Below are 144,049 nucleotides of genomic sequence, written 5' to 3' on the forward strand. Positions count from 1 at the left end.
GGCTGGTATTCTTTTTCATTTGTTCACTTTCACCCTCTTGGACTCTATTCTGAATGTCTGGCTCTGTATTAGTGGCTGAAGCTACCACAGTGATACTATTGCTTCACATACGGCAGATAATAATGAATGCTGGATGCTCAGTGGCAGTATTCAAAGCAACAACATACACATATAGCCATGGGATGGCATGTGGGAAAGGACTTTTAGCCAAAATGTGTTAATTTCAGATAAAACATCACAGCTAAAATGGTTTATCACAGTGGAGATGGCATTATGGCGCAGTGTGTGTGCGTGTGCGTGTGAGTGTGTGCTCGAGTATCTTCCTGCATGAGTAACAGACGTGTTTGTTTGCTCTGTGCTTGTTTAGATAAGCCTATGCCTGGATGTACTGCTTCCAATGTTTCTGAGTGTGTGTGTCAGCTCAGCAGATGGAGTTTGATTCTCACCACTGGGAAATCTCAATCCCACAATGCACTGGGAGCTGCGCCAAATGAGGATGTGGCAGCAGCAGCAATGGGGAACCAATCACAGCTTGAACACTGAAAAAAAAAAAAACAACAAGTTCCTTCTCTCTTCATCCCGTTGCTGTTCCTCCAGGATTGGCCGTTTGCACTGTTGTGCTATCCATCAACATGAATTGGGTCTATAGTATGAGCTAATTCCTAACTCATGAGCAAAAAACACACACACGTATCACAGACACAGTAAAACTGATTAACACAGATCACAAAGGGAAATGGGGACAGAGTGAAGTGGCGGTTTTTGTTCCTGAACAAACAAATAGAAATGTCGGAAATCCTGGCTTCACAGAATGACAAGAGAACAAAAACCGAATGTCTCATCACTCTCGATTCTATGGGGGGAATTATTCCGAATTTAGGCCTACTTCTACATGGGATCTCTCCCTTTTTTCAGTGTCAGGAACATCTTTTGTCGGATTGCTGAGTGGAGCAGAGGGAGAGGAAAGAGGAGCTGATGTTTTCCCAGCATCTTCATGAGAACAGCAGAAGTTTATCACACACCTACCGGCAGTTAAAAGTGCAGGAGCGCACCAAAAACACAAAGTGCTCCCAGTCAAACGAGAGGGATGGCAAGACGATCTGAGAAATCATTCATGTCTCGTGAATGATCAAAGTTGTGGGTCAGAGCAAACTGATGACATCACATTTTCCCCCTGACAGCAAGACAGATTTGAAAAATCAGATCATTGTTGTGGTTTCTGAACATATGTGTGTGTGTGTGTGTGTGTGTGTGTGTGTGTGTGTGTGTGTGTGTGAGTGTGCTAGGGCTTGACCAACATGTGATTTTGAAGCCAGTATGCTATGCCAAAACTGAGCTTTTCAATGAAAGTATCTCTATGCCAAAAAAGCATTATAATTTGCCTAGATTTGATCTCTGGCGCAGCTTTTAGTTCACTGAGGGACAATGAACTTTTTCACTGAAAGCCAGACTAATGACATTAAGGCAGAGTGAGGCGGGTGTCATCGCAGGTTTCTGAACACGACACTGTAGAATGATTTCTCTGGCCGGACATTTAAGGTTAGCTACCATCAGGGAACAAACGTCATCAAAGTAAGAGATCGTTGACAGTCGATATCTGTTTACAACTCAAGGCCAACGTCAGCAACTTCGCAGCATCTATGACAGCAAAATCATGTATCGATAGGACCCTAGAGTGTGTTTGTTCGTGTGCGTATATGTTAACTTGCTCAGAGTGAAAACAACAAAAAGTCTTCCTTCCCATGTAGCCCTTCTTTGGCAGGTCTGCAAAAAAGGAGGTCTTTACTACCCAAATAACCAATCACAGTCCAGCGGCGGGTTGTGAGATTGTCAACATAAATCGCTACTAACACCTCAAAGTGAGGTATGGACGGAGAACGAATACTGAGAAAAAGGGAGAAGGTGGCTGGCTGGACAGAGTCAAGGGTCTTTATCTGATGTTTTCTTCGAGGTTTAGTCAAGTTAGTCGTCCTTTAGGCCCGCGCTACTGCAGCCCCACAAACTGGAGGCTGGTTTCCCATAGGCTGAGCTGCAGCTGGGGGTCAAAGGTCGGTGGTGTTGTCATCTCCCTGTGCCCATTGGCCCAGTAGCCTCCTCCACTCTCCCCCTCCAGGGCTGGTGATAGAGCAGCGTACAGCACAGTGGCGGCGCCCTCTGCAGGAGCCTGAGGAAAACGCACACGCACATAAAAAAATATATCAAGATACATGTCTAAATAATTAAAAGTCAATGCATAACAAAGGAACATAAACACCAGAAAGATTTGAAGTGACTGCAGGATGACAAGCCCAACAACAAGTTACAACTGCAACAAACAAATAAAGTGTCCGAGTGTGTGTGTGGGGGTGTGTATGCCAGAGGAGGGCTATTGTCATTGTATGTTAGCATCAGCGAATGGAAGACTCGGGGTGTGTGCCTGTGTGTGTGTGTGTTTGTGTGTTAGTGTTGATGCATTTTAACAATGATCTCAGTGTCAGCGGTGAGACCAGGAGCAGCTTTCAGAGCAGAGAGGGGATCACATCCTGGGAGCATCAACAATACACTTGCATACTTTGTGTGTGAGCCAGTGTGTGTGTGTGTGTGTTTGTGCATGCGTTTTAGTACTCTGCAAGATTCCCAAACATGAATTTTAATTGTTCCCCTGAATTAATTATTTTGCTCGCAGGGCTAAATTTTTCAGTGCGAGCAAAGATATGGGCAAAAACAAATTGTACTTGCTGTCTGTAGTTTAATGGTCTTTGTTTGTGCAGAAAAACGCTTCCGAGGACACCTTTGTGAGAGGAAAAAAAAAACTTTTCCAGATCCATCACAACAGGCCGCTCATTTCATTGCTCATTACGGTTCATTGCGTATGACTAAAGTAACTGTCTGACCTTCAGCCTCGTAATTGTCCAGATGGACGTTTTTCTCGATTAAAACCTGTATCGTCACACCAAAAGGGCTATTAATCTTATTTATTTTCTTGATAACCCAGTTTAAGGCTATAGATCTGGTCACTGTGGCGTCCACAATTACTTTCACTGTCATGGGTCTTGCTGTCATTGTGCTCATTGTCATTATTGTGTGTTTTATGTGTTTTGTGTTTCCCCTCCTTGGCCTTCCCCCTTAAGGTCTATTAACCCATATTAACCAAAGGAAAGAATCTAATTAACCAAACAAAAGTCTGCCTTTTAAAATGATACCAAGACATGTAAATAAAGTATCAAATAAAATTAACCAAAATAAATTAATCTCACATTTAAAGTTTAAATTAATCTGAATGAGTTCTAATCACATTATTATTATTATTATTATAGCAAAGATAGGTGGGTGTTTTCTGTCTTCAAGGGGTGAAGTATCTGTACACACAATCCACATTCACACTACTCATCACAATACACGCACATATATTAAACATCTATAAATCAAACAAGTGACACAATTTAAATAAAACAATAACAACTGACAGTTTAAATAACACTAACGCAAAGAAAATAGACATGAATCTATTATGATCTAACAGATCATCATTTAACAACGAATGCCAGCACTCACCAAGTTTCTTTCAGCTCTTCTTTAAAAGCTCATATGTTGTTTTGTTGTTGAACATGATTTGGGAGTGAATTTGATTCTTGCATCGCTCTTTATATTACCGTACTTGTGGAAGTGCACTAAAGGATAGTTTTTCTCTGTTGTTATCATGTTGATAATGACTACAGCAGTCGATGTTTCACCTCAAACCAAGAGAGACGTTTAGGAATTTTAGTAACATTTGTTCTGAAAAGCTACACGTGCTGCTTTAGCCGCTTTAGCAGTGGCAGCATCCCCCATAAATAACAATATGAAGCAGGCAGTTGGGGCTGGTTGGAGCAAAAGAAGCATTGCAGAAAATAGCAAATACATTTCGCTTGGCTCTGTGTAGTATTCCCCTAAATGCAATAGAAATGAGTGACCCCTTAATTCTCCATTAATGTGACATATCTATAATAGTTCTTTCAAGTTTTGGCTTATATTTGCCTTCTTGTCCAATTCTGAAGAACCCACTATTAACAGCTGGAGGGAAACAAAGTTTTAATGTTACCAGCAGAAATATATCACTAAAATATTACTAAATTGCTTTCTGATTACAATATTATTAAATTTAATGAACTGAAAATGTATAATTTAAATGATGCCAATAACTTTACAGGCGATGTAGCATGTTTCTCAGTTTCTCAGAGGACCAGTTTATTCGATGGAGACAGAAAAAAACAAATTGTTTCAAGCCTGCATAAAGATTATTTAGATTTGATATCAATGGATCGGGCAACAGTGGTCTCACAGACACATTGATCGGGTCCTCTCTGAATATCTATACATATATATTGCTGTTTTGTGTTTCCCTTCTTTGCTGTGAAACTGAGATCCTGAATGTATGTTGTACATGCTACCTCATGTACCTTGCCGATGTGTTGGCCGTAGTGTATGAGCCTGCTGATGTTTTGTTCTGACGCACAGGGTGTTACTCTGCACCCTCTGACCTTTTGTGAGGGTGCCAGCCTGGAGGCGCCACAACCCCGTCCCATTTGCAGCAGAACTGTGCTAATGGTGTCTCTACCTTGACACCCCTCACTCCTCTAACCCCCGACTGTGACTGCGTATGGTTCTGTGTATGTCTAAAGTATTATTTTCTATCTTTAATAATAATAAAAAATAGACAGTGTACTCATTTCTACTGAAGCCCTAAGAGGCAAAAATCTGGTTTTCTCCCATCTCTACAACATAGGAACAGATGATATTTTCCGCTTGTATTATGCAACCTTCTTTTTCGCCAGTTTCCACTGACGAAAACACAAAAAATGAGGAACTCAATTTTTTAATTCACTTGTTCTTAAATCATGAACGCAGGAGACAAAACTGTGTCACAATGAATCACCAGATTTTTTTTTCCTCACTTGCCTCTCAGGGCTTCCGTACAGTTCAGCTCACCTGTAGCTCTGTTGGATCTGACTTTACTGCTTTGCTTCCAGAGATGCTGCTTTTTTCACACTACTCACTAATTACAGTCACTACTTCCTCTGAATATTGATTGTGTCACGCTGCTAAAAGGTGATGTTGGTTTCATCGCCTTTTTAACTCTGAGTGCCCTGCATCTACTTCATTATTCATTATTTATAACCATCCGTGTCTGCTCAGATAACAACTGCTACACGTGAACACACCACATTCAGACAAAACGAAAGACACAAAACCTCACATTCGCTCACCTATTATTGTTAAAATTACTAATTTTGATTATCAACATAAATTCCTATTCATATTCATTTAACCTTGAGTTTTTATCCCTTATATTTCTTTTCACTAATCCTTATTTTTTCATGCTAGCCTATCTTAATTGGCCAAATTAAGTGTGTGCGCGCGTGTGTGAAATAACAGTGGTGCCCCACATGCCTCCATAATCAATATTAAAGCCCATATGATGCGTCATAATTAATGTAAGGGTCAAGTCTAACAATATACACAGATAGATAGATAGATAGATAGATAGATAGATAGATAGATAGATAGATAGATAGATAGATAGATAGATAGATACACTGAATAAACCTAATAAAAAAACTTGTCCTGCAGTATTTTACAGATTTGTATACACCATAAATTATATATACACACTGTGTACATTTTATTTTGAGACTGTTTTGTGATTGAGTATTAATGAGGTAGCCTTTTCTTTCTCCTTCTATCTTTGAGCCTTTGGCATTGCATGCACCTAAATGTTATGAGATAAAAAAAGGTGTTAAAACAGGCGAGAATCACAGTGTGTGTGTGTGTGTGTGTGTGTGTGTTAATGATTACATGCATGAGTTTGTATGATTAATGTGTTTGCTTATGTGGGGCAGAACCATCCCAAAGGTTGTGCTTGGAGACAAATGCCTGTGACAATTGCACTTTTGGACTCAAACACGCACACACGTCTCCTTCCATTAAATCCCAGGGACATTAACATCAGCCTGCGGCCGGCGCTTTAAGCTATGAAAGGAAGAAATGCTTTAAAACATAACACACACAGCGAACAGCCTGCCTTGAGTTTTAGTAGCACTTCCATTTTCAATGATGTGGATAGACTGTGTGTGCGCGTGTATAATCCTGAACAATGTCTGCTCTCACGTTTGTTGGTTGAGGTCACTGTGGTACACTGAACAAAATTCAACCGTAAATTCTACGTAAACTGTAAAGTTACTGTTTTTTAATTGTGTAACATTGTAGCTACAATGGTGATGGGATGATGATGATGGGAAAACATGATTATAATCATGTTTATTATGTCAACACGTTGACTGGACACATTTTCTACAAGATTTCAAATTGACATACTGAGGGAGGAAGCACTTTGGTTCAGTTGTAGTTATAAAATGAAGGAGTAAACACCTTCGGCTACAAGCTCTTGATATGTGTTTATTGCTGCAAACGATTTGGAGTGTAGATCTGTTGCAGTATAGACTGCAGTTTAAGGATCAAGGAACAACAACCAAGATTGTTCGAACTAAAGCTTTCTCTAGGAAAATTAATAAAGTGTAGTTCAATATTTATGTCATATCTGCTTTGCTGTCTTGCAAGCTGACATTACTCAAATTTGAACTGTGTGTGAGTGAAGCAGATGACAGTCAAGACTGTGTGTTTTTACCCTGAAAAGCAGGTAAGCAGCTGCGCTCAGTGCCAGGCGGAGAGGCGTCCAGAGGTGGCGATAGAGAGCAGTATCCACCATGCCAGGATCCACAGCACATGAACTCAGTGGGAAACCTCCACACTGCAGCTCCTGGTGAAGGTGGGAACTAAACAGCAGCTGGGCCAGCTTACTGTGACAATAAGCAGCATGGGCGGAATAAGACTGGCTGAAGGGAGAGAGAGCGAGAAACACTGTCAGACCTTTAACAAGAAGTGCTGCTGTTAAAATGTAAGACGGATAACTGGCGGGTAAACCAGCTGTTTCCTTCAGTTCATTCCAGTCGACTGTTGCCAAAATCGGTATTCTATCTACAGAGGAAGAAATCTCCAATTTTGACACCTGCCAGGCAGTGTGTGCCACACTGCAGTTTTTAGTATCTGCTGTTTGTGTGTGTGAGTGCATTTGGATATCATTTATTTCTTCAAGTTTTATAACGTGTTGTGAGAGGCTAAGAACACTGTTATGAGCCACCATGGGCACTGCCAAGGTAAAGCAACAACACAATGGAGATATTCAGGCTGCTAATTCCTCTAGACAGCAGTGCTGCTAGCTGAAATGATGATGAGCCAGTGTGAGCCAACAGTCGCCCACTAATGCCAACAGAAAATGAGACACTAATGTTGGCGGTGCCAGCACAGAAGAAGTGCGGGTCAGTGTGACAAGTTGGGGCTTGAAATGTTCTTACCGCCCCCCGCCCACACCACCACCACCACCACCACGTGTACGTGCAAAAATAAAACAACACTGTTCAGGGATACAGAATTATGGTTTTATTTTGGTACCTTTGCCCATTGCTATTGTTTTAGAGGTCGTCCGATAGTGACTGATATCACAACACTAGTTTGGAGCAGGAAAATGTCGATAGCCGATTAATTGGCTGATATGAGCCAATGACCTTGTTTGAGTGTAAAAGTACAAACCATTGGCTACTATGGAAGCCAAGTTGTGTCAATAACCATCGTTTATAAAACGCCCTGTTGGAACCTATTAATAGACCAAATTGATTAATCAGTCGACCTCTTAGTTAGTTCGTTTTTGATCATCTGACCAATGTCATCGTATTCACAGATCAATTAAACAAAAAGAAGAATCTTTATCATGTATTGATTAAAATTTTAACTCTATTATATCATTTAATATTGCTATATTAGTCTATATTAGTATTATCATATCTGTGTGTGTGTGTGTGTGTGTGTGTGTGTGAACCTACCAGCTATTTAGGTCATTTAGTCTGATCTCGCCAATGCGGTGGGCGGAGGAGGAGACACTGACCACACGTGAGAAGTGACCACATTTCCCAGAATCTTTCAGTGTGTCCAGGAGGAGCCACGTCAACAGGAAATGACCCAGGTAGTTCACGCCAAAGTGCTGCTCGTATCCATCCTCCGTACGGCCCTCAGGAACCAGCATGACACCCGCTTGACACACACAAACACACGTACACATGCAATTAGATATACATTAAGATAAAGATATACATTATTGTGTTTGCAGTTTAAATATGTTCCAAAGTTGGTAATACCTTTAAGAACACTAATATCCTAAATCTTAGGTGATGCATACACACATACTGTAAAATGAAGACATAGGATATGAATTAAAGTTCAACAGCCATGGATTGCTTAATAATATTCCTAATGTCCAGTACCATAAAGGTCTCTAATGTGTCTGCAGCCATGCTGTGCATAAAAATTAGAAATGGGTGACTATAAACTGTTTTTTTTTATTTTTTATTAATTATTCCTGTACAATTCTTTTAAAAGTTGGCTTTAGGACGCGTTTGTCCTTCTAATGTTTTTCTAAGAGCTGTGTTTACTGATGGCATGACTGACAGCAGGAATCCTTTGGTTATCAAACAAACTGGATAAACTGAGTGGTGAGCCTAGGATCTGTCTGTAGTGGCTCTTCAGTGGCTGGCTCATCAGTAAGGGGACAGATCCCACCTGTGGTTGAGATTGAAACTGAGAGCACTTGCAAAAATGCTGAAAAATACTGTATGTAAGACACTTTCCGGGGAGGTGAGTTTAATGCTTTAAACCCCTTTCAATTCAGTGATCTGACAGTATATAATTATGCAGCTGAGAGGAGGATTTCTCCTGTCCTCACTGAAAACTAGATGAACTACTCTACATATACAGGATATAGCCCCCACATGGCAAGAACATGACTTCTCCATCACTCACCATTATTGACCAGAATGTTAAGTGGCAGGTCGCGCTCCTTGAAGCTCTGGACAAATTGACGGACAGATTGCAAAGAAGCTAGGTCCAGTTTTTTGAACTCCACTGGAACGGACACACACAGACACACACAGAGGCACACACATCAGAGCCATTGTAAACGGATTATTTTTTCGAGCCGCTATGGCGGTAAGACATCAAAGAGTGTATTAATCATCTCATACAGCGAGCTCGGTGGATTCTTACACTACAATACTGGCAGCGCTACGCTTCTCTTACTCCAGCACATTGTATCAAACCTAATACTTCTTCCTGAGCAGTATCAAAGCTTAACACACCGTTATATCAGGTCTAATGTATGATAAGACACAGGTAAGGAAGCAGTGCCCAGGAACTGGTATCATCTCAGCGTGAAAGTGACTCTGTGCGCTTAAATTACTTTGGGGGGAGATGAAGTTTCAGCGTACTTAAAAAGCCTGACAGAGACACATTTCTTGTGAAGACATCTACTTAACTTAAGGAAAGTATGAGGAGTGTTAATGTTTGAGCAGCACTATTGTTGTAATACCTGCAGAGGTATACTGTAAGACTAGACTGTATACTGGGAGACTTCTCCCTATCTGAGGCCAGTAAGTAAATGACATGAATGTCCGAACTCAAGAGTGATTTATAAAGAGAACCTCTGAGTGAGTTAGAACAGCTTGATCCCACTGGGCACAGCTGCATTGCGTTCTGGCTGCGATGTGGTGGCCGGGCACTCTAGTTAATGCTTTCAGGAGCATCCCAATAGCAGCTCGCTGCTCTACTACGCTAAAAATATGCACTTAGTCTATTTTTGAAGGAAGCTACTGAACGGCTGCGTCAAGCAGCACAGAGCAGATGAGCCAGTAAGTCAAATACAGACGGCATAGAGAATCCGGTCAATTTTTATGCACATGCACACTCCTGATTGTTTATCCTGTCACTGCATCAATATTATTAAATAACTGGTGGCAGCAGACCAGACATCAGCTGGTTAGTTTTAAATGACATGCACAATGACAGATCCATCATGGGATTGGAAAACACTTTAGCCAACTGTCTGTAGAATACAGCAAAACAAAGCAGGAAGTACCTTCAAGAAAATACAATTACAACAGACAAAATAAGAAACACAGCCTAACGTGGGCAGGCTTGCTTACCCATGTTAGAAGCACAATAATCAAAGGAAAATGACTAAGTCAGCAAAATCTGAGCAAACCACCTAATCAGCCAGGCAAAACGCTCCACTTCTGAGAAGCTCCTGGTGGAGTGTAAAGCCATTTGGATGATAGGAGCAGCAGACCGCAGCCAGAACGCAGCGCAAACTTGCCCAGTGAAATTTCAGCATAAGAAATTATGTTGAATTGACCGTGTTGCTGGGCCTGATGCTCTCTCTTGTGTATTGTTATTGGTCAATCAAGATGGTCATAGCAAGCCTCTTTTATTAATTGAGAATGTACACACAGAATTATACTCCATCATTTTGCACTTTAACATATACCAATGTGTGTAATATTGACAGTGTATTGACAAAATCTTTTTTTATCTTAGAAAACTTTGAAACAAATCATACCCTAATTATGTATGAGTAGTACTCAGAGAACTCTATGTGAACCTTTTTCTTGTTCCTCCTCTTGGCAGTTTGTGGTTCCATCTGTCTTTTTCCCCGAATTAGACACATGATCCCCCTCAACCCTGTTGTGCTCCTTTCATTATACAAGGTCTTGAAAAAACCTGGCTGGTTAGAATATAGCTCACAAATTCTGCAACTGGTGAGGTGTCATATTCAAACTTATTTAAACATTGGTGGGGTGACAACAGAGTTTTTGCGAATTTAATTTTAAAACTTCTGGCCGGTTCTGAAGCTTTGTATTTTTTGTCCTTTCCTGTCTCTTCTTGTCTTCTCTTTCATTTACTGTTTCAATATATAAAAGTAAAAATGTTCATCTCTCTTTTCTCCACTGGTGGAACGACCTTTCCAGTCCACAGGACTGCAGAGTCACTCCTAATCTTAAACAGTAGACTGAAATCTCATCACTTCACAAAATTCTTAAAATTGTACCTCCACCCTAAATTCCCCTCTGCTTGCACATTGCAGACTTTAATAGAGTTTTCTAGCATCTCTCTATGGGAGAATGCAAACAAAAAACACAAATTACAACAATCCTGGAAAACATATTCATTTTATAACATTCTCTTGTACTATATTTCAGATTTGCTTATGTGTGCAATGTTTGCAACAGGAACAGGTTGAGGTGTTTCTCTTTTTTCAGGCTGTCAGGGGAAACCATGGAGTTATAATACACAAAGGTGGCATTGTTTTTCTCTCTAACATTCTCCAGATGTGCAGGTGACAGAGGTAGGTCTCCATCAAAGCATCAGAGAGAGAGAGAGCAGTGAGTCTGGGATCAACAATGAGAGTGTAAACTATGAGAGTGTAAAACTAGGAACCTGAAGACTATCCACATTGACAAGTATGCCTCAAACTGGCTGAAGCCTCAGGATGATTCACTTGGTTGGATCCTACATTTGTCTGTCATATTACATGCCTCAATCAAACACAAATCCTCAAAATGCAAAAAGGAAACTCGAATATATAAATATTCTCAGTTCCTGTTGGGCTGTGAAACATTGTAGTCTTCAACAAATCCTTTTTTGATAAACAGCTTCTGCCAAAGTACTTGAACAAGAGTGGACCGTCCTCATACAGACAGAAGACCACATCTTTCAAACTTCAAGATAATAAACCATTGTTGCCTGTAAAGGGTCAAATATAATGGGCAAAGACGGGGAGAGGACCGAGAGAGGAGCAGGAGGAAGGAGAGTCGATGTAGCTGATAGGGAAAAAGGCCGCCGTGACAGATGAGAGTGCATCCATCCCCGGTGAAGGTCCGATAGCAACCTTATCTCCAAGCCATGCCACTCACCTCCTGCTGATTGTGTGTGTGTGTGTGTATGCGCAAGAGAGACGAAGAAAGGAGAAGAAAAGAAAGACCGGAGCAGAGAAAGCAAGTGTGTGCATTTGGATTGTATAAACCAACAAGTAAATATGTGTGTGTGTGTATGTGCATATGTGCATTAGCCAGGGAGCAGGTAGATCTGGCATGTCTGTGTGTGTGTCTGTGTGTGTATGTGTGTGTGTGTGTGTGTGTGTGTGTGTGTGCGTATGCGTCTCGCCTGTCAGCTCTCCTGTCCTCTTGAATGGGCTCCCTTGGGGCACGGGCTTTTTCAGATAGGCCGGTCATATCTAGAAAGCACACTGGGAGTGAAATGCCATCGATCGGGCATGATCCTGCTGCTGCCAGCCCTCAATTAAGTCCCCAGGATCCTCCATAAAGCTCAGCTTCCTTGACACAAACGCCAAACACACTGTGATTTTGTTACAGAGGAATTATTTGAAAGTGACGACAGGAACTGCCTTTGGAGACACGAGCGCTGTCTAAGACGCACTGGATCCATTCATAGTCTCCATTTACAATTCTTAATCAATTCTGAGTGATGTATTATATTGTAATGTTAATGTAATGTAGCAAAGTGGAGGTTTGTCTTTTCTTAAAAGTGTTTAAAACCAAAGTGGTTTTATAAACAGGGAAAGGTAGATTTTTTAAATGGCGTGCCAGTTAATGATTTTGTTACTTTCAGGTGCTGGAGAATATAACGCCATGCCAACAACCATAAAAATGACCTATTTTATTTTATTATATGGGCATTCAGTGCAAAAAGTCAAATACAATTTTATGCCCATATTTTTGGCAGAGTTTGTCTAACTTCTGTCTGGAATTTGTTTTTTATTATGCATGGCCACATTCCACTACTTAATATTAGCAGCGACCAGCAGCTCTACAGCTCAGTCTGTCAGTCGGTTGTTTGATTGGTCGGTCCACTAGAATTTCCCAACCTTTGGTGGCCACAGTTTTCACCCTAGGAGACTGAGTGGAGGAGGAGGTGTGTGTGTGTGTGTGTGTGTGAGTGCATGCATATGTAAATGATGCACTAGTATACGTGGTTGCAGCTACAGGAGATTTGCGCACGTTACTTTATGTATTATGTATGCACTACCCTGAACAGTAACACAGAGCTCTACAACTCGTCATTTTCCAGTTTCATGGCACGGTTATCTGAGCTGCCAAACAATGTGGAGATGGTCGTGCAGTGAGTGACAGGTTACACGTCTTCAAAATCAAAATACAGAAGTTTTCTTACGTTTTTTATTTTGATTTGATCATTTGATTATGAAAACGTGTAACCTGTCACTCACTGCATGACCATCTCCACATCTCCAAGTTTTATTATTAAGTTGGAATTAGGTGAAATTTGTGGCACATTTATGTTAAAGAAACAAGTGGGGCAGTTGGACAGCACCAGCCTTTTCCTCCTCAACAACTAGTGACAAAATGTCTCAAAGGGTAAAGGTTTGTTAAGGATTCTTTATACTGAATTCACATTTGATGAAAAGAATTAAATCCCACTTCCATTCTTAATTGTTATTGGTTCCACAAGTCAAAATATCTGCAGTGACAAATGACTATTACAGGTGAAAGGTGAAGTTGCCATTTTTACTACTTTATGTGGCCTACAAAACAACAGATTTCTGCCACAGTGTGCTTTTTGGAATTACTTCCAAACAAAGACACTTGAATGCACCATGTCACATGTATGACTTGTGAAATCTTGAAGGGGGCAAAAGTCAAAGGAAGAGTTTCATGGAAGAGTAGCGATTTTGAACTCTGATTCACAGCTTGTGGGACTGTCGCTTTCCTTTTCCCCTTTCCATTTCCTCTGCTACACAAACAGGGCTGTGTTTGCGGCTCGACCAGTTTGCGCCTTGTGGATGGCATGTGTGCTCATGCTACACAATTGCGAACACTAAATGTGATTAGAAGTGGTTCCTGCCACATCAGTGCACAATCAGAGCCACCGTGGTACCACAAGAGGTACTGAAAAAAAAAATAGCTTGTTCCAAATAAACATCCTATAACTGTTTATCCTGGACTTCTAGAGTTTGTCCAAATCCCCCCTCCAACTACAGAAAAGGGAAAGAACAAAACGAAAAAATTATCTAACAAATAATACAAATGCAGCATTCAACAGTAAACGGCCATAAAAATCTCAGTTTTACATATTTGCTGCAGCACTCTGAACACAGGCTGCCTAGAATATCCTAACAAATATGAGCACGGTCTATATCCTGAACAGCAGGTAATTAATATGTAAATTAGATGAGGCCCATGCTGAGATTCTGGCCTTCCTGATCCATTTTGTGTTTCTTTGCAAAACGAATAACTTTAAAAAGCAACGCAATATGAGGGAGGACTGTCTGCTTCTCTTACCATAAATCCCCTCCTTCCACCTGGCTTTAACATGCATCTTGTGTCCTGATTGTGACTATAGTAGATATTACTAAGCTGGATTACACCTAAATCTGATATTAAAATGCATCGCTGGTAAACACATCAAATTTCTCTTCTGCTTGCCAAAAGGCCAGGGATCTTGCATTACGTGCATGCTTGAAAACTGGCAGTAAACACCTTGAGACACAATTAATTTTTGGTAAATGCTTTACTGTCAGAGCTCTCACGACTATTTGGACTGAAAATCCATCCATTCATCATCTATATGCTTATCCTTAAGGGTCGCAGGGGGGCTGAAGCGAATCCCAGCTGACATTGGACAAGAGGTGGAGTACACCCTGGACTGATTTGGACTGGAAACACAAGGTTTTAATGTGACGTGGACAAATGTGACTGACCATCTTCAGATGTGTTTGGGTGATATGTGTAATTGATTAAAACGATGCAGTAAAAGATGACTGTCAAGTCATATATTTCTAACTCTGGCGCCACATTTGCGATTAGCACTTTCCTGCTAGAGTTCAGTTCTTTTATAAACTTTCAACTTAGAGGTGATTAGTTCAATTACTTTACTTAAGAACAAAGGCGACTAAAAATTATGTTAATTGGAGTGAAAGAGCTTAGGCAAAATAACAGCAGTTTTTGTAGGAGGGGAGCAGCTGGGTTACCTAAGCGAGAGAACATTTAATGTGTGTTAACCAGACAAACACACACACACCCACCCACACAGGTTCCCATGCTTCACACTATTAATCTAGGCCCATGGTTTGAGGCACAAAGTGTTACTTTCAAGTGCACCGTGACTAAAGTTAGTGGACAGACACCACTGCCTGTGGCAAAAATACAAAAATACCCTGTATCGCTCTGTGTGTGGTGTGTGTGTGTTTATAATTTAAGGTAAAATGCTTGAAGCCTCATTGACTGAAGCCCACTTGCAGTCTGAAGTCATTAGCATATTTCCACAAGATTGTACTCAAGGTTTTCTAGGGACAGTACCTTTGTTTCACCAATCATTACACCACATCACACCAAATGGGACCATACACATCTTACATCTACACATTTGTATATCAAAATATGCACATAAACACAGTATATCCATACATACGTGCCCAGAGTTGTCCGACAGTAAACAAATACTCAAAACATACTCACATGATAATAAAAATACTGAGATGAAATTTTGTAATTCCCTGACTTTTCCATGACTGCGGGGAACCCTGTCAAAATGTCAAATCATTCCTTTAAAGCAGTGGATCCCAAACTATCATGCACCCCTTTCTACATCCCAACCTGGTTGGCGTACCCCCAATCCACACTTTAGAAGAACACTACCTATTTCTAGTCGCATTAAAGGCTTTAAGTTTATCATACACAAATAAGCAGAATAACAAAATATTCAAGACAAAATTACGCACAAGCCGTCACTTTGAACAGATGCACGTGTGAGAGAGGATGGGGTAAAATGCTGTCATAGCAGAAGAAAAACTATTTTACAAAAGGAAACACTCGTTTATGAATGTTTTATGTTTTTGCGTGCTCTCTGGCCCAGTTAGAGCTTTTCTGCAAGAAAAAAATATTACGTGGACACACTGCATACAGTTTTCCTGCTTTAAAAGCAAAACAGACGTAAACAAACGTACACATCCCCATGCAGTTATCTAGAATAGCTCATTTAGGGGGCTAATTTCAGCATTTATTTTTAAATGTGGAGATTTGGAAAGCTTTAGGGGGCTCATGCTGTTTTGACCCAAGTTTTGCCACAGTTGTGTTTCCCTGTTTGTAGCCAGAAGGGCCCAGTTTGAAAAATCCTTCATTAGTGTTCAAAGTGACTTGAATAAACACTATCCTTTACATTGTATAAAATATATTACGATACTTTCAAGTGAAATTAAATTCTTTGGTGTTGGAGATGCCTTGACACCTTAAGGACCTTTGTAATTGTTCACAGGTCCCCAGTATGAGAACCACCTCTACAGCTCACATGTATATTATGTGCTGTCTCCCATTTCTCATAACAGACAAATGTGCAAACACTAGGAACGATGCCAAAGGGCGTTTGGACAGAGATGTTTAAAGCTCCTGCCTCACATACTAATGAGAATCCATTACCGTCTCATTCAAACACACAAAAACACACATACACACACATAACACATTCTCATTCAGTGCACAAGCATCTGGCTCCACACACCCCCCCTTGTCCCCTATGCCTCAGTGCCTGCCAATTACAAAAGAAGTAATCAATTCCACCACGGCCCCGTCCAGGGAAATCGACTTCAATGACACCGGCTACATGGCCGCTGTCTCTGTACCTGACAGCCACTTACACACAAGCAGGGACCCAGCCAGTCGGCTCTCTGCTGCTCTCCACTGCAAGGCCGAGCAAGACAGACCACAGCTTGTTTCTCAGTAGGCAGCGCCTCATTCAATATCATACAGAACCTGCTGTCAGCTCTACCAGTGAGAGCTTATGATGTACTGACCTCTGCACTATTGTCTGGTGATCAGAGTTTTACTCACTCTAGTTTGACTTCACATTATTGCCATGTTACAATGTCCTTTTAAATGACAAAGTTATGGTGAACTAGCACCAGAAACCCTGTGTTTTTGCACAATATATACACAAGATAACGAGGTTTGCTGTAGTCACCAGGGAGAAAGTCAGATTTCACCTTTTCCCATTCTAATTTAGCAAAGCAAAATTTTAGGGTTTTAAGAATTTGAAGTTAATGAACCGTCCTCCGTCTAGACAACGGACTTATTTTCAATTAACAGCAGGGAAGTGTGTGTTCGGGAGAGGAGAAATAAAATGCACACCCAAACCAAATTATGGCAAAAATAATCAGCTGGTCTTTGTTCATGTAATGCACACAGGATCTTCAAGCTACATGTGGTATATTTGCAGCAAAGTGAAATTAAGTTTAACTTTATTGGGGTCTCATTGAACTCAAAATTCAAGAAACCAATACATATCCTTGGTATTAGTTTTGAACTGTTGTGTGCATTGTAGTGTAGCATTTAGATAAAATTGGCCCCTGTAGTGGTGTATTGGTACAGGCACTGCACAGACTACTGTTCTGATTTGAAGCAGCTAAGGAATATCCATTATCTGTTGCTGTGAGTTTTGACAGTCTGGTCATTGCCTTTGCTAAAATGGACCTGTGAAAGATATCTTAGCTTGCTGCACTGCCTCCTGTCAGGACAAACACAGCACTGAGTGTGCAGCAGCTTGCCAATGGCACACATGAGGTGAGAATAGAATACAAAAAAATTAGGGCTGCTATTTGCAGGCTTCCATACATATAATCTAGCTCTCTCCAGAATGGATTCTACAAAGCATTGATTGTTGTAAAGCTTAAATTGCTAATGCTACTGTAGATGACTATGTGGAATGGACAGGGAAGGAAGAAAAACACATTGTGTCAACATGGGTAATAAGTTGAGAGTGCCTCTTCAAGCTCTCAGGTATCACTCAATCAATGTCGCGCTGCGTTCACACGTACAGATACAAAGCAGCAGGCAGTCTCTTATGAAGCTATAGCTCTGTGTGTGTGTGTGTGTTGCACTGAGTGGGTCATTTACACACACTGCTTTACACACAGTTGTGTTCTGATGTAGCTGCCATACTACACATGAAATTGTTCATTTTTTTGTTGTACACTTTGTTTTCTGACTACAGAACAGCTTTCTTCCAGCCTTTTATTTTACATGCTATTGAAACTGTTTTAGTACAACAATGGAGACCGAGCTGGTAAGACTGATTTGCATTGTGGCCCTGCGTCTGTATGCTGGTAGCGATCCCTTACTCCATTAGTGGAGTGGAGTCCTGTTCACAATGAATTCCAGCTTATCGCTCTCCCAGCTTTTGAGTCCATATATGTGAACAACCCATCACTGGAACAACTGAGGGCTGAGATTCAGACACAGCTTCTACAAATATGTCTCACCACTGTTGTATACAGTTCAATTTTCTTGCATAAAATTTCAGTTTACTTTTTAAATTGTAATCACCAAATCTTAATTTGCCGCCGATTTTCGCATTAGTACAAATCTCTGAACATCTCCTCAGGTAAACACCGACTGCAAGGTGGTGAAGACTCAAAGCTGTTAGGTACAGAAAAAAAAATAACTTATGGGGTGTCTTAGTCTTTAGACTATGGTGGAATTTATGGGGCTGTGAAGGTCAGCTGAATCAATTTCTCAACATGAGAGTTACAGAGAACACTGTAGGCTTTAGTCAACGAAGTAATAAATCTCGACGCTGCTATCATTTGTCTCCTCCCATTTCCATCACCTCCTCTGCACCTCCATTTTCCTTGCACCTCGTCTTTTTTCCCCCTTTTATTTTCCTATATTTGCTCATTTGTCATGCTCTCCTCCACCCCTCTGCCTCCTTCCCCGTCAGTCTCTCCCCCTCCTCTCTCACATTTTGCCTGACTTATCTCCCCTCATCTTCCTCTCATAGCCTTTTCTCTCGCAGCCTCCGTTTTCCTCACAGTGCTTCAACAACATGCCTGACATTGCACAGCCTGCATGGAGGCTCTGTCTGTCTCTGTATGAGTGTATACCTGCAAGTGTGCAAGTATGGGTGTGTGCGCCTGGTGAAGACTGTAAAAACAAGCCTGAGGGGCCCACTGCTGCAGCTCTGCCCTTTATCTTCTAACAGTGGCATACGCAAACAAGTACACACACAAGCATTTGTTCGTGTGTGTGTGTGTGTGTGTGTGTGTGTGTGTGTGTGCTCTCAGACATGTTCGCAGAGTTACCTTTGGCCTCTTTGTACTCCTCACAGATCCTTCTGATGGCTGCCAGACCCTCCTGCTCATCCCTCCCACCTGAAAGAGAAGGAGACATGCTGATTAATGTGATGTCTGACAATCCCTTAGAGGCCTTTAATAAAATAATACTGACTTTACCCCCCCCCCCTCCCCAAGTCCTGTGTTCTTTCATCTTGTAAAAACGTATTTCCAAGGGCTCTTCAAATGAAAAGAGTTCTTGATACAACCATTTAGCCCTTGAGGAAGAGCTTGTTTGCATCCCTGATTTCAAAGACTGTACGCTAAAAAATACAATTATACCATCAAATATGGACCACAGCATTCGTACAATACTCAGTGACATCTCTAAATAGCATGTATTGATAAGAAATAGAAAACAAATACAAATACAAAACAGATACTGCATCAAGTGCACCAATCTTGGTGTACTGGTTGTACAGTATTAATAAAATCCTGACAATACCTATACAATACAAATCAACAGGCATGTTAAACAATGGACTGGTGTTCCAGAAACAACAAAACTGTGTGTAACATTATGAACAGCACACTACACATTAACATTTTTAACACGCAGATGCCCTGTTGAAATATGTCGTCATTGACTCTCGTCGTCTCGTCATTGACTCAGTACAGACTTTATGTTTACTGCGGATGTCTGCATACAAATGAGCCCTGCTTCTACGAAAGAGAGAAGAAAGCATTCGGAGACAGAAGGTGAAACTGTGGGAAAGATGCATGGAGGAGAAACAGAGCTGGTGTCTAGTTTACTGACCATCATTTTAAAAGAAAAAAGTATTCCCAAGAACAGGCAGACACATGCATGCACATGTGAACACTCACACAAACACAGATAAAATGTTACTCTTAATGCCAACAAATTAGTGCTGACAATTAGTCGATTAAGTGATAATTCAATCGACAAAACACTGACTGATGAAACATTATCCAAAAACTAGCCGATTCCTAACTCTCAAATGGATTTTCTGCATACATACATAGATATACACAATGAATGAATACACAAACATGGAGACTCTCCTTTTACCCAAAATCATACACACAAATAGCCTACACACACTAATTTCTCTCTGCACACACACACACAAGCACACACACACAGACACACTAATCTTGGATTATCACATGGGCCTTTTCAAGGGCACAGCATCATTTGCCCTGATGCACTGTGGTTCAGGCTGGGCTGAAGGATGCGCCTCTTCTGGGTGATGTGTCACAAGGGGTCAAGCAAACACATAAACAGGACAGGCACACGGTGATCTCACACAAATACAGATTTTTTTAGACAAATAGTTGCTCTTCAGCAGGCTCCTCTGCTTATGGACCAAACATTCACTGAGAACACTGCACATCACTAAATACACATTTCTGCACAATTGCTTTCGGTCAAAGCGCTCCATTAAAATAGCCTCTGATTAAAAATATGCCCTGAGGTATTAATTTGCCTACTAAATATTTTGAGCTAGGGGTAAAAAAAATGTAACCTAATTAATTCACTTAAATAATCTTGCTGCAGCTGAACAAATGGATAAACTGAGCGTGACACAGAGGAAGAAAGTCTATGCATACACCTCGTAAAAAATTATACTCACACCTGAAATTTCAGGTGGAAGTTCAATATTAATGTAATGTCTGTGTCTTAACTAGAAATACTGAGATGTCATTAAAACTCTTATTCATACAATTAACCTTATTTGGCCAGCAAATGCAGCAATTGGGATTTTACACTGACATGCACATTAAAATATGGAGTCAAAATAGATGCTAATTAGAAATTAAAGCATTTAAATTTTAAGCAGAAACTCTGAAAAACTGATTTATCATTGTCAGATTAGCTTTCTTGGTAAATTGTGATTATATTCATTGTGATTTTTGATGTTAAGCAAAATGAGTAATGGCCTACAATGAAAAATGCAGTGTCTGGGCTGGCGGAGGCTGCCAATCTTTCTTGTGATGGTCTATAATTGAACTATATGCTTTTCATAAGGTATTAATCATAAAAGAGAGCTTATGGTGAAAGCAAATTACTTTGGAGCTGTGGAGTAAGCTGCAGAAATCACAAAAAAGCAATGGATGGAAATCAAAGTTTATGTGTCAAACCTTGGGACACATAAAAAAAACAGCCCGACAACCCGACATGACAATAACTTCGAGGTCCCAGGATCTTGTCTCGTGGCTCTTCAATCGGATCTGGGCGAGAACTGGGTTTTAAAAAAATTTATAATGTATGATCGAGCTGTGCAGACAACCAGCGTGCATCTTCAGGCTGTCAGCTAATCATAATTCAGATTTGGTAGAGCAGCAGACTGATGGCTTTGAATCTAAAATACAGTGTTTTCTAATGATTTTTCAGAGAAAAAACACAAGCAGATGTGTGCGGCAGAGTCATTCTCTAGTGTGCTGTGAAATTTATCTGCGTTATAAAATCATTTTTACAGATTAAATCCATTTTGAAACCTTCAGATGTTAGTGAATGAATCTTTGTCCTTTATACATTTCATGTTCACAGCATCTGGCATGTGTATTCTGACAAAATGGCGAGGATTTCATTTATGTTACCATTACTGAGTATGTGTGGCCTGCTGCACAATCTCGGCGTGGGACAGCGTACACAGGCAGCAGTCTCTCAACACCCCGCTTATTGGTTTAAAGTAAGAGTATGCACATTCCCCATGGTAACTCTGGTAAATTTGTTCACATCTTGGTTAATGGAACTGGGAAACAGCCACCACACCAGTGACTGTTCACTGATAAAGTTCATTAAGTCTCAAAGTATAACAAATGTGTCCTCCATAGACTTTTTCTTCTGCTGTAGCAGAGGACAAAGATGCTTTCCTTTGTGAGCCCAGCTCATCAATCCCATCAATCCCACAATATGTTACGTAGACTGGTAAATGGACTGCACTTGTATAGCACCCATTTAGTCTTTTCAACCACTCAAAGCGCTGTAACACTGCATTCACATCTACACACCACCCGTACACTGATAGGAGGTTGCCGATGCGCCATCAAGAGCAAACTAATCATTCACACATTATCACACACTGAAGCTGTGCTTTAGGAGCCATTCAGGGTTCAGTGTCTTACCCAAGGACACTTCGGCATGCAGATTGGAGGTGCCAGAGATCAAACAGCCGATCTTCTGATTGGTGGATGACTCACTCTACCTCTGAGCCACAACCACCTAATTTAATGGAACTTTTCAGAGTAAAGTAATTAAGTAATGCATTCAGCTATTATTTTGCATATCTGAAAGGCTGAGAAACTGTGTCTGCCATTGGACTCTGCCTTCATTCATGATTTTATGAAAAGTAGGAGGCTGGCGCTGATTAGGAGACAGAAGGAGACAAGAAATATGTAAATACTGATTTCTGATTTGAGGAGTACTCTTTCTTACCATAACAAAGCCGATACCTCATGTTGCCCCATTTCCTTGTTACATCAGTTACTGTATGTCAACAAAGACTGCTGTGTCCGTGTTTGTCAAAAAATAAAGATATTGTATTCAATTACTCAACAAAAAATGTAGTTTTTATTATTATTATTAGTGATGGCAGTAGTAGTAGTAGTAGTAGCAATTTATTATTATTTTTTTTCAATTGTTTTTCATGGTAGGCTCTGCTCATGTTCCTTCACAAGACATGCATACACAGTTTAATTCATACATTTCCACTCATACTAATTGTATTCAACACAAACTCATTTGTCCTACATTTATTTTCTGTCTAAAATTCTATTTTGAAGCTGCAAAAACTAGATTTTCCATCACAAATCAATTTCAGTTTTATCATCTTATCTTAAAAATACTCTGAAAGACATCATTTTGATTCAAAGGCTCTTCAAGCGTTATTGCATGCTGCTTAATATGACAGTGTAGAGGCTCAAACCATAAACTCTCCTCACACAAGCACTATGCTACCACTCCACCTGAAATATGCATCCACTCCATTACCGATGAGAGATCCACTTTACCATAAATATTCTCACTTCATGAATTTGCTCAGGACATGGGGGTATTTGAAATAGAGACGCACTCCTGTGGGATCAGCCTTAAAATACAGATTGGCTTGGACTACAAGAGACACTTAACCAAGTTCTTCACGTACTGTATTTGTGTGTGTTACTGAACGTAGGGCTCGGGTCTCCTTTATGTTCTGCACAAACAGTCTCCAAGGATACTCTGACATTGACTTGTGGTATGCACACAATGGAAAAAGCAGAGTTCTTCAAAGTTTTGAAGCACGTGAACTGAATGTAAATGAAGTCTCATCCTGGAAACCAAGTGCATCAAAGCATGTTGCTGTTCTGTGCACGGCATCTTGGATTTGTTTTGATACTGCAGTAGAGGAGGAAAACAAAAGACATAATTTCACAGTATATGACCAGTTTTGTTTAATGGTTCCCAGTATTCATTGTAGTCAGTGTCATTGTCATCTCAAATGCTTTTTATTTATTGTGGTAAAGGCTGAAATGGAAGGTGTAACACCACATCTCCTCTTCATATTCCTCTCTGTTTGCAGTCTTAACTCAACACAGTCAAGCAGCTGTGATATTAACAGATACAAAGGATTATTAGGAGACGATGTTGATACATATGACTGGATACAACTGGATTTCCTTTTCTGTGCTTTTTACTACCGGGTTATTTTGGATCTTAAAAGCTCCATTCATTATATGAAACAGAACTATGTTATCACAATAATTTGAATGAACAATGATGCAACTACAAGAAATAAACACAACCGATGTGAGGATAACTTATCGATAACAACAATGAAGAGTTAGATAAATAAAACACTGCAATATCCTACTCTGCTCTGGGCTTAGGCCACAACACTTTTCAAACCTGGTCTGGAGCAAACTTTCCATTTCAGACTGAAACAAGAAGCTTTTCATTGGGAAAGATTTAGTGTAGAACTTGGCAGCCAATAGTTCTGACTTTAGAGGCAACAGTACATAACACAACCCTGATTAAAATTGGCAGTGGGCTTGAGGAGGATATTTTAGGGTGGCAATAGGCTATTTTTTATTATCTCTTAATCTGCTGAAAACTCTCTCAATTAATCAATTGATTGCTTAGTCTACAAAATGCCAGAAATTAGTGAAAAAGGCCCTGTGCAGTTTTCTGCGAGGTGATATCACCACACTGCTCAGTATCGCTGATTATTACCATGAAAATTAGAAAAGATAATACCGTAATGATAATATGTAGAATAATAAAATAATAAAATACATTATTGATTTTCTTCTTGAATAAGACCAAGAAAATCAAGAAATTCCCTTTGAGAATCTGGGGTTTTGCTTAAAAATCAACTGATCAATTATTAAAATAGTTGCAGATTGTCTACCAAAGCTCAGAAGCAACTAATGTAGTTCTAATTTGTTTGAGTCTGTAGATTTCAGATTGTTGTAGAGGGATGCTCAAGCTTTTACTACCTACCATGAAATTAGTTTCTTTAAAAGACATGAATAATCTACCATTTCAAACGAGCAATTCCACTGCTGCACCTCTTTGTTGCAGGTGCATTAAGTGGCACTGAAGGGCCTGCATGAATTTTACTTTAGCTTTACAAATATATTCTTCTCCTGTGTGGATAATGTTTGCCTAAAACCACTGCTGTCTTGTCTTTGGGAAAAATGGAGAATAAAATACATGAAAAGCATTGGTAATAGCCATTATTTCATGCAAAAAAAAAGATGGGTGATGGTAAATACGGTGTTTGTTTGACCAATTAGGATTTTAAATCATTGCAAATACAGCTGGGTACCTCAACCTTCAAGCTCAATTAGGTTATTTAGTTTACCGTTTAATTTGCAAGGGGCATGTACAATAAATAAAAAAAAATCAATTTTCAGTACCTGGATATTTGAATATTTGTATTATTCAAGTGGATATTTATACAGAATGTAAAATCTAAAATCCTTGTTTAGCTGATGCAAGTGAATGAGGCTCTTTATGACCACAAATCTTTGACAGGGCTGTGGTTTACTCTGATGATTGACTTAAGTTGAAACCAAACCCAGTAACTGTCGACTCCAAACAGACAATAAAGAATAAATTTGATGCTGTTAGTTTAATGGGAGCAGCAGAAATGACATTAAGCCCCACGGGAGTGTACATTTGAGGAGATGCTAATGGCAGTTAGCTCAGCTGCCAGTTATGGAGGGTTGCTGGGAAAAATATTAGATGAAAAGGAAAATACATTTCCTTAAAACATAAATCCCCCACAAAACCCTCAAGACAGAGGAACAAAGCACAACAATACAATAAATTAAGCAGGATGTCACATTACTACTCCTATTTCTCTTCCATTGTGCAAACTACAGATGTAACCGGTCAGGATATAAACAGCTTCAGATACGGCACATAATGATTCGGCACATAACGATTCGGCCAGTCGCTGGAACAGATCAGTTGAATGGTTGTTGTGTTGTGTTGTGTTGTGCGGTCTGTCATCATCTAAAATGGATAAAATGACAGAATGTTTGCACAGCTTTCACTTTCATTTAGGTTTTCTTAGTCCAAAACAAAAAGACTGCCTGCATGGCTGTAATGTTATTATAACATGATATTTACCCACAGCAATGAACGTTCTGCTCAGTTTGGTAAGTAGTGGCACTGATGTTTCAGTATATTGCTGGTGTTTCCACTGTTAGACTTTATTGCTCAGCCTCCCACTTCAGAGATAACCCTTTCACTTTTCCAGTAGTTGCCAGCAAACACACACAGGAGCTCTACGTTGCTCTTGGGAGGCTACATCCTTTATTCTTGGCAAACTGTACATTTACGGCTAAACTTTTCCACTACTCCACTTGTATTTAATGGCACTTCATCCACTACTCGCTTCTCTCTTCCCCTCTCCACGCACACCTTAACTAGCGTCTGTCATCGGTCTTCATGAAATGAAGCCACGCTTTGTACCATTTCTTTATCTTCATTTCTTTATCTTCACCTTCCCTTGAGAAGCTTGGAGGGATACGATTATGATGAATCAGAAAATTTGGAAAAAATTTGCATGACTGCCCTCTTTATAGGTTGTTTGAAGTCCTAGACAAAGGTCTTCATGTGTTGAGTTTAGCTTCAATGTGAGTCGGCTGTTCATAGTCACCCCAGATGTGTTTTTTCTTTCTTTGTTTTATTACCTCCTTTCTTACTGTCGCTCAGCAGTGGTGGCTTCAGTGATAGGCCATATCCTTTCTACACATCAGTCACTTGATCCATGTAAACTTCATGATGCAGGCTGACCAGGGAGGGGCATGAAAGCCAATGAGATGGAATGTCTGGGGTCTTCACCAAACCAAACAAACAAGAGAAAAATTATGACTTTTATTAGATCTAAGAGATGTGATATAGTGTTCATCCAGGAGGCTCACTCACTGGCCCAGGAATCAAGACAACTTTACTGGGACTGGGTGGGCCATGTCGCCGCCTCAAGTGGGAGAAGCTGGAGCAGGGATCTTAATCAACAAACAGTTGCAGTTTAAGTGCATTAGGGAAAGTGGAAATGAAGCGGGACGGGTCTTAATGCTTCTCTCTGACATTCAGGGTTGACTATATTTTTGTTTTTAGCTCTGCTGTCCTCTCAGAAGCGTCTGACTATCGCTAGTTAGACTGTGATCACTGTGTTTCTCCATATGGTCCCTTTTTTCAAAATCGCCAAGTGTCCCAGGTGGAGGCTCAACTTGAACCTGTTGCTTAATGCAGGAATTAAGGGCTCAGATCAATCTCTAAACTGAAATTAATTTCAGTCAAGAACACTCTTGTCATGGATTTATCATTTATTGCAGCTAACTGCAATTGAAATACAGTTATGTTTGATGTCGACTGCTCCATTCTTAACATGCTCCCCATATTAGCCAAACAGCAAGCCAAAACAGGGGGCATAATGCAGAAAAGCCCCACCTGGGGGTATACTAGAGTGGGCCCAAAGCACGACTGAATACTACTTTACCTTTCACCTTTAAGTCGTGTAAAACTCTGAGGCTGCTTTTAAACACGAAAATGTCTCCCTCAAACTTGACAAACCTGACCAGACTCAAATTTGAACTTAATTCCATTTTGACTCAAAATGCTGAACTCTTCCTGCCTGCTAAGGCAAAAACACTTTGAAGAAGGTGATAAAGCAGGTAGAGCTGGCCAGGTATATTAAACAGAGAGAGGCACTCAACAGTACACCAGCAATTTAGAACACAGTGATGCTCTGCCGTCCGACTCCACTGATATAAATAAGACATTCCGGGGTTTTTATTTAACACTTTATTGAATCGACCAGCTCGAGTTACTCAGCCTGTTGAAAGAAATGGTCTGATCTGGACTGCCCCAATATGGCTACGCCAAAAGACAAGACTCCTGGTCTGGGATTTACAAAAATGTTCAAATCATTGAGCGCTATAAGCTTCTTTCCCAGAGTCTGTATATCCTGGGGGACCCGTCGCTCCTCAAGGACCTCCCATCCCCCGATACGGAATGGCTGCAGACTGCACTGATGCTCGGGCGTAAGCTCGTTATTTCAGAATGTAAAGAGCGCTCTGCTCCCCCAGTAAATCTTTGACATGCAGGACTGGGAGGGGCTCAAGGATTCCTGATACCATTCCAAATATCCTTTTTTTTTACTGTGGCAGAGGATTGGACTCAACATTTGTATCACGGTATTTGACATTTCTGAGTATGGAAGAATGCTCTTTATTTATTTATTGTTTCTTTATTTCGTTTGTCTGCCTGTCCTAAGTAGTCAATTTTTTATATATTTTTTTGTGTGCAAGTGCCAGCATTAATACTGCTAGATTTCCTTTCACCACATATTTGTCACATGGATGCTTGTTTTTTCATTTTGAAATGTCAGTGAAAATTTTAATCATAAAGAATATGAACAGCAATGTAAACACATCTGAACAACCCCAGTGCGTACTTGCAGCTCAGAAAGCATGTTTCAGCCATAAGTAGATGGGAGGTAATGCCTCTGTTTCAGAGAGGAGTTTATTTTCTTCATGTGTAAGACTTCACAACAAATACCCACAGATAACCTGTAAAGCTAAAAAGAGCTTTCCAACTAGCTCTTGTATATAGACACACACCATATCTCTGAATTGAATTACTCAGAGGAAGCTTCCTTGCCTTGGCTCACTGGCAGTAAAATGGCTACATCACACCCAGAATACAAAACTCTCTGACAGTGGGAGGCTCTTCCTGTGACAGTCTAGAAGGTGCAGAGAAAATTACACCAATATGGATTGGTGTTATCAGCAACAATGGCCGGCAAAGATGTGACAACGAATCAGTTCATCTAAGAGAACAACATGTTCTCTGGCCTACTCACAGACTCATCAATGCGCTCAAAACGATTCACTTTAGAGTCAGAGGGCTCAACAAAATGAAGCAGATGAACTGTTAATCACAGATGGCGCCTTGAACTGCATTACATTAAGGAGAAAGACGAGGAAGCGGTGCAGCGCTCAACATATCTATGCAAGCGGCTCTGGGGATGCACGATGAGCGAGGGATCTGTGTACTTCACCTTGGTAAGCAGATACTAGATTGCACTTCAACAATGGAAGAGAGATAGAAAAATATGTAAAAAGACGTATGCATACACACTGTTGTTGGATACTTAATATCTCTCTGTCCCTGTCGGTTTTCCATATCAAACCTTTGATGGTAGCAGCTATAAATTCAGAAGTAGTGATATGATTTGTTATTTTTGCCATTTACGACGATCGTTTGAAAGAATCAGTCATCTTGGTTATTGGTTACCTTCTTCGTCTGAATTCTAAATAAAGGCTCCTGTCTATTGTACAAAACAGTTTCAGCATGTATAAACATTCAAACTTACACTATATATTTATATATGTAGTTATTCTGTATATTTGTCTGTGCACAGTAAAATGATGGAGTTCTATATAGATGCCAGGAGAAGCCATGGTATAAAGCATTCCCATTTCCTTTACAAAACTTTGTTGTATTGTATTTATCTGCCGAATACCATTAAATAATTAATGGAACAATAACAGACCTTGTTTTATGCAAAAAAGCCTCTCATAATCCTAAATTTGCATTTAACACTCAGTTTGATAACAGCCTTTTAATCCCAGCAGGGCTCAGAAAGTCTTTACATCATCTCACAGTGGAGCTTCACACATATTTTCCTGTGATGGAAACAAACTGTTTTGATGTTATTGCAAACCTTAAGACGGATCAGCGAGGTGTCAAGAGGCATTTGACTGCACTGTTGACCGTCTGATACTAAGCAAGGATCTCTGACAGTGACAGGCTTTTAAGTAGGCACACACAGAGGACGCCTTCATTGTGACTGGCACTGCAGAGACGAGGTTTTGTTCACTGCACAATACACATCACTTCACTTTAAGACGATATGTATATATGTACATGTATATGTAGCCAGTACCTCAACCATCATGGATTATGGGCCACACTCAGCTATACTGATATTGTGTTTTCCTACTCAGTCCACGGTGATGTGGAGTATTCAGTGTAATCAAGACCAGTGTTTGGAAGTAATTAATTACCAATTGCTCATTTTAACTCCCCGCTGTATAAATGGCAAAGTAATTCCATTACACACCACCTGTTGTGGGTAACCTATGATTGTCTTGTAATTTTTTCATCAAATTCACTTTTATACACTAGTTTTTTTTTCAGGCTTCATCCATTATTCTTTTGTTAACTTCCCACATTATTTTTGCCTTAGCTTATTGTGTTATGTTTAATTGTAAAGCACTTTGTAACTTTAAAAAGGAGCTACAAATATAAAGTTTATTGTTATAATTATTATTTTTTTCTGTTTGTGGTGGTAAATCCGAGTGGAGACAAAAGCCGACATCTCTGTCTCATTCATATGTGGTAGATCCTGTTAGTGTCAGTGGTGCGGTGCTTGATACTGTACCTATGATAACATGCGCGCCCAGTCTGGCCATGTGGAGGACTACCTCATAGCCGATTCCCCTGCCTCCTCCTGTCACTATGGCAACCTTGCCATCTTGTCTGGGCATCACTGGCAGAGGCAGAAGAGGACACAGATATCAGGGAGAATGTCATTTGATAAGGCAGCTGCTTCAAGACTGGCCACTATTTCAAGATGTGAGAAGTCCTTGTAATTAGAAGTGTGGATGGTCTGTGAAACTCAGATGAACTTTATCTAGGATTTTAAATTCCTGTGGTGCTGTATGAAATTTGCCCTTTGCTTTCTTCAACAATGTTGTATTTCTTACAGTGTCACTGAGTTGCTTGCATCATGTCCCTCAAATGGATTAGAGGAATACGCCTAAAAAAAAGGCATGTATGAACAATACCAGAATACCAGCAATAATTTGGTAATTTCAATAAGGACAATGAAACGTTTCCATGAATGAATAAATAACTTCTATGTAGATTATAAGTGAATCAAAGCAATGGAAGAAAATGTCAGACTACATCTGGTACATCAGCAGTACAGCTTGCTGAAATGCTTTGGACTGATGAACTGCCTGACTGAGAGAGTGACTTACATGAAAAATATCCACATACTTGTTGTTTGTTTACCTGAGCCTGATTCCATTTTTCCCTTTAATAATAATCCATTGTATGCATGGCAATGCTTTGATAGTCTTCACCAGGGAAAGGTAACCCCCCCCCCCCCCCCAAATAGCAATGGAAATCAAGTCTGATCGTTGATCTTCAATTAAAATACAACACAAAATACCTAAATATCCCTTTAAAATTCCTGTATAGACATTCAGTAACTCCTGGAACAGTTATCTACTGAACTAACAAGTAGTGCACAACTGTTGAGTCACTACACTGCACTTTCGTTTTAGCAGTGCAATACATTTTGTGGCATCAGTTATGGGTTACGTTATTCTCTATTGTGAAAAGCCACACCAGCCCAAACTACGTTTTAAAAAGTGTGAATTTAAACCCACGTCGCTTGGCGACAAACGTAGACGCTTTGAAAACACATACTTTCGAGCTGGGACGAGCCGGTAAGTTCTTCCGTTAAATTCGGCATTCGTAATACACAAAACAGGACTTTATTTCATCCAAGTTTCGACTTTTAGACTTCTCTCAGATTAGCACTTAGCTAGCAGCTACATTAGCACTACGTTAAAGCTAGCTAGCCCATCACAGTGACCGCCCACACTGTTCATTGCTTCTTGGGAAATGTCCTAATTAACGGAATAAATGTTCTTCATGTAGATAACTACTAACTATAATACGCCACAGTCCATGACTCACAACATCATTAGGTAACGTTAGCCCGGTTATACGAAGCTGAACCACAAAACTTCTTGGGAGTTGAACCGACCTGGCAACCTGAAAGGTGTGCTGAACAGCTGAACCAGGAGCACCTTCAGCCCCAGCAGGTAAAGTCTGATAATTGGTAGCAGCTGAGCCCGAACAGCAGACAACATCTCCGCCTGAGTCTGTTACACAGTGAGGAGCAGTGCAGAGGAGGCGCAGCTCCGGATAACAAGTGCAGTTCCGTTTACGGGACACGTCCCAACAAGAAGACGTCCGTCCTCACCTCCTCACTTGCCGTAGCCTCCAATTAATACTTGCCGCGGAAAGATAGTGGAGCCCGTTCACTGTGAAGCCTATGTTGAAAAATTGTCTTGTTTCGAGATTGCCTACTTGACTAATTGTTCTGACAGATCACTGACTAGTTGACCTTGAAAAAAAAACAAACTGTTTGCAGTTATCCATCACTTATCTGTAGAGGGAGAATCAGTGTATGATGGAGGGGACTCATCCCTGCTGCTTGGCTGCCTGATGTGCCATGTGACCCTCCTCTGTAGATCCAGCATATTGCTCCTTTCAGCTCACTGACTGTCTTATTAACTCCTGCCAGATAGGTCACACAAGACAGAAGCAACAGAGGAATGACACACTAGTATGATCCACGCTTTCTCAGGGCCAGGATAGGCTTTAAGAGCACATCTGCATCTCTATTGCTACTGCCCTACCGCTGAATGTTAGGTTTTCCTGTCCTTAAGTCCATCACATCTGTCTACCGTTATAAGCAGCTAATCTTACTGCTGTCATTATTAGTCAAAAAGGCCCTCAGCTGCAAAAACCATGTCTTTTTCTACCATCTGAGCGCTGATTCTATAATTTAATATGCTTAAAGTTTAAAGGAATGTGCAGAATAAATGACATCGTATGGGCTTTCCAATAACAGCTACATGCAGCACATGAAGCTATGAAGTTATTTGTTGCAGAAGATTTCATGATTCAAGAGTAATTACATATATTTCCATGTAATTTCCATGTATACATTTTTGGATTTCAACAGTGTTGATTGCAGCTTCGCATGCAGCCACTACTGTGTATAAATGGAAATGTTTTATTACAAAAGCAGCTATATTGAATACAAAGCAACTATATAAAGCCAGATTTTAATTATGAGAGCATCCTTGTAAATGCTCATTGGTTTTTACAAAATTAATGAAATTCATTCACCCACCTGTTTTTGAACAAGGCATGCCATCTTACAAAAGCCCCGGCTGGAAGTGGTTACATGCTGACAGTAGTTACATGAATGCCCCAGTGTGTATAACATGATTGTGACGCTAGAAGGGACTGATTGAAAGAGCAAGTTGTCATTCAGCCTTTTCATATTGTATGAATGTTTATTTCAATCTCTTGGAAATACCATGAAAGGACATCTGCTGCACTGAGTCACCTTCCCGTGGAAAAATGTTAAAATGTTAATGGCCATCACTGAATCAGTTCACACAGTGAGACCTGTGTGAGAATGGTAATTGATTAAAGAAAGCTATTGAATCTATCCGGTTGTAGTACGTACACATAGTTTCAACTGTGCAGTATCAGTACATTTATTTACTTCAGTACTTAAGCCCAATCTTAGGTACTTTATTTGCACATGTGTCCATATTTAGACCACAACATTTAAGAAGTGAATGACACACACCACGGGACTGAATGCTCGACCCAGAAGAGCGACACAAAATCTAATTTTCAGTAAGATATAGGAGCTATGCTCTAGTCTAGACTACACAAATCTGAACAGACAGCCTACTGCTGTGATGGATTGTGTTTGGCTAGCAGGACAGGAGCCAGCTGAATTATCACTGGCGCTCTAAGTAGGCCAACCAAACTCTCCAAGTCCTTCATTTCAACTAAATTACAGTCATTTCTGTTCAAGACAGCTTTGGGGCAGTCACAATCACGTCCTTTTTTTCTCCTGGCAGGAGAATCATTAGTAATAGTTTGTGTCTCGCCCGCTATCCAATAGTTAAGGTCAGGCTAGAACAGCAGCACTGACAAGCAGTTGGCCCCAGTTATTAAAGTCTGCTTGGAAGGCGGTTAAATGAGCAGTAACATAAAGAGACTGTGTCATCAGCACTGCCTGATGGAGGCTGAGCTGCGGAGGCTGTGTGTGTATTTAAATGTGCACGTGTTGCTGTTAATGCAAGCTGAGAGGGTGTGTGCGTTTGTGTGCACATGTGAGTGTTTGTTCTGAGAGGTCAGGGGGTCAGCGCGGCGAGCCGCCCTGCTATTGTTTAAAGGAAATCGCATCTCACGCATGACTATGGGATGATTATTTGGAATGATGGGACATCAGGGAGACAGTCCTTTACACACAACAGCACACACAAATGAAGACGTAGGCGCGCACACACACACACAGACACAAGACACGCTGGGAGCTGAAATGACAGGAGGGTGTGTGATGTAAATAACATGTGAACAGCATCAAAATAACTCCAACCAACAGTCACCTAGTTTTATATGACAACCACTGGCTGGCTGCAAAGCCCAACTTGTCACATTTTGTAAATCCAGGCTGACAACAGCTCTGCGGGATCTGTGTGTGTGCGTGTTAGTTTGTATGTGTGCATGTTGCCAGTTCAAATGCAATCTTTATGTCATGATTCACATAGATTTAATGTATTCCTGATGAGAGGCGGAGGTAGACCATATTGGATATTTTTAGCAGAAAATGCCACTAACAGGTTTCAAATGCTCAATGCTCTTCCTCAACACTTTGCCCCACGTGTGTGTCTGCCACCCAGGTGAGATGGTGAAGTGTCATTTTGAGATGAAAAGGGGTTTTCCAGGTGTGTCATGGGCAATTTGGGCTCCAAAGTGCAACAGCTTGAGTGAAGTGATGTTGTCTTTTTCTCTCAGTTTGAGCTGCCTCCTTCAGAGCGTTTCCTCAGAAGCCTTGTCCGTCTGAGAGGCAGACAATCAAGGATGGTTCAAAGCTCAGTGGTTCAGCCAGAGCTGCAGGCTACACAGTGTCCAGCCCGTAATGAGACAGCACATGTGCGTGTCTACATAGGAACGACAAGCCCGTGGGGGATGCTTGATTTTGCACCCCGAAGCACAAAGGTCTGCGTGCACCTATGTTTGAGTGAAACTGGGTAAATCAGGTGTGTGTAAATAGCAGCAGGTGTGTGTCTATCTATGTGCTGTTAAGTTGAGGAACACGGAAAAATGCTTAAGGAAAGTATTTCATGCAAACCACTACCTGTGTATATCACTGTTGATGTACACCATGTGTGCCATGTGTTATGCTGTTTGAAAAAATGGGAGAGAATATGCAGCACCAATGATTCTGACAAGTATGAGAATAATGATAACAATAATAATAGTACAACAAATAAAACAACGATGCCAGAACAATAAAAGAAAACGGGTATGAACAAGTTCAGCAAAACTCGAAATGTACATAAGGTGCAAATACAAGGGCAATGAGCTGCTGCCTGAAGAATAAAAAAAGGCTTTTTATAAAAAGAAAAAGAGATTTAAAAGTGGTTACTGCGCTAGCTAACTCCGGGGGCTTTGATAGCAAAGGCCCAGTCACCCTTTGTGACCAACCCAGACTAATGTACAACAAGTAGAGCCGTATCAGAGGACCTCAGGTTACAACATGGTACATATGGAGTCAGGGGCTCAGTGAGGTAGCTGGGTGCCAGACCATAAAGAGCTTTAAAAGTCAACAATGACATCTTAAAATCAGCTCCAAGTTTTGACTGGCAGCCAGTGGAGTGCAGCTAAACCGGAGTGATGTGTTCAAATCTCTCTGTGCCGGTAATAAGTTTTACATCAAATGCAAGCGATGTGGTGAGCTTTGGCTGAGACCGGAGTAAAGGGCGTCGCAGTAGTCTAAACGAGAAGTGACGAGGGCATTAACACCGCTATTGAGATCCTGACCAGATAAGAGGGATTTTACTTTAGAGATGTTTCTCAGGTGCAGGAAGCAAGATTGAACAACCCTCTTTACTTGAGCATCAAAACAAAGGTCAGAGTCAAATAAAACACCCAGTTTTTTTTTGCAGTCGGTTTCACATTAGCACACAGATAACCGAGACTATCTCACATATGGGATCTGGAACTGAGGGGGCTGATTTATCTGATTTATCTGTGTGCACTTGATCAAGCACTGAACAAACAGTTTTGTTCATATTTTTTGTGTATGCAGCTTAAACAATGGAGATGCAATAGAGAACAATGGAGATTGTGAGGTGGACATCGTAACATTAATGATGGCTGCATTCCATTTAGGTGAGCCAGTTCTAGGTCTCTGATTCTGTGTGCGCTCATTCTCTGACATGACTTATTGGAACATTTGCAGGAATGGCGGCATGGTTAATGCTATTATTTCCACCTGTGCTTGCCCTGACAAGTTAAAATGTCTGCCGTGAAAATGGCCTATTAGTAACATTTAGAGGTGCTGATTTTTTTGTACAGAGCCAGACTAATTATTTCGCTCCTGCATTCAGCCTTCATGCTAAGCTAAGCTAATCAAATGCTTGCTCCAGCTGAATGTGAATGACGTGAGAATGGTGCATTACATAGACAATGAGCTCTTCACTTCTTGAGTACAACACTTTTTATTTACAGGAGGTGAGGATTATTTGTATAGGCCATAATCACATTCAGCGTCTCAAATTCTTTACTGGATTTCTATCCTAGCTCTCTATGAAGACAGGGGGAAAACTACTCAAAAAGCAAACACTTAGATTGGAAGTAAGAGAAAAACTGAAACCTCAGGAGAGGTAATTCACAGAGAGCCCCCCCCTCTCGTCCACAGAGGACCGGATGTGCACTAGGAGCCGTGGGTGGGAAAAGGCAGTGGACTGTACGTGGGCAGATTTGGTAATTGTTGTGTCGCCTCAGCTGCAGCCGCCACAGGCTTTCCATGGGGAGAGGAGCCAAAGGCCAGTTTGTAAACATGAAAGTGAAACCTGAGTTTTTTTTGCGCATGTTTGCAGTGGGCGAATGCACACTCCATATAACAACATCCTGGATTCACATCCTGTGAAAGTTATCCAGACAGTAACCACGCAAGAGTCACACTTGTACACGTGACTGTGCTCCGACTGCTTGTCATCAGTTAGGAATAGATTTAGATGTGTTAAGCATGTGGTTATTGGCTACAAGGTTTTAATTGGGGTTTCCTTTAGCCATTATAATAACTCACACAAGTCCAGTGAGGGTGTCTTTTACAGCTTTACACAACTCATCTATATTAAATCCCTCCCGTGTGACCGCTTGAACGCACCATTCCTTGAACTGTAATTGGTGTTTCAATTTTTCAGGTAAAAAATCGTGACAGCAGCTGTGGAAATGTCAAAATATCTCCAAAAGCTGAATTACATTTGTGGCCAGGAATAGACCATGCAGGTGCCGGATCGTGCTGCATTTTATATATGTAGCACCTTGTTAATAAAGCAGAACTAAAGCACCGTGTCACAGCGCTAACCGTGGATTGTTCCAGCATCAATCTGATCAGGTTCGACGGATTGTGTGTGAATGCTTTTTAGATAAAGATCTTAAAGAACAATTCGATTTTAGACTGGATTTTGGAGTCTACATTTCTGAAACAATGTGTTTTCTTATGCTTGTAAATATCTTTTTTTTTTTGTCTGCACTTGGCATGGAAGTTGTGTGTGCTATTAATTCATTATGCTGTGGGAGTAAAAATCTGGTTGTGTGTGTGTGTTTGTGTGTTTGTGTGTGTGCTCATGTTCATCAAATACATCCCACCACAGTTTCTCCTCACTGTCTTCAGGGAGTGGATGCCTTTCCATTAGTAGATGTAGAATGAGGAGCAGTGGGAGGGATATTTGCTTGCACCAATTAGGTCTGTCATTAACTATGTGCAACACACTCACAGGCGCACACACACACACACACACACACAGAAACATACACACACAGTATTTAGCACATTTAATTTAACAGTCTGTGAGTCAGAGTGTGTGCTTCTGTTTCTGTCTGCGACCTGTTGTCACTGAGACGGGACTGTGAGGAGACTCTTTCATATCTCGCTCTCTCACTTCCTGCCTCCCTCTGCTTTTCTCTCTTTCTGTCTCTCACTCCAGGGCTGTGTGTGCTCACACAGAGACTTTAAGGGTGGTTTGTGTGTGTGTGTGTGTGGGTTCCTTAGCTTCATCTACCCCTCCGTTTAACCCGACAACGCCGATGCCTCAGCTCAGTCGTGCAGTCACATAGACACACAGGCACATAATGACTCGGGTGTGTGATTGTGTAAAAGAAAATGAAATCAGCTATCACCTGTCTGAATGTGATGCCGCCTCTGATTATTTGCGGTGTGACAGAGAGATCATTACAGAATTCCATACCTGATACCAAAACTGCCCCTAATGTTACCTCCATCCACCTTAAGCCACATTACATGAGGGCTGGAGCAGTGTGAGTTATTGGGTGACAAACAACATTTGACTTAATTTAGATATTTAAATGTGACCATTAAAATTAATGCCTTCCTTAAGTATTTAAAAACGCTGTAGTAAGGACACTAGTGAGGAAAAAGCCTCTATTCAAACAGATTTGCATGAAAGATGATTGAAATGTCTCATTCTTATTAATACAAGTGCAGGTGCAGGTGATAAATACATAATCAAACACCCTGCAACACATCTGTTTTATAAGAAGTGGTTGATACAGCCGGGACCAGATTTGATGTTTAGACACCAGTGAGCTGATGTATCAGTCGAGCTTTAGATTCAAGTCCAGGTTTGCTCATGTGTACCAGTATTGATCGGTCTGTCCACCTGGCCACAGGGATGGAGGGTGTGATTCAGATCTAACATGGTGTTTCCCGTCTGCGCTGAAATGCTAATAATGCATGGTGTTGGGGCTGGAGGGAGTTCATTATGCTGACAGTATCACATCTTTGTCCATCGGGGGACGCGCACCGGGGAATGTGGACTTAGAAGAGGAAAAAGGGAAGGACGAGTGAGAGGAAGAGAGGCTCGCACGCATGGGAAAACTATGTGTGTGTTGTGTGTGTTTGTGTGAATGTGTGCGAGTGTGTATTGGAGCTCGGACACAGCAGACACGTGTCACCTCGGCTCCAGTGCCGTCAAGCTAAACTGACATAAACAGCCCCAGGCGGCCCTATCAGAGATGGACTTTACATAACGGCTGAGTCACTCACAATCTATTTTTATGGCTTTGAGGTGTGTGTGTGAGTGGCCCAGCGCTTCTATCTTTCTGAGAGCCAATTTGAGTTTCAGACCTTCAGAATGAGGACATATTTGTGACTTCAGGTCATCCTGATCAGGCTTCACTTCTTAAAGGTGCTGTTTGAGCGCTCGGTATTGAGGTTAAGGTCAGAATAGGGAGTCAGATAAGGAAAGCTTAGGATATAGTGCTTTTTAAAGCATTTTTAGGGGACCTGTTTGTCCTAAGGAGAGAGTGCTGTATAGAAAGCTGGCAGGGAAGCAAAGTTGAGAAAGAGAGACAAGGGGGATGACGTACAGGAGGACGCTCCAGGCAGGTGTTGCTGACAGCAGTGAATGGGTTAAGCTGTGTAAAGCCAAAAAACGAAACAAGTTTGCATTCCGCAGAGAGAGAGAAAAATGGGTGCTCTAGATCAAAAAATATGAAAGTAGAAAAAAGTAGCACATTATCAAATTAGTTAATGTTCAGGTTATCGATCTGTCCTCTGGCTCTTTGCTTGCTCCTTTTTAGGGTGAGTAAACATTATTAACAAGTAGGACGCAAGGACTTTTGGAGGCGATACCATTATCAGTATTTTAGACAAGTCATCTCTCTGTCAGATGATGACCTGTCTGCCATTTTGATTTTTGAAGCTAATACTTTTGACTGTGATCCCTTAAATTTCGTGTTTAAGGAATTGCGACACTTGTCAGTGCTTGCTTGGGGACAAATTTATCTTCTGGACTCCAGTTAGTGGCGAGCACTGAGGAGTGAATACCTCCTTTAAGGCTGCACTATCCTAATTAGTTATGTTTATCGTCACATATCATCACATAATATATACAGTAACTGCTCTATGTTTTTGTCTGTATGTTATTTCTCTCCTATGTCACTCTTCTGTTTTTGTCACATTACTTCACCGATAAAAAACTAGAAAAATAAAAAATAAATAATGTGTATGTAATGTTATGTTAATTATGGAAAATGTTAGAAAAATTAAGATTTATAAAATGTATATGTTTATTTATATTTGAAATTATAGAAAAATGTCTGCCTCTGGAAATGTATTAGAAAGTGATACAACTGTACACTATGGGGTGCAAGCCCCAGTGCAGTAGTTCATTCGAAAACGGTGTCACAGTAAAATCAAATTCCTGGATTTGGACCTGAATCTGCTCAAAATACGAGTCACTTTTCCCTCGGCTCACTGCATTTCTCCCTGCAATATTTAATTAAACTCAGAGCGTGCTTTTTTAGATGTTCTGCTAACTAACACACACACACACACAACAAACGGGGCCAAAAACACGACCTCAAGGTAGTAATGTTACTCAGCAGAGCTTAAAACTCAGTCATGTAAAGTCAGTTAAGTTCAATGACAACACAGCTATGAGGTTCGGATTAGGGTGTAAAAAATGACTGCAGCCACTGGAGGGTCTTTCAAATAGAGAGACTCGCACAAAAACCGAACTCAAAAATGGCGATATTAATAATGCAACTTCAATTCGGATCCATTCACTGGGGTCCAGTTTAGCGTTTCACAAACCACACCTTCCTTAATGTATTTTCCTACCTCTCTCTGCACAATAATTACTTTTATTCAGAATTCACATCTCAGATTGAATCAAAGCAAAGAGCAGATGTTCAAAAGCAGACGAGCATAATTTTTTCAGCAGTCGCACATATTAGATATACACATGGATGTGTGAACTACGATATAGAAGTGAAACATTTTTAGTCGTTCGCTCATTATCATGATTGTACTGTACCTGTCGAAGATAGGTTATTTGCTATGGTTGTGAAATTCTATGTTATACTTTAGATTGTCCAAATCACACAAAGGAGAAGGTTGTTAAATGTCATCTCGAGCAATCTCAAATAACAGAGTGCATGTGATTTTATGGGTGCTATTGTTTAAAACTGTATAAATAGCATCTTACATCACGATTATTTGGCTTGACAAGCCATGTTCAAGTCCCTGTACCGTGAAGTGCCCACTCCTACTGAAGTGTCCTTGAACAAGACACTGACTCTCCAGCTCTAGTGGGTACAATCTTCTAGTTGACCCTGACACTGACCTCTGACCTCCGAGCAAGAAACAAGCTTACATTTATCCAGAAACTGTTTTGTTAAAGTAGGAAAAATAAAGTTTGATTAGCAGTCGTTCAAAAATGCTGCAACTTTCAGGTTCAAATTACAGATTTTGTAAACAATAACGAGAAATCATTTTCATTAGGTGTCTATATGATATTTAATGAATTTAAAATGAATTTAGTAGCTAGAAGTTGTATAATTGTTATTGTTCCGGACTTGTTACGAACTAATGATGAAGGTCTACAACAGTTGTAGCTAAATTAATTAACAGTATGCTAAATAGTACTTGCAGCTGTTTGCCACTTGAAATACAAATATTGGAAATGGAAATACGCAAAAGTATGAATTATTCACATTGAAAGCCAAACAATGCCGTTATTTCTTTTACCGTCAGTTGTTGATGCAGCTTCTGCTCCGTGACCTTGAACGCCACGTCTCAGCAGCCCAAACAGAAAATCCTGACCTTTACAGTCGAATTTATAGTTCGATGATCGCAAACTCCTGTGATAATCTCTATATTTATGAAGGCAATATTATATGTGACTGTATAATTTATCCACATGGCAGTCTAGCTTCTCTGTCCACCAAAAGTCATTAGTGAGTATGATTGTCTGATGGCAACACACACACACACTCATTTCCATACAATTTGTCATACACAGTTTATCAATATTCTGAGGCTAGAATGGGTCGGCAAATCCCTTCTTCAGTGCCTCAAGTTTCAATAATTTATTTTCATCCGTAAATATTTTATGACTTCAATCCCAATTGAACTTGGATCTATCAAGGTGTATTAACGTTCAAGGATTGTGAAAGAAGCCCTCCTGTCAGCGCCTGCTTACCTCTCAGCGTCAACAACAGTTATTACAATGCTGTGTTTATGGGATAAATTACCGGAATCACACATATGAAATCTGATAATATATATACATATATATATATATATATATATATATATATATACACATAATTAAACCAAAACATACTTCTTACAGCGGTACAAGTTGGACAAACAGGGGTAAAATCTAGTTTACGTCATTCTGACTCTTTATTGTGTGTATGATTAGAATTACTGTTTAATTAACTAACACTTAGCACACTGCAGTTTACACATGTATTTAATGAAGGAAAACATTTTCAGTATCCTTGAGTGAATTTCTGCCACTCAATCTCATGTATGCACACACACACACACACACAGACACACACACACACACACCTGTCTCCCATGCTGAGTCCCGCTGAGCCTTCCCTGCTCCACTTTTTTTTTTTTTATCTGTCATTCTGGAGCATGTCAGTGTTTAACCCCCTCCCACGCTAGCACACACACACACACACAATAACACACACACACACTGCCTTTCTTCTTTAACAAACTGCACAAACATACACAGTCGCTCAAACGCAGCTTTTTCCCTTCTTTCCACCTTAACACACACATACGTGCACACTTACACACACACACACAGACAATCCAGGGCACTGGTTTAAACAGACAGGCACCAACAGCTGAAGCAGTTATCATATAGTACCCTTTTGCTTTCTGTTTTTGTGTCATTACCAGGGCTGATAGAGTCGAGACTGTCATTTACAGTCTGTGTGTGTGTGTGTGTGTGTGTGTGTGTGTGTGTGTGTGCACTGGGGGTCGACACAGGCTGCTTGCATATCTGCTCATGGCTGACAGGAATCATTTTGTAGTCCGGTCAAAGAGGGCATCTGCCATCCCACCAGACTTTCTCCTTCACTCTGCGGGAGAGCACACACAACAGTTTAGGAAGCTGCGGGGTCTCTTCCTCGTGGCTGCATCCAGCATTTAGGCTGCTTATAGATTTTTAAATACCAGAGTGTTGTGGCCGTAGCTCAGAATAAGAAGGTTTAAAATTTCTAAGCTTAAACCTGCACATTTTTCCGCGAGGTAGAGGAGATGCTTGACTGTTTTAATCCTCCGCGGGCAAAAAGTGGGGGGAAAAAAAAAAAGTGAGGCGATGTTCCATAGAAAGGTGGCTAAACTACCGTGTGAGCTGCAGCCAGTGATTATCAGTCAGCAATCACCGGTCATTTATATTTTATTAAGGGACGGAGTCGTGCTTTTCCCCTGTAAAGGGGTCAACCTTGAGTTACATCAACACGTGTAACATAAATTTATCTTATATAAGATACATAGGAACCAAAAAAAAGGAGTAAACTCTCTTCTGCAAACAAAGGCATGAATAAAGTGGGTTTTGATATGCACCTCTCTCTCTCTCTCTCTCACTCTCTCTCTCTACATGCCTGCTTACATGTCCAAAAAAAAACCCTTTAAAAGCAACGTGTCCTTGGCCTGTCCTTCACATTATCACTTTAGAGCTTGCACACTTTATCAATTTTCTTGGTGGTTGGGGGTTGCTGGAGATGAAAACAAAATGCTTTGGACCTGGATGAAAAATGGCAATCGTATCTCACATGTTTAAGAGCTTTATGGGTCATGTGACAGCCTGTAGGCATTGGGGGCCAACGTGCCAGCAATATTGAGAAGTCCTTCATTAAGCATAGCCAATGGATACACTCCTCTGTTTGTGTGTGTGTGCGTAAAAAAGTACATATGAGAACATCCCTCTTAACTAAGATTGGACATAGCATGTTGAACAGGCTCACTGATGTCAGGGGGAATATAAATGCGCTATGCGTAAAAGCATTAGCGGGGTATTCATGATAAGGAGTCAAAAACATGGCACAAAACAGATTAGGAATAGGACGCACAGGAGCCAATAGAGATAATCCTGTTATCTCGTTGGATGTAAAATGCCAATGTGGAAGCATCCTCAGAGACCAAGATGAACTGAACGTGAACTAACGCTGCAGCTGTACGGAAGGAGTGGAAGGAGAATGGGATGGGTGGGCAAAATCATATTGGCAACCTGATGTAAACACTTATTCTTGACCTTAAGGGTCACCCACGCCGTTTACCGCAATGTCACCGGCTGTCTTCGTAGCCTGCTCCACCTGAGCCCACACACGCGCGCCCGCTCCGTCTTCCGTTTGACACCGGTTCGATATCCTCCTGATGACATTGTCTCACCTTTGAGGATTCGCTGTCAGTAACTACACCGGGTCTGCAATACACAAGCAGCAGTGATGGATGATCCCTGTCAAGTTGAACAGAAAGGAATTCGGGGCTCCTCTCGGTTACCGGGTGCCGGTGGAGACGAACTTCGGTCTTTACCTTCTAACCGGAGCGCATTTAAGATTACGCACAACAGGAATGCGCGCGTGTACACACACATAGACACACACGGGCTGCACGAGTATACGGAGGGAGAGACACGCGTCCACAGATAACCTAGAAACATGCGTACACAACAAGAAAGACAAGAAAAAACAGGGAGGACGGCGGACTTACGGGATGACCCTGGGCTCTGCGGGCTCCTCTGTGCGCCCCATTGTGAAATTCCCCTTATTCCCGTTTTAGCGGAATCCTCAAATGCCGTGGTCGCAGTCCACGTCTCTGCAAATGTACCAAAGGATCACATAGAGGATGAGGAGTATGGCGAAGATGAAGAGCGCTACTAGGATGGCCTTGGTCACCGGAGAGATGAGCGACTGCATGTCAGGAGCAGAGCCGGGCAGAGCGGCGTGGGGCTCCGCGTCCGTCCGTCCTCAGTCTGCTGTCTCTCTCCACCTCTCCTCTCCGCCGCTCTGGTAGCAACTGTTGAGGACGGAGCCCGCGGCTTTGCCGTGCGCGACCACACACATTTAAAGCCTGACGCACATGCACACGCACCACGCACTCCGCGACGCGTTTTTTGTGTTTTTTTTTTTTTTTTTTTTTTTTTATCTGGCGATTCCAGGCGCGCAACGCGTGGGGGGCTTCCCTAGCTAGAAGCGGCGCAGGAGTGGGATGTCTGTCCCCAGATCCTCTCTCTCTCTCTCTCTCTCTCTCTCTCTCTCTCTCTCTCAGAAGAGACAGAGACGGGGGAGACTAGGAGACAGGGGTCGTCCAAAGAGGGGTGCTCTCCAAAAACCGGATGAGATTCAGCAGGTGGAGGTTTCAGGTTGAATCCAGCAGAGACGTTTCTAGACTCAGAGTGGAGAAGTCCTAAGTTGCGCGCCGAGCTGCTGCACTTGCAGGCAAACAGGTTGATTAGTATTCCTCACGGCGGAGTGAGTGTGTGTATGTGCGTGTGTGTGTGTGTGCTTATGTGCGTGTGTGTGTGCGTGTGTGTGTGGGCTCGGTGTGACAGGCTATCATTTTGTCACGACCCTCAATATCCCCTTTGTGGCAAAGCTGTCAGACGAAAGACTGATAGATGAATCCACATGGTTATTAAACCTGCTTCCATTTGATCCGCCCTTGAGTACAATTTTACAAGATTACTCAGCCTCTATATTTGCCTTAATTCCATAATGAGGCAAAGATGCTCTACAGATCTGTTGAAAATCTGTTGTCAAGTCATGGTAATGATTATGTAGATGTAAATCAGTATGAAACATGACAAAATCATAATTAAAAAGACTGTGATTTTTTTTTTTTCCTCTGCTGCTTTTAAACGAACATATATGCCAAACCTACAATGGCACTTCTGTAGCGCGCACGGCCGCTGTCATCCAGCAAAATTAGGAATCAATGCTGTTTTACTAAGGCAGGAAAATATCCCATATGAGTATCCTTTTGTAGTCTTTTTCACCCGGAAATACAAACAACCCATCACACGCAGGCATGATTGTATGAAAGTGATTATTCACGTGGGCAGGTGTTTAATTTCTGCATGGATCCAATCAGATGACCACAAATCTTATGTAGGAGCCACTGAACAGGCTGCTAGTAGATTGCAATCACCAATGCTTGGATTGATACACATATTTTTGAGTGACTATCTCAAAATAATGATTGCAAAACAGCAGAAATATATTATATTAAAGATCATTTGCAGAAGTGGGTCGCCACATGAAGTATGGGGGAACATTATCAGCAGGAGCGCACTGCTCCTCACCATCCACTGTCAGCCACTAGATGGCGACAAACAGAAATGTCCATGCCTTCACGAAAAGTGATGGTGTATTTGATTATTCCGCACACCATCATCACACTGTAGTCTTGCATAACAATCATGACAGCTATACGGGTTTAGGACGCATAGCAGGTAAGCACAAACAATGCAGGTTTAATAGTTGACATATCAGCTTTGCGCCACTGAGACTTGTGTTATTGTTTGTGTTAGTGTCGAGCTAGCCAGTTAGCGAATGTTAGCTTTACTAGCAGGCAGTAACATTGTGGCCTATTGAGCCGAGTGGCTGAGGAAGCTCGGGACGCTAGCACCAAGGGGAACTAGCCTCGCCGACAAGTTTGGTGAAATGCGCTAACGAAACTAGCGTGTTGTGTCGTGTTTGTTGCATCATGTGGGCTACAATTTACTGCTGACGACTGCACACGAGGAGACACATGTAATTTACATGTCAGGTAACATTACAGAGGCAGACCTGTGTTTGCAGCAACTTGCTAGCTAACTAGCTTACAACAGGCCCCGGACGTTTGTCAAGCAACTGCCAGTAAAATACAACTTCCGGTCGCGGCCTTCAAAGTAAAATACTCTGTGGGTGCCCTTGCTTCAGTGGAAGCTTCAACGTATGCTTGACAGCATTTAGAATTGGCTGTCAGCTCTGGCGACAGCTATGATGTGGATTGATGTGGATGTGAAATTGTTTCAAATCGATGTAAAAGTCATCCGCAGTATTGCTAATATGAATGGTTACCACGTAGGACCTTTAATTTTGAAGGCACACTCTGCTGTCTTCCTGCGTCTCTTCGGTCATTGTTGTAAATGAGATGTAGCGTTAGCAGCTTTGACAAGCGCGGTTAGCCAGCTGGCTAGAGAGAGGCTTAACCCACTTAACGTTAACCTAAGTGACACAGTGAGTGTGTTTACATATGGGACGAAGTGGTTGTTGGTGTGTGTTGAAACAGTGACAGATACTTACCAGCCCCCAGGGTCAGTCTGTATTTGCCACAGTGTCAAACCTGCTACCAAACGGTCCACAAGGGCTACGATAGCTAGCTTTAACGTTACCGAGTTAAGATCAAGTGGTTGCTAATGTTAGTTAACTAATTAGCTTAGGTCTTGTTGAGGTGTAGCTTGTAATGTTGCAGTAGCTAAAACATGTAGGCCTCTGGCTGGTTTTCTAACTACACTGACAGTAAATAGCTTGTCACTGCATACTGACATTTAGCCGTTTTCGGAAAAAAAAAAAAAAAAAAATTCAGGCTCTCTGAGTAAAATAACTTGTACAAAATGACCTCAGTGACATTTGGTGTTAGCGACTTCAAAAATGCAGCACATTATCTCAATAAATTCTCAACTTTCCGGGTTGTTTCACAGTGCTTGCTACCACTTTACACTGTATAGCAGCTACATTTTGTAAGATAAGGACATTTTGCTGCACAGAGACATACATGTGGAAGTGAGAGGGATCTCAGAGAAATGTTTGCAAAATAGAAAGTCCTATTCCAAGACCCTAGTGTGCAACCAGTGAACTAGCGCACGTAGCCTGTTGTGATTAAAATACACACAGTATTTATAACATCAGAGCCCCTGAGTGTTGTTAAAATCACCCTCATGAGGTTGGAGAAAGTCATGAAAACCAGTGCTTACTAACGTGTTGCACCCAGGAATTAAAAAAAAAAAGTGACCATTGCAAATTGAAATAATAAGCAACCATTACAATTCAGTCAATGGAACAATTCAAATTGCTTATAGGAAACTTGCAAGTGTAAGCTTGTCATTCTAGTTATATGTTGGTCATTTGTACTCCTGCATCTTTTTTATATTCACATCGAAATATGATGCACAATGGAAATACATTTTGGACTTTTGTAATCCCTTGATATTTTTGTTGTGCGTGATTTCGCATCCTTCTCATAATGTCAAATAAATAAAAATAAAACAAACAGCGTGCAAACATCGTCCAGTCAACTCTCTACACGTGTCTCTTCACAGATTTAAGAACTACTCTATGTAAGATGAACGCTGAGGACAAGTTGGAGGGTATGCTGCTGAAGTGCAGCAGCGGAGGTATAGATGGAGGAGGGAGAGTCGGGCTGGTCAGCGGAGGAGGACTGGTGGTGATGACCCTGGGGGAACGATCGCTGGCAAACCACCCTCTGTTGGCCGAGGACGACGACGATGAAGAGGAAGATGAGGACTTGACTGGGACCTCGCTAGTTACACACGACCTGGTCCCTCCAGAGCAGCTGATGATGCAGGAGGAGATGACGAAGAATGGTGGAGGAGGAGAAGAGGAGGGTGGAGGCGAGGTGGGAGTGCATTTCCCCCTAAAACTCACCAATAAGTTTCCCTGCTTGCTTCACATGCCAGTGAGTTTATGCTGGTTAAAGAAGTAGCCCATGTATTTATAAGATTATATGTGGCTACTGTACCTACTGTATCCATGCAGCCTCACTCACCCTTTCATATCTGGTTTCTATTTAGAGCAAAAAAAAGTCAGGAGCATAAATGGTGTAAAGGCATTCGCTGAAGTGTTTGTGCTTTTCCATTACAAAAGAGTAAAGATAAAGCACAGGTGAATTTAAAAGAGTTAGTTTTGGCCATTGACACTGTACTTTAAAATTTGCTAAATTTGTATTTGCTGAAATCTTGGAATGTGGCAACATCATTTAAAAGGAAATAGGAGATCTGCAGATGCTCCCAGACCAGCTGGAAGGTGTGATTTCTCAGCATGTCCGAGGTTTTCTAGGACATCCTCAGAGGATGCTTGAAACACATCAGCTGGCCTCTTAAATTGTGAAGGGGCAACTGCTCCACGGCGAGGTCCCCTCACAATGGTTGAATATCCCCTGCTTGCCCTGTTGCACCTGCCTGACCCGGATAAGCTGCAGGATGGGAGGGTGGGCTCTAAAGTAGGTCAGGGTGCCTTTGTAAATTTCTTGCCTATCTATGGTCCTACTTTTACAGTTGAGCATCAAGCAGGAACTGAAGCTGTCTGAGCCATCGGCCCAGATAAAGAAGGACAAAAAAGGAGCGAAGGACCTGATGGTGTGTCCCAAGAAGAAGAAAAGGAAGCAGCGTTCACCAGCAAAGGTGCAAGTTAATTTTATCTCAAATCGCATTTTGTAAATGGCCTGACCTGCCCTGTGTGTGAGAGAATTTTCCTCCGAGACAGCAGTAACAAACACTAGTACATGTCTTTGTTCCCTTTGCTGCTGTAGATTCTCAGCATTAATGATGATGGATCATTGGGCATACAAAACCCCAAGTGTCACGTCTGTGTTCACTGTAACGCTGCGTTCAGAACCAACTATCATCTGCAGAGGCATGTCTTCATTCACACTGGTATGAATTTCCCAGTTATGTTTTAAAATGCCATTATAATAAGTTCATCATTTTGACAAGTGGGTGATCAGACTGTCAAGCAAATGGGAGGCAGTGCTAAATTAGAAACTTGCCTTGGGTATTATATTAAATGCATTATATATATATATATATTGTCATTTATTTGGTATTACTCAAACTCCAGGTGAGAAGCCATTTGAGTGCAGCCAGTGTGACATGCGCTTCATTCAGAAATATCTTCTCCAGAGACATGAGAAAATCCACACTGGTGAGTGAAGAGTGAATCGGCGTGCACCGGGATTTTACTTGTCATTTTTGTCTCAAGTGAGTCATCTTGTTTTTTCCTTTTTTTGTGTGTCTTTGTTTAGGTGAAAAGCCTTTTCGCTGTGATGAGTGTGGGATGAGGTTCATTCAGAAGTACCACATGGAGAGACACAAAAGGACTCACAGTGGAGAGAAGCCCTACCAATGTGACTACTGTCACCAGGTAAGCTCTGATTTGGTTTGCCAGTAAATTAGTGCGTCTGGAAGCAAGAACATGATTGAATATGATGGTGTGTCATGTATTAATTGGTGTGCATATTAGTGGTCTCTAAAAGCTTCAGGTTGTTTTTTTTTTCACTTGCTCTGTGCAAGTGGGTCAGAAATCTATACAGCACAAAGTCAGTTTTTACCAGCCCAAATACAAATTGTTGCAAGTTGCTAGATTAACTTGCCCAACATGGCAATTTATTTGGCCTTATTATTGAACCTTGCTTTATACGTGCAGGATGTGAACACATAATGTATAGAGTGAACTGAACTGAATACAAGCCAAAGTCATGGTATAGTGACCTTAGTATTTAAATGAGTGGCAAAGATGAAGTAATGAGTCACCAAGGTCAAATTTGCTGCAGCATCAGTACCAGTTTTATAAGAGAAGTCAGTGAAAACTGAAAAGAGTTTGGCTTGAATAGTCTGTATTGCCTCACCTAAGGTTTATCACTACATTGGCTGTGTTTACTCATCCAACAGAATGTATTTATTTTGTCCTCTGTCCACAGTACTTCTCCAGAACAGACCGGGTTTTAAAGCACAGACGAATGTGTCACGAGAACAGAGAGAGAAAGACCAACAAGGCAGCTGGTAAAGTTGGGCCTTTGCGTGAAACGGATTCTCTAGACCTCCCCTTTCTTGCCAAAGAGTGCTCACTGCCCAAGAAAAAGCGCCAGAAATGCGCAGACAAGAGTTCAGATGCTTCCACTGCTGCCCCGACAGACGGGCACACTGTTGCTGCTGTAGAAACGGAAGAGAAGGACGAGCAGAGACAGAGTAAAATTGAAGGTCTACCTCTCTACGCGGTGTCCTCCAAAGTCAAACATGAGTATGTGATTGCAGACTACTCCGTGGATCCTCCTGAGGAAATGTCCTGCCAACACCAAGAAGGAGATGTGTCCTCAGAAGACACAACTCCTCCCAAACTAGTCCTGAAGAAAGTCCCTAAGAGGAGTCTTAAACAGTCCAGTGAACAAACTCCTCTTCACACGTTGTCTTCCTTTGAGGAAAATGCTAAGGTCACACAGTACACCTTTGAGATCGTGGACAAGCAAGGTCTTTTAGAGGTCGAAAGCAATACTGAACTGGAGTCTGTCGAAACTCTCCAAGGAGGCCCAACAAAGCCAGCAGCCAGCAGCACAAATTATGACGACGCCATGCAGTTTCTTAAGAAGAAACGTTATCTTCAGGCTGCGATGGCCAACAACAGCCGGGATTACAGCCTGAGCTCAAGCAGCATTTCCTCTCAGCCGCCTGTTACACAAACTGTGGTGTCCACCGTCATTGATGAGACTGTTCCAGCCACCATTCTGGAGCCCCAGCCCATCCACACAGAGATCAAAGCCACGCATGACAAGAACGTGTTGCCAGATGAGGTTCTCCAGACACTGTTGGACCATTACTCCAACAAAGCCAACGGGCAATCAGACATTTCCTTCAGTGTGGCCGACACGGAGGTGACGTCAAGCATATCCATAAATTCCTCTGACGTTTCAGACAGCAGCCCCGTGGAGAGCCTCGGAGCCTCTGGTGCCCCAGCTCAGCCAGTTACCGAGAAGGTCAGCCTCCTGCAAGAGTACTCCAAGTTTCTCCAGCAAGCACTGGAGCGGACCAGCCAGAACGACAGCTACCTGACCAGCCAGAGCCTCAGCCTGGTCTCCGAGAACCCCACCTTAGCTGGACAGCCTCTGTTCTCCACTGAGAAACAGTTTCCCTCCCCCAGCAGGTTCAAATCAGGGATGAGCTCTCCGCTAAGGTCCACTTTAGAGAAACCTCACTTTGGATTACTGGTCGGGGACTCCCAGCACTCATTTTCATTTTCAGGTGATGAGACCACCCCTCCCTCCGCAGTGTCCCCAGCTGAAGAGGACTTTCTGGAACAGGTCTCGCCCTCCAAAAAGACAGACTCTTCCCAAGGCATACTGCAGACTTTTCAAATAAGCTCCTTTGATCAGAACTTCAAATCTCATTTCCAGGCATCAAGGTCGGGATCCTCCTCACAGTTTACTGTTGCCAACGGACAATTAAGTCTTCGAGGACACAGCACGGACTTCTCAGAGTTCCCCTTAGTCAGAGTCACTGAGACCAGGTCTCAACTGAACTCCTCTCCTGATGTTTCATCCAGTGAAACCTTTGGCTGAAGGGAGAGAGGAAGAATTCATTTCTGTTTATAATTTCAGCAGCACTTTATCACATGTCTCCTGTTTTTGCCAAAACAAATCCCATTGCAACTATGTTTTCAACTTTTTTCTAAGCGTTTTGTTTCTAAAACATATTCATGTTTTGGTTTTTGCTAACTGCAGTCTCGTTAAAGTGAAAATACTTCAAATTGATAAATCATAATTAGCACTTCCCCTTTAAAAAAAAAGAAATTATAATTGTGCATGGGTGTATCTCTTGCTCTAGAATGTACATTGAGAGATTAAGCGACCAAAGTATAACACGAGAGTAAAATATTGTCTCATACCATTGCCATAGAGTTTATTTGAAATGGTTTGTCCATCAGTTTGCCTTGCACAAAAAAATGATCAAGTCACTCTTGCTGCTTAATGCAACATTTCCACTTATTAGAATATAGGCCCTATTTAAATGTATGCCTTTTTGCTCTTACTGTATCTACCTCCCCTTGCTGTTAATCTGGTCAGATTAAGGTCACTCCCAGAACCTTTTCATTGCAGCCGTGTAGCTCCTGTAGAATTATCTACTGAAATGACTCCATGATTAGATCATAACTGACTCTTCACTTTATGTTGAAGTCACTTTACTGTCACCTCTAACAGGTATCTTTTCTACAGAAAAGATTTAACCGATTGTATTAGTCTAATATGGAATCTAGTTTATTTCCCATTCACGGATTGGGCCTAATTTGGTTGGTGTGACAGTCAAAATTAATATTAATATTATAGCTCTCATTCAGAAGTTGTTAAATATTGTGTGGATTAATGTATTCCCCTGAATTTCTTGGCACTGATTTTTTTTTTTTTTTTTTTTTTTTTTTAACCAATGTAACTAGAGCATGATTGGATCTATGATAAAAAAAAGACTGGGCTGTATTAGATTTAAAAGTTTTAAAAGTCCCCCTCATATCAAACAGCTGCACACATGTAATGGTTGCAGGATAATTCTTTAGTTTTCTTTTCCAGAAGCATAGGTGAGCTGTAGTGAAATTACTTAAGAGGATTGTGCTTAATCTTTGCACAATTTGCACATTTTTCACTACAGAGAATGTAAGATGTACTATCAGAGCGGCCTTAAAAGGCAACGTTTGGTTAAATGAGATTTCCGAGACGAACCCTCGTGTCACATTTGGGTTATTTGAAATTACAAATGATGCTGTTTGCTTTCGCCACTTGTAACGTAGCTGGAGTTAATGTAGCTCTTCTTGCTGCGTTGGTATAGTACTTTGCTCTTCATGGAAGACACACACAGGTTTTGAGGAAACAACAATGTGATTAAACCCCCCCCCCCTGTATTAATTCAAAGTTTTATCAAGGCTATATTACGTCAGACGGTACACGTGGAAATGAAGTGCTTGGTTGTCCAGTTTGATTAGTTTTACATCTGTGCCTTTCTGTTTTTCATTCCAGCATTTCCTTCACTCATTCCTGTACATGCATTTCGTTGCTCTGAGGCTACCAATTCCACTTGCACAATAACAGCAAACACATAAGCTATCAACCTATTCAGTCTGTGATACGTTGAGATCTGGGAGCTTTATTTAAATTTGCCGGCCACATTTTATTCTTTAAGAAAGAAATGGCACAAAGTTTAATGCTGGTGTGGCTGGAAGTCATTGACTGTGCTGCAGTACGTGTATATGAGTACAGAATCATGTCTCACATATAATAATAATTCTCACCTATTTTCAAGAGTTGAGTAACAAGCCACATCAGTTCAGGCCTTGTTGAGAAAACTGCAATCGAGCGCGGTCTCCTCTGTACGTCATCAGCCTGTCAATTGTTCTCCGTGTGTGTGTGTGTGTGTGTGTGTGATGTCCTAGGTGCTATAAAACAGATTAGGTTTGAGAATTGATGTTAAGCTCCCTCTTGTTGCAACTCTACTGACAATCAGGGACACACAGCACCCGCATTAATCATCGAATACTTTATTTTCCCTCACTGAACATTCCCACCAGAATGTATAGAAACGATCCTGCTGTAAATACATTGTATTACGTTCTGTCGGATCTTCGTGTCAATAGAGAGACAAGTCTTGTGCAAGAGACACTTTTTGTCAGTGGAAGGCACATTAATTAGTTTTCCAGCATTTATTACATTCAACAATGAATCCATTTCACTTGCTGACATGTGGCTTTCCGATGTTTGTATATATCTCACCACTGCTATCAGAAGAAAAATTACACTTGTTTTACACTTTTATTGATGATTGGTTATTTTTATTTTATTTTCTTTTGTAAATTAATGCAGTTGATTGTGCATTTTGATGGGATTTACTGTAAACAGCTGTTGGTAATGAAAAGCCCTCAACCCCAGAAAAAGTTTATTTGGTTTCAAAGTGAAATCAGTTTTTTTTTTTTTTTTTTTTTTGTATCAAATATTTAAACTCAGCATTTGTGTTCACCTTGAATTCATGTCCCTTAAGACAGACTTTGGATGGAGCGTAATGCTAAACTGAAATATTTCACTAGCTACCCATTTTATTGTGAGCAATCACTGAAAGCACAGTGCAGATGAGTAGTTCTGCTTCGGTAAATCGTATCCCATGAATTGTTCATATGAGCTGAATTAAGCAATTTCAAATGCAGTTGATGCAGTCGTTGTCGTGAATTATATGAGCAGTACCATGCTATTTTTTCCTTTTAATTTACTATTGTCAGTAACCTGGCCATAAGTGTCCTTGTATAAGCTATAGGAAAAAAAAAAAATTGTTTTGTGTAAAAAAAAAAAAAAAACAAAAACAAGAAAAAAAACCTGAATTATTAATTTTTTGATAAGAACTATTTTTGAAACATGTCATTTATGGCACTGATATGTACAGTATATCATATACAGTCACTATTGCTACTCTCATTTAACTCTGTACAAGTCGTTTGTGTCAAGATCTTTCGAATGCGGACAGGAATCTCCTGGAATCTGAACTTCAGCATTTTCATACTTTTAAAGAACGTGGCGAGGAAGCCCCACTGCTTCACTGTAAGGCTGATCTTAAGTTAGACAGTAAGGTTTATTTGCATGGTCTCTAACTTGTTGGGTCGAGTGAACTTGTTTTATGAATAATGTGCAGCTTTAATTGTAGCTGATTAATTTCAGTCAAGTAACCCATATGATTAGGTTTTTGCAACATATTATGATTTGTAAACAATCTGATTAAATTGTTGTTTTGATTGTTGTGTGTCATGTCCTTATAAATAAAATGATTCACAGATTTGGACCTTGGATTGTTTTTGATAATGCAAAGACCAATTTATGAATGTGTTTTTTTTGTTTTTTTTTCCACTGATGATTCTGTCTCAGATGTAAGTAAATGAGACAGAGGTTCACATTTCCCGGAGTAAGCTACATCTTGAGGTCTTTAAATGTCATATTTTGTCGGACCAACAATCCAAAAACCAAAGATATTCATTTTTATAGCACAAGAAAATTAGAGAGGGCAAGCACTTGTCAGTTTGCTGTTACATCCAAAGACATTCATATCACTTACCCTTTTTAAGTGTATATTCTGATGTGTTAAATCTACAAATATACCCTCTGGATTTGTTATAATTTGTTCCGAGTCTGTTGTTGGGTAAAATATGACTGTAGACTGGCAGAAATAGATGAAAAAAATCATATTCTAGGCCACAACTGCAGCCTTTCTCTAAAACTGGAGTCCAAACATGTTTTCAGGACAGAATTCCACCAATCAAAAGATAAGGACAGTGAGCGGTACATGCATTTCTCAGCCTTAATCATTAGTCAACCTTGCCTGCTGCAGGGCTTGCCAAAACTAACACATGATCCTTGTGCAAAGCAGCAACACACCCTGGAAGGTAACCAGTGACAACACATCTACCTGAAGTCACCTGCTGACGTTTTCAGAAACACGCAGCGCTCAGCAGGAGGAGCTGTGCGTCCTGTTCACACAGACTGAGCCATCACTGTGGCGCTATGGACAGCCGGACTGTCACTCCTCATAAGTGACTCTTCAGGTTTTTCCCCCCCTCAGCGTGGACTGATGTGGGACCGTGTGAGAGGTAGGTTTAGCTCACGGCGCGGACGCTCCATGAATGGGGACAGCCTCACGCCAAACTCAATTCAAAAATATGTCATTTCAAGGATTTGCCTCGTAAAATCTGATTTAAGACATTTTCTGAATGCACAGGTGCTCTGACCAAACACTTGTGACTTTCTGCGTCACTCCACTGCCACAAATGTTACTTTTTTGGGGCAAATAAATTTAGATTTTTAAAAAAAAACTTTTAATTTTACTTTTTAATTGCATTTTGTACGTCGCCGTTTTGTGTGTTGCTTAATTTAAGAGTGAACACTGAGAAGAAACTGCAGCATATTTCACCTTTGCCACCAGAAAACATTAAATTGACATGTTTGTTAATTAGGTTTGGCTCCGGTCTCGTTTTAAGCCTGAGCGAGAGCTACTCTGGCACCACAGAGATACGATGACTTATTAATGCTCACTATACTTGCCAACAAAAAGAGTTTTCAAAGGACATGTGAAACAGCTGATTTAAGGCTAAAAACTGAGGTCAAACCTATGTAGAAATCTGTTCGCTTCTGCTAATAAATATACCACCGTGATCCAAGGCCTGCCGGGACTGATTTATTGTTTTAGTTGCTGTTGGTAAATGTCAGCTTGGCTTTTTCTTGACGTCTGCAGAGCTCCTGCTTCAGGTGCACACCCGGCTGTATCCGGGTGTCCTCTTGCTGCACCTGGTGCTGTTTATTAACCGGGATAGGCGGGACCAGCACAGCCAGTCTAAAGACTAACTCAGCCATTAGGCCCTTTACTTCCTCAACAGAGCAAACCAATGTGGTCACTCAGTGTGGTTTTACATCCACACTTTTTTGGCTCCCTTGGATTAAATGGGGCTTTGATTGAGCGTAACACCAGTGTTTACACCTGCAGGCTGCAATGGAAACCCTGCCTGTAGGTTGGACTGTGCACACCTGTGACCAGGAGGGAGCCGGGGCAGGACTGTTGAAGGGGGCAGTTGCAGACAGCAACGCAAACACACACGTCCACGATCTGTTTCATGAAGATGCACAGGTACCGTGTTTGCTCTGTCACCTCGAAGATTTGTCAGATGCAGGGTGATGATGGTATTTTACACAAAAGTAATGACCTTTCCCAACTATCAGATCCTTTGTGGCCTTGAAGCGGTCCCTTTTCACCCTTTGTTTTCATCAGATGGAGGATTTCCGTTTAATTAATGCGTAAAGTATTGTCCCATCATCCGTTTCTGTCCTTCCATTGTGTGACACTGCCCTTAATTAGCATCCTTTTTGTCATTTGAGTTTTAAAGAGTCAAACAAACAACCTTTTCTCAGATCTAAAACCAACCATTAACTGCAGTGCAGAGTTTCTTGACTTGTTGCTTTACCTGTTGGGTTTCATTGGTCAGGGCTTGCAGCAGTCTAGCCAGCCGTGGTGGCGCATCAAAGTGTTTGTGTGGGAGCCGGTGCTCTTCGGTACCTGGGATGGAGTTTTCACCACCTGCATGATCAACATCTTCGGCGTGGTGCTGTTCCTACGCACCGGCTACCTGGTGGTGAGTTTACGCCGTGTTGCTCTCTCCACTCTTTCTCTTTTACAAGCTGTGATTATCAGACCACTGTATTCATCTGTCTTCTGATATTTTTGCATTATGGCCATTTGTGCAGCCAAATCCAGGCAGAAAAAACAGCCCTCTTACTGTGTGTGTAGTTGTCTTCACATGCATTAACAGAGAAGCCAAGAGGAAAAAGAAAAACCTGAAAGGTTTGAAAATAACCTAGATATGAACCTCTATGTGTCAAAGAATGCTGAAGCTCATTGATTATGTAGAGTCTTTATCTACACAGTAAAACACCTTCTTATTTCATGGCAAAAAATTGTTATTATTTATATGGTATTCACAAGCTAGCTTCATGTTAATTATATGGCAGAACAGTGTTTATCTAAGGAAAATCTATGTTTTTCTATGGAAAAAAACTTGTATTTATATAGTAAGAGTTGGAATCAACATCTAGCCTTAACTAAACAGTATTATTATCCTTTTACCATAATAGTAGAAAAAGTTTTACCGTCATTTTCACAATGAAATTCTGGTAACCACAGCTGCAGTTTTTTTTTACAGCGTACTGATGCAGCTAAATACTGTAAAAAGCACATTATGTTTATTTTCTCTGTTGCACTTGATAATTTTCACCCTCATGTCTGTTAATAGCTGTGTGCTTTGCACATCTCCGTCTACCTCTGTTTTCTGCTTTTGATTTTTATTTTTAGCTGCACCCATCATTAAGTATGTGTCACCCTGCCGGTTGATCCCAAACACTTTAATGTGCATGTGTCATCACAGGACACGGCTACAAAGAGCCTGTGAGCTTAATTGCTACATCTGTGTGGGCTTAGCTTGGCAGCTGAAACATAGTTCGCCATGTGAGAGACGGGGGTTCCTGCCCACCGTGAGATGCAGCTCACCATAAACCACTAGCTTCCTTATTACTTATTGTGCATAAATATAGAGTGTATGTTTTCCCTGGTTTAATGGCACTGATTTCTCCACAGGGTTTCTTGTCCTTAGCTTTCCTTAATACTGAGGAGGAAATCTAATTATGCAGTTTGGGAGCAGAAAATAGTATTTGTGTGTATGTGAGCTGACATACAAAGAGAGAAAAAGCTACAAGCGTGTGTGGAGAATCTATAAAACATACAAAGCACTAAGCATATAGGAGTAAAAGTCTATTCAGTTTACAGATGGAGATAACTTACCTGCCTCAGACTCACTCAGTATCTTGTGTCCACATCATCCAGGGGAACACGGGGGTGCTGCTCGGGATGCTCCTGGTCTCGCTGGTCGTGGTGGTGGCTTTAGTGACCGTGATGTCGGGGATCGGCGTGTGTGAGCACTGTGGTGTTGGGAGTGGAGGAATCTACTCCATGATCTCCACCGTCCTGGGTGGCAGGGTGGGGGGCACTGTGGGCCTCCTTTATGTGTTTGGACAGGTGAGCAGCAAATCTGGCTCGGACTGAAGCGACTGTTTCTGAAGGCTCATGCTAATATTTTTTGTTTGTGATGCGGCTAAACAGACCCACACATTTCCGTTAAGTTTTCCCTGTGTTGCCTTTTTCCTCACGCGGCTTCCCACCTTGCAGTGTGTAGCCGGGGCCATGTACATCACAGGGTTCTCTGAGTCTGTGGCCGAGGTGCTCGGTCTACAGGGCCAGTGGGCGGTGCGCAGCATGTCGGCGGCGGTGCTGCTGGCACTGCTCGGAATCAACCTGGCCGGTGTCAAGTGGATCGTCCGACTCCAGCTGCTGCTGCTGGCCGTGCTGGCCGTCTCCACGCTGGACTTTGTCATTGGCACCTTCACACACCTTGATCCAGGTAGGGCTGGGGGTCATGAATATAGACAGGAAGGGTATAAAGAAGGAAGTAAACAGGGATTGTGGGAAGGTTTAAATCAAACAAAATGTTTTGTGCAATTATTCAATGCCCTCTGATACTGTATTGTTGTTTTAAATCCAAAATAATCTCCAGATTTTCATGGTATCAAGGTAGTTTAACTTTATACCACACACAGAGGATATATACAGTATGTACAGTTATTCATATACATACGCATATTCACCCAGGGAATAATTCAGTAGTGCACTTTTTGAAATTGCATCTGGATGAATGTAAACCGCAGAATCAAGATGGTGGTGATAATATGGTATATTCAGTGTTTAGTCCAGAATAATATCAATGGCAAAGTCTCTGAAGCAGCATGTAGCCAGTTGTCATACAATTATTTTCATATAGTTAATGTATCAGAGAAAGGTAAGATCAGCATAGTTTATTTAGGAGGTATAATCCTGTCTGTGTCTGTGACCTGTTCAGGCCAGTAGATGTAGCTGCAGCATCATTTACTATCGTCAGTATTTGTCATGTATTATGCTGAGGCTATATCTCTACAGTTCACGTCCTCATGAGGCTGGAGTCTGTGTAACCACCTCTTTGATACACATTTTATCCACTTTGTCATGTCTGTTTGCCTGTTCAGTCATTTTCTCTCCAACACAAACTTTCTTTTTCCTCCTGCACTGAGTGGTTGTTTTTGTTAGAAACTTCTGTAAAGTGCTGTTTTCATTCTGTTTTGGCTTAAGTCTGACACCGGTAGTAGGTTTATTGAGAAGATTTTTTTTTTTTTTTTTTCTTTTATGGTCAGGAAATGTTGCCCTTTTTTTGAGTAGATTGTATTCTTTTGCTGGCCTTCAGGAAGTCCTTCCCCACGTTTCCTGTTCACACTGATTATCAACGTCCTGTCCAGTGGGAAGAGAAAAGTGTTCCAGAAATCAAGCCGGTCTTCATGTGAATTCGACTTTATAGCCACAAAAATGGTCACTATGCCTTACATAAAAACAGCATGAAAAATATGCATATGGACAGTATTTCACACAGAGAACTTTTTTTGGCTTTTCTCAGCGCTCCAGAAGGAGCTCTGTGTTCTTGTCCAGCTGTGGACAGAGGCTTGTTTTTGTAAGAATAAGCTTTACATTGGTGTGAAAAACAGACTCACTTCAAACCTCCAGCCTTCTTCATAGTACAGTAGGCAGAGGCTGGTTTGTAGTCCTTTAGGACTGTTATAGAACCAGCTGTAATGACTACTCCAGGTTTTTCCAATTAAGATGTGCTGTGTGTGTGTTGTGGTGACCTCATGGTTGGCAGAGGACCAGCAGGTCCCCTTGCAAGTTGAAACAGCCCAGATTAGCCCACGCTCACCAAAGGAAAAAGAACCACTGCCAAAATCATGCAGTCACGATTTGATAACACTTCACCTATGTGCACCCGGCAAAGCTGTCACCAATGAAGGTTTCATGGTGACAAATTAAAGGAAAAACCCTTCATCCAGTGGCTCTGTTATGCACCAGGGGGTATTTTCTTGGCTTGGTTTGGGTCTTGGTTTTGGGCCCTGTAGAGGGAAGGGTCAACAGTCAATACAACTGGAAATCAATATCCTATAATGAAACATATATATCCTGATGTGAGTTGTGCCCTCCAGGATGACAACGCCTCCATCCACTGGGGCACTGAGTGGTTTGGTTAGTGTGAAAGTGATGTGATGTGACCATCACAGTCACCAGATCTCAACCCAGCTGAACACCTACGTGAGATTTTTGGACTGCCGTGTTAGACAGCACGCTCCGCCGCAATCATTAAAACACCAAATAAGGGAATACCTTGTGGAAGATCTTTGTTTAGGTCCGTCCCTCCAGTAGAGTTCAGCCACTCGTAGAATCAGTGCCAGGATACACTGAAACTGTTCTGTTGGCACATGTCGCCCAACCCCTACCTAAGACACTTTATGTTGGTTTTCCTTTAATTCATTACCCACCATGTATGTCGCTTCACCAAAGTGGTGTCCTGTATCAAAACATAAGTGATACATTGGCTTATTGGCAGTATGGTTGGAAATATTGAAAAACATCAACTGACTCGTCGATATTCAGAACTGAGTGTTTTAAAAATAAGATCTCTCTTTGGGCTGGCAAACTGTTATTTGCATTTTTTTTACAATTTTTTACACTTCAGAGATCAACCGATTCATTGAGAAAATAATCATGAGTCACTGAATGGCCATTAGTTGCTTTCCTAAGCTAATTATGTATTTATTGCAAAGCTGAATATGCGACAGCTGGTGCATATAGTTGGTATCTCTTGTTATCGTATTGTTTCAGTGATTAGATTTCCCTTATTTTGACTCAGTTTCAGTGGCTTTTAGATTTTGAAACAAAGATATTTGATGGGGAACATCTAAATTGCTATGGGTTTGTTATGGTATTTATACTGGCCTTTATTGTCCCATATTACCCATATCCTTATCAAACCACATGTGTTAATAGCCATCCACCTCATTCTGTCAAAATACACTCTCAGCCACTATCCTAATGTATACAGTACAATACTTAAGACTGTGGACTGACCTGGCTTCCTGATTTGCCCATCTACAAGGATCTGTTAAGTGACTGATTATGACAAGTCCTTCCTGCAGTACAGGTGGAGTTAAAATAGAAAAAGTGCATGGCTGCAATATGTAAGACCAGAATACTTTAGTGCTTCCTGATCCCTGAGGGAAGGGCAATTCATTTCCTAATTATACCCTTCGAGTGTAGTCAACGAGTTGGTTTGGTCGGAAACGCTGCCAGCGTATTGTCTCTGTTCAAAACCCTCTGACTGTGGTCACAGATGAAATACAATCTGACACGCCTTCTCCTGCTCCCTAGAGCTGAAGCCTATTCCCCACAGAACAGGAAGCCATAATGTGCTCCTTGGTTCTGGGGTTTAGGGTGTTAACCAGACTCACCCACATTTTTGGAAAATGACAAAGAACTGAGATCTGAGGCCTGCTGCCACTCCAGAGACTGCTACATCATCTCTCTCTGTGATCCACACTGTAATATGCAGCTCTCAATCATCCCAATGGGACCGGCCCCGCCTCTGTAACATCACAGCCTGCACTGTTCTCCATGCACAGCAGTTTGTACTGGTTTTTGTGGGACGGTACGAGGTCAGTCAGATGGAGGGAGAGGCCTCAGATGCTCATGTAATCTGACTACACATTCCAGTCTGTAACACAGGAATGCAGAGTTCAGAAAGGAGCCCCACGCTGCCCATACACTTGTTCTTCACACAATATACACGGTGAAATATAAACACTTACACTTGTTTGCTCTGTAGGCCCATAGAGCAGAATTATGCGTTTTTCATGTTGTTTTATTATTTTATTTTTTTTACAGATTACGTTCTGTCCACATGACTTTACAGTTTATTTCTCCAACCAGTCATGTAATATAAAAGTTAAAGAAATGCTAGGTGCCATTAGTAAGACATCCATGATGTAACTAAATAGCTGGATAAAAGCTGGTTTTTACGCAACAAGACTTAAAGGTCAATATTATTTCCATATGCGCTTTATAATGTCTTTTCAACATACATGTGACACTGGTGTGTCTACAGATCGACCAAAACAATGAATAAAAACCATCATCTTGCTTTTTCTCCAGCTCCATCTTTCAGTCAATGTGAGTAAAAAAACGCTCTGTTTAGATTTGGCTCCCCTTATGATGTCATAAGGCGATCTCTTGATCATGTGACCTCCTCCAGCTCGTCAGCAGGCCGACTGTCACCACACATTGAAAACTTCCTGAATCCACCTCGCTGTCCACCATTGTTTTTTGTTGCTCACAAATTCTTCTACTACGCAGTGTTCAGACGGAGGCTGAAAACGACATGCTAACATCTGCATGCTGACATGCTCAGAATGACGATTTTGACATGCTGACTTTGAGTGGGTGTGATGTTTATCGCAGTCACCATCTTAGTTTAGTGTTTTATCATGCAAGGATTAGCACTAAACACAAAGTACAGCTGTGGCACATGGGAACATCACTTGTGCAGGTGTTCAGTCATAAAAGATCACAGTATGAGGGATGTGACTACGTAGGTACACAAAAGTTGCCCTTGAAAGACAGTTTGCCTTGAAGTATTTAATCTCAAGAACTGTGTACGCAAACTGCAGTGTAGCTGAACGATTAATTTGTGTTCATAGAAAGAGTTTTTCCAGCTGAGTACTCCGAGTCAGGCATGGTTGGATGTTGGTGTATGATGTTGTAATATGGGTGGGGAGCCCACAGTGCAGACATGGACACTGACTCTGGATTTGTTAGATTCTCATTGTTTGGACAGAGGGCGGTCTCACCGGGTCACAGTGAACAAGAGTTTTGGCTCCTTGTCTCATTTGATGTCAGTTTTCACAGCCTCGTTAAATCTCTATCGTGGAGAATAGCTAGTCTACCCAGCTGTTATGATTTGGGTTTTTGTATAAAACAAAAGAAGAAAAAAAAGCATTCTCACCCTCTCTCTCTTTTCTCTCACTCTCTGTCTCCCTCTCTCACTCGCTCTTTTTCTACAAAACTTGGAAGCTGCTGAGCTTCTGAAAAGGGTGGTGACTTCCTTTTGGATAAACATGTCATTAATCTGAGAGAACACATTCTTTCCCATCGCAAGATAACCAAGGGGGAAATGTCCGGTGTTGTAACATAGGCGGGCCCTTCAGACTGTGTGGTTTAAATGGCCCCCACCAATGCAGAACAATCTGAACAAACTGAGCTAGACTGAACTGACCTGTCCTGGCTTTAGACTGCATACTTTTAAAGTGTCCTGCTTCCTATTGTTGCCATTCACTTTGATGAAAGGCATGTAACGTTTCTAATTTTAAAAGTTTTTTGTGGGGGTTTGCACACAATGGTAGATCTAAAGTGGGCCCAGTTTGACTTGGAGGAATATGAAAATTTAAATATTTAAATTTATACATTATTTTGGCTACAGAGATCCATAATCATGTACTAATTACTAAACTTTTGACTATGACTGATATAATGATGTAATATTTTGAATTGGAGGCCTGTATATTATTTTAAGCACCTGGGATGAGAAGTATAAATGATGTATAGGCACAAAAAACATGCATACACATTTTTTATTTTTTTTATCACACATGAACTGGTATTTATATAAGAATATGAGACCAGCATAGTCATGGTTTTAACTGCTGCGGGTGAAATGAAAATGACATGAAATATAAAATGAGAGACCTACTGCAACCATTGACCATTATATCACCGCGATGATGGTGACGCTACATGTGATGAATTAGCGGTTGAGCCGCTGTAAATTGCCAAAGCTGTGCGTAATGGCCGCGCGTAATGACAGCTGTTGGAGAGCCTCGCCGATGCGACCCCGTCGGTGAAATCGCGCTTGTTTTCTCTTCTTTTCATTGATACTTGGTGGAGCAAGTATTGAGGTGGTTTTTAAGGGCGTTTCTACGTCCATTTATCCCGAACCGTGGGAGTGGAATGAGCCTCGCTCACGTGCACCCGGTGCCACAATGAATGAGATTCACGAAGCAGAACCACGCGTACTTGCGGCTTAATAAGTCTGACTAAACGAATGTGTGTGCACATTTCTAGTCTCTGTGCGGACACAGATTTAAGTCGTGAATCTACTCAGAGTTTTAAGCATCTGGTGTCTGGTTCTGTAGGTCCTTCTGTGGAAAAATCCCCTTGTCCAGACGTGATGTGTTTACATTTCCAGTCAGTCTCAACTTCTCCAGGAAGTGCAGTGTAAAAACTCACCAGTAATCACCTAGGGCCAAAGATGGCCACTAAATACTAAGAAAATGAAAACAAGCAAATGAAAATATCACAGTGATTTAGAAGTTTGTCTTCCTATCAGAATTTATTGTTATAAAGTCAAATCAATCTCATATGGGCAATACTGTAGAGGAGACTAGACCAGTTGGCAAAGTCTGGACTGTTTTATTCATATAAAGGTATTTTGTAGTCCTTGTCGAGGAGATTGAAAAAATAATTCTTCAACTAAGAACAACAATTTTGAATGAAATTATAGGAGACATTTTGAATATATTGAGAAGCGAGTTTTGAATATTTCCTTATTCAACATGACATGATGCATTAAGTGTCTGCAGTTGACAGGTTGATAATGTTGATACTGTTGACTGTTTTGCTCAGTGAATTCAAGCTTGTAATTGCGGTGTAAGGCTCAGAACTGATGTGTTTTGTGTGTTATTGTCTCCCCTCTCAGAGCACGGTTTCATCGGTTATTCACCCAGGCTGCTCAGCAGTAACACAATGCCAGATTACAGCCCTGGAGAAAACTTCTTCACGGTATTTGGGGTCTTTTTCCCGGCTGCTACAGGTGAGATGGCCCCCAGAATCTCTTTTTGATCTAATATTGTGTGAAAAGCTTGCAGGTGATACACCTGCAGTTCACTAATACACTTCAGTGTGTATTAGGAACATCTAATCTGCCCTTTAAGGTGAACTGTCACCTCTCTAGCACCCCTTTAATTTCTTACAGCTACATATACTGTGTCAAAATGCATTTTGTATCTAAGTGTGTGTGTGTGTGTGTGTGTGTGTGTGTGTGTGTGTGTGTGTGTAGGGGTTATGGCAGGCTTTAACATGAGCTCAGACCTTCAGCGGCCTGAACACAACATCCCTGTGGGAACGCTGGCAGCTGTCTTCACCTCGTATGACGACATCCCAACACACACTCACACTCACAGCACAACATTTTAAAATGAGAAAACACTGTACGGAAACACTATTAAGCACACAAGAATGCATCGTCTGCAAAAGCGGACAGGCTGATCTACAGTGACAGTAATTATACAGTAAGAACTAAAGACAACAGAGGATGTAAAAGTACGGAAATACTGTGGAATCCTACAGACTGAGCTATAGCGAAGTCTGAAGTGACCCACTTGCAAAATGTTAAGCTGCGGTACCAAAATGTCAGAAAATAAACATTATTTTACAGATATCTTACAAATTTCTTAATCTGTTTATCATGCCACAAGGATAGCTTTCAATGTATCACTCTCTCCATCGAGGCTTGAGTCATCCAAAGGGTACTTTCCACATGCTTTGATTTTACTTTACTGAGAGCACTTTGTGGTATCTTTTCAAAAATGACAAATTTTCCACCTTCACTGGGGAGGACAAACAAATTCACATTCCTATCATGGCCCCATCATGGCCCTGTGCAACACTCGCTGGAGCTGTCATGACACAATTCTACTATAAATAGTGAGAAGGCAGCAGTTGTTAATAATTCTGTGTGGTGTACTGTTGGTGACCCACAGGTGGTTCCTGTATCTGGTCTTTGTCTTCCTCCTCGGGGCCATCTGCACCAGAGAAGCTCTGCGCTATGACTTCTTGATAGCAGAAAAGGTAAACTCCTCTCTCTGTTTTCACCCTGTCTTGTTAGAGAGGCCTTTTCAACTGAGGGGGTGGGGTGAGGTGAGGGGATTCCCCACTATGGCTCACTTTGTTTTAGTGGTGAGGTTTGTTCAGGTTCTGACTATGTTTATGTTCTTAACCACAAGATGTACACCATTTTCAGCATACTGAGATTCAGGTGTATGAAAAATACTGGGTTTGTCCCAGCGCTCACACTTGGAGTCTAGAGCACTTAACATCTACCGTCTACAGCCCCACAACAGTCCAGCCGGTAGTGGTAGAACACCTAAAGACTGATTTATGACCAATAATGATAATTAACAGACGTGAAGAAGTATAAGTTTATAACATTTTTAAAGCTGCTTTCTCCAGTCCAACTTTATGTGTGGTTGCAAATGGTAAGAGAGATAGGTTGAAGCTAGCCCTTTTAATGATTTCTAGGCAAACAATTAAGTCCTTAATCAATCCTTAAACATACAGGGAGCCAGTGACTATAGTCATCTGTGAGGGAAATGTGTTCTTGTTTGCATTTTCTAGCTAAAAGATGAGCTGCAGCATTCTGGATTAAACGCAGAGGCCTGGCTGACGCCCACATAAAAGGCATGACAGTGGTCAAGTCCAGTGATAAAAGCATGTATAACCCCTTCAAAAGCACTGAATGATGAATAGGACTGGAAGAAGGTAGATTTAATTCCTGGCTTTATCTGTGTGTCCAATTTAAAGTCGCTGTCTATTATCACACCCAGGGGGTTTTACATGTAGTTCAAGGACTTCAGTTTACTTTCATTATAGTTTAAAACAATTAAAGCGTTCAAAGCTGTAAAAGTATTCCACAATGGTTTTGAAGAGTTTGCAAATTTCTTTGTCAAAGGCGGGTAAATGTGGGTGTCATCTGCATAACAGTGGAATAAGATGCTGTATTTTTTAAGGATGGGCCTTAAAGAGAACGGAGAAAGAGAAAAACTGATAGCAATGAGAGTAGAACCCTGAGGGGCTCCACAAACGAGAGGCACTGAGGAGGACAAAGAGTCACCAAGGTTGACAGAAAAGCTTCTGCCACATTCGACCCCATGTCTAATATGTCCAATTGTATGAGTAGATTTTTCTCTAAGATAATTTATAATCATGCCATACTAAATGCTGCACAATTGTGTTTTGTATGGATTTGAATGGCCAGGTTGATTTTATGTCTACTAGTCAATAACAATTCACAGCAGTTTGTTTTGTTTTGAAGCAGCCAGGGCAACAACAGAGGCAGAAACACTGAACTAATGCAATAAAAACTGTGAGGAGATGAAGTGGGAGTGAGGCAGCACCTGGGCGAAGGCAAGAGATGTGACCCACTAGAGGGTTGTCTCTCTCTCCCCCGGGGGAGTAAAGTACAGCTCATTTGAACATTATCGAATCAGCACTATGTAAAACCTCATCCTTTTAGGACAAACTCTAGTTACTAGATATATTTCATAATCTAGAGCTATAACCACATCCCATATCATGCTGTACTACTGGTCTGTACACATGTGCAGACGTACGCCACTGTACAGTAGCAGTAATTGCAGTTACCTTATGTACTTTAGCTGTGTGACAGGATAACCAATGCCCTGACATCTTTGGTTACTTTTATTGTGACGCTCCAAACTTTATAGACTAATACATACTGATAATTAATGGATAAAAAACAAAGTCAGACCTCTTTCTTATCACAAAGACTGTAAAAAAAATCCCTGTAGAAAAGGACAAAGTCATTAAACCTTTTAAGTGAACAGATAGTTTTTCTTATGCCTGATTTTAGAGGGTGCTGCTGCCCCCCTCAGCACCCCCACTTCCCATGCCCATGTGTCTGATGCAGCTGAGCTCCCTGCCAGTTGTCAGTTGGTGTTCTGGTCCATCTGTGTCAGGCCTAAATTAGAGATGAATCAGGGATTGTTCTAGTATGAATGAACTTAACAACCAGACCTCAGTGGGCGGTGTTTCTAAAGACAGTAGCAAGAACCTCCAGTTCAGTGCAGTGTCACTGAAAAAAATGTGATTAATGTTAACCCATAATAACCACTCTCATATTTAAAAAAAATTCAACTTTGCTTTAATCAATCACTGATTCCTTCAAAATCCATCAGTTGTTAGTTCTCATTGTTTTCATAAGGGGCTGGCTGCAGTGGAACTAAACTGGGTGTAGCTGTTGTGAGCTCTCAACCACACCCCATCCTCTTCCACCATGTGTTTGTTTTCCTTCTTCCTCCAGGTCTCCTTGGTGGGTTTCCTCTTTCTGCTGGGCCTCTACATCTCCTCCCTGGCTTCCTGCATGGGCGGCCTGTACGGAGCACCCAGGATCCTCCAGTGCATTGCCCAAGAGAGGGTCATCCCCGCTCTGGCCTTCCTGGGAAGAGGGGTGGGTTTGTGGATGGATGGATGGATGAAGCCATAAAGGGAGGGATGTCTGGAAAAATATTAGCTAAAGTCATCATGATGTAAATCCGTATTACTTAGTGAGGGTATGTGTTTATGCACCAGTGAGTTCACTTACATGCAGAGTGATTATTTGCTCTTATTCCATTTGAAGTAGGTAGTAGTACTGTGACTGTTTGGATTGTCACATTAATAATATTAGCTATTAATGTGACTGCAGTGATCAAAGTAAGCAAAACACACCATTTCATTTGGACTACCTTTGTGACAAATTATTTGTTGCACAAACTCATAGATGCCCTTTTCATGTCCAGCTTAACTAAATCCATGAAGTCTATGGGATAAAGATGCTGCTTCTTTTTAAAGGAGGAGGAATCGTGCTGTAAAGCAGACTGATGTCTGTGTGGTCTTTCTAAACAATACAGTTTAAGCATTAAAGTTCATTCATTGACCTTGGAAATAGTGGTTTAACCAAATAATCCCAACCTGTGGTCCACTAAATAGATTTTGCAGGGCTGTCAACTCTATTTCATCAAGCTTTGATGCTTAATTTCTATGCCAGTTTAGACGGGAAGTCCTTAAAGTACTTTGGATGAAATCATAAACAGCCGCTGAGCTCACGTGTCAACAAATCTTTCTCCATGACAGCTGTGCAAATCTTTGCACAGAAGTTGGACGTCTCAGGCAGAACTTCCCTCAGAAGCGGCCTCCTCCACCAGGATACATGAAAACGCAAATCTGAACCATCTATCTAAACCCTAACATACACATTTTCTGTTAGCTGTGAATGTAATGAAACTGAGAGGATTTTGAGTGTACTTGTAACAATGTTTGCTACGGATACTGTTAGACGTACACGTTAGTAAAGGCCGACAGTCAGAAGATTTGTTTTTGTGCTTTTAAGATGCGCTACTCGCTGATAACGCAGACATTCATCAATTCAGCTAAAGCAAAAATGAAATTTAAAAAAACACATCACATGGTAGATTCCCCAGGACATAAAAAGGGCAACTGTTCATTTATCTGACTTAGGGAAAAAAAACAGTAAAATTCCCCAGTAACTAAACTACATCTTTAAATAATTATATAATCACTGAGCTATTAGGTAAATCATATTAACATGAGTTACACAAAGTTTAAAATCGTCACATCGTCTCTATTACCTGCAGTAAATGGTGTCTGAATAAGTGTCTGTAGCCTGGATGTACTGGGGGGTGTTATGGGTGGACTCCACAGGAAACAGTGACAGGACTGCCTAACTATAGAGTGCCGACTGCACTCCATAGCAATGAGTGGACCGACTGCATTACAGCAATGAGTTACGACTCACTGCTGCTACACAGCCACACCAACGCACTCGCACACAGTCACGTTGGCGTCCTGACCCCGTCCACCCCCAGCTTTCCTCAGACTTGCCTGGATGGCAGCAGTGTCTGACCTCGCTCAGCGGGCTGGAATGAGGCCCTAGACATCTTGGCCCAAATCAAAGCTTCAGAACAAACGCAGGAAGGGCGACGGGCAGGGCCCTTCTCCGCTGTGTGCTCTGGAGGCCCGCCAGGCACACAGCAGTGCTCCTTAAACTGTGTGATAGGACCTGGGAAGTGAGAGCACGCTGGTTAACAAACCACATGTTAAAACAATTTATCCATTTGGAGAAAGGGGTCATTGTTGGGACACTGGACAGTTATATCACTCAAATGTAACTTTCAGTACAGTTTGATTTCATCACTTCCTGTGAAGTTTTATTTGGACAAAAGATTGATTTTACAGCGTCACTGTCCTGTGAGACCCATACATCTCCTAAACATCAACTTTTGATGAGTTAATAATAGAAATGTGTTTATTTTTATTAACAGTCTTCCATGTTGTGACACTGTCTCCATCTAACAGAAGGGCCCAAACAGGACCCCGGTGGCAGCCATCTGTCTGACCAGCGTGCTCACCATGGCCTTCATCTTCATCGGTCAGGTCAACGTGCTTGCCCCCATCGTCAGCATCAACTTCATGCTCACCTACAGCTTCATCGACTACTCCTACTTCAGCGTGGCCACGACATTCAAGCTGCAGACTAAAGAGAAGAGGGACCCCCTCGTCCCGGCCAAAAGAAGCCAGCGCAGGTCAACCGGGCAGAGCTCCAGGCCTCTGATTGAGGCAGCTCTCCCAAACTATGGGAGTGGAGGTGAAAGCCCGCAGGTTAAAGGCACGCTGTTGGAGTTCACTAAGGACATGGACCAGATATTTCCCCCTGTATCAAATGCTGACGCCGAGAAGACGCCCTCCATGCAAGAGCTGAGCAGCAGCAGCAAGGGCAGAAAGGCTCATGCTACTACCAAGCAGAAGCTGATGGACAGCTTTGGATTGGACCTAAACAGCAATTTGTTCTCAGAGGAGACCGAAGGGGAGGTGAGTTCAGCTCCACCACACGAGGAAGCTGAAGTGAAGTGTGGAGACGGGGAGCCCACGGCTGGAGAAGAACCGCAAGTCAAATGTGACTCAAAAATACATCACGCTGAGCAGGACTCATCCGCTGACCCTTACAGCGCAGGTGATCGCCTCTAACCGTCAAACACTGGACTCGATGAGACCTGACATGAACAGAGATCATAGAGCCTAGTTGTAGATGTTTTAAGTTACCTGTAAATCTTTCAGGTGCTGGAGGTAAAGCAGAGCACCAGAGCTGTGAAATCAAACCCATGACGGATTCATTCTATGCAAAGGTCTGCAACCGCTGGGTTGCTCTTATCGGGGTATGTGACACATTTCATGCTGTACATTATTTCTTTTTGTTTTAATAATTGAGTATATTTACAGGATTTAATCATTAACATGACTACATCTTGTGTTTTCCTTCAGGCCCTGAGCTCCATATTGATAATGTTTGTTATTCAGTGGGTTTACGCCTTAGCAAACATAGTCGTTGCCTTGCTGCTCTTCCTCTACATCGGGAAAACAAGTCCTGGACTACCTAAAGGTGATTTCCATCACTTCATTTCTTATTTAGAGATGCTTTAGAGATTAGCTTCATGATGAGGGTCCTGTTAAGGGAACCAAATGTCCTGCCTTGGACAGGGCAGTTCCACATTTTGACCATCATTCGCACATCTGCAACGAGACAGAAATGACAGAAATAGTCTGCATTTAAAAAAAACCACATGCAGTGCAAAAAGACTCCAACTTGATGAGTAAGTTACTGATGTAAACTGGGACAGAGGGTCTCTGTGTGTTTCACATATGCACCTGTGCAGCGTTTTCCAGCTTAATACGCCAAAGTGAAGTTGGGCAGGGAATGCCTTTGGTCACAGGCCCTGTGTAGCTGTGAAATGTGAAGCTTTTCAGTAATGCTGAGCTCCTATAGCCAATAATGCTAGTCCGCTTTTGTGGGCTCATCTGTATTTACTATGCTGATTTTAATGAACTAGTTTCATTACAGATTCTCTGTTTTTGATATTAACTCAATGTGTCTACTGTCTGCTGAAAGGAGAGAGTCTACTTTACGCCTTTTACGGCATGTTTACAAGGTCATCCCGTAAACTTGAGTAACTTTAGGCCTTTAATAGCTGTAGGAGTAGCCTGCAAATAATGCCTTATATAACCTGAGGCACGATTCCTGTATTTTTTATTTTGTATAATTAGAGCATTTAGGGAAGACCTCCTGATTTACAGTGTGCATTTAAACATTTATGGTTTGGTCACCCTGTGCTCACTCATTATGTGATCTGGTAATGCACTCGAGCACATTGCTGGGAGTTTCACTTGTGGCTTTTTCGCCTGGCAGTCGGGCAGCTGTTGTGGCTTGGATTTTTAGAATAGCTGGATGGGACACCGAGCATCTGTGCATCAAACTGCCCCCATTACAGCGCGCCTGAGCAGCCTGAGTCTGAGCACAAGCTCTGCAAGTGTTAAACACTTGTCCCACAGGTGGTTCGACACAATGGTCTGTGTTTCTTGCTGACACTAAAACATATTGACAATAAAAATAGTGGCCATGTTAAATTGAAACATTATTATCATTGTTGAGCTGATTTCTGTACGTAAACATTTGGATTTGGATTTTTTTTGCAGGTATTGCAGCTCGATTCAGCTTTTTCACGTGGCTCAAATCAACACTGTATAGCATTTGCAGGTATGGTGTGCTTAAACAAGAGATTTCATTCTTCAAAGCAATGTCTATGTTAGATATTCTGTCCAGATTAAGTCTTATGATGTAAGATGAGAAACTTTATCTGTACATGCAGTAATGTTTCTGAGTCACCTAACAACCCATTTGTCTGCACTGTCGGCCTGTCTTTCAGCGGTAAAGGATCTCCTCGGGACGAGATCGTAGTCACACCCTCTCTGTGCGGGGTCGGCCTCAAGACCAAGCAGCTGACAGAGGAAAATGCTGACTTTGCCTCTCGTCACCGCTATCATCAATCCTCATTCATAGTGGCCGACAAGATGGTGCAACCACAACTCCGCTGACTGACTTCAGCACTTCCTCTGTTACATGTCACAGTTGTCAACGTGGAGAAAAAAAAACACTTTTTCTGCCTCATCCTGGGCGTCATGTTGCGCTATGAGCCACATTCTGCTTACATATTGTATTTAACAGACAATCAGTGGATCATTTTTCTTCCATAAAAGTAACTGAATTAAAAGTAAAAATGTTTTATTTTGTCCTAATATACTTAATGGCTTTAACTTTGACTGAAGTATCTGTGAAGCCTTGTTGTCAGATTACTGTCAGGTCCAGCTACCATGGTGCTCACGTGGCATGTGTACATGTGACACAAATTAAAATATGTCTGTTCAATTCTGCACGGATACAGTTCATTGTTGAGTGAAAAAAATATCTCCCAAGTTGTTGGTAATTTTCTTTTTCTAGTCACATTTCGGATATGATTAAAAAAAAAAAAAACCCAAATGCAGTGAACATCAAGCTTTTAGATTTGTCTGATTTAAAGAAAAATAACAAAAGTAAACAGTGTCTTACATTAATAATGCAGAAAGAGAAGCACTCTCATGACAAGCCGATCCTTTGCAGCCCTCTAATGTCATTGCTGATAGGACTGGACGTCATATAATTATTTTAGGACAACTGTCAAACATGCTGGTGGTTCTGGTTAATTTATACGCTCTGAATTCATTCTTTCTGATCTAATTCTCAGATGCTTGGGGGGCAGGGAGGGAGGGAGGGGGTCGGTTGGACCCAGTGATGCACCACTCCTCTAACCCAGACGTAGTGAGTAAATCTGCTCCTTATGTAGAATTCTTCTTCTGTGAACACGGTGTGACATTTTTCACACCAGAGAGCTGGGGAGTGCCTTTTTCAAATCTTCACCATACATTTTCCAGAATAGATTATTTTTTCATGGATAATCTAATGTCCCCTTGCCTATCAAAGTATTATTATACGAGATCAAGCTCCCATGATTCTGATGTTATCTCTCCCTGGCATCTCTGGTATGAGGAGACACTGATGTTTCAGTTCATCTCTAGTATCAGATGAGAGTTTTGTCACATTTACGAAGGAGCAAAAAGCACAGTTTGCCATGATGCCTTCAAAGCATATTTAAGGGGTCTGATTTAATCATTTGCACCAAATAAAAAAGATGTTCCCATTAAAAAAAAGCTCGCAGTTTTCAAATCAAAGTAATGAAATAGGTGGGCGATACACTCAAGCCCTATATATTCTACAGATGTTGATCCCCAGAGTAGGAACAGAAAATGATAAAAAAAAAAAAAATCTAAATCCTGTTTGTCCAGGAATAATGCACAGAAGGACCTGAAACTGTTTGGGATGATAACTTGTCTGCATATATGTATACGTATACTTCAGTGACGCATTCAGCCATGAAGGCTCTAACAGTGGGAATGGACGTTCAGGCTTTTTTCCTGATTCATTTTGAATGTGATGTGCTACATTCAAATAATCTACAATAGCATTAAATCATGGCACAGCCATCAGACTGGTCTGTAAATGTTTGAGCCAAAGATTCATTCTTCCACAAAACAAGACAAGTGATGTCAGGTGACGATGAGCGTGCTTGAAAATCAAAATGTGCTCTTCGATGTGCTGAAGAACCACATGTGAATCACTCGAGCAACTCTCCTGTCACTTTTTCTAATTTTCTATTGATGCATTCAAGCACAACAAAGGGTGCCAGTTCAGCCAGCAGCTCTTGGTTATACAGAGACTGAATAAGAAGATATTGGAAAACTGTGTTCAATCTTTTTGACACATGTTGGCGATGTTATTTAGCTGCCACGTGGTTTAAAACAGTCGTTTTTCTAGCAGCTCGACAGCAAAGCCTTGAAAACCACATCCTCTTAGCATTTCGTCAGAACTGCAACCTGCCACATGAATATCTGTGAAGATGATGGTACCTCGTTTCCTCATCATCTGCTCGTCTCTGGATGACTCAATCACTACAGAGAATGAGTAGCTATGAGCAGTTTATTTGTTTATTTATTTGGATCCCTATTAGCTACCACTGTGGTATCACCTACTCTTCCTGGGGCCCTCACACATAGAGACAGAGGCAAACATCTGCAAGGGTTTGGCTGGAGAATGGGATTGTGTACGGTGTGTTTAACTTATGATATAAGAATTTAAGTTTGAGGACAATTGCCTAAAATGTAAGTAGTGTTAATAAAATACACGTTAAGGTGAGGCCTTAACGGCATACACTTGTTCACACACGCACATATTTGTGCTTTTTGTCTTGTAGGATAGCGATAAAAGCACATTTTCTACTGAAAATACAAATTTGATCTGAACATTACGGGCAACTGAGTCACAAAAGCAAGACGTATGTGTTTGCCACTGATTTAATGCACTTATTGTACTTTTACCAACCATTCCTTCTGAGTTTCTGCACTCCTACAACAACAGGATTCACTAAACAGACTGCTGATTGCTTCGCAGTGGAATTTAAAAGTTCTTAAACTGATGTGTTTCTCTGCATTAATGGTTTCAATGACGATCTCTTACGTACATTTAAATATTTGCCTGCAGACACCAGAAGGTCTGTGCTCTCTAACCAGCAGGGGAGATCTCTGCATATTACAGTGCTCGGCCATTTTATTTAGACTAATGTGACCATTTTATTTAGACTACTGTCTTGAGATATTGCACCAGGTGTTTCCATTACACAGTGCATTTGCATAATAGCCTGCATACTGGAGTGTATTATAGAACTACTATACCTCCTTTTTGTCGAGGATCAGCAGCTGATACACTCACCTTGTTTTCCTTTTGGAAATAATACTATAATAAGTGATAATAATGAAGTAAAGTATTAAGTCCTTTATGCTTTGAAATTCAATTGCCTACATCTCATAGTAAAGGCTCAGGAAATCTCAAGTTTGGCAAGGCAGCAGTGAAGTGAGGCCTTCAGTTGTCTGCTGAGAAGCTGGAAAAGGAACATTTCCAGTTTTTAATCTCCTGCTGGACCTCCGACAACACCTGAAGGCAGCAAAAGGCAGCTGCTGGGTTGAGTAACAGGACAGAGTGAAACCACCACCACTACTGTGTGTGTGTGTGTGTGTGTGTGTGTGTGTGTGTGTGTGTGTATGCGCGCGCGCGCGTGTGCGTGTGCGTGTGTGTGTGCGTGTGTGTGCGCGCAGGAGGAGGAGGAGCCCGGGCTCCTCCGCTCTGATAACAGGCTGCTGCCTCGGCTCTGTTATCTTCCGTTCCCCGCCGCCCGAGCAGCGGACCTCCTCCGGACCTGCTCCAGGATTTATTTCATTCTTATGAAACTTCTCTAAGAGCCGAAGCGCGCCTCCCATGGTGTCCCCGGGAGACTCCCCGGCCTCTACTCGACTTTACGGAAACTATCGGCGACCGTTTCGGGGTCTTGAAAATCATGGAAACGTGGTTTCTGAATCACGTCCTGGGGTTGTCTGTGTCGGTCCTGCTGCTGCTGGCTCTGCCGGGGCCCCTCGGGGCAGGGACCCCCAGTAACAACAGCACGGACTCGGTAACTGCAGGATTTTATGACTCAGCCGCCACAGATGAACCCAGTCGTATGGAAAACAATGCAACTTCAACTTCATACTCCAGCGAGAGTTTATCACCATCACAGAGGAACATCCTGCTCACACACACTGCTGAAACACACACTGCTGCTGCTGCTGCTGGAAATGTCGGTAAGAGGCCTGCTGCAAAAGTTTATTCTAACAGATAACCTGTTAGTTTAGTTTGCATGGGAAAGAAATTCCCACTGGGTATAATGTTGGGGTGAACGCAAGTAAAAGCTTTATAAATCTCTACTTTTCATTTGCACCCCATTAAAATGAGCCACAGCTGCAGGATACAATGGAAATCCTGCAGCAAATCTCATTTATGATAAAAAAAAAATATTAACATTTTGTACTGGTCTGCAATTATCTCTTGTTTACAACGTTATGCATCCCAAATGGGGCTTTCCTGTGACACCCTGTTGTACCTGGATTATGACTGTAAAAGCTGAAGTGAAGTTAAATTTCTGCCACAGACTGCATGTCAAAATGAGTTGAACTCATGTGCATCCTCTTTGTGCTTCAGTATAGGGCTAATGTGATTAACAATTATTGTTATTGTAGATTGATTTTCATTATAGGTCCTTAAACTGTCAGAAATAGTGAAAAATGCCCATCAAAAGCTCCCAAAGTCCAAGTTGACATATTTAAACTGCTTTATTTGTGCAGCCGACTGTTCAAAACTGAAAAGTGCTCAGTTTAGTATCACAGAAGACTGAAAAAACCAGTAAATGTTTAAATATGAAAAGCCCGAACCAGTACATTTTGGCATTTTTACTTCTGCCTTTCCAAATTCTGCCGACAGACAGAAGAATTATGGTTAACATGCTAACTTGCTCTATGAATCTATCAGCGTATCGCTGCTATCATCTACATGTCAGATTTAATCAGCATCCTCTCTTCGTTTGACACTTCTGCTTGTTTCCTGTCAACAATCAAGCTGATGTGTTGCTGTCGTGGCCACAGAAAGTTTCATCACTAGTTCACCAGCTCATACAGGTGTTGATAAGGTGTGTGGGCCCTACGGGAACCAGCTACGTGTTTTAAACCCCTTTAAACATTGGTAGAGGCAATCATAAATAAGGAAACGCACACGAAGAAAGGCAGGCATATTAGAGAGGGACTGTGATACTTTGTGTTGATATACACTCCTCTAAAAGAACCTGCAGCTCAACTGTTTTGTGCATTTAGTGCACATGGCTGAGGGAAACCCCGTGTGAACCACAGTTCCCGAGCTTAAAATAGAAGAATGGGATTTGAGGTAGAAGCCGTAGTCTCCCCTTATGGCCTCTATTCCGACACAGTAGAGAAAATCACGGTATCTTTTTCGGAGAGCCAACAGGGACGTAGTTAACGATTTCATCCCTTAAATAAAGGGTTTTTGGTCGAGTGCTGCTGTGCCGGAAGCAAAATACTTCTATAGCTCAGCTGGCTGAATCTAAAACGCAGCCAGAGGGAAGAAAGAGAGATTTAAGTTCTTAGGGTATGAATGAAGAATTACATTAGGAATCATAATGCAACCACTGGCAGGAAGAAAAACGTACCCTGAATCATCGAGTAATGGCTGGAACATTTACCTCATGAACAGAGAGCACACAGACAGGTAATGAATGTGGGCGAATGCACCTTCCTTGTGTAGAAGCTACGGAGTCACCCCTTTATGACCGTATCTGCAGCCAGATTCTCCCTTTATTTGTAAAATGATGGTACAGTTATTACTGCTGGACCACTACTAGTGCTACAACATGCCAGATGGTCACAACAGAGTACACCATGTAGCCTGTTTGAAATATACAACCTTGGACTACTTGTGAAGTCAATAAATCTACAACAGTAAAACTACAAAGTAACAAACTTGACGTCAGTCAGCACAGCAGTTATGATGATATTTGTCTCCATGACAACAAGATGAAACTCCTGCACAACATGTTTCTCTCTGTGGTGCTATATTTCATAAATCTTTGTGATCTTCTAGACTTCAAATATTGCATTGATTCATACTCCTACGGAGATTATGGCATATTGTGCTACTGTTGTATGCATTTAAATTCAAAGTGAACCCAAAATACACTGCATTTATATACTAAATCTAGTAAGACATGTTGGACTGAGATCAGGGCACTTTTTAAGAGAGGGTTTACTTTTACAGTTTTAACAGCGATGTCAGTGATAACTGGATATTCTAAATGGTTTAAGTCGTACTCAGAGTGGGAGCTGCCCAGTCCATTTCCACAGAGATGACGTGACACCTGAATGCTTTTCTCAGAAGGCAAAGAGTAGTCGCTGCTGAAGAATAACGAAGTGGAAATGATTCACTTTCCTCACTCTGATTTCACCCGCATTCACCTTTCCGTGTCCCGGACCAGCTCTCCACATCACAGTCATATCGATCATTACATTCACAACACTGCTACGTCATCCATCCATGCTCATAATGCGCCAAACCCACTGCACTTGTCTAGATTAATGTGGAAGCCACAGAGTTTCAGAAGTATAACAGACACTGACAGCCATGTTCACAGTGGAGAGCTGAGAGATAAACAGCAGAGAATCTGGGAGTGTCCGCCACTTGTTGCCAACACCGCGTTCCTGTCTGAGTTTTGTTGCCCGGACTGGATCCAGAGAGAGAAAATGAAATAATGAGAGAGACACATGCAGAGGAAGTGAGAGAGAAAAATGGAGTCCAGTGGCCCACTTCTCCTCACAGACTCCCAGTGGACGTGCTGTTCTGCATTTGAACTCTCCCCTCCATTGGTTTTTGGATGGTGGCTGCTCGTCGCTGTGTGTTGGCTGTCAGGATGCTGTCCAGCACCGACGCTCATCCTCAGTGCCCTGTTGTTCCCGTCCTGGGCTTCTGGAGGCCAGCCAGATAACAGGCTGTCAGACAGCGCAGCATCATCGGTAGGCAGAGACAAAACTCCTAGATCAGAGAAAGACTGACTTTGTGTGCGAGTTCTTTTTCTCACGTCCTCTTTAAACCCACTGGTTTATGGTAGTTGTGTCATTTAAAGCTGCACTCATCAGTATTTTTATTTAAACAATGCATCATGTGACTGTGTACTGTGAAGAGAGTCCCTCATAGTGATGAATGCACCGATAATTGCCACCCCCCCCGCAGCTCTACGGTGCACTTTAGTGTCTCTCAGCTCATTGTTTTGTGTTTTTGCCCGCAACTCCGATTCAACCTCACCGCTCTAATAGTGTTTTCAGCAGAAAATCTCTGATAAACCCAACCTGCACATCACCCTCCCGGCATCAAACAGCACTTATACAAAGTTAGCGACAAGCTAGTGAGCATAACGGAGATTAAATATTGGACTAATATTAGTCAACGGAAACGATATGTTACCTTGCTAATATGTTCACCATATGAACTTAAAGGTGGTAATCAAGCGGCCAAAAAAAGAAAATGACTGTATGCAGCTTTAAAGTAATTAGCTGATACTGACGATACAGCTTTATTTACACTTTATGGTGTTGTGGTTGTTGACTACGTTAAACAAGGATTTAAAAACAATTTGTGGGGTGGCGTTCCAGAGGCGTAGCTGTGTAAGACACACAACATGTAATTGCTCTGTCTGTAGGTTGATTTGTTAGCTGGTCAGCTCACTACTCTTTATGGCTCTTGTCAATTTCTAAAACAACAATCTCTGTTCTACTCTGATAATGACTGGTTTGTTTTTATGACCGAACAGTTTTGAACGCAGGCTAAAAAAAACTCTCCACAGACACTGAACATGAAAACACACCCAGATCCACGGTGATCTGCCAGTATCTTGTGCTCGCTCAGCTTTAGGAAGGAAATGTCCAATTCCCAACTGAGACAGTCACCACCATATTTAGGACCTCAAGCCTTTGTTAGAGTAGACGAGCCCGGCTGCCAATTGTTCTCCACCCAAAATCTTTGCCTCTGCAGCCAGTGAGCAACAGTGCATCTGACATCCCCCCCCACCCCCCGAAGCATGCACAGGCCACACATTGCCCGGTAAGCACCCTCTGGTGGCCACAGCTGGAAGTGAGCTACAATATGTGCAGTCCATAATTTAATGTAAGCTGAAAAAGAGATTGAAACACCCAGATCATGAGTATTGTGAGCATCAGCCGAGGCATTAAGTGGGTTGGATGCTCTGTGCTGCTTCAAGAAAACTGATCATGGAGAGACGATTTGACAGTACACAGCAACCTTGAAAACACGTGAATAATTTCATCTGATTTCTTTTGATGCTTTTTCCACAGAAGCTGAGCAAACACAAACCTTCACAGAAACAAGCAGCGAGTCTCTAGAGGTCATGAGTCTGTCCACTGAGCCGCTCACCTCCACCCTTGTTGTAGCCACCACCGAGGCCAGCAGCAGCACCGACCTGAAGGACTCTGTTAACACAGACCAGGCGCCGGACGCCTCCGCTGCTGTGTCCTGGCAGGTCAGTCCGTGGATGTTCACAGAGGAGGCGAGACTGCCCCAGGACAGCCCAGACACCACCCTCCGCCTGGGAGGTGCTTCATCCTTCGTGCCCCACACAGCCGTCCACACCGACAGCACCTACACCTCCGCCACCATGAGCCGAGCTGGAGAGAGGACCCTGCTGTCCGTCACCTCCTCTTCCGGAAACAGCACTTCCTCTGCCTTCACAGAGGACTCCAGCTCCCATCAGCCCCCCTCTACCTGGGGTATTTCTGATGAGGCCACAGAGACTGAGGACTACACCCACAGTGCCCCGTCCACCAGGACCGACAGCAGGGACACAACAGACCAGCACATGACCCACTCCATCGGGGGGATGTTTTCAGAGACCGCTGGCTCAGGGGGGGCTACGGGAACCCACCGTTTAAACAGGGAGCCTAATGCTACCCAGCATCAACACATGTCAACATCAGAGGAGACCTCAGACTCCACACCACCTCTCAGAGTGACGGAGCCCAGCACGGACCGATCTGAGGCGTCAGTGTCCTCCACTCCCCCCGTTACCTCGCCTGCAGAAGGTCCTACAAACACCACAGGGACGGACCAGGGGCCACTCTCCAGTGTTGGAACGTCCACCGAGTCCTCAACTGGAGCCCACAGCTCCATAACTCAGCACCAGGAGGGCACTGAGGGGGTTTCATCCCAGACCAGGGAGCAAAGTGAGGACTTGGGTTTGACCACAGCACCACCTACAGTCAGGAGTAGTACACCTGAACTGGACGGCTCCCTGACAGACACTCCAGTCCTGGTTACTGAGGCCTTCCTCACCACCACACCTGTTACTGTTACAGAAAAGTACGTTTTATAGTTTATTAACCTTTGCACTTAATTCATTATTAGTTGAATAAGGGACATTAGCTACAATCTCAACTTTTGACTGTAGGAGAATTCTCGCACAATGGTATGGTTAAGATACCTTTGAATAACGTATTCAGATGTATTAAGCTGTTGATTGATTATATATTATTGATTTGAGTAAAAATATTAAAATTAGAAGGATGGACAGACACCAAACAAAACCAAGGTTTACATGTTTAATCCCATGAACTTTGAATTATAAAGCTTCTCAAACAATCAAAAAATGGACCAGGAACATTTTTTTTTTGGCTAGTGATACCTTCTGGGGTAAAAATAATCAGCCTAAAACGACTTGCTTACGTTAGCGCTCCCTGTTGACACCTTAGCCTTCATTTTATTGAGTTATCAATTAAGTTGTCATGTCAGTCCTGAGGCACATTAGCCAATGCTGTAAATATGAAAATGGTTCTTGTGTGCTCTTGTTCTAGTCAGACATCTTTAAGAGACTTGATTGATGTGGTTTCTATTTAACAGATCACAGATAACAGAGGAAGACACTTTCACTGCCGCCACCACCACCACTGCTAACACCACCCCTTCGCTACCCGCAACCTCATCGTCCAGGTTCAGTAGCACCACTAGGAGCTCTACTCCAGGGTCACCTACAGATGCTACCATCCAGTACACCACACCCTCCGTCACAGCCTCCACCCTGGCCCTGCAGACCAGCGCAGCGTACCCAACTTACCACATGTCGTCAAGCCAAACCCATGTGCCCTCAACCGGGATGGCTACCCCAACAAATGTCACCCCCCCGCAGATAGAAACAAGCACGAGCACACTGGGAGTCACCACTGACCGTAGCCTGCACATCAGCACCACCTACACCCGCAGCACCCCAACCAAGAGCACAGAGGCTCTGCAGACCACCGGGAAGCAGACGGATAGAGGAACCACAGAGCTGGTGGTGACGACAGCACCCACCAAGGCATCAACACCACCAACACCACCAAGTCAGTGGTTCACACTCTACAATCCTCAACATGCAGTTTTCACAGCAACAATATGTCTTCTTACACTCTTTTGTGGTGACTGTTGCTGTTTATGCTAACTAGCGCCTTCTTATACCCACTATAACTAACTGTAAATGTAAAAATACATCAGTTCATGAATGCCAGATAAGATGTACCATACCTGGTGTTGAATATAGCAGAGGTTAAAGCTTGAACTGCCCATATACTGGATCAGACAGCAGCAAGCCACACCTGTATGTGGACGTAAAAGTTGCAGATTGCTGCTTAAATGTTGTATGTGGTACAAAAAAGTGCCCCAGACTCAAAAACATAACTCATATGTCCTGCAAGTGTTTTTGTAACAGATTTCAATGTATAGAGCTAAAAAACATTACACCTCCAGATCATATGACAGAATTTACTTGGAGATTTAGGCGGATTATACCTTTAGTTGATATATTGCATAATTTTTTATTTAATACCCAAATATTTAAGATCAAGTAGGGCCCAAAATGCATAAATTCAACAATGAAGAAATTACAATGAAGAAATCAGTGTTCATAGTTTATATATATATATAAAGCATTTCAGATGTTAGCAGAGTAAAGTCAAATGCAGGTTAGTTTAATCATCTGTCCTCTCTGGTCTGAAGAAGGTGCTGCCTTGTAGTTAATGAATTTCCTCTTAAGTGCATCTTAAAATGAACACTTTGATGCTGATTATACTGCAGTGATCTCCTGCTACACAAGAATGGAAATATAGAAAAATATGTCAGAATTGCGTCAGAAGTGAAAATGTTCACATTGAGACATAATGGATGTCAGTTTTTTTAAGGGTTCAGTTTCTGATGGTAAAATGCCTGCTGTCCTCTCTGAACCCCAGGAAACCCCTGTGTGTCAAACCCTTGTATGAACGGTGGGATGTGTGTGAGCTATAATGGGCATCAATTCAACTGCCACTGTCAGCAGGCATGGACAGGACCAACCTGCAACCAGGGTGAGCCTCTCTCCTCTCCTCTCCTCCTCTGAGAACAAAATTGTCAACGTGTGTGCTGCCTTAAATCTTGTGTTTCAATGGACCCAAGCACGAAATCTCCAGAAAAGTGTAAAGAAGAATAATGCTGGTAGTTAAAATTTGTGTTCAGGTCCACGAACTCAGTGAGGGCCCTTTTAAATATCATATTATAATACCTGCATGAATGTGTGTACAGATGTGGATGAGTGTGAGAGGGACCCCTGCCCAGTGGGATCCACGTGTGTGAACACGCGAGGTTCCTTCAGCTGCGAATGTCCGCTGGGCTTCGACCTGGAGAACGGACGCACCTGCTCCAAAGGTAAAACCCCTTTAATAAACAACAATACACATTCAATATCAGATGATAAAAATATACAAATATAAAGTGTATATTCATTATCCAGTCAAAGTTGTTATCCAAAAGGTGTTCTTTTGATTCACCTACAGTATTTTTTCCCCTTCACAGCGAAGACGTTTCTGGGAACCTTCAGTGTGAACAGGCTGCCGCATGACCCTGTTATCTTCAAGAGCGCCACCATCCATGAGATCCAGAGAGAGATAATTCAGCTGGTGAGAGGCAGCCCTCATCACTTTCTTAGAAAATCACTATCAGGCTTTAGTGGGTAGTGCTTTATGTCTGACACGCACCCTCTTCCTGTCTTTCCTCAGCTCAATGCATCATTGTCAGTCCTCCGAGGTTACAGCCGCTCAACGCTGAGCAAGAAGTGAGTTCTTGTCATCGCTAAACCAGTCAATTTCTGCACTTTTACTGTAATTAGGTGTTATATTTTCAAAATCACAAGAGGAAAAAGTGATAATGATTATATTTACTTATTTGGACAGTATACGGCTTTCAAGAAAGGAAATCTCTAAGTCTCTGAAAGCCTTGTCATTGAATGAGTGAATTAAATGGACCAAACATGTCAGACTGTCTAACGCTGACAAATGTTCATGAAAATCTACTCGTTTCAGAGCACAGAAAACAAAAAAAAAAGATGATGATGTGTCAGAACTGTGATACGATCGAGACTAAACGATTCAACGTGGACATTTTGTCAGTGTGGTCCTCCAGCGTGTTGACCCGTGGTATCTTCCCCACAGACAAGTGGACGGGGTCTGTATCTCAGCTGTCAACATGTTTTCCATTTCCACGGATGTGACGAGCGCTGAGGTCTTGAACAGCATCCAGATGTCTCTCAGCAACTGCAGCTCCTCACTGGCCCACTGCCGCATGGTCCTGCACCACCAGCTCACCTATCATGGTAAATATGAGAAACATGATAACGAGCATCAGCGTGTTTTTATTTTTGCTCATTTCAAACAAATGTAATAATTTTTTTTACAGGCCAACTTTAAATGGGATTTAGGGCAACTCCTAAAAGTAGCTGTGAAAATGTTTACAGCCACTAGAGGGCACAATTTATCCATAAATAGCCCCCTTGTGAAAGGTACCATGATACATTTGAGACAAAAACATCATCATCCAGCTGCTATATCTCACAACCATATGCTACGGGGAATCCTACAATAACATTGGACAAAAGGTCTATGGATGTTTTTGTGACATCTATTTGTGTCCACACTGTTCCAGTGGAAAGTCTGTGTGTGGCCCAGAAGGCTCAGTGCGATACGGAGCGCTCCACCTGCACAGACAACAGCGGCACAGCCCTCTGCCAGTGTCTTCAAGGATACTACAAGCACAACCCTGACGACCTGTCCTGCTTAGGTAAGCCGAGTTTGTCCGCAACGGATGCTGGTTCACAGTTTCACATGCAATCTGTCGTTATTAACGAGTATAGGCTTTGGAGATATTTATACAAAACTGTGTAATTGGGTGTTTTCAGAATGTGGGGACGGCTACAAGCTGGAAAATGACACCTGTGTACTGTAAGTTCAACTTCATCTTCGTTTCTGTTTGTCTTACTGTTTGGATCCAGTCACACTGAAAGACTGAAGTCCACATTCACACTGCAGATTCTGCTTCTGCTTTTCAGGTGCACGTTCGGATTCGGAGGATTCAACTGTGGAAACTGTAAGTGGCTCTAAAAAGTGGAAAAATATAATGTTGAAAAGGGGGATTTTCACATACAGTGGGGAAAAAAAGTATTCAGTCAGCCACCAATTGTGCAAGTTCTCCCACTTAAAAAGATGAGAGAGGCCTGTAATTTTCATCATCGGTATACCTCAACTACGAGAGACAAAATGAGAAAAAAAATCCAGAAAATCACTGTCTGATTTTTAAAGAATTTATTTGCAAATTATGGTGGAAAATAAGTATTTGGTCAATAACAAAAGTTCATCTTTTGTTTTTGTTTTCATCAATACTTTGTTCTATACCCTTTGTTGGCAATGACAGAGGTCAAACGTTTTCTCTAAGTCTTCACAAGGTTTTCACACACTGTTGCTGGTATTTTGGCCCATTCCTCCATGCAGATCTCCTCTAGAGCAGTGATGTTTTGGGGCTGTCGCTGGGCAACACTTTCAACTCCCTCTAAAGATTTTCTATGGGGTTAAGATCTGGAGACTGGCTAGGCCACTCCAGGACCTTGAAATGCTTCTTACGAAGCCACTCCTTCGTTGCCCGTGCAGTGTGTTTGGGATCATTGTCATGCTGAAAGACCCAGCCACGTTTCAACTTCAATGCCCTTGCTGATGGAAGGAGGTTTTCACTCAAAATCTCACGATACATGGCCCCATTCATTCTTTCCTTTACACGGATCAGTCGTCCTGGTCCCTTTGCAGAAAAACAGCCCCAAAGCATGATGTTTCCACCCCCATGCTTCACAGTAGGTATGGTGTTCTTTGGATGCAACTCAGCATTCTTTCTCCTCCAAACACGACAAGTTGAGTTTTTACCAAAAAGTTCTATTTTGGTTTCATCTGACCATATGATATTCTCCCAATCCTCTTCTGGATCATCCAAATGCTCTCTAGCAAACTTCAGATGGGCCTGGACATGTACTGGCTTAAGCAGGGGGACACGTCTGGCACTGCAGGATTTGAGTCCCTGGCGGCGTAGTGTGTTACTGATGGTAGCCTTTGTTACTTTGGTCCCAGCTCTCAGCAGGTCATTCACTAGGTCCCCCCGTGTGGTTCTGGGATTTTTGCTCACCGTTCTTGTGATCATTTTGACCCCACGGGGTGAGATCTTGCGTGGAGCCCCAGATCGAGGGAGATTATCAGTGGTCTTGTATGTCTTCCATTTTCTAATAATTGCTCCCACAGTTGATTTCTTCACACCAAGCTGCTTACCTATTGCAGATTCAGTCTTCCCAGCCTGGTGCAGGTCTACAATTTTGTTTCTGGTGTCCTTTGACAGCTCTTTGGTCTTGGCCATAGTGGAGTTTGGAGTGTGACTGTTTGAGGTTGTGGACAGGTGTCTTTTATACTGATAACGAGTTCAAACAGGTGCCATTAATACAGGTAATGAGTGGAGGACAGAGGAGCCTCTTAAAGAAGAAGTTACAGGTCTGTGAGAGCCAGAAATCTTGCTTGTTTGTAGGTGACCAAATACTTATTTTACCGAGGAATTTACCAATTAACTCATTAAAAATCCTACAATGTGATTTCCTGGATTCTTTCCCCCCATTCTGTCTTGTCTAGTTGAGGTATACTTATGATGAAAATTACAGGCCTCTCTCATCTTTTTAAGTGGGAGAACTTGCACAATTTGTGGCTGACTAAATACTTTTTTGCGCCACTGTATGTCTTTTCGAAGAGTGTATTTTTTATTTATTGTGTTGTTCTTTGCCATTACAGTTTACAAGCTGATTGCAGTGGTGGTGTCACCTGCAGGGGGCGCTCTGCTCCTCATCCTCATCATCGCTCTCATCGTCACCTGTTGCAAGTAAGACTACTGTTGATTGTGATGCAGTAATCTGCTGCGCTCTCTAGAATTAATTATCCGCTGGCTGAATAGTTAGAGAGTAACTTAAAGGATCGGTTCGCTCAAATTACCAAAAAAAAACACAGTCCCTCACTTTCAGTAGTTTGGTGAAGTAATCAACGTTGGTGAACTGTGGCAAAGGTTGAACTTTTTTGAAATGTTTGATCTCCAAGGAAAGACAAGAACGACATCAACAAGATCATCTTTAAGAGTGGAGACCTACAGATGTCCCCATACCCAGACTTCCCCCAAAGCAACCGCAAATCCACGGACTGGGGCAGGGAGACCATAGAGATGCAAGAGAACGGCAGTACCAAGAACCTGCTGCAGATGTCTGACATTTACTACTCTGTAAGGAGACTTTCATTTCACCCCGTTGTGTTTGTTTTTGTGTGCTTGGGTGCATCTCATAAGTCACTATATGAGGTTAATTACTCACATGTCATACATTTTCTTTCTTCCCGCGCCCTTTTTCCTCAGGCCGCGTTGCGTAACTCGGACCTGGAGAGAAACAGCCTGTACCCGTTCACGGGCCTGCCGGGGTCGCGCCATTCATGCATCTACCCCGCCCAGTGGAACCCTTCCTTCGTCAGCGACGATTCACGAAGGAGAGACTACTTCTAACCCTGCCCCACGTTGAACACACACACACACACACACACACTTACAGAAACATAGCATCTCTTATTCTTCTGTCATGATGAGATGTAATTGTGCTGTTGCATGATGGTATTCTGTCACAGTGTCAATGCTAACGTGTGAGCAGCACTGTTTTGGAGACCATTTGACCATTTGCATTCAGGGCTGCACACTAACTATATAAATATAGACGTGTGTGTGTTTGTGTGTGTGCGTGCATGTAAGTGCACATTTTTGCAAGTAAAATGCTTCCTGAGTATGTTTTTGTGTGACCATTTCAATGTTTTTGCATGTTTAAGCTCATTTATTTCAACCTACAAATTACATCGCTGCCGTGAGGTTAAAGATTGTTTAATGTGTTTTTCCTCCCTTCCAGCCAGCCACTGATTGTCATTTACTCCAAAAACAATTTGCAGGCGCTTGAGGTAGTTGATCCATGACAGTAATTATCATATCTGCCTCTCCTGTTGTCAGAGTTACGCTGGTGCTGCCTGGTAATGCATTAATGCACAATGATGAATCAAAGCAGCGACGATCGCCACTGCATTCACTCACTGTGCTCACAGAAATGAAGGGGAATCGTTAACCACAGAGAGCGTGGGAAAGACGCATTTGAATGAAATAAAAGCTGGCGGTGGTGTTAAGTGTGATGTGATGTGCAGCAAATAGACTAGACCATGCAAAAACATTGAAATGGTCCTTTAAGTGCTGAAATATGAATATGTGCCTGCCACTGCTGTGATTAGAAAATAATTAACTTCTTCTTAGATAATAGTCTGAGGATAAAGTATTGATGGAACAACACAATAACAAACCACTGTAGATGCACAAAGTTCAGTTGTCGCCAACAGAAACTGAGGAACGACTTTGAATTCTGATGCCAGCGTTTATTTATTCCCTGTATGTCCAAGTCCTTGACATGTAGCATAATGGACATCTCATACAAACACACGGACAGATTTAATAGGGGTAAACCTTTAAGTGTGTGTTTGTATGTGTGCGAGAGAGAGTGTGTGTGTGTCATAAGTACTGGTGTTTGAGAGGTGTGTGTGTGTGTGTAAGGAGTAATTGTCTTTACACCAGAAGGATCATAACTGTCAGCGGGTGTTTGAATGTAAAGGTGTATCATAATTAGTTTGCTATTTCTGACATGGAGTATTCTGTTTTTGTCTTTATGTTATGTGTTTTCTTTCTTTGTGTTCATATGAGCTGTTGATTCTGGCGTTTTAGTCAGATGTGTTAATTTAAATAAAAATTTTGCACAGCAGAGTTATTCTGATGGAAATTATTTCAAGATTTTTCAAATCTCAAGGGGTTAAAGATAAAAGGAAACGGGGGGAAAAGGAAGAAGAAAGAAAAAAAACACTCTCCCCACATGAATGCACTCTCTCCCAGAGGGTGTGGGGGCTGTTCTGGATGGGTGAGTGGGTGACTGGGTGCATCCTCCTACAGAGAGCTTCCTCCCCAAGGGCCGGAGGCTGCTAAGGAAGGGATAACCCCAACATAAAAAAAATAAATAAAAAAAAGGCTATTTTTCTTTTTTTGTTAGATTTCTCATCTTTCCTCTCTCTGCCGAATAGGGTTTCTCTTTTTTTGTAATCAACACAATTTGTAGTATTTTTTTACTGTTGAACTTGAATTTAGAGTTAGTTTAAAATTGCTTAAGCAAAATGAAGTGCATTGCAGAACCAGTATCATATCCTCCACATTCCCCGACATTATCATGCTTGCTTGTTCCAGAGCTTTCAGTCGCATGTAAAGGTTTTCGTCGGTGGATGGAGTTTATTCAGTTGTCATGGACATAGCTCCATACTTTGGTGGTGACGAAGACCATGCAACTGAAAGCTATGGAAAAAGTTGTGTGAGTTTTAAGATAAGATTTTATCTTGTCGGAGGACAGTTAAAGCCTCTATAGCTGATACTGAAGGCTATATGGGGGAATTCATATTTGATTTAATCAAATGTAACTTAAAACTGTTAGATTTATGTTATAACAGTCAGTTCTTACCGCTGGATATCATGTTAGAGTGATGAAGTACGGTGTAAGTCTTTTTGAAATCAGGGGCAGAAAATGTGTAATATCATACAGCCAACAGGACAACAGAGTAAAGAATGTATCCTATCCACATGGTGGTGTCTTTTCTACTGCGATGTTACTTGCTTATTTCATTGATTTGCCTGTTATTATGATACTGACCTCAATAAAGTGAATGAATCCCTTGTGGACAATAAAGGACATGCAATCTAATCCAATCCTAAAGCTGTGAGCAACAACAACAACAAGTTAATATAAGAAGCCTGGCTTGATCTTTTCTTCTTCTCTATTTTCATTGTTTTGTGTCTCTTCTCTTATTAATATTGAGTGACAAAAATACAAAAGATGCAAAAATGGACACTTAATTTGCGCAAAGACAAACATATATAATGAGTATATTCCCTCCTTTGTGGATACGGTTTTTTAAATGTACTCTGGTCCATTTAAGATGGTTTCCTGTAGTTTGACATATGACTCATCACCACATTTGGGTACTTTGACAACAACCCAATGACTTGCTGAGATAAGCACAAGGCCCAGGCCCCAAACTTGAATAATTATTATATAATTTATATATATAATATATATTCATATATAAATCCAGTTTATGAAAAATTCTTAAATTCCACGTGTAGAATAAAAACAGCAAAAATGGACTGAGTAAGCAGCACCTGACAAGCAGCCAAAAGAACAATGCATTCAAAGAACAGTCTGTCTGGAAAATAGTAACGCTTTGATGAGCTGCCTCAGTGCTTGAGATGTAGCTAAACGTCAGACTGTGCGTCCAGACCTCTAACAAAGACCAAACGCCTTCTCACATCACTTCTTGCTCTGGTTTCCAATTTCTTTTGAAGTCCATTTTAGATGTAGTTTTCTCCAGTAGATAAAATGTAAAACACTAAAGGGTGACCATAGGATGCAATGGTAATAGTAATGATTACTAATGTTCATTTGTACTTGGTGTATTTCATTTATTCATTGAAATTTTTGATTCTTTAATCTTTTGTGTCAGTAACAGACAAGGGTTGGGTGAGAGGACCAGGGAAAATAATGCCAAACTAAACAGTCATTTCCATTTCAGCTGTACATCAATGTTTCCTTCCAGTAAAATATTATTGGAAAAAAAAAAAGAATGAAGGCTTTACTCGCCCAGACGGCAGAGTGCATCAGTGAGCTCTTAACTCCTTACTATCCAAAAAGGCCTCTTAGATCTGCTGGTCTTTTAATTGTGTGCTTGCATTTAGATTTTTGCTGTTCTTGTGTTGGTGAAGATGATAAGAATCACATTGTTCTGCATCAGTAACCTACATTCATATTTTAAGAGAAATGTGCCAAGGGGGGGTATAATAAATTCTAAGATATATCAGGTCAAAACTTAGAACACCGTGTAACAAAGTACAGCACATTTTCTATAAATACAAACCAGGACAATGTATTTGTAAGCAGTGCTGTTTGGGCCTACTGTCAAAACACTTCCTCATATTAATTTTTCTTGCATCAGAAAAGTGTGTTGCCACTTTTGCATTTAACCAGCTAAAATATGTGTAATGTATGGTTATATTTACATCTCAGATACAAATGATGCCCAGAGAATGCACATGTAAGGTGAATAGTATTAGTCCAAGTACAGAACCTTGTGGAACTCTGTGTCTAACTTTTGTTAACATGTACAAACTGAAATTGATTTGATAAATAGGACTTAAACCGGCTTAATAAATACCATTTAGGTATTCCAGTCTCTGTAATAGGATGTGAAGATCAATTGTATCAAATGCACTAATTTTGCTGTCAAAACCCTTGGAAAATACAGTAAAATAAATTACCGTTGCCTCATGGAAGTTATTGCTAAGAGGAATGTAGTACTATTTTACCTCGCCCCGTTTACCATTTATATCAGTAAATATGTAATAAGTTGTTTATAACACGCTATAACGTATCAGTAGACAATTATAACTTCTTATGTGGACAACTTAAGTGGGGGCTGGTGTGTAAACAGATAATAAAGGACAATATAGTAAAATGCATTAATATAGAAAATGGCTTCATTGGACAGGTAGTACTTCTTAACAAATACAAATTAAAGAAGACTTAAAACTGTCTTGATACATGTGGACAACTGTATTATAATGTGTTGTAAACCATGTATTCATGTTACTGAGAAGTCTAAGTGTTACTGAGAAGTCTAAATTTTGATCAGGATTCTGTCATTTCTTCACTTTCTTCACATTTGAGACAGAAATTCATGTCAAGCAGCATGTTACAATGATTGTATGCAAAAAATATATGTTAGATCAAAATTTTCATGTTCATGTTAGATTCAGTGCCCCACAGTAACGTCTGTATGTCTTTTTAAGACCATTTCACAGTAATATACTTTATCTAAATTTTTTGGTTTGCATAAGATGCAAATACCTTGTTACATTACACAGCATCAGAGTGCCTCACTGGCTTCAGTCCTACGAGCACTTCAAAGGAAGAGGACATCGACAGCAAACAGACTTGAGATGGACATTCTAACATGTGTCATAATTAATGGACCTTTTGTTATTCTTGCCCTGTTAACTAATATATTTTACATCTTCTGCATGGTCTATCCAATTCATGGAGAAAAGATCAAGCAACCTCTGAAGCTTCTCCTTGGGTCCTTTATTTGCTGTAATGCCATTTACCTGATGTCTCTTCTTATGATGTTTCTTTTTGGGCAACTACAAGAAAACTACCAGCTCAGTGAAATCTCACTGCTGATCTGGATCTGCAGTTTGTCCACTAGTACGTCCTCCTCCGTTTGGCTGAATTTCTACTACTACACCCAGGTTGTGCCTGCACAGACAGCTCTCTTCATCTGGATTAAGAAGAATATTAAATCCATCATCTGCTGTCTTTGGCTTTTTGAAATATTTAGCAGTGCATTTGATTTTACTGTCAGATATTTATGCAGAAATTGGTTTGAATTGAGATTCAGTAACAATTTCACAATGGATCATGACATGACAGTAAAATGGCAGAAACATCTGTGTTTTTCTTTGGATGGCATGCTGATAGCCCACAACATTTTCTGTCTGTGTGTTATGCTGGTGTCCAGTGGTTCTACTGTAGCCTACCTGTGCAGACACATGCGTCATATGGCAGCAAACGGACAACACTTCTCCAGCCCTCGGTTCAGCGGACAGGTGAGGGTCACCGTCACAGGCATCATACAGGGAATCCTGTATGCATTCTGTTCTGTGTGGAATGTGTGCAGTTTCACTAGTTTTCACTCCAGCCTGCTCATACAACTCACTGTCATCGACCTGTACATATCAGGCACTACGTTCAACCTGGGAGTTGGTCAGACTGTATTCAGACAGAGAGCAGCAGACATCTGGCTCAGAGGAGCTCAGCGCTGCAACAGTCTGAACAAGGAGGATGATACTGAAGCTCAGACCAGAAGACCAGGATGAAATGGTACTGATTTAACTGTATAAGACATTTTCCAATTAATCTATATGAGCACTATACATTTTCTATAAACTACAACCATCTGTTAGCTGTAGTTTATAGGCTCGCCATCAAAACATTTCCTCATTTTGAGTTTTTTGCAACTGAAAGTTGTATGCCATGGTTTACCAGCCTCAGCTATTTTCAGCCATTTTACTGTTTTTTCATCAATGCTGGTTCTATAAAACCTCTGATTTCCCCTTCAAATGTAAGATGGGACATAATTATATATTATGTTTTCAGCACTTTAGATGCTTGATTTCTGGTGGTGAAATATAACTAATTACATTTTCTGTAATTAAGTGCAATTTTGATGAACTTTACTTTATTACTTTCAGATATATTGTAGTCCAGATGAAACACACGACTTATGACGTGTGAAAATAGGATTGTAAAGTGGCTGTATTGCGGCAATGCATAGTTGAATAGCTGATGAATAGTTTGCAATTGTTATATGTTTTATTATGGGATGTAATGGTTTAAGTTCATGTAAATCTACTTTTTTAACTTGATGTTGACACTGTCCCAGTAAAGCTGCAGTAAAGAATATTATTCTATTATCATTTTGACACCACTTTTTTTGGCCATTAAATGTCATTAACAATATACAATACAAAAACAGGAAACATCAGGTAAGCCATGGAGGTACAGAGTCACTGTGATTGGCCAGTTATGTGCTGGTTATCCCTGATTGGTTGTTTGATTCAGACCTGGTCCAATTTTTTAATAAAACTAAAGACAAAGGGACAAGCACGCACAAACACACATAATTTAAAGGAGCCCTAAATAGCCTTAAATATTGTTAGTGACATGCAATGGTCAGAATTAGTTATTCCGATCAAAATTATGATGAATCAATAATTTCTACTGCAGCTTTAATCTGTTCATATTGAGCTACAGCAGAAAGGTCTCAGTGAAGAGGCATTTACTTGTACAGTTTGTATTGACATATAGACTAACCCACTTTAGATAAAGCAGAAATTAAATTTAGCCCGTGTGAAATTGAAGAGATTGTCATGTAGGTTCAGCTTTTTTTTTTTCCATTTAAATGTATGTAAAATAAATTAAATTCCATACAAGATATTGTGAATAACAATTGGCGTTTTTTTTAATCAATCAGTATTAACCTCATCTCCATTTTAATAGATAAGGATAAACTAACAAGATACAGAGCTCTTAATTATCAAATAATCTTCTCTTAATCGTGACTTGGTATCGTACAACTACAAGACCCTAGTATTGAAAAACATGTCACAATTTTAAGATCTGTCCTGCATTATAATGACTAAGAATCAAACAATTATGCATCTTATAGTTAGGAGAAAACTAACTTTTTCTCATAATTAAAAGATACAGATTGTAAGTGAATAATTAGGAAATAGTGAACATTATTACATTAATTAAGGGTCCTGTAGTTATGAGGTATTTTTCTTGTAATTATGAGCTAGAATCTCATAAATATGATCTTTTGCTATATCTTTGAAATTAATTTGTTTTAAATCATTAATTAGAAAAAATGTATTACAAAGAGATAGGTTTCTTGTAACAATTAGATGATTTTTTAAGATACTTAAATTGAGTCAGAAATTGAAGAGTTGTTAATTATTAATGCTGAGTTAGAAAAAATCACTACATACAGAACTGATCAGTTATGAGTTTGGAGTTCTGCGTAATCAAAAGTCTGAGCTTCTGCGAAGGTCATGAAGGCATCGTGGCTCACACGGATCTCCTCCTCTTCTGGACGGTCTCCTCTTCCTCCTCCTCTTCTTCGTCCTCCTCCTCTGAACGGTCTCCTCCTCCTCCTCGTCCTTCTCCTCCTCTGAACGGTCTCCTCCTCCTCCTCCTCTTCCTCCTCCTCCTCTGAACGGTCTCCTCCTCCTCCTCCTCTTCCTCCTCCTCCTCTGACTGAACGGTCTCCTCCTCCTCCTCTTCCTCCTCCTCCTCTGACTGAACGGTCTCCTCCTCCTCCTCTTCCTCCTCCTCCTCTGACTGAATGGTCTCCTCCTCCTCCTCCTCTTCCTCCTCCTCCTCTGACTGAACGGTCTCCTCCTCCTCTTCCTCTCTTCCTCCTCCCAGTTGATGTCAGTTGATGAGAGCAGCAGCCGCAGACGGACCAGCAGGCTGAAGCGGAGGAGGTTTGTCGGTTCTACGGCCAGAATAACAGCCGCGGCGGGACCTCCAGTTGGATTTTACTGTCTGAAAGGACCAGGAAGGAGAAAAAGAAGCTTTAATGTCAAATTCGTCTTTAAATCTTACTCCAGTAAACGATGTTAAGTCAGCGGTTGACCTCCCGGTCCGGTGAGTTACTGTTACTGTTGATTTTATAACGTAAATCCACTTTGTGGAGCGTTGACGTTAACGACCGTTACTGGACGCTGTTTAGCTAGTTAGCTGCTGCATTTTACTCAGTTTTTAGTCACCGCTAATGTCCCGTCCTAGTTAAATCCTAACTAACCCACCCAGCAGTGAGTAAACCTCCTTGTTACCTGAATGCTACCTGGTTAATTAACGTTGGTTCTTGTTTCGGTACCTTCACATCACTCCAGTTCATTTCCCTCATAGCTGCTTTTAACTCGATGGTTAGCAAGACGCGCTACTAGTTAGTTGGTCTCTCTGTTAGTTAGCGATAGGTTTTAACAGTAGAGGGTTAACCTGAATAAGCTGTGTAGCAGCAAAAAAAATGTCAAATTCTCTCCAAAATATGTGCCCGATAAAGGGTTAGAGAGGACAGCTAGTTTTAACTCTCTAAAGAAGCTTCAGATAGACTCGTTCAACCTAAAAATGTAACCTAGTTAACATGTACAGTTTATTTTGTTTGTGTCTATTTTGCAAATCGGTCCAAAATAAGTGTAGGTTGCGTCCATTTTCGTTTTACAGTCAGTTTCAATATTCCTGGACTCTATTACAGTTTTATTTTTAGGACTTACTTGCCATCAGTGAGGGAAATAATCCGGTAACATGTGGTTTTCTTACTGTCAGGTGATTTAAGGTGCAGCCCCTGAAGCCTGCTGCCTTGGCCACCAGGAGCATCAGTGGTTCAGAGAGGGCTATGGCCCCAGCCCTGACCAAGATCCTGAAAGATGGCCGTGGGATTCACCTTTCTTCACCTCCTGTGCCTCTCAGAGTGGACTCTGACGGGAGCGCCATGCACAGTGCTAAGCTGGAGTCGCAGATGAGATTGACGGATGATGACCTCCAGAAGATGTGGCTGAACCTTTCCTCGTTTCCCCTGGACGTCCCTGCCAACCCGATGCTTTCCCCATGTGTGCAGTCGTCTGCCAGCCAGCGTGAGACGGTGTTCCTCCCCAGCCCTGCCTCGCTCCTCAGCCTCCTGTCCTTCAACAAAGGCCTGGGAGATTCTCATCAGGTGGCCTGCGTCTTCCCAGGTGTACCAGACATGTTTTTACTCCCACTCCCTGAGCACAATAGCCAAGAGGGTTGCCTGCTGCATGGACACAGGGCTGCACCTGAATGTGGGCCAGATGGTGGTGATGTGCATCAGTCCTCTTTTGCCTATACCAGCGGCCCTCCTTCATATTCCGATGGGGAGATAAAGAATCAGGGTTGCACTTCCTTCTTTGCACCCCCACCTACACTGACACAGGACAAAGTGGCTGGAATGGGCAGTCCTCCTTTATCTTCAGTGCAGCCGTGCAGTGGCAGGTTGAACTGTGACCAGCTGGTATCCAGATCTGTACTGGAGGAGGCTGTGAAGGAGCAGCTCTCCAGGCAGGCAGCGCTGCACAGCCGAGCTCAGAGGCTGCAGAGGAGATTGCAAGCCCTGCTCGGGGAGCACGCTTTGCGGCACTGCAACCATCAGCTGGAGGGGCTCAAAAGGCACTGTCAACTTGGAGATGTGTCTCTTGACTCCATAAATCCCAGTGCTCTACCTCCACAGGCGGGCTGTACACCCCATTTTTCTTGGCTAGACTCGTCCACAGCATCGTCCTCCCTGACAGAGCTCAGAGAGTTCAGTCACTCCAGCCAGGCGGTGCTGAGAGGCCTGCAGGAGGGTTTGGACTCTGATGCCACGGCCAGCAGCTGCTCGGACGAGGAGCAAGAGGAGGGTACGATTCACTGCAAAAGAAAGACTTTACCCGCGTGAGTATCCAGCTTGTGGAAAGAGTTTCCATGTAGCTTCATGTGCTCTGTGAAAATACGTCACTTGCTAAGTGGGATTTATTTATTGTTCAAAAATGCATTTCTCACACACAGACCATAGAGGAAACTCCCTTGCTCCCTGCCTTGTGGGCCCCTTTGAATTTCAGCTCTGCCTCTTACTTTGAAGTGTGTGTGTTTTTGATTCTCAGATAGTGTGCATATGGCTGCCACAGCTGGCAATTGCAGCTAGATAAACAAGCCACAAAGGAGAGACTTTAGAAATGAGCCATGTATTTTTCCAGTGTCAAATATGAAGTGACCAGCTTGTGTTAAAGAAAACAATAAGAAACAATTTCACAAACTTCACTGAAGTCTCACCACCAAAAGAGTTGTTGTGCTTTTCTGGGACCTGGATACCAGAACCCAGCTGTGTTTCACGCTGGAGCCTTTGGCCTCGTATTAATTCAGACGAGTGGGGAGTACACAGAGTTAGACTCAGGACTGTGAAGACACTGCAAAACATAGTGAGAACTAGTTGGGGCGTTGAATTATGCACGCATACCCAAATATCAAGGGTGACACAAGAAATACAAGGCTTATTTCGGGATGAGAGTATAAGTTTTGGAAAGGCATTTTTTTCACTGTATGAGGTCCACTGTGTCTTGCTGTGTTAGGCGCATATTTTACTTGGCCCTCAACAAAGTTTACACTGTGGTTGTCATAAGTACAAGTTTTGTCCCCCCAGCTGTGGAGAGTGTGATGACATTTTTTATCCATGCGCACACACACATTTTCTTTCCATGTTGCAGTCATAACACATTCAGTAGACTAGCCAGCTCTCATTACCCTCAGGCTAGGAAATAAACACAGCCAGCGAGGCTGCAACATGCCAGCCATTCTGTGCCATCTCCTCTTTCTAGTGAAAAATACTTTTAAACAGCGTGTCTGTGTGTATGATTTGAATGGGCTGATGCTGTATTTGTGTTCTTGCTCAAAGGGAGGTGTCTTGCTCCAGGGGAGGAATAAAGTAAATCTCGTATGATTGTGTGGTAACAAGCACACATCTTTGAATAGTTCTGGTTAACATTGGCAGATTTAATAGGAAATGCAACAGTAAGGGGAAGGGGGCAGTTGGGTTAAAATTGAGATTTGTGAAACCCTTGATAAGCAACTGCAAAAACCAAAATGATTTCTGTGAAAATAAAAAATCTGCCATGATGGTATGTTGTTTGCAGCATACGCCATATTTGGTGCCAGCGGATCAAATTCCAACATTTCAATTTCAGGTCAGTTGGTCATGTTAAGCACTTAATTATCTAGATCTACATTATAATGAAAACCCTCATCTGGCTTTTAACTCACACCTTTTCTGAAAAAATGTATCTACTATAAACCTTGTTGTGTTTTTTTTTTTTTTAGTCCATGATTGCACCATTGCTATGTCGACCTGAATACTAACTCTGGATTTGGGCAGGGAACAAGTGAAAGAGAGGTTATTTTCCTTGCTGATGGTAGAGTGTGAAAGGAAACCTGGACAATCTCCCCTTGGCCATTGGCCCACCAGGACATCCTGAAAAGCAGCAGTTACCTTGCTTAGGACTGGAAATTCAGTGTCTCAAAAATATTTCAGGAAAGATAAAAGCAATGTGTCAAAGTTGGTTTGAGAGCAACATTGTCTCACTCAGATGGGTTTACTGCATATTTGGTTAAGAATTAAACTGGTTTTCCCACTTAAATTTGTTTCACAATTAAACTGATAATTCTCTTAAAATACACAAAAATTGCACAAAATCATCATTCGAAAAAATAGATTCATCTGAGAGAGATTTACGCTGAGCCAGAGCTGTTGTATTGCTGCTCTTTTAACTGTATGAACAGTTTAATTCTGTTGCCAAACTCATATTAACGGGTTGATACACTCCCTACTCAGCAATGTGTGGACGTCAGTGAGGCGTCAGTGTTGGGACGGGAGGGGTAACGTCCTTAAGTCCTGGCTTTTGTCCACTTAGACTTCTTTTTAGAATCAAAGCATGTCTGGTTTAAGTGCAGTTCCATTTGTTTGTTCGGTTAGATGTAGTTCTTCTGTTTGTTCCCAGTGGTTCCTGAATCAGCGCAATAAAGACAAGCCATTTACGAAACTGGGGCATGTTTATTAGCTCTGACAATAAGAACGAGAAAGGGTGTTTTATGCGTGTGTAGTGTGTGTGTGTGTGTGTGTGTCTTTATTTGGCCAGCTTCAGTCATCTTGGAAGTGTCAGCTTGCCTTTTGTATGAGTGTGTTGAACAATGCTCTGTGTTTTATCAGTAAAGCTCCCCCGGGGAGTTTTTATGGCAGGTTCCTCCTTGAAGAGGATATCTCCTTGCTGGAGAAGGAACAATTCGCTGCCCTTCTTTAGAGAGAAAACAGTAGGCTTTTACATTGTGAGCTTGTAAAGCAGTGACATGGTTCGACTTAAATTTGAATCCATGTGTCCACAACATTGCTCATTTTCTGTATTGGCAACAGACCTTCACACCTCCAGCTGGGGCTCATTTTCAGTTTTGTGATTTTAAAGATACTGGATGGGAGTATATGTGACAGGCTACGTGTTGGAAAGTTCAAGAGCAGTACACACCCAAAATCCCTAATGCTTCTGCGAGAGCCAAGATACAATATTCAAAGAGGAGACTTCATAAACCAAAGACTACTTGCTGAGGCTGGCCTTTTATTCAACCAGAGTTTGTCTTGGAAAACCCAGACTCATTGTGGAGGGTAGCCAGTGGGTTGCTAGAGGCCACATTTAACTCTGAAATGTTAACATCTTGTTTAAAATGTAATGTTCAAATGTAAATATGTAATGTGTGAACTTGCACACCAACAGGTATAAAGTAACCATTCCCCTCCTGTGTGCTCTCTCTGACACGCCTACTGCTTGGCAAATATGCTAGGAATTTTCTCATTATACAGTCGGAAAGAGGTGCAGGGCTGCCAGGTCTGGTCATTGTCTCTGGTGGAGACAGAGCGTGTACTCCTTAATAAACAGATATTAGCTTAGGGGTGAGTGAAACTTGGTTCTGAAGCAGTCATTAACCAACCTTAGGTCTTGTTTTTATTTGCAAAATCCTCCTCCATATTGACCACAAACTGGTTGTAATTGTGATCAGGCTAGCAAACAATATTTTGGGTGTTTCACAGGGTAATATTAGAATAACTGCCATCATAATACCAAAGGACGTTGTCGAATACTGTGTGTGTGGCTGCTTGCTGACTGGCCTAACCTTTCTCTGTCCTGCATCAGAGTGTTTGAAGTGGAGGAGTCCCTCCTTGTCCTAGCCAAGGTCCAAGAGCACTACCATAGCAACTATTGCCCTGCTGAGGCCAGCCAGCCCCCCCCCACACACACACGCACAGAAGATAAATGCTAACTGACCAGGCTAGCACCATGGAAACATACCACAAATACACACCATACAAATCAACAGTGTTTTATTCTGTGGCCTAGATAAGCTTTTGTGCTTTAGCGTAGCATTGGGATGCTAAACAATCTACACGAACAGGCTGTGTAAAATAGGTCGCATGATGACGGTCCTACAGTACAAAATGTGTGAACTGACAAATGGTTTTGTCTGCCAGTACTCCCATTGTGTCTCTCAATCTCTGTCCCTCTTGCTTTTTATGTTACATTTCTCTTTGGTGCCACTCACTTTCCTGCCAGTGATAACTGTTAACCTCTTCATGCTCTTCCAGCATTTTTTAATTTTTAATGGCCTACGGGATTTTATGACTGCGTTCAATATCTTGATATTTTCACCACTTTCATGACCAAATTCCAAAGCACGTAGAATGATCTTTTTTCTGAAGTTATATCAGGGTCTAAAGCCTTGAATAAAATACTGTAATACTACTACATGGGACTAACTGTCCTCGTCTGGCATCTGCCACCTTGCCAGCAGGAGCAGCTGTGAGAGGCAGTGGCTGGAAGAGAGAGCGGAGCTGGGAAGCAGATGGAGCTGGTTGCAGCTGCGTCTGGGCGAGCTAGAGGGGAGGATACAACAACTGATGGAGCTCCACAAGCACATGCGTTCCACCAAGGTAAGTCCTGTAACCACCTCCATAAAGGGCAGCTGACAAAATATACCAACTGGCAGCCCACTGTTTCAGTGTAGTGCTTTCAGTGATTGCCCTGTTGTAATATTTGTATTAGCTGCATTTTTGAGGTACAATGTATGGCAAAATATACAGATAAAAACTTTAAAATATAAGTATGATAATACTCATACATAATGATGTCGAATTAATTATAATTCAGGCTCCAAAGAGGGAGTGAGTGTTAAAAGGTTAACTCATGTTATCCGTGTGTATATCTCAGGGCGGTGTGATGCTTGCAGACGCCCAGCCGCTGACAGACAGACAGATTCAGCAGACTCTGCTGAGAGAAATGGCGGGGTTATCCTGCACAGCCTCGGATGCTGACACGGAACCCTGCAGCCCCACGCGCCTTCTGCACAACATAGAGAGACAGGTAGGAGGAAGCAACTAATACACACACACACCAATGATACCGCATGTGTGAACAGTCTAGAATCAAGTGGAATAGTAATCTACAGCTCAATACACTATGTGAGGAGAGCATCCTTTAAATCTAATGGCTTATCAGTCAGATGTGGAGAAAAGCACAGGAGGATGCGAATCTGTTGTGTTATATCCCAGTGCCAAGTTGAGAAGATTAAACTGATTAATTAAGGTATGCATGCTGTTTGACAGTGTGTTATTATGCTAAATTAGTGGCTGCAGATGGAATGCAAGATTTCCTGCTGCTTTATGAAGCTTTCAGGTATTTAATCAACTCAAAGTAAAAAAACCTTATTCATTCCTCCAGTTGTAGAAGGTGAGATGATGCTGAGATTCATCTGTTAGTCTAACACAGTACAGATTGTCTTGTTGCCATTCAGTTGTACTTAACATGTGTGTTTGCATCTGCTCTAATTTATAAGTATGTTAGTTGTTTACTTGCTGTGTACTAGAGCTTCAGTAATTAATCAGTGAGGTGGCAACTATTAATCGACAGCTATTCTGATAATCAGTTAATTGGTTTGAGTAATTTTTTAGTTTAAGGAGCCCGCCGAGTTGTTTGGGAATGCAGTCAAAAGCGGCTGGTAAGCTCCAGGCAGGCTACATTACCTTTTGCTAAGCAGCTGCTACAACACCACAGAGATCCACTCTACAAGCTTAATATAGGCCTGTCTTCTGTTTTATATTTTTTACGCCATAAAGTCACAAAGTGTTTTTTTCTTTTAAGTCAAACTGCCACAGTAAATATAATAGTATTACCTGAAAATCCACACTAGCAATGCGTTCTATAATTTGTTAAAGCTAAAATTAATGTATCACGAGTAACGCCTGTTGAGGGTAATGCGTTATTATTGAAACTTTTGTAACATGTTACAAATAATCATTAAAATAATCATAAGAACATCAGAACAACAAAAGTAAAGAAATATCACCCCAGGTTAAAAATGCATCAGGTTAAATTGCATTTTGGTGGCATGAACAGTAGAAAGGTACCCAGGAAAAAAAACATTTTATTTTATCACTTGTGTTGGTGAGTCCATCTTTCCTTGGATGGAGTTTAAATGGTCCCCTGTGAAATGCAGTGTACTGTATGGACCATGTCTTCATTGCAGAGTGCTCAGCTCAGCCAGATTGTCAACAGTCTGATGCCTCCTCTCAGCTTTTCACCGCTATCAAAGCAACCACAGAAGTGGAAAGGAAAGAGAGCCTCCACAAGGTACACATACACACACACACACACACACACACACACACAGATGTAATAACTATGGCACTGTAACAATTTGTCACAGCTACAATAAGATATTCTGGGCTTTTCATGAGTTGCAAAGAAATGATTTCACAAGCACAAGTGCTCTATGAGCTAGTAGTTTTCACAGGCCTGTGTGTGTGTGTGTGTGTGTGTGTGTGTGTGTGTGTGTGTGTGTGTGGGTTCAGTAGTAGTTCAGGATTCAGTGGATGACCGATTGTGCAAGTTAATTAGAAGAAATACATCTTATATGGAGTACAAAACAGAGAAGTTTGTACCGATAGAGGTTTGCCCATTGTCCCGTTTAGGTGTGCGCTGTAGGATAAGTTATCAAGGTTCAAAGTGTGCTCCCTCTTTGTAATGTAACCCAGTGAAACAGTCTGGTTGGTCTCCACCATCTGGCCTTACTTAAAACGCCCCTTCATGTCTCTCTTTCCTGCGGCCTTTTCAACTCTCACTGTCTGGCTGTGCAGATAAAAGCCACGTGACAAAAAAAAGACTTTCTGCTTGTTTATGCATATAACAAGGGGCTAAAAGTAGGTATTGTTTTTCTCTGGTTGTTATTCATCAACAAGTTTGCAGATCAATAACAACACCTTGGAAAAACATGTTTTTTTTTTAGTACTTGTGATCTTAACATGAATCATGTCCCTGACATTTCCATGACCCGTCTCTGCCATAGTCTGAAAGGAGACGCTGTTTTTGTGCCCGGGAGCTCTAAGAGAAGGAGACTGGGGACTAAGAGGCTGTTCAAAGCTGATGAGTCGTGTGTGTGTGCCCGGACCCGACCCCTGGTCACCTACCACAAGCCCAAACTGTTCACTTTCAACGCATACAAGCCCAGCACTTCACAGGTAGGCAACAAGCAGTCCATCTGAACTATTTACAAACACAACTATAAAAACACACATGCACATTCTCTCTCATGCTATGTTTTATTTGCAGTGTGTCCAGTTAGTATTTTCACTTATTTGCTCATCAGTTCTCACTGTATTCTTAAAGCTTATTATTATCGTAGTTATATTGTTGGATTAAACAAATCAGTTTCCCCACTGGGAGACATTAGTGTCTGTTCAGTAGTGCTGTCCATGTCCCTGTGCAGTGTAGACGGGTGTAGATAATGGACGACTGCTGAAAATACAGCCGTGCATTTTTCCTCTCTCTATTCAGAGGACATGACAGTGTCATTAAGATTACACCAGTGCTATGCCTAATTACTGTGTTGCTGCCCAAATTTACTTGATTACAATGCACCACTTACACATCCCAATTATAGACCCATTTAGGTTTTATAATCAAGGTTGAGATGCACGTGGAGTCATATTCATTAATTAATTTCATTGAGATTATTCACATATGCATGTCAAATGCAGCTTCAAAGCAGTTGCTCTAATTCAGACTTCAATGGTGGAATGCCATATCATAAAAATAGTTGCTCAAATTAAACGGGAATTAATGTTTGAAGCCAGACACCTGCTTTTAATTAAACAGTAATACCTCTTGGATTTGCCTCAAATAAACAAGTGAATGCGATCATTTCAAAGCTCTAGCTCTTATTTAGCCAGAGGACCTTGCATAGTGGAATTCATACACTAGCATTATACATTTATATACAGTATCGCATAGAAAATACTTTAATGTCACCCTCTGTCTTAACTCAATTTTGTTGTGACTGAGATTGACAGAGAGGACTTCATCAATGCTACACAGTTGGGGAAAAAAATCAACGGTGCCAACGATAATAGAAACATTAGGTGTGGACCTAATTTCCTTATCTCTAAATGAGATCCTGTTCTCCTCATATAGAAACATATTAAGCAAATAAAAATGTCATCTCTCATGTATGAATCCGACATTTTGGAATGTCAACATACCGTTGGAGACCTAATGCCAGTATGTAGATTTTCAACATGTTGCTGAACACTTCTGTTCCTGCATAGAGCCCAGAGCAATTGGAGCTATAATTATGAGAAGCAGCACGAAGACACCACCATTGTGATATATTTCCAGATTAGAGCCGGGACTGTTTTTTTTTTTTTATACAAATCCTGTTCCCTCTGGATTTAACGCCCACACCTGCAAAGTGAGTGTTCCAGTCCGCCCGCTCCCGCAAGATTTGCGTTGGGTTTTGCGAGACGTGGGATCCAATTCCATTGCAGTCCTCTAATGCATGCCTGTCAGTAATAACAAGTTAAGCTCTCTTCCTCTGCATTGAACACTTTGATTTGATTTCATGTCACTCTACTTTGTATGTGTATCTATGGCACCGCCAGTGGTCATGTTCAGGTTCTGTCTGTCTCGTTGACAGTCATAGAAGAAGACTTAATGTTCATATGGTGTTCATTCTTAATAAACCAGCGGTTATTTCAAGACAGTCTGATCAGTGACTCACACATAAAAGAACACATTTTTACAACTTTTGACAGCCTGCTCTTGTAAGATTTGTGTTATGTTCTGTGAAACCCTGTGGGTCCCCACTCCCAATGCAGCCCTCTGTTCGGGATGACAAAGAAAGGCATTTAACAATGTAATTACTTTAATTACTGTTCTTGCGCAGAGAGCAGCTTCCATAAACCTGTATGAGTCACTCTAACAAAACACAAAGAGAAATCCAAGTTAATGCTGTAGGTAAAGAAACTCTGTCGTCCATGTAGTATTGTGTGATGAATAATTTTCTTTTCTGTTCTCTCTGTTTTGTGCTTCAGGACTCGGGGCAGTCCACATCTACGCTCCCCTCCTCTCTTTCAACATCTTCGTGTTCCTGTTGTTCCTCTTGTTCCTCTTGTGATCCTGTCGTCCTGTGCTCTGGTCCTGAGTGCAGCTCCAGCAGGGCCTCCATGTCCACGCCTCACCCTGTGTTGTCTCTGTCATTTGGTAGGAGAAACGTCAGCACACCTGCATAACTTGGCAAATGTAAAATGGCAATGCAATCTGAATTATGTAGGAAGACGAGTAAACTTGAGTATGCAAATGTGATAGAACTGCTGCTTTTCAGTGTAGATTCACCTCATCAACTGGGTTATAGAACAGTGGCGTATACTCATACAAGTGTTGAATGCATCACGGACCATTGAGTGGTTCCTGGCATGCCAGATACCCCACTGGGTCTGAAGTGAAGAGGTAATGTAGTAGAAGTAGGGAGAGAGCAAGGGAGGAGACACAAAGGAGGCAGATTGTACATTAATGAAGACATCACTCACCCACCACTCTGTCGATTTCCTGTCAGCTTGAATGACCTTGTTCTCCTTTTGTCAGTAGCAGAAGAGGAAGGCACTCTGTCAAGTGAATGTCACCTAAATTAATTGCCTGGCATGTGGTGGCAAACCTCTTATCCTGGCTGATCTGAGCTAAAATAGGACGAGAATACGAAAACAGTCAAAGCAAGCAGGAGATGGAAATATGGGCAAATGACATGGAGAAAAATGACTTATGATGTTTGTGTGGTGTGAGAATAGAGAGCACTGGAGCTGCATCACAATTGATGATCTCTATTATTGATAGAAAAGGTGGTTCCCTGAAACCTGTTCTGTTTGTGAAACTGGCTATTAGGAAACAGACCAGTGGCATAATCTCATGTATTGTTCTAGAAAACAATGGATGTTGGCCCTTTAACAAGCATCATACACTGCAGATATGTGTGGTCCTTGCTTGCATTTATTAAAATACTGAGTAATTGATCATAAAAAATTACATTGCTGAAAGTATTATTGTTTTTTACCACATACTTGTCATGCGTTGTCATCTTCTTCCAGACCCTCCTCAGTCCCACCACATAAAGAGGACGCTGGCCAGAGAGGAATGGTCCCAAAGGCCTTTGGTCATTAATGTCCAGCCATCCAGTCCAGCACACTACGACAGACGCAGCTCCACACCACTGCACAGCAGTAAGATCCTGTGGATAACAAACCCTGTTCTGTTCTATTCTATGCTGATTTATATGGTCTACTATTTTCTGCACTATATGTATTTAATTTTGTAGAGCTGAGTCTCAAAACACTGCAAAAGGTACTGTGCTTGCTGGTTTTTCATTGCCACAGATTACTATAGCGCATTTGCTGCGGCATGTAGCACCTTACTGAGCCAATATATTTAAGTGCTACTTGTGAGCAGGGCCAAAGCATGACTGTAACCCCGCCACATTGACGTCATAAGCAACTGATGAGGAAGATGACAGGAAGGCAGAGGTGCTATTCAAAAGACTGCCCCTGTATTTTTGTTGTTATTCATCTAACAGATAGGAGCCTCACTGGCTTTTGATCCACTTCTCTTTGCTTTGGTGAAGCTACACCAAAGTCTGTTTTTGAAGTCAGAGGTAATTTAATGTAAAGTCAACGCTATTTTACTGCAGCAAAAAACAACAAACAGTGGTCAGTGGTGCCTTTTATTGAAATTACTGAAGCTACATTATTGGTAGAGCTTTGGTCCACCAATAAGCTTTGAATGAGGCTTAGCGCAGAGTCATGAGAATAATTCATTGGTTGTTTATTTTACAATTAAAAGTTATTGTTTTCATATCATACAATCTGTGACTGGACTTCTGTGCTAGTCACAGATTGTCCATAACGATCACCATGTTCGAACACAAGGGCGTCCATCGGTGCACGTGGCACCAGGACGTCCTAGGCCGGAGGTCGATGATCGACTTTGTTGTCGTGTCATCTGACCTCCGTCCGTGTGTTTTGGAGAAGAAGGAGGCCTAGAACTCCTGAGGCAGCTGACGGGTACTGGCAGGCCAAGCGTGCTGCAGCTCGGGCGGTAGCGGAGGCAAAAACTCGGGCCTGGGAGGAGTTCGGGGAGGCCATGGAGGAGGACTACCGGTCAGCCTTGAGGAAATTCTGGCAAACCGTCCGGCGCCTCAGGAGGGGGAAGCAGTACTCCACCAACACTGTTTACACTGCGGGTGAGGAGCTGTTGACCTCGACTGGGGATGTTGTCCGGCGGTGGAAGGAATACTTCAAGGATCTCCTCAATCCCACTGCCAGGTCTTCCGTTGAGGAGGCAGAGGCTGGGGACTCAGAAGTGGACTCGTCCATCACCCAAGCCGAAGTCACCGAGGTGGTCAGAAAACTCCTCGGTGGCAGGGCACCGGGGGTGGATGAGATCCGCCCTGAATACCTCAAGTCTCTGGATGTGCAGGGACTGTCTTGGTTGACACGTCTCTGTAACATCGCCTGGCAGTCAGGGACAGTGCCTCTGGAATGGCAGACCGGGGTGGTGGTCCCTCTTTTTAAGAAGGGGGACCGGAGGGTGTGTTCCAACTATAGGGGGATCACACTCCTCAGCCTCCCCGGGAAAGTTTATTCCAGGGTACTGGAGAGGAGGATACGGCCGATAGTCGAACCTCGGATTCAGGAGGAACAATGCGGGTTCCGTCCCGGTCGCGGAACACTGGACCAGCTCCACACTCTCCATCGGGTGCTCGAGGGTTCATGGGAGTTCGCCCAACCAGTCCACATGTGCTTTGTGGACTTGGAGAAGGCATTCGACCGTGTCCCTCGTGGCATCTTGTGGGGGGTGCTTCGGGAGTATGGGGTCCGGGGCCCTTTGTTAAGGGCTGTCCGGTCCCCGTATGACCGGAGTAGGAGTCTGGTTCGTATTGTCGATAGTAAGTCAAACCTGTTCCCGGTGCATGTTGGACTCCGGCAGGGCTGCCCATTGTCACCGGTTCTGTTCATTATTTTTATGGACAGAATTTCTAGGTGCAGCCAGGGGCCGGAGGGGGTCCGGTTTGGGGACCTCATGATAGCATCTCTGCTTTTTGCGGATGATGTTGTCATGTTGGCTTCATCGAGCCGAGACCTCCAGTGTGCACTGGGGCGGTTTGCAGCCGAGTGTGAAGTCGCTGGGATGAGAATCAGCACCTCTAAGTCCGAGGCCATGGTTCTCGACTGGAAAAAGGTGGTGTGCCCTCTCCGGGTCGGTGGAGAGTCCTTGCCTCAAGTGGAGGAGTTCAAGTATCTTGGGGTCTTGTTCACGAGTGGGGGAAAGATGGAGCGTGAGATCGACAGGCGGATCGGTGCAGCGTCTGCAGTGATGCGGTCATTGTATCGGTCCGTTGTGGTGAAGAGGGAGCTGAGCCAAAAGGCAAAGCTCTCGATTTACCAGTCGATCTACGTTCCCACCCTCACCTATGATGATCTCGTTCTTTCGGTCATGACCCAAAGTTCATGACCGAAAGAACGAGATCACGGATACAAGCGGCCAAAATGAGTTTCCTCTGCAGGGTGGCTGGGCGCACCCTTAGAGATAGGGTGAGGAGCTCAGCCATCCGGGAGGAGCTCAGAGTAGAGCCGCTGCTCCTCCACATCGAGAGGAGCCAGCTGAGGTGGCTCGGGCATCTGTTTCGGATGCCTCCTGGAAGCCTCCCTGGGGAGGTTTTCCGGGCATGTCCCACCGGAAGGAGGCCCCGGGGAAGACCCAGGACACGCTGGAGGGACTACGTCTCTCGGCTGGCCTGGGAACGCCTCGGGGTCCCACCGGATGAGCTGGAGGAGGTGACTGGGGCCGGGGAAGTCTGGGCATCTCTGCTGAAACTGCTGCCCCCGCGACCCGACTCCGGCTAAGCGGTTGAAGATGGATGGATGGATGGATGGATGTTTTCATATAATTTATAAAACATTTAATGTTATTTGTACATTTTCAAAACACAAACATTTCATACATTTAAATGATTGTTTACATTGTTTCTAAATAATTATGAACTGGCAATTCATCATGTATTTGTATTAGGTAAAAAGAAACAATATCACTGTGAATAAAATGGCTGCTTCATAGTCGACCGCTGTGTGTGCTTGTTATCTCCAAGTGTACCAGTGGTTCCTAGCATGTGGGATACCCCACTGGGTCTCTATGAGGCTTACAACTGAGCAGTAGGAGGAAACGAAATCATTTGACATTTCAGCAGTGTCAGTATGTGTCTGTGTATATTAGCCTGAAGCTAACGAACGATTATTTACCTCTGCACTGGCTTTAAGTGGCCCTCGCTCACATTATTGTCCACAATGTAGCTTGATGAAGGTTAATTGTAGAATGTTCCCTGACTGGACACTGTTTTAGACAGACAATTCCTTTTTTATTTTTTGTGTTGAATATAAAGGTGAGGTAAAAAAAAAAGAGACAAGTGATAATAAAGGGGGAGATCCAAAGGAGGCAGACTGGAAATTGATGAAGACGTCACTCACCCACCACTCTGTCGTTTTCCCGTCAGCTTGAATGATCTTATTCCCCTTTTGTCAGTAGCAGATGAAGACAGAAGAAGGCAGTCAATCAAGTAAACATCACTTTAATAGCCTGCCACTTGTTATCATAGCTGATCGGAGCTAAAATAGGACGAGACTATGCAAAGAGTCAAAGCAAGCAGGAGATGGAAATATGGGCAAATGGCATGGAGAAAAATTACTTATGATGTTTGTGTAGTGTAAGAATAGAGAGCATGCATGTCATGGTAACTGAATTAATAGTTAACTATGGTAGCTGTTTGTACAGAATAGAGAGCGCCGGGACTACATAACAAATGGTGTTCAGTATAATTGTTAGAAAAGGTGGATCCCAGGCCCCAGTCCACTAAATCTCTCAGTCCTTAGTTACTGTTCTCTCTCCTTATTTTCTCCTAATGAATCCTGTTGGAGTTCTGTATGAAAATGGCAGCAATTTCCAGTCATCACTGACCATAACAACACTGTAACTATGGCTGAGATAAGTGTGTGCACATTTCTGGGTGCATCTGTTACTTTTGTAGCACTGGTAGGTACTGTTTCAGTGAGAACATTTTAAAAGGTGAAAGACCATAAAAAAGACCATCAAAAAAATTTTTTTATTGCCATGTTTTCTGCTCTATGATCACTGTAAAAAACAGTTGGTGTAATGTGAGCAAGGTGCAGAAAGCTGAGAGGCAGTCTCCTGACAAAATAATAGGACTAACAGTTAAGGATTATCTTTTGTACACTTTAACCAAAGCGGAAAATCCTTGAGGAACTGAAAGGTAGATTGGAATGAAAGGAAATTCCTGTGGTGTATTAACTCAGTTTGTGTGTGTGTGTGTGTGTGTGTGTGTGTGTCACTATAGGTCACAAATACAAGCAGCATGCAAGGCATCATAAAAGCAGAGTTATGGGTCTGTCACCAATCGGGATGGCAGGCTCTGCTTCAACTCAGCACAGGAAAGCCAGTCAGAGGGAAAGGAAAAGACACATTCACAGGCTGAAAGAAGGTGTGTGTATGCACGTGTGTCTTCAGGATTGGTAAACACAGCCATCTTGAAATTATATTGGAGTCATTAATAATAAAACTGGTGATTGGGTAAATCAGCCCCCCAGAAGTAATTACAGGTGGAACACTTTGTTGTTATCAACAACAACTTGTTGTTATCATGTTGTCATAATGGTTATATAAAAATAGCACATGCCGTGAGACTTTATTTAGCTTCTGCTTTTAGTCATCTGTTTCAAATCAAAGGTCTTGCTTATGAGATGCAGTGTCTGTTACAGCTAAGCACTAGTGTGTGTGTGTGTGTGTGTGTGTGTGTGTGTGTGTGTGTGTGTGTGTGTGTGTGTGTGTGTGTGTGTGTGTGTACTCAAAGATGTCCTGTACCAGCTCTGTGACCCAGAGGACAGTTCAGATGAGGTGCTGGAGGAGAGCTACACACAGGTTTCATCCAAGCAGGCTTCACAGGTAACACTCGTGCATTTTTTAACTCATATGCTTGTGAGAAGCCTCACTGATGCCCAGTTATGCCCAAACCGTAACCCGCACCTCAAACCTAACACAATCTAACTCTAATTTTAGCCTTGCCCTTAAACCTCTCATCAGACCTTTGGTGTGTGAAAAACCTTCATCATGGCAACCTCATGATGTAGAATGACTCTGAATGTGTGAACACTCAGTGTGAACTGTCAGGCTGTTCTGACATCAACTTGGCCATGTTTCCTTTTAGGGCTTTGTTCGCAAACGCCAGGGAGAGAGTGTGTACAACATCAACAACATTGTCATCCCCATGTCACTGACTAAAGTGGAAAAGCTGCAGTACAAAGAGATCCTGACACCCAGGTGTGGAACACAATTGCCTGGTTGCGTGGAATTCTTAAGGTCCTGGGGCCTCATTCATGACCATACATTCACAACAGCCCATAAAATTTGCTGTGGGTTTTTATTGTCCCTAAAAAATGTATCATAGTGTCTTAGTCATGCCTCTCCTTGAAAAAGTCCACCATCATTGTCTGTCCCCTCAATAAGTCTGTCTCTGTCTAGTTGGCGGGCCGTTGACACCTCAGCTCCGATCAACAGGGAGGTAGAGATGGAGGAGGTCAGTGAGGACGGGCAGGTAGAGTCTCATTCCTGTGGACATGAACTCTTTATTGTGATTTTGTGAAGAAAATATCATCTTAATTCTTCTGTTGTGTGTGTGTTTCAGATGGAGGAGGATCTCACTACTGAAGTCTTAGCTCAGAGACACTTGGCCTTAGAGCAGCGAGAGAAATTGCGCTGGCCATCTTGGGGAAAGAGAAAATGCTGCAGGCGTCCCAAAAGGTGGAAACACATACACACAAGCAATCATACATCCAAACTTGCTTTGCTTGCTTATATGTTTGTTCATCTGTGTGTGTGTGAATATAGTGAATATAAACGTGGAATGTTTGGTACCCTCCATGTGAAGTTTAATGGGGTTTGCTTGTTGTTTCACTCCAGATCTGGCAGCAGGTTGTCAGGCAGTGGGGGCGGCGCGTGTACATCAGGAGAGGAGAGCTCTGCGGAGCTGAGTTGTGCTCAGTTGGATACTGATGAACAGCAAAGCTCAGAGGAGTGGCTGGTAAGATCGAAAGGACCACAGCTGAAACCCCAAACCCCCTAAACAAGCTTTGAATAGCAGAGTATGATGATCCAGGTGATATAGGAGGAAACTCATGCCGGGTCATTCACAGGGTTTTTCTAATGGCTGTTACGTTATAATGCCATCAAAACCAGTCTTACATTTATGACACCAAAATGATAAAAAGGACCAGAGAGGTAATACAAGTTGACTAAAGAGGAAATGTGCTTTTCCTTTTCCTCACAGTCACTATGCACAGGAGACTGAGAGGTGCTGTGTATGTTGCCCACAGATATTTATTTTTCTCTTCAGGCCCTAAATGTGGCTGAAAGGATATTTTCTATAACATTCCAGTCAAAGATTGTACTTCAGAAGAAGGAGGGAGAGTGTAGAGTGGCTAAAATGAATTGCAGACTAATCAGTACTCATTCCCAGTCATATCATGTGAGTTGTACAGCCTAGATGGATCCTTGACAGCCTACACAAATACTTATCTCCGCTCTGCTGCAGTTGATGAAGCTCTGATTGCAGTGCTCTCTACCACTTCGCTTTGATTGGAGAAAGAATGAGTTCTAATCAACCATCTCCACACCACAAATATCCCCTACTTCACTATTTTGCACATCTTAAACACTTCAGCACCCATACCAGCCCTGATTAAAGCACAACAGTCATCAGGGCCATGCACATCTACTGTATGATACAACCTTCTAAAGTCTAAATTCAATGAAGGGACTGATTTGAGAAGAGCAACTATCAGGGTTTTGGACATTATCTCACAATTTAATGTAATGCACATTCTGTACGACACTCACAAAATGTTGAGGAATTGATTTTTTTTCATAAATGTGTTACATTCTCATCCTTGTGTCCATAAATAGTGAAACATGTATTACATACCCTAAAACATGCCTCCTTGTCAAGTATATTTAATTTACACATGTGTGCAGAGATTTACATCATAATTTCATAATGCACTCTCTGTCCCGCCACAGCCTCAGACACCCTGGGAGCTACGAGTGTTTCCTTTGGGGGAGGAAGAAGAAAAAGCTCTGTTCTGTGATGACCCAGAAGAAGCCCCATCAGGGTGGTCAGAGTGTAGCTCTGCCTCCTCCTCCTCCTCCTCCTCCTCCTCCTCCTCCTCAAAGAACTCCAACTCCCGTCTCGCTCCCGCTCGGTCCTCTGGTGCTACGCTGCCGTCTGGTGGTCAATGGCAGCTGAGAGCGGTGCCTTAGTCCCTGCATGTGAGTTGGAGAATAGAGTGAACTCCCTGTTTGATAGTATGTTCATATGTAGTGCTTACCAGTGCTGTGGCACAAGATAGTGTGTTATATCATACTTCATTTGTTCCTTACAAATTCTTAAATTTAGTTTTCAGGAAATAGTGTATTTTTTCTTTTATAACTAAATCCATTGTAAGGCATTGATTAATAAGGCACTTAAACAACCATTTAATCATGTCCTCCTTCAGTTCATAAGTTAGTTTAGTCATTAGGTCGTCATTAATTTGTCCAATTCATTGCACAAATGATTTATTAATTTGTTAATAGACTTTTGGTTTCATTTTTCACAGCATACATTTGTTGCTTGATTGATGCAGCACTTATTAACAAAGGCATCATTCAGTCATTAAAAAAAGAGTAATTTAGGAGCTTAAGTCAGTCATCTGATTTCATTCTCAGTACAACATTAAGAGTCAGCCTGTTAAAGTGTTTGTGACAGTAACTTAAACAGTTGTATTTGTCAATTAAATTAATGTAATAATGATATCATTTCTTGTCCAGATGTCACGTGTGGGACCACGAGGAAAAAGCGCACCCTGGGAACCTAATTGGGATACTTAATACATTCCAGTTGTACAGTGATTTGAGGTTATTTGCTTTATACTTTGAAGCAAACGTGTTCATTTTGTGAGTATTTTAACGTGTCACCATAGTTCATTACTGTAGCTTCTGCCACACTTTCAGGTTTTGTACTGTAAAGAAATCTGTACCAGCACAATCCCACTCTAGTCTCAGGTTTTGATACTGTTTGTAGTTATCACATGCTATTTATTTTCACTATTGTCTTAAAAAGTCTGTATAGGAACACTTTAGTATAAATATATATACTTTTATTTGACTTACATGTGCTTTCTGACTTTATGTTTTCATCATTTTGGTATATATTTTTTATGAAGAAAGAAAAGTGATGAGTAAACATTAATGTCACTAACCATAGTGGTGGATGTCATGATTTGCCAGCTGGTGCATTTTCTGATGTCAGATTGAAATGGTAACAAACACAGAGCACATGGGCGATACTGAGGCAGCACTCTGAGCGTAACCTTGACAATTGTACTAATATTCTCTGGTGGAGGAAGCCAGTGAGGGATCACATCATTATCCAGCTCCTACTGTTGTCTTAGGCCCCTGCACGGGATCGTTGGTCAGCAAGAACCTTCTGTGTATCTCTCTGTAGCTCTGTGCCTTCCCCACACAGGATCACAGTACACAAAAATATATAATAATGGTTGTGTACCATTTCTGTTTGCACCAATTCTAGAAATGGGCACATTACACGCAGCGTCAGTCAGAAGCATGTCAGCATGCTAATACTTCAGCCAAGTGCACTTAAGTAGGAAGTCACTGATACAAATGCTAGAAGGACAAAACTAATGTGAGGTCATTTCAGTGATTTGGATGATTAACATTTATGGAGGTCACCGCTTTATAGGGCCATGCTCCCAGTGAAACAGCTCGTACTTTGATCCTGTGTGCATAACCTCCTCTTATAATATCCTTCACAGCCACCAGGAGGCCTAATGGACAGATGGTGGTCAAGGTCACCCTTCTCATCTACATGTATGTGTGTCAGTTGCTTTATACTGGGGATGAGAAACTGGGTGTCCAGAATTAGAAACTCAATCACATGAAGTTAATTTACAGATGATAATTAACTGATTCCAGGTTGGTAAGGGTGAACAGGATTTGGCTGTTAATCGAGTTTTCCATTTCCATGGCTTGAAATGTCTGCTGAGGCAAATCTTTATTTTAACTCTTTCTTAAACAAAATCCCCTCCCTGCTGATATTGATTGCATTCCTTGGGTTCTTAAAAAACAGCATATTAACAGAATAAAATGTCCAGTATTGCAAAACTGCCAATAAGCCATAATATTGGATGGACTTCGCCCTTCTCCTTCTGGTGGACTCTGATAAAAAATAAATGTGAACCATCAAAGTCACTCCCTCTTTTCTCATCTCTCCATGACAAGTGAAGAAGAGCCAGGAGCCTCACTTATCGTGCAGAAAATCCACCTTAACTCTGCCCTGCCACATCTGTATTATCCTGATAGCTCAAAGGCAAAAAGAAACAGCCTGTGGTGGCCACATGGGGGCCATATTGCTCCTTCGAAGCCAGCTTCAGTTTACATTAAAACAGAATCCCTTAAGCAACTTTTGATGTAACTGGGATTGAATAATCTGGTGGTAAATTAGATTTCCTTCAAATTAGCCCATGAAATATATACCGTATATAGTATGGACACAACTGTGAAGAGCAGTACTTTATTATATTCTATGGTATTTCTAAATGTTTGTAACTACAGCAGTTGCACTCCAGAGGGTGCTCTGACATGTCCAAGAACACATTGGCTACAATGTGATGTCATGCAACAATTTAACTATAATATAACAAGTTAATTTTAATTGTACTTTAGGATAGTGGGTGTTTGCAGTGTAAATATAGGTGGTGATCAGACAAATGATATCAGCTCAAACTGCAGTGTTGTCTGTGTAAAGCATAGTCTGGTACTTAGACACTGTAGTGACTATAGCTTTGTGAGGAAGTCGATCCACTGAGAAGGAAAGACTGGCTGCTAAAGTTTGAGCAGCATGAACAGGATCCCATGATCCTCTCTGAGCTGACAAAATATATTCCAGCAGATAAAAACTGAAAGGTTTGTATACACTGGCTACTACAGAGGCTAAGTAAGATAATTTGGTCATTTTTATTTCTTTTTAGGTTTTGTGATGATAGTAATGGTGGTTAGCACTGTGGCCTCACAGCAAGAAGGTCTAAGCTTCGAATGTGATTGGCTGGTGACCAGTCCAGCGTGACCCCGCCTCTCGCCCGAAGTCAGCTGGGATTGGCTCCAGCTCCCCCGCGACCCTGACGGATGAGAGGTAAAGAAGGATGGATGGGTGATAGTATGTGCAGCATGACGATAGGTTGCACCAGCAAGCACAAACCACAAAATTGTTATTTATTACACCTGTAACAGTGGCTCTACGACTGTCAGGGAATTTAGCATGCAACCACAATGGCAGTATAATATTTGTAAAATGTGTAAATAAATTTAAGTTTTATATATATTTTTAAAACAAAAGTAATGTTTTCCTGAAGGTAGAGGCTAGCTAGTGGAGCTAATATTGGTATGCTAACGTTAACGCCACCAAGCTAACTGACCCAGTGAGGTTCAGCTGTGTTTCCGGGTCAAAAAATAAACAACTATAAAGCATGTGGTATCTAGTAAAACAGCGTGGTTTGGTTTTAAAGACCAGCAAAAAGCTGAACAGGACCAGCCTGCACATTTTCATCGTTTAGTTTCAGTGATATTGCAGAAAGTTGGATAAGGCTACAGATAACATTAGCTAGCTCTGCTGCTGAGGTGAGCAACAAGCTAGCATAGCAACAACAATTTATCCCGAGGGAAATTTACCGTTGCAGTTTATTTTCTCAACGTTATGCCTTCATGTAAGACAATGTGTGTAGAGATTTTTTTTTAAAGTAAATTCTGCCTCTAATCATAAAAACCAGCCTCAGAACGATACCGTAAGTATTGGAGCACAGCAGCGATGTAAGGGCGTGACTAGTAGAGTCATTACGGTACATGCAGGCTGCGGAGCCTCCGTGTCCGACAGACCGGGAGTTGCACTGAAAGACACTGCGCCGAACAGGTAACAAAACTGACTCCTTTATTTCTATAACAGCGTGATGGTGCAAACGAATGTCTGTGAATGGCGGTGACTCGACAAAAGCTTGTGATAGCTGCGATCGGCGGGAGTCTTGTCGCCGGACAGTGAATGAGCATTTCAGCAGGCACTGAGGCTGAAATGATGAGGTGCCCCTCTCTGTGAGGATGGAGAAAGGACGCATTGTTGGTCTACGGGAGAACTGGGTCCGGGTTCTTGTGAGCCTGTGCTGTCTCATCTCTGTTTTCAGCCACGTTTAGATGCACAGGGAATTAGTCTTATATGAAATCACAGCTGAGCAAAAGATCTAGGAGCCACATCTCTGGGATAGGTAAGATCTAATGATTGGCTTATTTATAATTGATCCAATTACGCATTTAAATGCTTGTTTTGTTGGCGGATTGAGGGGATAATGTCTGCATTGTGCATCATAAAGGCTCTACCTATTGCGGTCACTGCGGGAACTTGTCTTGCTGCGGTGGCACTTGGCTACCGGGCTGTAGGAAGCCCATAATGTATTCTAGAAAGCTATAACATGAGGTCAGTGTGGAAAAAATCATTGAAAATGAGCCCTTGTGGAAACATAATAGTGGTTTATAATCAGAGCAAGGCTGCCTAATGAGAAAGAAAGGGAGGGGGTGCAATTACAGGTGCTGAGTCATATTGGCTGGTGTTCTCAGGCTGATTATTAAAGCCCAATATGAGCATGTTTGCTATTGTCGTCATTGTCATTTTTGAGCTGCTGCATTCATTGATGTTGAGCTGATTTGAGCACATTTTAAATCAAGCATGTAAGCTGGTTACATCGAGACCTGATCTCTCCACTGAAGCCCCGCTTCACCATAAACCCAACACAGCCAATGCAGCTAAAGCAGTGTGGGCTGTCACACCTCAGAGATCCTTTACCTCACACTGAAAAGATATTAAATAGTCTAAACATGATATATGTCTAACACAGTGCGTGCAGGCCTCGGCTCAGTCTCATTTAAATACAGGGGCTAGATATTGATTTTCCTCTGTCGTGTCCGCTTTCCCACAGTGTGTGCAGATAGACATTTAAATGCCTGATGCATTTGAGATGAGGCAGCAGCTCAGAGCTCCTCCTCGCTGAGGGACTGGGCCCATGCTCCTGAAGGACCAGGCTGGCCGTCTAACGCTATCACTATCATTCCACACAGGTCTGCTTTTTGCCTGCCGAAGGCTAACTGATAAGCAGATTCAGCGGTACACTGACATGATTCACATACCTCCATCCCGACCTGTATAAGGAAGGACAGAGGACATCACTGTTGTTACCTATAGGTTTTTCTGAGTCTCTGTCGAAACACTGAAATGCATCCTCTGCTTTGTCTTCTGGCATCATTCCTCGATGAGCTCCATCTTATCAAAACCCTGAATCTGTTGGTTATTATTTGCAATCCCAAAAGCGCATTAACGCCTGCATCTTGTGGTTGCAGCTGCATGATTGTGTCTGTATACATTTATGTGCGCATAAACGACTCCATTTGGCGCCGAATAATGGATTCATTGATTCTGTGAATCTCGGTGTAAGCGATGAGGTAAGCAGGCTGAGTTTACTGATTGTGTTTTAGTAAGGGCTTTGAGGGGAAGTGGACCTCTGAGATGGGATGTGCCGGCCAGTCTTTACCGTGACCTAAAGGTACTTTCATTTAGAAACTCATCCTGAAACTCCTCGTCAGAAGCTGACTTACAGAACTAATTTGATAGTAAATCATTAAATATTCATCAGTTGCAGAGACAGCGGCTGAAAGTGCAGATGTCGAGGTGATGCATTGGTGGTCCATACCTGGCCTAATGAATCACTGCCTGTGTTTGTGTGTGGTCGATGTAGTAGGAGGTTTGATTGAAAGACTGTCAGTGAGATATTAGAGGGAGAGACCAGAAGATGAACCAGAGTGGTTTCTTTTTAAGGGAGGGTCTTTCTCATGGTCTCTCTTTGCTCTTACTGTTTGTAGAAATACCAAATGAACATAAATTGAACAATACTGGTGTGGATGGACGCAGATGTAGAGATTTTTGTGAATAAATTAGACTTGAAATGAGAGTGTAGCAGAGCCTGGGGTTAAAAACAATAAGGCGAACAAACAATCAAAAACAAAAGAAAAACAACAAAAGAGCCGAAGTATAGACAATCTCATTACTGGAATTTCCCATGGGCTGGCAAGAGGCAACTAGGAAACAGTAATTGGGCAAAATTTTGAGGGGAACCTGAAAGTAGAATAAGGCCAGAGAGTTCAGAAAGGGAAAACATGCATGCATTGCTCTTAAAACAGAACCTTAACCAGTGGTTTGTTTGACTGGCAACCAGTGAAGGGAGGCGAGTACTGAGGAATTCATTGACTCCCTTCTTGATGTCAGTTAGGAGCCTGACTCCTAGAGAGATAAAGACAGAGATAAAAGGATAACTCCAGTATTTTACTATTTTACTTATTTTCTGGGGGGCAGTTGTTTACCACTGACAGGCTCAGATTGTTACTTGTGTTTGTTTTTAACATTGAATTGTTCAAAGAATTCAAAGTGTCTGACAACATTATAGAAAAGATCTCTACATAGGTAGACCTGTAAGATCCTTTTTGTTCAACCAGAAACAGCCATTGTATTGTGCCTTCCAAACCTACCAGACTCCATTGACAAAAACAGTAATTTAACGTAGCAGAACAATGGTAGTGGCAGGTCTACTGCTGCCTTAAATGGTTAGTTTGTTTGTGTTATTGTGTGTCACACACATATTGTGTTGGATCCAAACAGAACCCTTTAAGACACTAAAGTCACACAAACAAACTAACCGAGACATCAATAGGCCGGCAACTCTCACACAGAATTACAGTTATTATCAATGGAGTCTGGTGGCTTTGAACTGAGCGATATAATGGCCTTTTCTAGTTAAACAAAAAAGCTGTCACAGGTCTATCTCTGTGGTGATCTTTTCCATAATGTCGTCAGACACTTTGAATAACAATTCAATGTTAAAAACAAACACTTAACATTACAGCCATTGCACCTAGTTGTCATCATTCCCAGCTGCCAGCAGAGGCGATCGAGTGTACTAATTATAAAACTTTTTTACCCACCAGACATTTCAAACTCAAAATATGTATAAATAGGGCTCAGTTTTGAAAACACCTGGGTTATCATTTAAGGCCCAGAGTGTGTCCGTTTCTGGATACTCACCTTAAACAAAACATTATTGTATTAATGTTTCAGTGGACCTAAGACGGAAGCAGCTGATACTTAGTTAACTTGAGCTGTTTTTAAAAGAGTCTTATTGTTGTTGTTTATTCGGTAATGATTTTACTTCCAACCAAACGTCTGAGATATGGGATACAAAAACACAGGAAGGCGCAGTTTGAAGACAGTGAAGAAACCGAGAAGGTGAACATAATGTATCTTGCAGTCTCAGTTATAATTGCCCACTTCACTGAAGATCTAGCGGACACCAACAGTGGATAGTTTGGTCGATGAATCCAACGTTCACCTCTGTTTTCAGCTCCTGATAAGATCGTTTGGATAATTAGGTTAAACTGGGGATTTGCTGTCTGACCACATGTGCTGCTTGTCCTAATGGACTGGTGTACACTAATGCTGTGTCTTGTCATGTCTCTGCTTCCCAATCTCTGCTATTACATTTACATTATCGGTCAAATGTTCTGAAAGTTTGTATGAATGAAGGGCAAAACTGAAAAAGTGTGACCCAGGCGGTAAAATGAAATGTCTTTAAGATCAGTAAAATACTGCTTCAGCACTTCTTGGAAAAGCATTAAAAAGAAACATACACTGAACTGATTATTGTCAGAGTGCGCTGTCCAGGCAGAGTGCACTGCAGCAGACCACTTCACACTCATGTGGTGTCGCGTACTGTAGGTCAGCTTTACATAAGCCCTGTGTGTCAGTGAGACGCCCTAATCCTGATTCCTATAAAGATACTTAGCCAGCCGGGCACACGCACACAAAAGTAGACAAACAGGCAGTCCTCATTTTTCACATTCAGTGATTGATGTGACGTTCTGTGTCTTGTGTTCTCGTGTGTGTGTGTGTGAGACGGAGAATGTGGGAAAGGCTCTTTGTATGAAAGAAGAGAGACACTCTGCAGTTGCTTTGGCAGCAGCACCATCGCACTCAACGGGCATGTCGGCCAGCTAGCTGCCAATCTCTGTCCCCCGTCCCTCTGCCTGAGTGAAGTACTCCAGGTTTTTGGAAGATGGTCATGTGCTTTAGGTGTAAAGCAGAGCTGCAACTAAATATTCTCTTTATAATCAATTAATCTGTTACTGTAGCAGCATAGCACCTACAATTGTTTATCATTCAGAAGTAGAATTGGTAAGAGCTTTAGTTTAATAGGCTTGACCAACAGCACAGTTCTTCTAAACTTTAACTCTATGGTACATTATGTACCCTATATTTGCTTAATATATTTAAGTTGAACAAGTTCAGACAAGCCATCTTCTGAGTCAAAGCTAAACATAAGTTTGGCAACCCTTAAGGGAAAATCCCCCATCTCCACACAGTTGTGTTTATTTCAAGATTGGGTAAGAGAGGTGGAAAGCAGCAGATGTTCAGTACAAAAATAACTCACTAAAGGCTGTAAAATGAGACTTTTTTTTTATTCGTTTGAAAAGTTCTATATTTAAAGACACATGCAAATGATGCAGCAAAACAGTTCACTGTTGACAGCATTGAATGTCACTTCAAAAACCATTTCGTACAACAATGAAGTTTCCTGCAAAAGACAACCATTAATAAGAGTTTGTTGTTGTCCTCCAGTACTGAGAGCCAGGATTACCACTCTTAAATCTGCACTTGAAGTTGACCTCTTCTCTTTCAAGGGTAAGCAGAGTAAATAAAAACAAGGTGAAGTACAGGGGGCATAAACAACTAGCATGTCATTGATGAAGTGCTTGGCATTGTACATAAGCTGGTTACTTATATTCATCATGACGATGGAGGGCAGAGTGCCAAGGATACCTTCGTGACAATTTATTGCCTGTGGAGATCAGGTCAGGCTTTACTGTCAGTATGTAGTAGATTTTATCCAGAGTGATGTTAGGATTGTGTCTGAAATTGCGTTGTGATAATGAAGTGGCACTGAAACCGGTAGGTTTCTTTTCAGGTCAGGGTCAGTCACAGAAGGGCAACTCTTTGCACTCCAGCAAGAGTTTGAACCTCTGACTGAAGGTTTGAATGAAAAATGAAAAGCTCACTGATATTTCCATCATCAAAGAAAATCGAGAGGGTAAGTCGTAATCCTAGATCAGCTTTAAAATGCTGATGGACTGCAGAATGCTTATTTCAGTTGTTGTGCTCTTGATAGTCCTGTCAGGGAATGGGTCATCACACTGACAAGTATAAGCTCAGTAATTTCCATTTCTGGCTGTGGTTCAGGGGGATATGGCTGACCTCATCTGACCTGTAGCTAAACAATATCCACTGTCCACTGACAGATTTCTACCTGCTACAAGGCACAATACAGTTTTTTAAGGGTATCTTTGGGCTTCTGTTTTTCAACTTTGATTTTCTTCACCCTGAGGGACACTTGGGGTCCATTTAGCTGACCTTTAGTTTGTGGGAGACTGAGATCAGTCAAGTCAAACCCACAAGAGTCCGTCCCAACACCCAGACATCTGTCTTCCTGACAGCCCTGAGTTCAGGATAGACCACTGCTGTAAGTAGCAGACTGAACCTTCATAAGTGAACCTCTTCAATACCTCTACCAACAGCCACAGGGGTTGGTGTATAAACTGAACTGGATACAGCGTTGGAGGCAGGGCACCGGGGATAAAATGATTTAATCGTGGCGGTTTTCTAGACTTTCCAAGTGTAATCAGGCCAAATTGATCAAATTCTGATAGCGAAACAAGTCATTTTGTGAGGTTATGATGCTCAAAATCTAGTCTATGGAAAAAAGTCTTTTTGAGCCCAATAACATCACATGATCGTCGCCGTTGTTGTAATTACAAGCCTGGCGCACTTCCTGGGCACTTGGTGGTAACGGCACATTGTTTTTGTGGGTTTCTTTGTTAAAATGTGTGAATTAAACAAGCAGACATGCAGGTATGGCTTCAATATGTCTTTGGTTGGTCGTACAAATTCATTCACTTCAATTTGGTGGGCGAGTGCTTTCAACCCTGATATGAGCTTGACACAAGAGCTACACCGAGAGATTGAAATATTTCTGTGCACTGTCAAAGAATGTAACTTTTTAGTAAGATCACATCGGATTTTTTAGTAGTTGAAAGTTGATATATTGAAGCCTTAGCTGCATGTTTGTAGTTACATTAGATTTTCTGTTGAAGTTCCCAAAGATGCTGCCTCCTCATTAAATATACTCATTTGGCACATCGAATGCAGTCAAACAGTTCTGCAGTAGTCCTTAATGAAGATTATACTGTTTAGTGTTGAAACTGGCTTAAGATGTGGTGTGAAATAGGACTGGAGTAGTTTTTATTTCCACATGTAGAAGATGCAGCAAAGTCATAGACATAGGACATAGGGCTCATGGTTTGCTTCAGAACCTGAAAATGTTGCTTCTAGAGTTAAAACTAGATTTTAAAAAAATTAGTTGGGACCTATCTCGTTGTTGTTACTTCATTTGAAAAAAAAAAAAAAAACACATCGGTCGTGAGCTAGCAGTCTGACAGGGATAATAACAGGCCAGCTGCCATTGCGTCAGGTGTTGTTGGACTCTCTTCCAAAGAACAAGAAGATCCTTGCAAATATGGAGAAAGGGCTTGTATAAGAAAGTGTAGGCAATCCTGCTGCATATCAAAGAAAAGCAGCAAATCAATACATAAAGATGGAGCTAGGAATTTGAATGGGGAATTTATTTTTGGCTCCAGTCTGATGTGAAGTCTATAGGATGTAATTTGGCTATTTCTATAGAGACGTATTCTCTTCAGTCAGCCGTACAGATAGAGAGCTGACAGAAAAAGTTGTGTGGGCTGAAACAGAAAAACATGAGGGTGAGTCACAGCACACCTAGCTATTCAACGTTGCCTCTCCTCTCCTCTATGAAACTAAATGTGTATGTGTGTGCTGCACCTGTGTGATAGTGTTGGTGTGTGCGCTTCAGCGTACAGTATGAGTCCGCCTGTGTGTGGGAGTGTATGCCTCTGTGTGGGTGTCATCACCCTCAGTGTCTTTCACTGTGATGTGAAGTGCATCTCAGCCTTTAATTTGTGACATAATGCTGTAATTTAGTTTCTTTCAGGCTGCTTTATCCACTTCATTTACACTGTGTGTGTTTTCCTGCATTTTGCTGAATGCCTCATTATTAGCTCCATAGAAGAGCAGGTGGGCACTGAGATACAGCTACACGGCCTCTGGTTCAGGATTGTTTTGTTATAATCAAACTCCGTTACAGTTGCACTGGAAATATCTTCGAAATATCTCAAAAGTGTCTTGAGATAATGTTTGTTATTAATCGGTGCTGATTGGTTGACTGCCTGAGTAGTGTAACCACCATTTTAATCTTTGTAATACAGCAATTATAAAAAACAAAAAATAAATACATTATGGTAAGTGTAAAATTGGTAACAAACATTAATCAACATATACTAAATACACAATTATAAGACTAATACAATACAGTACTTTAACAAACTGATATTACAATACACAGTACCCGTCAAACCTTCCATGGCATCCTTCAGTGTGTGAGCAGTGCAGACTGGGACTCACCTTGCTCATTATCCGAGAGCCAAAACCCCAGAGATGATCCAAACATCACCCAAGGACAGTCATCTTCCCACTCAGCACCCATCAATTTCCCAACACCCACCAATTCCATGTCCGCAAGGGCCTAAAAATGAAATAGACCATACCAGTCAGGTATCACAGATATCCCCAAACCTCCCCTACATTTTCTTCTTTCATCTCTCCATCAGGAAGTCTTCATGCACTGATGACAGGCTTCACAATGTGATAGCAGAGTACAGCTGCCATCAGAGAGATCCTGTCAATCAAGGTGCAATAATCTATGACAGAGCTGAATAGGATAGAGGCTCCCAAAGGTTCTTGATAGGCCCTCAGGTGGACCTCAGCAAAAGGAAACGTAAATGTACGAACCCCTGGCTCAATGAGTTTTATTGGCTGCAATTGATTGTTTTGTATTTCATTTGTTATGTGTGTCCCAGTGTCCTAATCTTACCAAACACAAGCATTATAGGGTCTATAGACATTATGATTTGAATATAATAACATAACATAACAGAATGCACAAGCAGATACTGAACACCAACATAAGCTCACATAAATCGCCTACTTTACAGCCTCCGTCAGGATAATTGCAACCCACATCACTTTATTGAAACGCTTTAATAATACCGCTCTGTCTTTCATCCTGCTCCTCCATTTTTTTCTTCATGGTGCGCAGAGTGGGGGCAGCACGGTGGTGCTGTTGCCTCACAGCTTGAAGGTTCCAGGTTTTAATCCAGGTTTGAATCTGGAGTCTTTCTGTGTGGAGTTTGCATGCTCTCCCCTTGCTTGCGTGTTTTCTCTCCCGGCGCTCCGGCTTCCTCCCCATGGTCCAAAACCATGCAGGTTAGGTTAATTGATCATCCTAAATTGGCCGTAGGTGTGACTGTGAGCGTCAGTCTCTGTCCTGTGACCCTGAAGGATAAGCCGTATAGGCGATGGATGGATTGATGGATGGAGGCCCCCTAAGGTCTGCGACTCAGCCCAGACACAAGAGCCACTGAATGAGAGCACTGAGGAATAAAATCTTCCCTTTTCTTTCTCATCTTAATGGCAGGCAGGGTGCCCTCAAGTGAACAGCACATTATGACCTTCTTTCCACCTGCATTAACATGTGTCTTGGATAATGGTGCCGTGTTCCGAATTTCAGGTATAAATGCTTGTAAGATATGCTGAAAGTCCATTTGTTCACATCAGGGATAGCCAGGGATGCATTTAACAACAGGGGGTTAATGAAATGTCAGTATTTTCCAGATTAACATGAAATGTCAGGCTTCTTGTAGCTTTGAAACAAGCAAGAACAGGATTATATTTTTGATTATAAAGGTAAACGTTACGTGAGAAAGTGATGATAAAAATATAATTCAATGTGCCTCATATATGGCTAAATCAAACTATTATTTTGTTAATCACAATGAGATTAGAAAATATATAAAATGGACTAAATGCTGAGTCACCATTTGGCCACAGCTGACGTCTAATTTTTGTTTTTCATCGCCTGTCGTGCCGGCTTTCCCACCATATTGGTGGAAGTGTCACCAGACGCTTTGTAAAGTGTGTGATCTGCGGCTCTGAACTTGTTGGAGATCTGTGGGAATTCAGAGCGCAAAAGCTTACAAGTTAGACACAAGAAAGGAACATGAATTATTCCCTCTTTGTTTTGAAGTTGTTGCGTTTAATCCTTTCAGCGGTCGTCTTCGGGGACGCAAGTTGTCCCTCTCTCAGTTGTGTAACAAACATCTCAAGCCTACAGGCGTGTAGACCCACACGCTGAGCAAAAGCAGACACACACATCGTCACGTTCACACATGTACAAATACACGAAAACATGCCTTAGTAGTCAGAGTAGATGACTGCAAGATGCATCACTCTCTAGTCTCGCAGTTCTGTGCTCCTTTTTTGAGTCATTGTACTGTATGTGCTCTATGAAGTAACTTCAGAAAGACTGTCATCTATTCCTTGGAGGATCTGTGGCAAACATGATCACAGATCCAATAGTGTGTGTGTGTGTGTGTGTGTGTGTGTGTGTGTGTGTGTGTGTTTGTGTGAGTGTGCACGCTTCCTTCTCCAGAGCAACCTGTGGATTGACTCTTTAGCAGCTCCCTTCGTTCAGGCTTTAATCTTTGACCATCTGCTCCGGCCAAACCCTATTTTGATCACACCCTACCTCACACAGTGGACTGTACCTGACATACTGTACCTACAGCATGCTGAATTACCTGTTCAGTCAAACCATCTTAAGTAGAAGAAGGCTACACACCACAGGTAACATATATGACACCTCTTTTTGCTCTATCTAGCTCTTTCATTTGAAAAAACACATATGGTATATGTTTTTCTTTATATTTTTTCTCATATTTTGTATTAAAAGTATCTCTATTCTATATTTTATATTTATGTTTCTTGATTATGCGCCAATATACCAAGACAAATTCCTTGTAATGTGAAAACGTACTTGGCAAAAGGCCTGATTCTGGATGTTTAAGTGCTGCCGTAACATTAACCCTGTGAATCCACTGTTATAAGAAGCAGCAGCAGCATTGTCGCGTCCTAAAAACATGACATATGGGAAGATCACACATCCTTCTGAAGTGCACTTCAGCCGACCAAAGTACATGAAGGTCCTGAGAGGCCATTGGTATGTTCTACCAAGAATGATGAGTGCACTATTGGAGCTTCTGGCATTGTTCCATTGTCCCATTGCTTCCTCCACCATCCTCCATGATAAAATGGATGAAATGAAAGGCATGTGGATCCCTTAAAGGCAAGTTACTGTCTCTCATGGTCATTGTTACTGTGATTATAATACCTAAAACTATGCTAGAACTGTTTGTACATCTAGATATGCAGTTAAACAGTTGTAAAGAAAAAGAAAGTAAAGGTTTTGGGGGGTTTGAATGGTGGTCAATTAAATATGGTGAGAGCTGTAGTACTAAATGTGTGGACATTTCATTTTGTTCACATTTAATTAATTCAAACATTATACAGAGGTTCTCTTACTAATAACTGGATATTATTTCATCTCCCTCTACTTATAATCTAAATATTCATGGAATATGTTCATTCCCATTTTTGAAACTAGTGAACAGAAAAACATTACAGGTTGCATTACAGGTAAACAAGGCAGGTTCAGGGGTAGCTGCACAACTAAAGATAAAAGGACTTCTTTCAGTTTTGTTAAAATATGTATAAGCCAGCCATCGATTGTTTCTATGTGTCTCTAATGACTTTGCCCTTCCCATCACTTGCCTTATAACGTAATAACACATAACGAAAGGTCAAAAGAACCTGCAAGCAGAGCAGCACAAACAATACTACGGTTATTAGATTACCGGGATTAAGAGCTAGTTTATATATGATTAAGTGTGAGAAGGAGTCTCCCTACTGGAGGAAATTATAGGATTACACCAGTTGAACAGAGAATGGGATTACTGTACTGGAGGATCACACACACACACACACACACACACACACACACACACAGTGACGTATTGCAGGAAGTCTCGGAAGGAATTTGGTGATTGGATTGAGGTTGGAAAGAGGCAAGAAGAAAAGAAAGTGTGCTGGTGTGAGATCCGCAAAGTCTTTCTGGCTTTCTTTTGTTTTTGAATACTCAAAAAAGCCATTTTAGATAATACCATTTCTTTGTCGTCTGGATTTAAGTTTTATTTTAATTAATTAATTAATTTTAAAAGGTTATTCTGAATCATTGTATAAAACTGTGACCTAACCTGTCATGGCCATATTCAGCCGGCCCATACCTACCTCAGCTAGCCCCGATACACCCCTTATTGTCCAGACTAAATCCAACTAGCCTCCATTCAGTCAGACTTACTCTGTTAAGCCCCAACTCACTCTAAATGGTGTTGGTCCAGTAGTCAGACAACATCATTAGGCTTACAACTGCTGCTAACATTGTATATCGAGCCTTGTTGCGTTCTCCCAGCGGAAGCCATTTAGTCAAACCACCCACCGTCCTCGCACAAGCACACGCAGGAAAGTGTGTAACGCTGCTCTTTTACAGTCTCCGTAGAAGAGCCGTGCCTTCTCTTTAAATTGCTCATTGCAGTGTTCGGTTGGGTTGCGGCACATAGGTTTTAGGCGCCTTTCTCTTGTTTTCAGCAGCAGGGGCTGGAGGAGGAATGAGGGGAGGGATGAAGGAATCCTGGAGATAGAGGAGTTTGCACCCTACCAGCTTTTTCCTTACATACAGTCAGTGCTTGTCGGGGACAGCCATGAAAATCAGCACGATCATTCTCCGTCTCCGTGTCATTGTTTTCCTCTTTGTGTATCTTTCAGATCAGCCAAGTGTGTGTTTACCTAGCTGTTGCGCCTCTTTTGCTTCCATGGCAACCATGTCCAAGTAATCCAATTGTGATGTGGAGATAACATGAATAATGATTGCTCGCTATTGTTTGGTTTGCATTTATGTTATATATACACGAAGAGAACGAAAGTAGAAAACATGATGACTAACAAGGTGACTGATTTATTGAGACATTTTTATTAATAGTAAGGACACTTAAAGTACTTTTCAAGTACTTACTCAATTCATGGTGCCAAGTTAGTAAACAGCTGTAATGTGAGTTCTGCAAGGCATTCCCACTCATTCCCACATGGTTAGACATGTGCAGGCTACTCTTTGTGTCTACTAGGGATGCACCGATTTATTGGCCAAATGTTGGTATCGGCCGACATTCTTGTGAATGATGAGTCAGATTGATAAGCAGTATCAGTAAGAGCACAAGCAGTTGTAGTTGTAGTTGTAGTAGTAGTAGTGTTGATAACATCTTAAAGGGGACATAATAGGCAAAATGCAATACAGTCCCTGACAAAAGTCTTGTCGCTTACCAAAGTTGTTGGAACAACAAATAACAACTTGACTTGTAGTTGATCAATTGGAATCTGAAATGGTTTATATGAAAGGCAAAGGCCTCTGGATTATGTGTATTGTACCAAAATAAGGTTTTGTATCATTCATTGAGTTTTATCATTTAATTAGAACAGAAAGGTCAGATTTGGCTTGGACAAAAGTCTTGTCGTGCCTTTAAATGATTCAATCAATCACAGATTAGAGCTTCACCTGTGACAAATACTGTAATTAACACATTCCCAGGTGTGTATAAAAAGAACCCCAGCACACCAGACCTTCATCTGAAGTGCAACCTGACTTCTCACAACATGCCAAAGATTCAACCACAGATCAAAGTGCTGATCATCAAGAACCTGAAGACCAAGTCTGCTGCTGAGGTGGCAGACATCTTCAGTGTATCCAAACGTCAAGTGGAGAGGATTAGAAAACTATTTGAAGAAACTGCTGAAGTTCATGACAAGCCCAGGTCAGGCAGACCCCGTAAGACAACTGTTCGAGAGGACCGTTTGTTGCTTCGACATTCAGGGCCAGCCCTTTTTCAACTGCAGCAGAGCTGCATGAGAAGTGGTCACCAGAAACCCCTGTATCTCGAAGAACAGTTTGTCGAATTCTCTCACACAGTGGTCTCCATGGCCAAATTAGTGCTCAGAAGCCAGCATTAAACAGAAGGCAGCTAAAAAATCGTGTTGCATTTGCAAAGGCCCACAGCTTGGTGAAAGGATGGACAGAGGAAAAGTGTCAGAAGGTAGATTTTTCTGATGAATCATCCATTGAACTGCATCCCAAACGCAGCAAATACTGCAGAAGACCTGTTGGAACCCGCATGAACCCAAGATTCACCCAGAAAACAGTCAAGTTTGGTGGAGGAAAAATCATGGTTTGGGGTTACATCCAGTATGGGGGTGTGCGAGAGATCTGCAGAGTGGATGGCAACATCAACAGCCTGAAATATCAACAAATTCTTGCTGCCCACTACATTTGAAACCACAAGAGAGGGCAAGTTCTTCAGCAGGATGGCGCTCCTCCTCATACTTCAGCCTCCACATCAAAGTTTCTGAAAGTGAAGAAGGTCAAGGTGCTCCAGGATTGGCCAGCCCAGTCACCAGACATGAACATTATTGAGCATGTCTGGGGTAAGATGAAGGAAGAGGCTTGGAAGATGAAACCAAAGAATCCTGCAAGACTGCTTTCTTTGCCATTCCAGATGACTTCATCAATAAATTATTTGAGGCGTATGGATGCAGTCCTCCAAGCTCATGGGGGTCATACACGATATTAATTCTTTTTCCCAAGGGACCATAGCTTTATGCTGTGATGTTATTGTAGCATGTTTGTGTATTCAACATAAAATATAATTTCTACCGTACATTTTTTTTTGTATGCGACAAGACTTTTGTCCAAGTCAAATCTGACCTTTCTGTTCTAATTAAATGATAAAACTCAATGAATGATACAAAATTGATCAACTACAAGTGAAGTTATTATTTGTTGTTCCAACAACTTTGGTAAGCGACAAGACTTTTGTCAGGGACTGTATAATGTTTCAACATAAATTTGTGTCCCAGGTGCGTCTAGAGACCCTCCAACAATGACAAAAGACCATCCTTCTCTCTTTCTCTCTCTTCATCTTTTAATAGATACAGATATACGTAAACATGCTTAGATTTGGCCCCACTCAGGGCGTCACATGCAGGGATCTGTTGATCATGTGACCTCCTTCAGCCCGTTAGCTGGCTGACTGTCCCAGCCAGTCAAAACTTAAATCCAACTCGCTGTCTGCCATTGTTGTTATCTTGCTAAAACGGTTAACTAAGCTAGTAATTCTAAATAGGATAAAATTGTGTGACTGAGTCTCGATTAGCATATATTTGAAAATGAGCGCGGTCTCACAGACACGCACTTAATGGTGGTGGCCGTGGGACGTTTATCATTTACTGCTCTTTAATGGTAATTTCATAAATGTTTTTTCATAAATTTGTATGATTGAATTTTGAAGATGATGGAATGACTCTAAAACAGTTCAGTCTTTATAGTAAAGATGTATCTGTTTCCCTGGCACAAAAGGGGAGGATAAATAACAACAAAAACAAAATCAAGAGCATTAAATATCGGTATCAGTTGTTTTATGGAAAGTGTCCATTGTCATGTAGAGCAAACATGAAAACATATATTTGTACACAAAGCATTTAATTGTATTATGTAAGAAATATCCATCCATCCATTGTCTATGCTGCTTATCCTCAGGGGTCGCAGGGGGGCTGGAGCCAATCCCTGGACTGCTCGCCAGTCAATCATAGGGCCGACACATAGAGACAAACAACCACTCACACCTACCAATTAACCTGCATGTCTTTGGACTGTGGGAAGAAGCCAGAGTATCTGGAGAAAACCCATGCAAACACAGGGAGAACATGCAAACTCCACACAAAGGTTCAACGTTCAAACTGCAAACCTGCCAGCCAGAGGATTTTTTTAGAATAATTTTGATGATAGTAATTTTTGTGTCTTGTCTTCTTTTTAACATTGAAAATGAGAATAATAATAATATTCTAACAATGATAATATATAAATTTACTTTAGATTGTAAGACATTTCAAAGTACGGTATTGTTGACAGCACTAAAGAACCAAACACACCAGCAGTGCAAATTTATCCCGTGGAGAATAAAGGTCACAGCTCCATTAGTTAAGTAAAGATACTCCTGGTCAAATATGACTCCAAGTGAAGGTTGTTAATAGTAGAATGTTTAGTTGAGTTAAATTACTGGAGTAAGTAAAGTAACGTTTTCTTTTTAATGGAATGCATTCACTGAACCCAATGACTCTGAAACAGCCTGCTGAATACACTGCCTTGCTTGTAGACCCTGTACATTAGAAAGCCTGTAGAATATAGAAATGTCCATAGAAACACAATTGAATCGACAAAAGGACAGCCATTGTAGTTTTTTTATTTTATTTTACATTGAACACTCCCCAGTCCACCCACACAGAACAGCATGGCAGTGCTCTGATACAGCTCTGGCTGTGTGTGTGTGTGTGTGTGTGTGTGTGTGTGTGTGTGTGTGTGTGTGTGTGTGTGTGTGTGTGTGTGTGTGTGTGTGTGTGTGTGTGTGTGTGTGTGTGTGTGTGTGTGTGTGTGTGTGTGTGTGTGTGTGTGACACTCCAGCTGAGGTGGTCTCCACATACCTTTTTTTCTTTCTATTGATAATATAAAATTATTAACAATACATTAAGCATGTTGACTGTATTTTACAGTGCAAAATGGGATGACCGTGATTGAAGTGATTTTAGTTGGACTTGAATGGAGCTGAATTCTGTTTTTACACTGAGTTTGTTTGAGTCTAAACCAGAGAGCCCTGTCTGCAGATTAAACTGAAAATCTGCAAATACTCCAAGATTACAGTTTGATAGTCTATGTTTAACACTTCCCCACATTAACAGCATACTATCTCCAATCACTGTTCTACTTTATAACCATAAATTTGGTCTGTGGCTTTAGAGGAGCTGTGGTGTTTGCTAATGTATCCCAGGGGTCCCCACTCCCCACATCCATTTGTCATCAGCAGCCATTTTTGGAGGAAAAAAAAAATCCATTTTCCTCACTGTGATATGAACCTTCACTTAGGCTGAATCAGCTAATGCTGTTATCAGTTGCCATGGAGACTGAGTGAGTTAGGATGTTGCTGTGGAAACTGAGTGGCTGCTCATCACCACCCACAGCAACCCTCCCCACTCCCAGGAGCCAACCAGCCAATACACACACACACTAAATGTCTTTATTTAAACCTTACAGACAGACAGAGACAGTGTACTGGATCCATTTCTGCATGGAGCCGCTGTGGCATTATTATTCATGTAACAGTGAGGCCTTGAATTGAGGGGAAGCTGATTCAGTGGTCAACATAATTGAATTTACTGTTCCTTTCATCCCAAATGTCAGAAAGTACAATAGTGGGAGCACGGAAGTTATGTATTTAGCCATAGTTTAGTTAAATTAAGGGTGTTTCCAACCCACCAAATAAATACTGTAGATGGAAAGTGGAGAAGTGGACTATGCTCCATCATTGACAAAATGTCTGCCGTGATAATGGCCCACGAGGAAGGGACTGAGATTTATTATTATTGATATATCTGTTCTCAAATTGATCCTGCTTCATTGACCTCACGTGATCTGGGTTTTAATCTGACTAAAGACTGAAAGACTGAATGTTAATTATCCTTCTTTATATAACTGCATGGCGAAAAGAATGCAAATAGCTTAGAAAGAGGGAATGCTGCTCAGCTACAGTGAGTGCCTGGCCAGTGACGGAGGCTTCCAACAATCAGAATCAGGTTGCAGAATAAAAGTTATTTTTGTCATTTACAGCTTTTGTCAAGCTACAGTTAGCCTGCTAGCAATGCAAGCTCCCACTTTCCAGCTTCGTTCTTACGACCGTGTTAGCTCTGTTTCCTGTCCTGCCAGCTTTTAGCCACACGGTGTGAGGTGGGCTATAATGGAAACAAAATAGGGTCAAAAGTATTGTATCTGTGTATCACCATATCTGAACGTGTGAAAACATTTTGAATGAACACAGCGCATATGTGTGAATGTGTAAAAACACACATTAAAGGCAGGGTCTGTAACTTTGCATTTTTTATGTTGAAATTCTCATAACAGCCCGATAGCACTTAATAAATCAAAAAACGGTTGTTACAGGCCTGTAATAAGCCAATTCTATCATCTCATTCTCATCTGCCCATATACCTATGTACCTGCCTACCTGTTTGCACTCTGCCAGTGCACTCGTTGTGCATGAGTCTTTTGCAAGGCTAAATCTGGCGAGCTATGCAGCCACGAGATGAGTTGCAGCTCAGCATCGTGGTCTGAGTTTTGACGTTACCTGGTATGAAGCACAAAAAGCGGCTCTCAACTTTGTGTTCTGCGCCAGACTCTCGTATAGCGAGCTACCATGGAGCTAACCTTTTCAAAGCAAAGATCTGAGATGAGTAAGCAGTAACTATGAGCTGGAGGTAACGTTACGGAGGTGATGGTCATTTCGCTTGTGTTTATATGAATGTGTCAGTCAGTGGTTGTGTGCAGAACGACGGTGGCTGGACTTCTCATCTCTGGTGAATCCCAAATTTGGATTTTGTCTGCAGTGCCGTTGTTTGAGGTGCCACTTACAGCAGATGGCAGTCGGCATGCAGCCATCTACTGTATGTAAATGTGGTCAAATGAATACAAACAAATACATTAATAAATATACTACAAATAATTAAATAGATAGCATACTTATGGCATTTTGACAATCGTATAAAAAGGCAGGCTGTCATGCTTACAGTAGGTAACACTAAGATTTTGTAGAAAAACCAGATCCTCACACTGGAGCAGGTCCTCCTGCCTGCAGTTGTTTATTAATTCAACAGTGGTTGTGTTGCCTGCTATGGCTCACCGTTTCACTGCTCCCCTGATAGTTGTCTCTGTGATACTGATACACACACATATACACACACACACACACACACTGTACATTGCCAAGAGGTCCATAGAACAGGCTTTCCAGTGAGTCCCCCATGGTATGTAATGTAGGATACACTAATGACAATATTGGACTACATTCAAGTGTCCTAGCACAGTTTTCTCAATAATGTTTTAGTGCTAAAATTATCTTTACTGCAATATATAAAGGTCAGAGAATGGAAATAATAGTAAGGCTGTGATCACACGGGACAAGCTTTTAGTTGTAGGAAGAACCTTCTTCTAAGCGTTGCATGCCGCATGTTGACATACTGTTGGTAGTTATGTTCATGTGAAATCGTCGGTAGGTTTTACCTTTGTATATAAAATGTACTTGGTATTATGTCTGTTCTTTGAAGCTGTAGTTTCGATGTTTTGAAGCATTACTTTTTCTTTTTATTGTAGTCTTTCTTCACGTACTTATTATTTCATGATTGAATGAAATGTTACTGATATTTTGGAAGATTATTATTCTGGGTGTTTACGAACACACCTGCGATCATGTTACGTGGCAGCCCATTGCAGAGCGTAATGTATGAATATGGGTGTGGTTTCCATTTTTTAAACATGTTGACCAGATGAAGATCCAGGCAGGATCGAAACAACTTTTTTGTGTCTTGGAGCGAGTGTGCAGGCGTTACCTCTTTTTCAGGTATGTTAATGTGCCACAGTACACACGTTAGCATGTTGAAATTCTCCATTACGAGGCTCTACCAGAGCTCTTGATAAGGCACTTCCCCTAATGTCACGATTACTAAAAACCTGTGTTTGCAGGCTGATTCCTAAGAAGAGCCCTTGTGGCAGCAACATAAAGAAGAACAAAATCACTATGGCTGCATGAGGTCCTTAAATAAAGTGCGCTTATCTAAAGGAGGGTGGAAAAAGCCTTAAGTAAGGTCACCCACCAGTGACCACAGATAACTATTAATATGCTTATACTCATAATCTTTTACATGCACCTTTGTTTGTTCTATACCTCTTGATTTAACAAGGTAAATGTCTCAAGATGGCATCTTTAACATAATGAATGCATTTTAGTGATTCCCATGGATTCTTTTTACATGCACGCTTATTACACCATAAGCATTGGAACTCATGGCGTGTTATGAGAAAAACCTATCCAGAGATTGTTCTTGCCACAGACTTTACAGCTGAACAACAGCGAGCGATCACAGCCATAAGGTGTCCATATGTTGTCACTGGTGAGCGTGCGCGCACTGTACGGTAGGAATGTGTGCGCTGTTGTGCTCGTGCGAGATCACAGATCAGGGAGTGTTCTTTAGCTTGCTGGTAATATAATTGAGTGGGACTGTTTATATTACAGCCCACGCAAGCTCATAAAGAAGCTGTGAAAACGCTTGCACTGTTGTAAAGAGCACCACCATCTGACGCTGTACAATGTCTGACGCCGACACTGCGAGCATTTTATTTGATGGTACATATGGTGGCTTCTTTTTCAGCGTGTCTGTTGAGAAACGCTGCTGAATGAGAGAGAGAGAGAGAGAGAGAGAGGTTGCAAAGTGAGGGCAAAATAATGGGTGACAGAGGCAGATAGAGGAAAAGGGGGAAAAAAAATGTACTTATAGCAAGGTCATTTATTCTTAAATGTGTGTGAAGCCTTTTGTTACTAGTTTTACTGTTTTCCTCCTTCTTTTTAAACACAGCAAATAAATGAAATGCATTGAACAGGAAAAGAACTGGGAGAGGAAATTCACTTCCATAATTTGGAGTAGAATAGTTTGTCTTCAGAGTTTCTCTCTCTCTCTCGTCCTGTAATGGATTTCTTCTCTCTATTTTCATTTGCAAATGGTAATTAGAGGTTATTTTGGTGGAGGAAATACTTGTCTGAAAAAGTCACAGTACTGCAGCAGGATGTTTTATCCCCCTAAAACATTCCCACATCATGCATTGTGGATACTGTATATACAGTGATAACATGCTCCATATAGCATTTCACTCATTAGCAGTAAAAACACAAGAAATACAAATGTTTCTTGAATGGTGGTGTGCATATTTTTTTTTTTTTATAATACTACTTTGAAGTCCTGATAGCCCTTTGACCATGTTTCTTTTCATATTATCATTCTTTACATCACTCTCAATGCTTTTTCCTCAGGATTAATTGCTGTTATCACGTTACAGGGTTGTGGCTTGATGTAAAAAAAACAAAAAAACTGCAGTAGTCTTCATCACCAAAACATGTGGAAATGATAGTCATTAAATTATAATAGGAGACGAAATGTTGAACTAGGGCAGTAGAGGCTAAATTAAGGTTTGTGTGTTGACCAGAAACAATACTGGCTCATTGGGGTTTGATATAAATGCGAAACAACTGGCTGGATAATGAGACCCAGATATGAGCCCTTGTCTTCAAAAGGCGGCTGTAGAGCTTTTTAAATTGTTCTTGCACTGCTAAAAAATATTTTCACATTTTCAGTTTTTCAAAAATGTAAGACACTACACAGTAATAGTTTCACTTCATTTAATCACTTCATACTAAGCATTTCCTCTCTGATCCGAAGTCTTCGAGGAGGATTGAGAGTCACAGATGGTAATCGGATGAGCTACCCTTTTCACTGTCTCCTTATCTCATCTTTCTAGCTCGATGTGTGGGCTGCACACAAATATCAATCTCTCAAGCAACAAGTTCATGTATTTTTAATGGTATACCAAGAAATCCCCTTTTAGTTTGTGAAGGTTGACACGTGAGCGTCACAGCAGCAATGTAATGAAACGGCAGAATTAGGGTGACCATGTTTTCAAAGCCCCAAACTGGGACCCTTAAGTGCACCATACGTTCTCGCATCCATGGCGGACAAGGTAGTCCCCCCTAAAGTGTGGGAGCTATAGTCTCTATTTAATAAATAAATGGGACCATCATTTACAAAATAAACATCACACTGTATTGAAGACTTGAATCTAGCAATTTAGACCATAAACTCTTTAGGAAAGTGCTTGCTGAGGTAATTAGTCAGGTCAATATGGTCACTTTGTCCGATTAATCGAGTTGCCCCCTGCTGGCCCTTACAAAGAATGCACGTTTAAGGCACTTCACATTGATTTCACTTTTCAGACCCTCAAGCTACAGTACGTCCACTTCTTTCATACAGTCTATGTGTCAGACTGAGCTGCAGAGCAGCAGCCCTGACAATGAAACCTTGTTCGATTGCATACAGACAAATCAGTATTGACTTCAGACACATGATGCTTTGCTTATATTAATGAGCGGGACAGAAGATGACAAACTTAAAAGTATAATGTTAGAAAACTGGGACAGTTTGGTAGTGAATGTTCAAAACAGCAGTGAACCTGCCGTAGCTCATTGACCCCTGGGTCGTAGTTCACACAGTAACCCCCTCGCAGTCAAACACTGTGAAGGTACCAAATGATGCATGTGTGAACACACCCTTTTTCACATAGTGAGGTATTTTGGTTATAACGGGTGAATTAGTGAATAAGCAATGTATATGAGTGAGTTTGACTTGTGATATTGATTGATGGTGGTCATAGCCACTATTTCTGAGATTTCAGATTTCAGAGAATAAACAAAAACATCTCTATTTAAGCCTTTTGCAGTACAAGATGAGTGAGTTATTGCCTATATTGGTAATTGGTGCCTCAACAAATATGAACTCAAACTGCGTCGTGTCCATTGTGTTAGAGATCCGCCTATCTTGGGGCTCCGTATTTAGCTGTATTTCTGAAGCTATTAAATTAGAATCAACAGCAACTGCACACTAATTAAGACACCATCTAATGGAAACAAATTAACAAATGCTCCTCTTGTTCAAACAACATCGCCAGAGTGACGGTTAGCAGTCATTTGTAATGTGGGCCCCGTGTGTGCTTCAGCCGAACGGCTCTTCCAGCCCACACCCAGCCGAGGAGCGACTGCTGTGGCTTCAGGAGCGACCACAGAGGCCTGGGAGGACCCAACCAGCTGGCTGCTTGTGCCTCACATTTTCCACACATTTTCCAAGCAGCCACATAGAAACACGCACACACACATGCAGTAGACCAGAGGCAGCAGTACAAACAGCGAGGCATAAATACAGTATGGCTGCAATTCTGGGAATATTCATGCATTAAAACTGTTTACACACAGGACGTTTAGACTGGTGATATTCAGAGTTTGATTAAATATCTGCCAAGTTCCTTTACCCTAAAACCAGTCACATTAAAGTTGTCGATTGAATTTTCTGCTTTCAAATGTGATCAGGCATCGTACCTGAATGGATGTACATTCAACGACTGTCATGGATGACATTAAGTGTCTGTCTCTCTATTAACCATTTACTCTTATACACTTTCTCTCCCTTTATTTATGTCGGATCTAAAATTGGTGCTGAGAAGACATATTTCACACTTGTGGAACTTCCTGGCCTAGTAGGGCAGAAGGAAAACACGAGAGCTTGCCCTGACATCTCATTTACCCCAGTTAGCCACAGGTTTGTGTGTGTGTGTGTGTGTGTTTGCAGCCATGTGGGCGACCGACACTGGCAGCCATACATCAGTCTAAATAAACAAACTTGAGGAATATTTTACTGTGAAAAGTAAACCGGTTGAAAGGTTCATAAAAAGTTCAGGTAGCATGGAGTTTTGAAGGCATAAACATCCAATCACTTTCTCGATTAACCGATTCATTCAGTAAAGGTAAATACTGAATATTTTGTCACCCCCTCCCCCAAACATGACAACCAAACGTGATTGTCACATGTTCATTGCCTACGGAGAGGAAGGAAAGTTAGAGACTATAAGTTACTTTAGAGTTTAGAGAGAAAGAAGAACTATATTATTATTATCATTAGTAGTAGTAGTGTTAGTGTTATTATTATTTCTTGTCTTTTTCTCCTGGTTTGTCCCCCACCCCAGTTACTTACTACTTTCTTTGTCCTGCAGCCTCCTGGTGTTTAAATCCTGTTGGCATGAGGAACTGTTGTTGGACAGCTGTTCTGTTTACTCTGGTAATTTGTTTCTGTTTCACCAAAACATCGGTAGGGACAATTCATTTGTACAGACAAAAGACAATCCAAAAATACTAAATTATACTAATATTTTAGAAGGACATACACAACTATCAATATCAGTGGCCAATACGTAGCTGGGCAACACAACAAAAGCACATATTATGTTAAAGTGTATGTGCATCTATCAGTCTGAAGTAAACTGAACCTTCTCCTTACTGTGGCGGTTCACAAGTCTCATGGCTTGTGAAATGAAACCAAATAAATAAAGTCTTGCATCTTTATCAAAAATTACATGTATCCACCGTGTCCCCCCCCCTCAAAAAAAACATAATTAGGATAACGCACCAATTCTATCAAGACCAAAAACATTTTTTTTTTGTTAGATAGAGTCGGGAATATAAACATGTTTTCTCTACAAGCCAGTTCTGTTTTGCCATTTAAAAAAAAAAAATGATGTGCTGCTAAGCGCCCTTGGGAAAAAATCCATTTATTATTCCTCTGGATGTTGATGTCCTTTGGTGATAGTGGGTTTGATTTCCGAATTTCATTTCAGGGATTTTGCAGACGCAAACATAAACCGGATCAAGTTTTCATATGTCTGTCTTCTCTCATTCTCTTTGTGATTAAGTTGCCTAAATCTAATCTCATCACATCGGAGTTTAATTTTATGTGTTTCAATGAATAGAGCAGTCCCAAGTAGACGATCATTTTATGACTCACTATAGCCTGCTCTGTCTTCTAGGCTGAAAAACGCTATCATCTAGTCAATCACGATACAATATCAAACCAGATTCTTTTGAGTCACTGTTTTACCAGCTGATTTTACTCTCCAAGACAAACTCCAAGGTGGAAGCGCCATCATACATAAAATACTCACCTGGTTGTATGCGTTCGGAGCTCCCTGCTGACAAAATCAAACTTTTTATACAGCAGAGGTAATGCCACCTGACACGATCCCCCCGGTTCAGGGGTTAATCATGAGCTGTGTCGTGTGCAGTCCAGCTTCTTTGTCAAACACCATTTGATCAGATTAAGAACAGTTCTTGTTAATAACAGCAGGGCAGGCAGGAAGCTGAGCATGACGGCCCGCTGAGGTCTCTGCAGAGGAGAAGGTTCACATCCATCAGCCGAAATCTGCGAAGGACAACCGAGTTGGCATATACACATGTACTGTTATGTGTATGGACGTTTGCTATAAGCTGTTCGGTCTCATGAGGAGCATGGCGTGTCAGGCTGGTTCATATTACCAACAGTGTGGTCATATTACAGCAGCAAGACGTTAACTTAAATGGACAAGCTGTTTATACTAATGATTTACTTCCTTTTCGAACGCTCAGCCTTTGGAAATAAGATAATTCCCGGCATGAAATTCCATTGATGAGAAAAATTGCTCGCTGGAGCCACTTCATATGAAGGGTAACAGATTTCAGACATTTTAAATGATGATGGAAATTCAGATGGACATGTTAACAGTGTAAAGCCTAAGGGACTGTTGTGCTCCTGAAAAACTGCCTGATGAAAGTGTGAAACAAGCACAGACACTGAATTAGAGACTGGCTGACTTCTAGGATTACTTACTGATGGACTGTGAGTTAAGATATTTGTTTTATGGAGTTTATGTGCAGCGATGGCTTTATAAATGAGCACTTTCACATCTTTTTTTTTTTTTTATGTTACAGCACAACACTATGTGTCAGGACTGAGACTCGTGAGGCGGTGATGTACAATCACACTTTCCATAGTGTTAAGAAAAGCTTATGCCAAAAGGTGCTTGCAACAGACTGGCAAAGCCTTGGGAGGAAGGATCCTGATATTGTGCTGGTCCTGGAAGAGCAGACGAGCTTTTCACCCTCTCAGGGAGAATTTGGAATTCATGTAGGAACTTTTTAAAGCCTGTCTGGACAAAAGGCTGAGGCGATGGAGCTCCCAGGCTTTATGCTGATGACATTCAACCATTCAATCCATGTACAGTCAGGGACAAGAATATGAACACAGCTCTTGGTCTATGTCTACCACATTCAAGGGACATATCCACCAATTGCAGGTGATGACATCTATATTTACTGGGTATTGACCTCTGATGTGCTCTGGATGAACCACAGATGAGGATCAGTAATGTCTGAGGCAACAATACAAAAGCATTATTTGAGATAACAATGGCTTATGAACAGTATTTTTTAAATAGTTTAAAATCATTATGAGGTATAGATATTTTTCTGCACTAATG

At 41.7% G+C, this 144,049-nt stretch overlaps 6 protein-coding genes across 10 annotated transcripts; 5 read left to right on the plus strand and 1 right to left on the minus strand.

The window, feature by feature from the left end:
• Positions 1-1,180: 1,180 nt before the first annotated feature.
• On the minus strand, positions 1,181-31,471 carry LOC139208413 (polyprenol dehydrogenase). 2 transcript variants are annotated; one of them, XM_070838086.1, is made up of 7 exons: positions 31,339-31,471; positions 29,941-30,048; positions 19,007-19,075; positions 8,869-8,970; positions 7,896-8,103; positions 6,644-6,851; positions 1,181-2,164 (listed from the first exon to the last, which is right to left on the minus strand). In XM_070838086.1, exons 1-7 carry the CDS (start codon positions 31,442-31,444, stop codon positions 1,985-1,987), a joined length of 981 nt encoding a protein of 326 aa, XP_070694187.1. In that variant the 5' UTR covers positions 31,445-31,471; the 3' UTR covers positions 1,181-1,984. The 2 variants fall into 2 exon arrangements, with proteins under 2 accessions (XP_070694187.1, XP_070694188.1); XM_070838087.1 differs by lacking the exon at positions 8,869-8,970.
• Positions 31,472-45,555: 14,084 nt separating this feature from the next.
• znf148 (zinc finger protein 148) lies at positions 45,556-52,199 on the plus strand. 2 transcript variants are annotated; one of them, XM_070838016.1, is made up of 7 exons: positions 45,556-45,685; positions 47,537-47,913; positions 48,512-48,637; positions 48,766-48,889; positions 49,074-49,157; positions 49,258-49,376; positions 49,933-52,199. In XM_070838016.1, the coding sequence occupies exons 1-7, from the start codon at positions 45,556-45,558 to the stop codon at positions 51,562-51,564; spliced, it is 2,592 nt and encodes an 863-aa protein (XP_070694117.1). In that variant the 3' UTR covers positions 51,565-52,199. The 2 variants fall into 2 exon arrangements, with proteins under 2 accessions (XP_070694117.1, XP_070694118.1); XM_070838017.1 differs by having other exon boundaries at positions 45,593-45,685; positions 47,537-47,853.
• Positions 52,200-55,560: 3,361 nt separating this feature from the next.
• Positions 55,561-73,588, plus strand: slc12a8 (solute carrier family 12 member 8). The gene is made up of 14 exons (XM_070838041.1): positions 55,561-55,616; positions 56,507-56,647; positions 57,003-57,149; positions 58,394-58,585; positions 58,736-58,967; positions 65,226-65,339; positions 65,586-65,673; positions 66,289-66,376; positions 68,628-68,774; positions 70,682-71,336; positions 71,441-71,538; positions 71,645-71,762; positions 72,854-72,914; positions 73,084-73,588. The coding sequence occupies exons 2-14, from the start codon at positions 56,513-56,515 to the stop codon at positions 73,250-73,252; spliced, it is 2,244 nt and encodes a 747-aa protein (XP_070694142.1). The 5' UTR covers positions 55,561-55,616; positions 56,507-56,512; the 3' UTR covers positions 73,253-73,588.
• A 2,888-nt stretch (positions 73,589-76,476) lies between these two features.
• On the plus strand, positions 76,477-89,821 carry heg1 (heart development protein with EGF-like domains 1). Its single transcript, XM_070838681.1, has 14 exons — positions 76,477-76,921; positions 81,029-82,049; positions 82,587-83,065; positions 83,948-84,061; positions 84,276-84,398; positions 84,546-84,649; positions 84,749-84,804; positions 85,181-85,341; positions 85,671-85,805; positions 85,924-85,966; positions 86,074-86,111; positions 87,839-87,926; positions 88,139-88,316; positions 88,446-89,821. Exons 1-14 carry the CDS (start codon positions 76,639-76,641, stop codon positions 88,587-88,589), a joined length of 2,967 nt encoding a protein of 988 aa, XP_070694782.1. The 5' UTR covers positions 76,477-76,638; the 3' UTR covers positions 88,590-89,821.
• Positions 89,822-93,326: 3,505 nt separating this feature from the next.
• Positions 93,327-94,079, plus strand: tas2r201.1 (taste receptor, type 2, member 201, tandem duplicate 1). The gene has a single exon (XM_070838357.1). It carries the CDS (start codon positions 93,327-93,329, stop codon positions 94,077-94,079), a length of 753 nt encoding a protein of 250 aa, XP_070694458.1.
• A 3,041-nt stretch (positions 94,080-97,120) lies between these two features.
• Positions 97,121-115,954, plus strand: kansl1l (KAT8 regulatory NSL complex subunit 1-like). 3 transcript variants are annotated; one of them, XM_070838225.1, is made up of 15 exons: positions 97,121-98,217; positions 102,148-102,289; positions 102,567-102,719; positions 103,882-103,985; positions 104,701-104,872; positions 106,724-106,892; positions 107,771-107,902; positions 112,084-112,227; positions 112,597-112,688; positions 112,951-113,063; positions 113,265-113,337; positions 113,428-113,543; positions 113,703-113,823; positions 114,819-115,067; positions 115,608-115,954. In XM_070838225.1, exons 1-14 carry the CDS (start codon positions 97,166-97,168, stop codon positions 115,056-115,058), a joined length of 2,823 nt encoding a protein of 940 aa, XP_070694326.1. In that variant the 5' UTR covers positions 97,121-97,165; the 3' UTR covers positions 115,059-115,067; positions 115,608-115,954. The 3 variants fall into 3 exon arrangements, with proteins under 3 accessions (XP_070694326.1, XP_070694328.1, XP_070694327.1); XM_070838227.1 differs by having other exon boundaries at positions 113,265-113,319; XM_070838226.1 differs by having other exon boundaries at positions 102,151-102,289.
• The last annotated feature ends 28,095 nt before the right edge of the window (positions 115,955-144,049 follow it).

The sequence above is a fragment of the Pempheris klunzingeri genome, chromosome 10 (assembly GCF_042242105.1).
Source record: "Pempheris klunzingeri isolate RE-2024b chromosome 10, fPemKlu1.hap1, whole genome shotgun sequence".
Taxonomy (NCBI): Eukaryota; Metazoa; Chordata; class Actinopteri; order Acropomatiformes; family Pempheridae; genus Pempheris; species Pempheris klunzingeri.

What these genes read in the sequence shown, in the direction of transcription:
- slc12a8 (XM_070838041.1), top strand. Translation starts at nt 56,513, where the DNA reads ATGGAAACCCTGCCTGTAGGTTGGACTGTGCACACCTGTGACCAGGAG. An exon ending in TGTTTCATGAAGATGCACAG is followed by an intron (nt 56,648 to 57,002) that starts GTACCGTGTTTG and finishes TTCATTGGTCAG; the next exon opens with GGCTTGCAGCAGTCTAGCCA. An exon ending in TACGCACCGGCTACCTGGTG is followed by an intron (nt 57,150 to 58,393) that starts GTGAGTTTACGC and finishes CACATCATCCAG; the next exon opens with GGGAACACGGGGGTGCTGCT.
- kansl1l (XM_070838225.1), top strand. Translation starts at nt 97,166, where the DNA reads ATGGCCCCAGCCCTGACCAAGATCCTGAAAGATGGCCGTGGGATTCAC. An exon ending in TGCTGCAGGCGTCCCAAAAG is followed by an intron (nt 113,544 to 113,702) that starts GTGGAAACACAT and finishes GTTTCACTCCAG; the next exon opens with ATCTGGCAGCAGGTTGTCAG. An exon ending in AAAGCTCAGAGGAGTGGCTG is followed by an intron (nt 113,824 to 114,818) that starts GTAAGATCGAAA and finishes GTCCCGCCACAG; the next exon opens with CCTCAGACACCCTGGGAGCT.
- LOC139208413 (XM_070838086.1), bottom strand. Translation starts at nt 31,444, where the DNA reads ATGTTGTCTGCTGTTCGGGCTCAGCTGCTACCAATTATCAGACTTTAC. An exon ending in GGGCGCGCATGTTATCATAG is followed by an intron (nt 19,076 to 29,940) that starts GTACAGTATCAA and finishes CTTCTCTTTCAG; the next exon opens with GTGGGAGGGATGAGCAGGAG. An exon ending in CTAAATGACCTAAATAGCTG is followed by an intron (nt 6,852 to 7,895) that starts GTAGGTTCACAC and finishes CTCTCCCTTCAG; the next exon opens with CCAGTCTTATTCCGCCCATG.
- heg1 (XM_070838681.1), top strand. Translation starts at nt 76,639, where the DNA reads ATGGAAACGTGGTTTCTGAATCACGTCCTGGGGTTGTCTGTGTCGGTC. An exon ending in CGGACGCACCTGCTCCAAAG is followed by an intron (nt 84,399 to 84,545) that starts GTAAAACCCCTT and finishes TCCCCTTCACAG; the next exon opens with CGAAGACGTTTCTGGGAACC. An exon ending in GAAAATGACACCTGTGTACT is followed by an intron (nt 85,967 to 86,073) that starts GTAAGTTCAACT and finishes TCTGCTTTTCAG; the next exon opens with GTGCACGTTCGGATTCGGAG.
- tas2r201.1 (XM_070838357.1), top strand. Translation starts at nt 93,327, where the DNA reads ATGTTTCTTTTTGGGCAACTACAAGAAAACTACCAGCTCAGTGAAATC.
- znf148 (XM_070838016.1), top strand. Translation starts at nt 45,556, where the DNA reads ATGGCGACAAACAGAAATGTCCATGCCTTCACGAAAAGTGATGGTGTA. An exon ending in GCATGTCTTCATTCACACTG is followed by an intron (nt 48,890 to 49,073) that starts GTATGAATTTCC and finishes CTCAAACTCCAG; the next exon opens with GTGAGAAGCCATTTGAGTGC. An exon ending in AATGTGACTACTGTCACCAG is followed by an intron (nt 49,377 to 49,932) that starts GTAAGCTCTGAT and finishes CTCTGTCCACAG; the next exon opens with TACTTCTCCAGAACAGACCG.